The 116,915-nt window shown below is 36.1% G+C and overlaps 8 protein-coding genes and 1 pseudogene across 14 annotated transcripts; 4 read left to right on the top strand and 5 right to left on the bottom strand.

The window, feature by feature from the left end:
- The first annotated feature begins 3,603 nt into the window (after positions 1–3,603).
- Positions 3,604–11,508, top strand: LOC149012790 (pleiotropic drug resistance protein 1-like). Its single transcript, XM_089157879.1, has 23 exons — positions 3,604–4,015; positions 4,121–4,241; positions 4,339–4,427; positions 4,517–4,601; positions 4,684–4,843; positions 4,935–5,011; positions 6,117–6,170; positions 6,278–6,670; positions 6,752–7,033; positions 7,136–7,452; positions 7,560–7,720; positions 7,979–8,082; positions 8,187–8,343; positions 8,424–8,522; positions 8,628–8,731; positions 8,810–9,142; positions 9,360–9,650; positions 9,739–9,822; positions 9,917–10,050; positions 10,271–10,498; positions 10,576–10,747; positions 10,837–11,091; positions 11,178–11,508. The coding sequence occupies exons 1-23, from the start codon at positions 3,654–3,656 to the stop codon at positions 11,433–11,435; spliced, it is 4,320 nt and encodes a 1,439-aa protein (XP_089014005.1). The 5' UTR covers positions 3,604–3,653; the 3' UTR covers positions 11,436–11,508.
- Positions 11,509–12,819: 1,311 nt separating this feature from the next.
- LOC149012789 (B3 domain-containing protein Os06g0194400-like) lies at positions 12,820–21,835 on the bottom strand. Of its 3 annotated transcripts, none has more exons than XM_089160171.1 (8): positions 21,555–21,835; positions 18,240–18,305; positions 17,093–17,191; positions 16,712–16,767; positions 16,457–16,616; positions 16,153–16,359; positions 15,431–16,045; positions 12,820–13,044 (listed from the first exon to the last, which is right to left on the bottom strand). In XM_089160171.1, the coding sequence occupies exons 1-7, from the start codon at positions 21,642–21,644 to the stop codon at positions 15,431–15,433; spliced, it is 1,293 nt and encodes a 430-aa protein (XP_089016297.1). In that variant the 5' UTR covers positions 21,645–21,835; the 3' UTR covers positions 12,820–13,044. The 3 variants fall into 3 exon arrangements, with proteins under 3 accessions (XP_089016297.1, XP_089016298.1, XP_089016299.1); XM_089160172.1 differs by having other exon boundaries at positions 12,820–13,035; XM_089160173.1 differs by having other exon boundaries at positions 12,820–13,030.
- Positions 21,836–27,377: 5,542 nt separating this feature from the next.
- Positions 27,378–29,248, top strand: LOC149012788 (2-methylpropanoate--CoA ligase CCL4 pseudogene; annotated as a pseudogene).
- A 16,630-nt stretch (positions 29,249–45,878) lies between these two features.
- On the bottom strand, positions 45,879–48,909 carry TBL9 (TRICHOME BIREFRINGENCE-LIKE 9). Its single transcript, XM_089160198.1, has 4 exons — positions 48,060–48,909; positions 47,475–47,864; positions 47,221–47,379; positions 45,879–47,134 (listed from the first exon to the last, which is right to left on the bottom strand). The coding sequence occupies exons 1-4, from the start codon at positions 48,446–48,448 to the stop codon at positions 46,786–46,788; spliced, it is 1,287 nt and encodes a 428-aa protein (XP_089016324.1). The 5' UTR covers positions 48,449–48,909; the 3' UTR covers positions 45,879–46,785.
- A 9,508-nt stretch (positions 48,910–58,417) lies between these two features.
- On the bottom strand, positions 58,418–60,426 carry LOC149012786 (2-methylpropanoate--CoA ligase CCL4-like). Its single transcript, XM_089159874.1, has one exon. The coding sequence runs from the start codon at positions 60,325–60,327 to the stop codon at positions 58,654–58,656; it is 1,674 nt and encodes a 557-aa protein (XP_089016000.1). The 5' UTR covers positions 60,328–60,426; the 3' UTR covers positions 58,418–58,653.
- Positions 60,427–73,925: 13,499 nt separating this feature from the next.
- LOC149012785 (glutamine synthetase nodule isozyme-like) lies at positions 73,926–77,005 on the bottom strand. The gene is made up of 12 exons (XM_089158328.1): positions 76,880–77,005; positions 76,756–76,795; positions 76,531–76,634; positions 76,383–76,431; positions 76,195–76,301; positions 75,493–75,580; positions 75,202–75,405; positions 75,058–75,111; positions 74,920–74,957; positions 74,653–74,812; positions 74,427–74,487; positions 73,926–74,204 (listed from the first exon to the last, which is right to left on the bottom strand). The coding sequence occupies exons 1-12, from the start codon at positions 76,951–76,953 to the stop codon at positions 74,122–74,124; spliced, it is 1,062 nt and encodes a 353-aa protein (XP_089014454.1). The 5' UTR covers positions 76,954–77,005; the 3' UTR covers positions 73,926–74,121.
- Positions 77,006–80,458: 3,453 nt separating this feature from the next.
- On the top strand, positions 80,459–90,613 carry LOC149012784 (uncharacterized). 4 transcript variants are annotated; one of them, XM_089157885.1, is made up of 21 exons: positions 80,459–80,640; positions 80,741–80,789; positions 80,892–81,058; positions 81,267–81,386; positions 81,917–82,048; positions 82,123–82,263; positions 83,504–83,635; positions 83,753–83,866; positions 84,088–84,162; positions 84,781–84,864; positions 84,958–85,074; positions 85,187–85,282; positions 85,382–85,474; positions 85,889–85,948; positions 86,041–86,132; positions 86,230–86,344; positions 87,352–87,446; positions 87,533–87,626; positions 87,706–87,797; positions 89,188–89,495; positions 90,366–90,613. In XM_089157885.1, exons 1-21 carry the CDS (start codon positions 80,617–80,619, stop codon positions 90,389–90,391), a joined length of 2,226 nt encoding a protein of 741 aa, XP_089014011.1. In that variant the 5' UTR covers positions 80,459–80,616; the 3' UTR covers positions 90,392–90,613. The 4 variants fall into 4 exon arrangements, with proteins under 4 accessions (XP_089014011.1, XP_089014012.1, XP_089014010.1 ...); XM_089157886.1 differs by having other exon boundaries at positions 81,914–82,048; positions 85,190–85,282; XM_089157884.1 differs by having other exon boundaries at positions 81,914–82,048; positions 87,536–87,626; positions 90,366–90,612.
- Positions 90,614–91,867: 1,254 nt separating this feature from the next.
- GH9C1 (glycosyl hydrolase 9C1) lies at positions 91,868–96,069 on the bottom strand. Of its 2 annotated transcripts, none has more exons than XM_089157887.1 (10): positions 95,573–96,069; positions 95,269–95,481; positions 94,965–95,165; positions 94,543–94,632; positions 93,997–94,161; positions 93,720–93,843; positions 93,419–93,582; positions 92,865–93,198; positions 92,610–92,705; positions 91,868–92,457 (listed from the first exon to the last, which is right to left on the bottom strand). In XM_089157887.1, exons 1-10 carry the CDS (start codon positions 95,783–95,785, stop codon positions 92,168–92,170), a joined length of 1,890 nt encoding a protein of 629 aa, XP_089014013.1. In that variant the 5' UTR covers positions 95,786–96,069; the 3' UTR covers positions 91,868–92,167. The 2 variants fall into 2 exon arrangements, with proteins under 2 accessions (XP_089014013.1, XP_089014015.1); XM_089157889.1 differs by having other exon boundaries at positions 91,868–92,454; positions 95,573–96,068.
- A 16,985-nt stretch (positions 96,070–113,054) lies between these two features.
- LOC149012782 (uncharacterized) lies at positions 113,055–115,166 on the top strand. Its single transcript, XM_089159363.1, has 2 exons — positions 113,055–113,574; positions 114,356–115,166. Exons 1-2 carry the CDS (start codon positions 113,092–113,094, stop codon positions 114,923–114,925), a joined length of 1,053 nt encoding a protein of 350 aa, XP_089015489.1. The 5' UTR covers positions 113,055–113,091; the 3' UTR covers positions 114,926–115,166.
- The last annotated feature ends 1,749 nt before the right edge of the window (positions 115,167–116,915 follow it).

Raw genomic sequence — 116,915 nt, 5'->3', positions numbered from 1 at the left:
TAAACAAAAGCAAGATTATCAATTATTTGACACCTTAAATGTAGGATATTAATCCAAAACCCTCTTCATTAAGCTTGATTACTAGGACATGATTAATCGTTGGCAAATATAGGTATCAATAGCATTAAGCAACATGCAATACACCTATTTTAACGATGAACTTGTAAATTTAAGAAAATTATAGCTTTTGACTACAAAAATTGGACAAGAGATCACTGTCTGGTATATAACACTATAACAATGGGAATATTCGTAAGACTTTCTACATTGCACCTCTCTTAGTAGCATACCTTTTTTTTTGTTGTTATAAGACATTGTCATTCCTCACATTGCGGAGGAGAGAGCTAAGAATGTTCGCATATGCTATGCTCCAGAGAAAACTCTCATTAACTCTACACGATAGATGGCTGAAGCTGACTCTACACGATAGCAAATTTCTTTTTTCTATGTTAATAGAGAGTGTAATGCAGTAGTTGACTGTTTTGCTAGTAAGACTGTGTCCTTGGCGTGCATGACTCTTTGGCCTAATGATGTTCCATGGTTTTAGGATTGCTATAATATTGATACAATGCATGAGTCACGCATTAGTATATAGACCCTTTCTACCAAAAGAAAATAGAGGGCTGAAGCATGCGTTTGCAACTAAACATGGCTAAAGTGTAATCAACACGGTAGAAAATTCACGTCTAACTAGGTTTAGATTCAGACACATTACAACGTATTTCTCTCTCTCCACCATTTAATATCACTTGAGAAAAACGATTTATTTACCTTTTCTCTCCCTTTTTTCACAAGTTTCCTGTTCATTAATCCCATAAGTTGATAACATGAAAATCAAGCAGCAAAGACAAAAGAGGCCAGGAGAGAATTCCAAGTTTCACACGCATTTGCCGTATCTAAGGGTTTCCATGATGAGTTGACTTGACCATAAGGATCTCTATCTCACATCTAGCTTTAGGACCTACTTGCCCAAACTGATGAGGTTTTGTTGACCAGGAAAATGGGAAAGTAATGAAAGATGGTTCTAGGAACAAAGTATGTGAATTAGAGAACACTATTCAAGTCTAATACAAGTCAAACAAGTAACTCTCACCCCAAATGGCAAGTGATTAACTAACAGAAACCTAAGAAAAAGACTTCAGTTACAGGACCACCATCTTCTTGTTTATAAACCTTTTCGTTCGATATTTTCAATGCTGACAATGACTAAATCTGAAGAACCCAGAATATTGCTACAGTAACTTGAGAGAAAACCTTCTGGATCTTCAAAGAGTTATTTTTTTGAAGACTGTTTTCTTCTTTTTCCGGGTAGACAAATTCTATTTTTAGAGGCGGATATAACTATATTAATCCATTCAAATGCTCTCAACGAATGAAACCCAGATTCTCAAAGTGAATTCGTGATACAATGAAGACCTAAGACTTCAAAGTCTTATGCCATGAAAAGCAATCTCAAAAACTTGTGGGTCAGATTCAGAGATGGGTTACGTGGTTGTCAGGATATGTAGAAAAAACCATGAGTTGAGTACTCAATCTGTATTGCCCAGGCCTTCTTTTCAATATTTGAAAAGATAATAACGATGAACCCAGAAAATTTTCAATTAGTGAGCTGAAACGACAGAAGTTTGGTTCATCTACACTGAATATAGAACGATAATCCATTGATTTATACGTGAAGTGAGATTGAAACTTTCAATTCAAACCACATCATTAAGCTATGGAATTTAAGTAGGAACCCTTCAATATTTCTCGTTAGAAATGAAAAAGAAGTACTCTTTCTCTCTCTCTCTCTCTCTTCAAGTCTCAAACAAATAAAACAAAATCACTGGAAGTATCTGACTACTATACCTCGTGCAGATCACTACAATGGGCAACTATCGTTAACATCGCCTTGAAATCTCCATGTTTACGTTTGACTAGGATTATTAGAGTAATAAATAAACTTCTTTAATTATATAATGTATACGTGTATGAGTTTTATTGTATTTTGTTATATCACTCTATAAATTATTTGATACAACTTGGATCTTCTTGAGTGTGTAGTGGTTAGATGATTTCTTTTTGGGTATTAAGTAGTCAGATGATTCCGCTTATATGTCCACTTTAATGGAATCTCCCCTAATGGAGTCTCCTATTTTATATCTTCACATGTTTCGGGCCACATTTTAATGCCGAATTTATATATAAACAATTTTTTCTCGTTCTCATGATCATATTGTTTTTTAAACATAACTTAAATAACAAAAAGAGAGAATCCTCCCTTATCCGTCGACAATACCGTATTGGCCGTGATTCACATGCTGAGGGTTAAAAATAAATATATACAATATACAATACACACCTACAGTTGTGGGGGCAAAATTTTGTATTTTATTTTGAGCAAATTACACTGACACCTCAAAATGGAAGCCTTAAAGTATTGACACTCCACTTTATGTTTAAAAATTATAGAGACCTCAAAATTAATTTTTTATTGGATAAATTGGTCAAATTTATCATTGAAAACGGTTAAATTACTGTTTATTTACAAAAATATCTTTATAATACACAGTGTCTGAAAGATTTTCAGTAACAAATTGGACAAATATATCTATTGATGCGTGAGACTCCCACCAATGTCCGGGTTCAGAGAAAACATAATGTATACAATTTTACTCCTGCTCAGTAAAAACCATTCTGAGACTAAACCCATGATGATCACTAGTTTATCATGGAGTCATTGCATAAAGTTTGCACCAGAATAGATATATTACGCACGTGTTCCATAGTCGAATTACTATCTTTCAGGTTTGTGGTCAGCTAATCACCTATTTCATGATATCTGGGAACTACCCAGAACGGTTTTGTTTTGTTTTGTTTCGATCTGGGAAACCACCCAGAAGAAAAGGATGAGAAGTTACAGTTTTGTTTCTATGTGAACGTGTTTTTTGAAAAACTTTGATAAAACCATCAACCTTGACTCTCTTTTTGTCCCATCTGTTCTTTACAGTCGATCAGAACCTTCAAAATGGAACTTTTGTTTGTAGAACCCCACTAGGGAATTTTCCTGGCAACAGAAATTTTTTTTGTAGTGTTTGACACGGTGTGGGCAATAGACAGCTTCTCATAATTGTGGAAATGAAACATAAAGCTATACCTTTCCCCTCAATTATTCATGGAAATCAATTCCGCTGGCTTGGATGAAGCTCTTGTTCAGAAGGACCAATTCCTATAATCCAAACAAACTTTGTTTGGATTCTTTTTTATGTTGAAAACTCAAAGTTCATAGCCAAGTTCTCTAGTGACAACTAGACAAGCACAGCTTCCATAATCTAATAAACTCAGAAGAGTTAAGCAGTTATTAAATCTAGAATCATTCTTAAAATTGGAATAGAATAGTTGGCAAATTGTATTTTCAACTTTAGACAGCTAAGAAATAAAGGCTAAATGGGTCTTCTCAGTTTTTAAAATCTTGTCATTGTCATGTACGCATGAAGAACGAGTTTCAAAACTATAAAAATTGGAAGCTGAAGGCTTTTTCACATGTATAACTTCTTCCATCTTTAAAAGCCCAGCTCTGCAACTTATTCCCTCCATATAGCCTCATAACCAGAGCTTTCAACTCTGAAAACTAGACCTTTGTTCTTGAATCTTGGTGGGTTCAAGACCCTCCAATGGAGAGAAGTGTTTCTCGAAGTATTTCTAGAAGTATTTCTAGAACAAGTTCTCGTGGAGGAAACACTACTCGTGTAGACAGTTACAATTCTTATTTTAGAAGAGAAAGTGCAGGTGATGTGTTTCGTCGATCTTCTCGTGCTGCTAGAGAAGAAGATGATGAAGAAGCTTTAACATGGGCTGCTATACAGAAACTTCCAACATGGGATCGTATGAGAAAAGGTATACTAGCTGGAGTTGAAGGTGAGGTTAAAGAGATTGATATTGAATGCCTTGGACCTCAAGAGAAGAAGATTTTGATTGAAAGATTAGAAGTTGAGAATGAGAAGTTCTTCTTAAGACTCAGAAATCGTATCAATAGGTAACAGCTCTGTCATTTCACTCTACCCTTCAAAGAATCAATTTCTCTGTTTCTGGGTTTTCTTATTTTGAGCTCTGCTTTGCTCTGGTTTTCAATTTTTTTCAGAGTTGGAATAGAACTCCCAACAATTGAAGTTCGATTCGAGCATTTAAATGTCAATACAGAAGCTTATGGAGCCAGTAGATCTCTACCTACAATTCCCAACTTCACCATTAATATGATAGAGGTGATTCACTTGTAAATGATCAGGATGTTCATTTTTCTTAACCAAAATCTGGTTATTTTCCACATCTAACAATTGTTTTCTCATCTGGTATTTAAAGGGATTCTTGAGCTCTCTCCATCTTCTCCCTACTAAAAAGAGGCCATTATCAATCCTTCATGATGTTAGTGGAATAATCAAGCCCGGCAGGTACCAAATTCTTATGATTCTGAGAATTAGTAAATGTTAAAGTTTTTTGGCTCAACAAGAAAAGACTTCAATTGACCCCTGTTGTGCAGGATGACATTGCTTCTGGGTCCCCCAACCTCAGGAAAGACAACTCTCCTGCTAGCTCTTGCTGGAAAGCTTGACAAAAATCTTAAGGTAGGTGGAAAATCAAAGAGTTCTTGATTATTCCTTGTGTGTTTCATCAGAAACTCATCTGTGTTCTTGAAATCTGTTTCAGTATTCAGGGAGAGTAACCTACAATGGCCATGGAATGGATGAGTTTGTGCCACAGAGAGCATCTGCATATATTAGTCAAAGGGATCTCCATATAGGTGAAATGACAGTGAGAGAAACCTTGGCTTTTTCTGCAAGATGTCAAGGAGTTGGAAGTACTTATGGTATGTCATTAAAACTACCCCTTTCTATCAAATTTTTTTGTCTTATCTTTTGTTTGGCTTCAACTGTTTCATAATATTTTATCATCTGCAGATCTGTTTTCTGAGTTAACAAGAAGAGAAAAGGAAGCAAATATCAAGCCAGATCCTGATATCGATCTTTTCATGAAGGTTTGGATTGAACAAGCTCTTTGTGTTGTAGTTCCACACATGAATTCAGATCTATTCCCAATGCTTATATAAATTACTATACTTTGTTGGTATCAAAGCACTAGAGATGATAAAGATTCCTGATTTTTTTAAATTAGAAAAACTAGTTCTCTGATGATAATTTAAATACTGAATTTAGATTGGTTCCAGAATATGTCCTATGGTTTTGGGCCCATGTTTTTTTTTAAAAGCCCACTGGAAAGCCAATGGATGTATTGCTGACAGCACAGCGAATATTTCAGAGAATAAAAATACTATAGAAAATATTTAAAGAGGGTGGACTTAAGTCGCTTCTCAAAAGAGTAAGACCTTTCTTGATTAGAAAAACATTATATAAAATTTTGAATCAATATATAGCCAACCGTCTCCCCCAAATTTAGCTTACAAGGTCCAAACTAGGGGTATAAGTTTGGCTCTAATGATCCGAACTTATTTATGGGACACCCTAAGCCTGATCAGGGTCTAGAGTCGTTTTGATCAACACCAAGAGTAGGTTAGAATTAATAAATACAACACCTGACTGAGGGCATGGTTGACTTAAGATTGAGACCTTGACCCAGCCCAACATGACCCTGATTCTTTTTTGGGTGAGCTTTAGCTCTTTTTGGTTGGAGGGGCTCCCTTCATTCACCGTTGATGGGATGCATTTACTTTTATTTTTTATTTTTTTAAATGCATGAAAAATCGGAGCCAAATAGGATTAATTAGGATCCATCAAGACCAAAAATGGTCAACCCAGACCAAGTGTCAAACCAGACCAATTTGGCCCTGCCCAGCTTGATCAAGGTTAATCACAAAGGGCCTGGGCTCGGCTGAACATGACAGGGTTGGGTCTAGGTCAAGAGTTTTAAACCCTAAGTCAGGATTAGGGTTGGGCAGGGCTACACCAAAGAGAGCCAGGTAGGTTTTGGGAAAACTGGACCAACCAACCTGTTTCACCTCTATGCTATGAAGAAATCACGAAATTCATTCAGTTTTATTCTTACCATTCACATTTTCTAAATAAAATAATGAGCTTAAATTTTATTTTTATTTATTTTTTATTTGTTTTGGGGTACATTTGTAGGCAGCAGCTTTAGAAGGGAATGATGACAGTGTGATCACAGATGTAATCTTAAAGGTATGTTCAACTCAGTAAGGAGCTCTTCTATTATGGATTAATGGTGATAATCAATGAAAAATAACCAAAGTAGTTATCAATTAAACTCAGCTATTCAATCTTTGTAGATTTTGGGTCTTGAGGTTTGTGCTGATACCTTAGTGGGAGATGAAATGCTTAGAGGTATCTCTGGAGGACAAAGAAAGCGTCTCACCACTGGTGAGATGTTGGTTGGACAAGCAAGAGCTCTTTTCATGGATGAGATATCAAATGGTTTGGACAGTTCAACAACATTTCAAATTGTGAAGTCACTGAGGAATTACATTCAGATTCTAAGTGGGACAGCCTTCGTCTCCCTGCTCCAGCCAGCACCAGAAACTTTCGAGCTGTTTGATGACATTGTTCTTTTATCCGATGGACAGATTGTGTATCAAGGTCCCAGAGAATTTGTTCTTGAGTTCTTTGAGTCCATGGGATTCAAATGCCCTGAGAGGAAAGGAATTGCTGACTTCTTACAAGAAGTAAGTATCTTGATGGTAATTATAATCTTTATAGCTTGTGTGAAACCTTGGAGATGATTTATATTGTAACCCATTTTGTAGGTAACATCAAGAAAAGATCAACAACAGTACTGGAATGACAAAGACAAGCCTTACAGATATGTTTCTGTCAAGGCATTTGTGGAAGCATTCCAGTCATTCCATGTCGGCCGGAAGCTAGCAGATGAGCTTGCTACCCCCTTCGATAAAACCAAGAGCCACCCTGCTGCTTTAACAACTGAAAAGTATGGAGTGACCAAAACAGAACTGTTGAGAGCTTCTATGGATAGAGAACTGTTGTTGATGAAAAGAAACTCATTTGTATATATTTTCAAGACAGTGCAAGTAAGTAACATGTTCTATTGATCCAATGTTGTTTGGTCTAGTTTCTAGCTACCAAGTTCTGAGAACATATCAGTAAATGAATTCTTATCTTGTTGATTTCAGCTTGTTGTTATGGCATTCATAACAATGACAGTTTTTCTGCGGACTAAGATGCACCGTGATACAATACTTAATGGTGGCGCATACGCGAGTGCTCTCTTCTTTGCTCTCATGTCAATTATGTTGAATGGGTTCTCAGAGGTGGCTATGACTATCTTGAAACTTCCTGTATTTTTCAAGCAAAGAGACCTTCGGTTCTTCCCTTCATGGGCATACGCATTACCAACATGGATCCTAAAGATCCCAATAAGTTTCATTGAAGTTGCAGTTTGGGTGTTCATGACATACTATGTAATTGGCTTTGACCCAAATGTTGGAAGGTAAGTATCAAATGAGAAGGATTATTTAGAGTTTCACCATTGGAAATTACACTTAAATACTGCTTTCATTCTGTCATCAAATAATCCAGATAATGTTCCAACTGCAGGCTGTTCAAACAGTACCTCCTCCTTCTATGTGTCACCCAAATGTCATCTGGATTGTTTCGATTCATTGCAGCATCGGGTAGGAATGAGATCATCGCAAACACATTTGGGGCTTTCAGTTTGCTGATCATACTGGTTATGGGAGGATATATCTTGTCACGTGGTATGCTCCAACCTGAACTAAGCATTATGCATCAGTTTAGATTGAATGAATTTCAATTCCCATGACTTTTAAGGTAGTTCTTAGTAAAGTTGAATCCCATTACACATGACTACAAAGTATTCAACCAAAACACTAATCCAATTCTTTGTATTTTGGATTTGAAAATCTTAATAGATCAGCCTAAAAACTAAGTTCTATTTTTCTCACTGCCAGCAAATCTGGTAATCAAATTCATACGTTGTCTTTTCTATGACTCAGAGAACATAAAGAAGTGGTGGATATGGGGTTACTGGATCTCTCCTATTATGTATGGTCAAAATGCAATTGCAGTGAACGAGTTTCTTGGGCATAGTTGGAGTCAAGTAAGAATATTTTCTTTCGTCCAAGAGCTGAAAATGAACAGAACAACATAATGAAAGATCTTGAATAAAGAAAAACACTTTTGAATAACATTTCTGTGGTGCAGATTTTACCCAACACCAATGAGACTCTAGGGATGGCAGTCATGCAGTCTAAGGGGTTCTATACTGAAGCATACTGGTATTGGATTGGAGTAGGAGCATTGATCGGTTATGTTTTCCTGTTCAATCTTTTCTACACCTGTGCACTTGCGTATCTTAAACGTACGTATAACCTATTGTGGTCTGGAACTCTTAAATCTGATTCAATATGTTTTAACAAATAAATCACATTATTCCTGCAGCATTTAAGGGCACTCAGGCAGTTTTCACTGATGAAGATGATTCTACCAACGAAAGTACAGAACTAACCAACATGTCCTCCATGAATAGCAGCATTGAGGGTCAGATATATATATTCAGATGTGTTACTTTATGATGCATTTCCTTTATGGGGTTCTAACTTATAACTTCTTTGTACTAACTAAATACCTTAATGTATAATACAGAAAGCAGTAGTGGAGCTCAAAACAAAAGGCGGGGAATGGTTCTTCCATTTGAACCTCTTTCCATCACTTTTGATAATATAAAATACTCTGTAGACATGCCACAGGTGGGGTAAAGTTTTGCAAAATGTGAAAATGTGTAGCAGAGAAGCATAGTTTCTTATTCTGTGTCTTTTTGAATACAGGAATTGAAAGCACAAGGTGTCACAGAAGACCGCTTGGAGCTTCTCAAGGGAATTAGTGGAGCTTTTAGGCCTGGAGTTCTTACAGCTTTGATGGGTGTTAGTGGTGCTGGAAAGACCACTCTGATGGATGTCTTAGCAGGAAGAAAAACTGGTGGATACATTGATGGAAACATCACCATATCAGGGTACCCTAAGAAGCAGGAGACATTTGCTCGTATTTCAGGATACTGTGAGCAAAATGACATCCACTCCCCCAATGTGACAGTATATGAATCTCTTCTCTTTTCTTCCTGGCTTCGGTTACCTTCAGAAGTTGATGAAAATGCAAGAAAGGTTAGTGGATTTGAGACTTCTATTATTGATTTATTTTATGTGTTAGGAACCCAGGTAGAACTCATCCTCAAATGCTAGCCCCTGTGTACATATAATTCTCCACATTGGGCTACTCACACCCAATGTGGGATTATTAGTTCTGCCTTCTGCTTGGAACCCTTAAAGTATGCTGACATATTGAGCAGTTACTAATTTTTAAAACAAATGGTGGTTGTAGGTGTTCATTGAGGAGGTCATGGATCTTGTGGAACTGGCTCCACTGAGAGATGCATTGGTTGGACTACCGGGTGTAAGTGGTTTATCAACAGAGCAGCGAAAGAGACTCACTATTGCGGTTGAACTTGTTGCAAATCCTTCTATAATATTCATGGATGAGCCAACCACTGGACTTGATGCAAGATCAGCAGCAATAGTGATGAGAACAGTGAGGAACACTGTTGACACTGGAAGAACTGTAGTGTGCACCATCCACCAGCCAGGCATTGATATATTTGAAGCTTTTGATGAGGTTAGTTATGGATTAAATTAAAGAACTACTACATTATGGCTTTCATAACAAATGCAAGATATTTATGCTTTTATGTTGGGCAACACAGCTATTCTTGTTGAAGCAAGGAGGAGAGGAAATATATGTTGGTCCACTGGGGAGGTATTCTTGTCATTTGATAGAATATTTTGAGGTGAGCAATACAATAGAAAGTACCATATTGGAGAATTATTCTTTTAAGTTGTTATGATTGTCTCCATGATTAACATCAATTGTATCTTATGAAGAGCATTGAAGGAATACACAAAATCAAAGACGGTCAAAATCCAGCTGCATGGATGCTTGAAGTTTCGTCTATATCCCAAGAAGCAACTCTCAGAGTGAACTTTGCAGAGATTTACAAAAACTCTGAATTGTACCAGTGAGTATATTTATCCTTTTTGGCAAAATTTACTTCATTCAATAAGATCTGATGCTAGGACTGGACTTTTGGAGCCATGAATACCATCACTATATCCTGTCCCCATTATAAAATGATCTAAACATCCTTCATTAGGGCAGTCAGATTCCATGAATTAAGAATACTATGAGTAAGTTAATCTCAATTCTAATCTAGTTCATTTTTTTACTGGATCATTCAGGAGGAACAGAACAATGATTGAGCAGATGAGCAAACCAAGCTCTGGTTCAAAGGAACTCCATTTCACTACTCGATATGCACAATCTTTTGTCAAACAATGCTATGTTTGCCTTCTGAAACAACATTGGTCTTACTGGCGTAACCCATCATACACTGCCGTGCGGCTTCTCTTCACAACCTTTGTAGCCCTCATGTTTGGAACAATATTTTGGAATCTCGGAACCAAAAGGTAATATATGTTAGAAATTAAGAGCAAGAATCCAAAGTTCTACACTTACTAACTTGATTAAATGACGAAAACTGCAGCCAAATTCCACAAGATATCTTGAATGCAATGGGTTCTATGTATGCTGCTGTTATCTTTCTTGGGATACAGAATGCCTCTGCAGTGCAACCTGTTGTAGATATTGAAAGAACAGTTTTTTACAGAGAAAGGGCAGCTGGAATGTATTCAGCAATGCCATATGCCGTTGCACAGGTATACATTTACATTTAGAGTATAGTAAAGTAAACTACTGATTTATATTTTACAAACAATTTAACCATTAAATCTTGTTTCAATTTTAGGTCAGCGTTGAGCTTCCATATGTCTTCCTACAAAGTATAATATATTCTGCTATAGTGTATGCCATGATTGGGTTTCATTGGGAGGTCCAGAAGTTCTTCTGGTATCTCTTCTTCATGTACTTCACACTGTTATATTTTACCTTCTACGGTATGATGACAGTGGCCATGACACCCAACCGGAACATGGCCGCTGTAATTTCTACAGCATTCTATGCAATTTCAAACCTCTTTGCCGGATTCGTTGTTCCAAAACCAGTAAGTTCAACATTGATCCTTGGCTAGTATAGAGAGAAGTTAAATTTTATGATGGAATAATAATATATCTTTATGGTTCTTAACAGAAAATTCCAGTGTGGTGGAGTTGGTTCTATTGGATAAGCCCTGTGTCTTGGACATTGTATGGGTTGGTTGCCTCACAATATGGAGATATAAAAGATAAGTTTGCAACAGGGGAACTTGTGGAAGACTTTGTGAGAACCTACTTTGGTTTTAAACACAGTTTTGTAGGAGTAGTGGCTATTGTGATTGTTGGGTTTGCAGTCTTGTTTGCTCTCCTCTTTGGTTTCTCAATAAGGGTGTTGAACTTCCAGAAAAGATGATCAAGATCTCATAAACCATTCGGAGAGAGCTAATCAAGCAAGTATACTCCAATTCAGCCATGCAGACAAACTTACCAGAAGCAAGACAAAGTTCCAAAATATAGAAAATAAGATTCTTTCGTTCTTTTCCTTTGAATGTCTGGAAGTATTTGTCTTCTTTTTTATTTTTATTTCTTTAAATTTTTTCTGTGTTCTAATGGCTGCTTCCTTCCCTTTGTTCTTGGGTGGTCATAAAGATGAACTTTTTTTTTGTTACTTTGGGTTCAGCGGTTAAGGCTGAAAATCCAACCCTTGTATGTACATCACTATATTTGTTCTCTCTTCAGATAAAAGAAAATTCCTTCTCTGTTAGTGGCTCAGCAGGTTGTCAACTGTTACTTCTACTTTGTAAAATATATTTGTTGAAAAAAAATACTAGACTCGTGATGTTTTCCAGTAGTCTTTTCATATTTTCATATTTCCAAAATTGAGAGAGAAGGAACTTCTATAGGAATGAAAACTGTGCGCGAGACATATGGGATGAAATGATCATCTCATCCCAATCAAACATGCAAAAAAAAATGCTCACATGGAAAGCCATACACTATGATAAGAACCCTAGACTGGCAAGGGCTCAACTTAACTTCAAAGTGATGATGTAGGGTTTGTTTTGAACAAGGACTGCTTGGTTCTGATGTTTTCACAATGAACAGAAAACAGAGGTTAAGGCCTCCTTTTAATTGTTTCATCTTTCATTCTTTTCTAAGTCTCTTTGTATTGGGTAGGTGTTCGGAAAGTAAAATCTACATAGCCTTATCCAAGATTGTTTCGAAGACTTGAACTCATGACCAAGCATTCAGCAACTGATGGATAGCTAACTCAAACAATCAAGCTTATTTAATTACTCACTTTGGCATGGATGGTAGAAAGTGAATTCAAACTTCAAAGCTCTTTCTCCCTCTTGAGTCCAAAAAAATAGAATTTGGTAAAATTACCTACATTTGAAGTTATATGATCATCAACGGAAAAAGACTTACAAGTCAACAATGATATCTTTTTTTTGTTAAAAGAAAACCCCTGTGGAGACATTGGATTAGTATGGCCAACTTAGTTAACCTTTTGGGATTAGTGTGCAATTTGTGTGATTATCCAAAAATAGTATAATGATATCCTCAACCAACCTTGTTGAAAAGATCAGCATTTCCTATCCATGTTTATACATGATTTAGAAGAAAAAAGAGTTCAGCAGAAAAATATAAAATAAAAATAAAAATCCATTTCATATAGCCTTATGCCTAAAGACGAGTGCCTCACATCACTCACAATTAGATAATATTCTTTTTTCTATCGACTTTCAAATTTGAGTTCAGCAGAAAAATAGAAAATAAAAATAAAAAACCATCTACGTATAAGCTCAAACATTCACCCAAAATCATATAAAGATTATGGATCCTTAAACCAGTACGAGTACCAAAATATCGTTCACATCATTGACTTTAATTACATTTACATCAATCACAGTAATAGGAAAAAAGCATACAAAAGTAATTTGACTCCAAATCTTTCTCGACCAAATCCTTGCAAGATTCTTGTGGCCTTCATTGCTAGCATGTTCTCTGCACTTCCAAAGCTCAACACAACAAAACAAAATTTACATTTTAAAACTCCACGTATAACATAGTATGGGTTTTCCATGTACAAGTTAGAGAAGGATAAGGAAGAGAGAGAGAGAGAAGAGAAGTGACTGAAAAATGAAGCATGGTATGTATGATTCAATTTTTTTTCCTGGTTGAATAGTGTTGTGAGGACCAAACAGTCACTCCCTTATTCCATACTGAATGTTATTTTATATTTGGTTTTGTGTAAGGTCTTGTTTCCTAATCAGTCTCGAGTTTTTTTATTCCTACTTGCTTTTGTACTTCTTTTTCCACTCAAAGTAGAATTTACTCAAATTGTAACCTATAAATACCCTATTAGGGCCTATGAATAAGTCAACTTTCTTTAAGCAATAATATCTCAAGCTCACATCTTATGAGAGCTTTAGGCACAATTTTTTATTTCCTCCCAACTTCAGATGATTTTTTATGAACTAATAGTAGTAAAGATCTTCCTCAAACTTGAACCATAAGCAAGGTTGGTTTTCTCGTTCATTTCCCAACTGCAGTCTAATTACTTTCTACTTTCTTTTGCAGCTGACTGGTTTTTCTCAAACTCACTTGAAGATTGGAGCTTCTCTAGAACCCTTATCCTACTACCAAGTGCAATTGTTTTCAGCAAAAACCCTTGCCCTCTCTCCCTCCCCCTTTTCTAGTTACTTGGAAAAATAAAAAAATAAAAAAGGCCACACCAATTCAACCATGAGCTTATTCTCCATTCTACCTAAAGATTTTATAGTGAAAACTACCTTTTTGGAGGCCTAAACTTGTAGCAGTTCTATTTTTGTTCCTTTTTTTGTTGTTATTGACTTAGTAGTTTTATCCCCTCTTAAGGTTTAATTTTTAGGACTTTAGTTAAATATCATTTCAATATATTTTGGATAGTAATTTTCCTCATTTTACCAATATGTTTTAGAGTTATTTTTTCTCAATTTACTAGAACAGTAGAACCTATAACTTCTACAACTTACAATCCTAACAATAATGACAATTAGCCCCTCGGTTCCCACTTTTACAGTCCTAGATGGGACAAAATACCTGATGGTCACAATCTAAGATTTAAGTAGTTGCACTAATGGATAGTAATATTTTTAATTGTTTTACAATGTTCACTTAAGTGCGGCAACATATAGAAGTGATACATATCCAAACCCTAATTAGGGCCCTTAGACTTAATCCTACCCTTAGAAGCCCAAATGAAGCCCCTAGCTTGTTGGCCAGTAGCACCTCAAATCATTATTGTTTCTCCATGCTTCGCTTTTTTCTTTTATTTTTTTTAATGTTAGTAATTTTAGTGACAATTTTATATATCTAGTCACTATTAAGGGTTTCCTAATTATTCTTTTAATTAGTATTTAAAACATTAAAAAGTCTACAACTTAAGGATATTGAAAGCAAAACTAAAAATTTCCAAAACCTATAATAATAACAGCTCATATTTATTGATTTACATCTAAAAAAGTCATAGGCAAAAATATAACTAGTGGTTGTCCTTAATTAGAACTTTCAATAATTAATAGGCAACAAATAATACTGCAACTAATAACTAAAAGATCACTTAAAAGATAATTAAACCACAAGAAAGACAATAGTGATAATTGACTAATAGTGTTCTGATACCAATTATCAACATCAGATTTATAAATCAACAATCACAAGAAATAAGATGGGAGAGAGGAGCTGAAACACTAAACTAACAATTATTAACAACATCGACCCTCTAATTTATTTTTGCTAGATAGTTTATTATAAAGAATAATTATTTTTATTTAAACTCGAAAAATAAAATATAATCGAACTAGGAAAAGTGGATCACAAATGGAATAAGAAAAAAAATATCAATATAACGTACTCTACAACTCTCAGGGTTTTAACACTTTTATATGCATATAACTTATAAAATATAATAAACTTTAAATTCATTCATAAATTTATAATTAATGAATATCTATCCAGGGTTATTATCACAAAATTGCAAAGATAGTGTTAATTTTTTTAAAGAGTTCAAGCATATCTAAAAATAACCAAGAGGGGTATAAATTAGTAACCAAGACAACCAATTTCTTAAATGAAAACGCAATTTTGTCCTTATATAAAATAAGACTATCCATAAATTTTGACTTTTCAAAGGAGCATATTAATGTATGAAAGAAAATGTCTCAAAAGAAAAAAGAAAAAAAATTAACTAACCACACAAGAAAACAAGTTGCTTAAATCGATCTTACCAATTATATTTTAAAAGATATGTTGTTCCTTTCTTAATTAAGAATTGCACTTAAAAGTTAAAACTATAATTATATTAAAGATACCATCTTGACAAGAACAAAAAATGTTACAATATTGAAATACATAAAAACTCACCTAGTAAACTTTCCTTCTAAACAATTTTCTTGACATACCCTTCTTTGCAGACAACTTGTTACCATCATACCGTTGTTGGGGCTTTATAGAAACAGACTTGTGAGTATTTTCAACAGTTATTTCTTCTTTAACTTCACTTTCACTAGTAACATCAACTTTTTTCTGTTTCTTTGAAGAAGCTGATCCATTTCCTTTCCCAACTATTTTTTCCTCTTTTACCTCAGCCTCAATTACCGCATCTGTTACTTCACTTTCACCACTAAAACGAATTTTTTGCTTTTGGTTTTTCGAAGCAGCTCTTTTGCCATTATCACCTTTTTTCCCTTTTCTTACTTTACTTTGACTACTGACATTCTCTAGTTGCCTTTCAGGATGAAGTCCTTCATCAACCTTAGTTTCTATTGTCTTCTCTGCTTCACCATTTTGTTTCTCTTGCTCATTAACATTTTTGTTGAGGATAAAGCTTGAGTCACTTTCAAATCCTTCATCTGCCACAGTGACTGTCACTTTCGCTGCTCTAGTATTTCGTTTCCCTTTCTCAGCACCATTTTTTTCCTTCCCACCAACATTTTTGGTATTTTCTTGTTTAACACTGGAGGCTCTCACAATATAAATCTGCATAACAAACAACATAGCATATGTTAGAAATATATAAGAGTACAATAATGGATGCCTAAGGCCACAAAGCATACTTGGTAGCATACATACATATAGGTTCCTACCTTAAATCTGTTTGGCTCAAATAGTTCAAAAACTAATGCATCTCCATCATCCAATTTGTGGTCTAAAGCAAACCCTCTCCAACCTCCACTAAGACCTTGTCTGCTCCCAATGTAGAGTGCATCAGATTTTGAGCCAGCCTCATCCTCCAAAATCATATTAACATCTTTTGAAGGAAGATGGTCTTTGCTAAACTTCGAAGGGAGACCCTACAAAACAGAAAATCGAGAATGTCATTTGGCATTTTAATAATGGATAACATTCCACTAGCTAGAACTTAAACAAACTTCCTATAACATAGCTCACCAGCCAAAAACAACTGTAGACATGGGACCGAACCATTGACTTAATGAAACATGGATTTTTAGATCCCAAGTTACTCTGAAGCATCTCTGCATTGCGAAAAGCACGGGCTCGTTGTTCATTAGAAGCAAATTTTACTTCATCGGCAGGTCTTCCAAGATAACTGAAATTAAAAGAAGAAAAGAAAAAAAGAATTCATGGAAATTCAAAACCATAATATATATATAAAATAAGAAATCAGCGTTACATAAATTCAACCTCTTCCATGAACTTGACTTTGACCTTTTGCGTTGAGGTGAAGGACGTATGTCAGGCTATAAAGAAATGATTAAGAAGGACAAAGTTTAGAATTAATTTGAAATAACTCATAAACTGACAAGGCAAACCAAAAGAACTTGTGACAGTAGTGCTGAAAATCAGTCACCATATTCAACAAAACTAATACTCATCCCAACAACTATGGCAAAAATATAGTTTATTTCCACATAAAAAACCAACGAGTAATGGAATCAGGAAATGGCAAGAGACAACTAGAAGTGTCCTCGGGCTTTTGTTAGTATGCATTAAAAAGATTTTAACAGAGTGATTTAGCATTTAAAGATGCTTTTCTTCTGAACATAGTGAGAGAATGGCACTTACTGCAACAGAATAAGAAGCAACCAGGTTCCTTGGTCGTGATGAACGCCTCAGCTCTAACACGTCGATGCTTCTCTTTAATCTGGGCTTTGCAGGATGTTGCTGTACCAAAAAGAAATATATAAAGAATGTTACGATGTACAAACTTCTAGCAAGTTCATGATTAAAGATTTCAATTTTTTGGGGTGAATGGAGGCTATGGTAAACCAAGATTAAGCCATATCCATAAAATGGTCAAACAATATTTCAGAAGGGCCTTACAAATATGTCCATCTCCTAAAGAGGGTTAAGAACGCCCTTTTATTTCCCAATTTTATAATAAAATTGAATTTAGCTTCAATTGGCAATAAAGAAAATTTATTCATCAAAAACTGAACAGCACTAACAATAATATTGCAATCAAACTAAATGTGCTTTCTATCCAATTCCATAACTTCATCAGCAAATTCTGTAACATGTTACTTGGTTTTATGAGATTCAATGATAACATTAGTTAATTCTAATCGTACATTATAAAAACGCAGGAATAGAAGGGATATTGTAAGGATCATCATCAAATAGAACCTAACAATAAATGCCTCTTGCCCAGAATAATGCTTGTAATTCCAACCATAAGATAGACAGGTTAGGATTTGGATTAATCTAGTATCAAATTTTAGCCACAAATTCAATCAGTGATTCTTCAATGCAATGGCATAACCCACACATGCACATAGCTGTCATGGAATCTAGACAACCCAAGGCATTCGAGGGGGCTCAATGCAAGGAGCCTTGACAATATGCCCATCATGCTCTTGGACCCCTTGTAATCCCATTTGCATGCTTTACACTCCTGGTTGTTTCTTCTTTTCTTTCTTTCTTTTTTTTTTTTTCCAAGCCAATATGGATTGGGGTATTCATATATATATATATATATATAGTTTGGAGTAAAATTTTGACATTTGGGGGACCTAGGATCAAAGTATCAAACTGTCATCAAAAAATGGAAATGTTGGAGCTTTTATGAGGCAGATATTTGTTGACCTGTCTTCACCTCCGAGTGTCCATAAAAAGACAAGAGAGAAAGAACAGTAAATATGTAGTGCTAAAAAAATGGAGGGCAGTGATTAACCCAAAATAAAAATAGAAGTGAAGTGGAATTTGAACTTACTGGGGACTTCTTTTGAGAGTCTGTGACCTCCGATAAGCTTTTTGAGATCTTCAAAATTCCCAAATCCTACAACTCAAAACAAATAAAAAAAATAAAAAAGCACATTAAGTAATGTTATCACAAGCACAAGGAACACACTACTTGAATGCAAGGCTCAACCATTATGCCTTGACGAATACCGTGAGCAAGGTTTCAGTAACACATGTATTTCATGTACTTCAACCAGTGGAAAGGATGGCACACCAAACAAAAGCTTTGATTATTTTCTTGATTGTTGAGGATAAGAATGGTGGTCTAATTGTGCTTTAATTGCTTCTAGTACTCATCATTTTCTGTTTTATTATGTGTTTGCTATTAATTATTTAGCGGAAAAAAAATATGTTTGCAATTAATTGAAATTTGTGAATCCAGAAAAATAGTGTTAGGTGGAGACTTTTGTCAGTCATATAATTTATAACCTGTCAGATTATATGGTTGGCTCAATGTATTCACAATTGAGATCTGAATGACTCCACCCCCCCCCCAACCCCACTCACACACACCCACCCCCCAAAAAAAAAGAATAATGGGTCTGCTTAACAGCTTAGTGCACTTGACAAATTTGAATGGAGCTGCACCAATAGATTAAAGGGTGACAGTTGAAGATTGATTGACCACTGCAAGGTAGTGAACCACCAGGCAAAGTCCCAGGTAGAATCTTCCTCTTCCTAATCCTTTTTGTTCTTCTTGTTGATTGTGTCATTCTTCTGCTCTTTCAAGCTTCTCCTTTTTTTCTCTTCTGAGCAAACAACCAGTCCCCTCTATCATCTGACCACCTCTCCCTATAGGAAAACTACAGCAGTGTCTGTTTTTTTTTACCAGACTATAAGAAGACTCTTCTCTTCTTCTCATAATTGTGTTCCCTCAATTTCTCTTCCTTTTCTGATCCTTCTCTTTCTTCCTCTTTTCTCCTGTTATCTCCTCACCCCATCACCCGTATCTAGCTTCATTCATTTAGCAAGTTCCATGGCACTGGAGTCTTACAAAAGGCTTTACTCAAACTAGGAGTTCATCTTGCTTATTCGGCCAGACCACATAGGCTGGTTCTGCTCAAAGAACCAGAATGTTATGTTCATTTGGTAATGTTGTGTGCATTTTGCACCAAGCACCTCCACCTAGGGGGATTTGGTTCAACCACACGTTGGACGCCTCTGGTCGACGCCAGTATTGAGCTTTCCCTAGCCAAAAAGGCCAGTTGAACCAAGCTACCAAGTATGACTCCTCAAGAAAATCCATTAAGAGATGGAACCCTTGTCTTATCCAGCAATATGCGTGCTCCAACATTAAATTCAGCATTTAATGCTCCATACGTATACATTTAATGCACCGTATGTATTAGGAAATATGGAGGCCAAAGGATATCCGCCCAGGGGCTGCTTCCCACCGACTTGTTAAGAGTCCATACGAAGAATGGAGTATTTTAAACTATTTTCACATTTGATCAAGTACCGTGTAACCCTCAAATAACTTGTATGGCTATCGAGAGTACTTCACTAATCAATCTCTTTCTTTCTGCCGGTGACCCAAGGACCACCACAAGGCCAATTGAAACAGCCCTAGTAGTCCCTTTACCACTGAAAGTCCTTTACAACTGCATGACTGGACTTTCACCCCTTGTCATGTCAAGAGTAAGCCTTCCTAGTGTCAGGTACAAACATCATCAAAGCAAGGTGGGGCACCACTAGCATGTTAGCCTCACTGAAACATCAAGATTAGCCCTCACGCATCCAACAGTCCACAACAGTCCACAACAGTCAAGCAACACTATAAATACCCCCCAACCACTAGGGAGTCGGGTAATGCTCATTAACTCCCAAAACTTACCCAGCAACTCTAACCTCGAGTCTTGACTCCACTCAATGAGGATTTCTGTTTTCCTAATCAGACTTGATATTTGAAGGTGGCTAACCGACCCTTGAGTCGGCCCGCACTCACTTGTTTTCTTTGTACAGAGAACCGACTAAACTCTCTCTATTCCAGGTCCTACCGAAGACAACGATTTTTGAACAGGTAAAATATAGTGCACCCCATTCTATATGTTCTGCTTTTTAAATCAAGAAAGGGAACTATGATGAATGCTGCTGACATGAAGAATTCTACTGATGGAAAACTTACACTATGAAAGACTGAGGAGTAAAAGAGCAAGACTTCAATGGCAAAGCATAAGACATAATAAATAAGGGTGTAACAATTCACGAGGCTCCCAACAATCCAGGGTCTGGGAGGATAATAATATCGGCATACTTACCCCTGCTTCCACAAAGGGGCTGTTTCAAGAAAGTATAAGACATAATACCAGGAATAAATAATTGAATTCAATAACCTTATATAGAAAGACATATCTTGTTACACAGATGTGCAGTATGAACCCACTGTCTCCTATATAAACCTTTTATTCATATGGTGTTACAAGCATCACCAATGGAGATCCTTTAGTCATATTATGTCACTAGCATCACCAATATTATGTTCTGGATGGATGATAAGCAGATGATTTCATGTTACATGGCCTAAGATGAAATAGAAAAGATCTATTACCATATACCAAAGCAAATCTCTTCCCTCTGTACTTCTTACTTTGAGAAGAAAAGATTGTTTCATCGGAATCAATTAATGTTTGGGAATGCATTACTCAGCAATGTTCTTCAAATGGTTAGTTATCTTGTGACTACCTGGCTTAACTTTGTATATGGGAGGTAATAGTTTTAACAGTAAATTATAATAGACAATTACTGAGTCATAATCATAGTGAGAAGTTGATTGCCAAAAAAGGAAAAAGAAATCATAGTGAGCAGTTGATTGAAGTCGGGAATCGAGTATGAAGTTCTAATTTATCACTTGAGGTTAACTTGGTAAGAGGCCGACTAAATCCCAACTACGCCAGAAGCCATTGCTTTGTTCAGAAAGCAAATCTTGCTATGTGAAATCGTGGATTTAATAGGAAGTTCTAACCACTTGTAATTTCGTATTTATAGACTACAGTGGAAGAAAGACGGATAGCAACAAATATCATAATTTATCTCTTAATCTTCACATCTTCTATCTTTAACTAACGTACTGCATTAGAACCCAGAAAATAAAAATGAATCGTCATTTATAAAGGGAGGGGGGGAAAAAAACCCTTCAAAACCCTAAATCCCAAAACTTGGATTCCGTCGAGTTCAGATCTTGCTTAGAAAACCATGGGAGGCATTTTGGCTCAAGAAGAAGTATGAAATACACAATACACAAGTTCGAGACGCAATCAGGAAGAAAAATGAAGTTAAATACAATCACCTCAAACCGCTTCAGGTTCTCTTGGAGGCGTTGTTTGCGGGATTCTTCATACGTGTTGATTTCCTGGCTTCTGTTTGAGGTTTTGGCCATTGCGGTCGGAGAAGATTGTGCGAAAGGATCGGAAACTGCAACTGAAGAAATGAAAGTGGCAAAACGCGCCTTTTTCTTTTCAAAATTTGAATTTGTACCTCTAGAGTCTAGAGTTCGAACCTTTCGGCTAGGTTTGCCTGAATTTCTGAGTGGCTCTGAGTATCTGACAATGAATTTGTAAATGACAGAAATGCCACGCTGAATTTCAATCATAAGTTCATAACAGTCTCAACAAAAATTTTGAAGAGTCTAATTTACATTACTTAAGTTGATTATTTATTTTATTACCAAAAAAAAAAAAAAGTTGATCATTTATGCTTAACCCTCAAAAAACCATTAACCCCTGATCATTTATGCTTATCCCTCAATTAACCATTAACCCCTTCTTTTTTTTTGATTTACCTTTGTTAAAGTTTTTTTTTTAGTCCAAAAGAAGTATTTAATTAGGATATCCAAATTAATAGGAGGCAGAGAAAAACCCATCCAACATAAACATCTAGCAATTCCATCAACACCTCAAAAGATCAAAACACTTAGCCCCACAAGCAATAAAGTCTGCAGAGCTGTTTTCAAACCTATTGATTGCCATCGGATTAAGATGTCGAATCCACATATTGTAAATAAGACCCAAAATGATTTCATTGATTCTTCTAGAGAAACCTTCTTACTGTAAAAAAGAAAAGAATTTTAGGCTTTCCAAATTATTCAACATAAAGTACTTCAAATTGTATCAATAATTTTAAGGTCAATTGTTTGCTTGTATTTAGAGTGTATAAATTTAACCTAGTCATGCATTGTTAGCCTTGAAATTCCCTACAATCAAGCCTTGAAGGGGAAGTTTTCCAAACATCTCAAGCATGGGGGAAAATAATAATGTGTGTAAAACAATATCAATTGATGAAGCACATAACAAACATAAAGGAGATATGCTACTTTGTCTATGAAAAAGGTTCTCACAAGTTGCTAAGACCTCATTAGTTGCCCCCATGCCATACAAAATGTTTAATTTAAAGAATATTTGAGATATTCCAAATATCTTTTCAACGAGATGGAGAAAGAGAAAATGATGCACTACTAGTTAGGGGTGTAAATGGATAATCGAAACCGCTTCCGAATTCGCATCCGCATCTGTTTAGAGGTATCCGAATCGGTTATAATAGGACAGATGGTAACCCTTTTTCGATATTACCGTCCGATTAAATTACTTATTTAGATTTATTATTCTTATTTTTATAAATTTTACCTATGATGTGACTATTTTTCTAGATTTCCTACTAAAATTAGCTACCAAAGTTGTTACATTCTTAAATTTCAAACATAGCTCTCACCAATAAAAAGGTAAAAATGCCTTAGCTCTCACCATTAAAAAGGTAAAAATGTAATGGCGTTTGTATTCAATCTATATTATGCCCATTTAGAAGAATCTACTTAGATCTTCCGTTATCTCCGTCCGCTTCGTCCCCGTAGTTTTCCGTCCGTCCGATATATGGTGCGGATTTCCGTCGCCGGTCCGTTTCGCCCTCTACTAGTCCCTGGGAATAGTAAAGGACAACGGTAATAAGTTGACTTGACAGTGAATTTTTCTTGACTCTGTTTTGTCCATAACGATGAGTCATAGGTTGTTTGGGAAAGAATGGGAGAAGCGATATCTCTTCAGCCTTAAACCGAAAGAACAAGAGTTTAAAAAAAGTTAATTCCATGATCAGTCAATTCACTCACAAAAGTAGGACCATTTATACTGAGGGGCTAACTATTATTTTGGTTGGGAGGGAGGTAATTCAAGGGTCACTATAAATTAAGTGTATTCTATCCATTGCCAATCTTCTCACTCTCAATCCTTTTCCACTCCCAAGAACTATCTCTTTAGGTCACTACATTGAAAATGTTATAATGTCTAAGATATTTTGTCTAAAATATTTGTTTTGAAGGTAACAAGGCATGGAAAATGGAGTCCAAATGGAGTCTCAGTCTATATGGTGTATTATTTTTTTGAATCTCTTCCTAAGTTTATATGAGTTCCACACCTATAACTATCTCACCTATTTTTTTCCTATAAATAAACCGTCTCTAAGCTAGTGGAGGTGTTTTTCAACAAATGTATGTTGGTTTATGGCTGAAAAACTTAAACGATAAAGTCTAAATAGTTTACGAAAAAAATCAATATCTAGGCTAATTGCAGTGGGATCATTCCTAGTACTCTAGATGCAGATAAGATGACATGGCATTTACTGAAAAATAGATTACAAACATTTGGATACGTTACATGTCAAATTTATTATAGCATCTCAACACTTTCCAAATACAAATAATGATGAGATTACTGAATTTGGATCGTGTCTTGATAGTTCAGCCATTTAAAAGCACTAGGGAGACATCTAATGGTTGTCTCACAATTCTCAATGTCTACCAAATCTATCATTGAGATGTATATGAACCATGAAATTCACTTCCAATATAGTCTAATTTAGAAAATAAGCCAATCATTTTAAATATTAATTCATAGTGATAATGGCTAATTTTCCCTCTATCTGTGGAAATGACATAATCAAATTATTTTGAAACTTAGGAAGGTGATTGGAAAACATGACGCAATGTGTTAAAATTGACCCATACCAACCATGACTCATCTATATGATCAACTCCTTTAATATATAATTTTATAAAATATATATATTTTTTTTTCTTTAGAACAATTTATTATCTTAGAAACTCTCCTTTCAGCTCCACATGCATTAATTGAACACGAAGAATCTTGCCAAGGAGACATGCATGCATATCATCGTAGCACTAGACGTGATTACTGATTGATATAGATGGTAGAATGAATCCGGATAATCACCCCGACGCGGAGCACTGAGTGCTCCCCGTCGGGTTTTCCACCACAAAAAAGGTGGGGCCCACCACTGAAAAAAAAAAAAACCTCCCATCCCACCCGGCCCCCCCTGTTTGGGCGCGGGTCAGATCCGGACTCTGAACTGGGTAGTTTTCATTTGCTTGGATTGATATAATTAATACTAGAATAACGACCTACCATTTAGTAGTACAAATTGTAATGAAATTAAAGAGATATTCATGTATTAATGTAAAATATAACTGTTAACTCAAACCCATGATGATCACTAGTTTACTATGGAGTCACTGCATCAAGTTTGCACTGTAATAGTCTATTACGCACGTGTTCCATAATTAAACTACTGCCTTTTAGGTCTATGGTCAGCTATTCACCAGTTTCAGAAATCTCTCTTTAGTACAAGACCTCATCTAAAATACTAACTCCTACCCACTCCAACAAATTTCCCTGCATGCCCATTCAAAGCCTCGATCAATAGCACATTTATAGTCCAAAAACTCTCTCTCTTGTGGTCTCTACATTGAGAATGTTATGAATTATGATGCCTGAGATATTCTGTCAAAATTATTTGTTTTAAAGGTAAGGAGGCATGGAAAATGTAGTCCTGTCTATATAGTGTATTGTTTTTCTGGTCCCCTACCTGACTTTATACGAGTTCCACACCTATAACTATCTCACCTATTTTTCTCCTATAAATAACCGGCTCTAAGCTTATGGATGTGATTTTCGACAAATGTACATTAGTTTCTGGCCGAAGAACTTAAACAATAAAGTCTAACTAGTTTACGAAGAAAATCAATATTCAAACTAATTGAGGTGGGATCATTCCTAGTACTCTAAATGCGGATAAGATGATATGGCATTTACTGAAAGATTAATAACAAACCTTTGGATACGTTACATGACAAATTTATTCGAACATCTCAACAATCTCTGGATACAATGAGATGACATCTTTTAGGCGCATGAATATAGACTAATTAAAACCCCGAGGGGTGGCTTAATTGGCAAAAGCCAACACTTCCACATAGGAGGTCAGAGTTCAAATTTCCTCGGGGCCAGGGGCTAGAGGCGAAGTCCCTTTCTATATTAATTATATAAAAGCTTCTTTGAAGATGTAATCATAGTGCGCAAGCTGGCCCGAATGAACCTCGTATCCAAAAAAAGTATATAAACTAACTAAGAGTTTAAAAAAATAAAATAACAAGTTAGAAATTTTGATTGTGATTTAAAAATTCAGTCATTTAAAAACACTAGGGAGACATCTCATGATTGATTGTCTCACAATTCTCAATGTCTAACAAATTTATCATCAAGATGCCTATGACGCAATTCAAGCATGAAATACACTTCCAATACACTCTAATCTATAGAACGAGTCAATCATTTTAAATATTAATCCATAGTGATAATGGCTAATTTTCCCTCTATATCTGTGGAAATGACATAATCAAATTATTTTGAAACTTTCTAGGTAATTGGAAAACATGATGTAATGTGTTAACATTGACCCATACCAACCATGACTCATCTATATGATCAGCTGCACAAATTTTCTTTTTTATTAATTTCTTAGAATCATTTTTTTTTTCTTGGCAACAATTTATTATCTTAGAAACTCTCGTTTCAGTTCCTCGTGCATTGAACACAAATCTTGCTAAGGAGGCATTGCTTACCCTAACACTAGGTTGAGTCACTATTCAGTCATCTCTTTTTTTTTTTTTTTTTTGCAAATTCCTAACTTTGTTTATGTAAACATAAAATTAAATGTCTTGGGACGCTTAGAGCGTGTTTAGTAACAAGTCAAATAATAGTTTTGACATTCCTTCGTTCTCAGAACGCTAAAAAACATTTGATAAAATGAATCATTAGTTTTCAGGAAAAGAACCAGTCCAATTTTCATGCTTAAAAACGCTTTTGTAATGACAAATATCTTCTCTAAATCAATGTGGATAAAAAATAGTACTAATCTTTAATGGTTGATGTTGTTTAATATTAAACATTCAATAACTGAGTTAATTATTTAGTATTGGAATTTGCCAATCCAATTTGAGATTTGAATGCATTATAAATTAATCTTGTTTTGTTAATGGATAGGGAAAGAGAATGACCCTCGAGTAGAAATCAAGCAAAGATCAAAACACATGTAACATTTATGGAATCTAAAGGGAAGTAATGATTTTTTTTTTAAAGAAACTTATAATGCTATCAAATGTCATGTTGGAATACATCGAGAATGGAGGAAACAACAAGTAAAGCTAGGATTGGAAACCTTGACAAAGTTGCCAAAGTTTCATTTTTTTTTCTCACATGAATCCAATCAGACACCAACAGAAGGTTTATAACCCGATACCGGCCCGGTTAAGGCTGATTTTTTAATGGTCTGATTATGACCACAACCACATTTTCAAACGTTCATATATTAATCACAATTTTTATAACAGATAATTTGAAGTACAATAATCATTCTTGTCTCTTACGATCACGATTTCATGCCTTTTTGATTGATTTTTCCTTCTCGTTTTTTGTCTTTCAATGTGTAATCGGGAACATTCTTATTTAATTAATGGAGAGCAAATAATAATGCAAACAATGTAGTCATTGTTTTTGTGGTCATCCTTTTGGTTGGTATGAGTCTTATCCGTCCATATATGTAGTGCATGATTTAGGGACTAATTTAGCACTTAACACGTACTTCATTTAGTCATTCTCATTTCCTAATTAATATTCTAGAGAGAGTTTTTTTTTTTTATTTTTTAGAGTGATTTTAAAGAAAAATGGATGGTTGAGTTGTTATTGACTATTTATATATAATGCTAGACAGCTTTCCTTTCAAAATAAGCATTATAAAAGGAGGTCTTTTCTCCTTTCCAACCCCACAACTGAAAGAGAGATTGAGAGAGAGAGAGAGAGAGAGAGAGAGCGGTGTTTTTGGCTATGGATCAACTCAAACCAACCACCGCAAACTCTCCCCCTCTCACACCATTAGGTTTCATTGAACGAGCTGCCACCGTCTACGGCGACTGCACCTCCATCATTTACAACACCACCACCTACACATGGTCTCAAACCTATCGCCGCTGCTTGCAACTTGCCTCTGCTCTCTCGTCTCTCGGCATCGGAAGAAAACAAGTCGTCTCTGTCTTTGCACCAAATCTCCCCGCCGTTTATGAGCTCCACTTCGCCGTTCCCATGTCTGGTGCTATTCTCAACACCATCAACACTCGTCTTGACGCCAACACCATCTCCGTTCTTCTCCGTCATGCTGAGTCCAAGCTTCTCTTTGTGGATTCATCTTCTCGGTCTCTTATCATGGAAGCAATCTCCAAGTTTCCACCTGATCTCCCACCACCCAAGCTTTACTTCATTACAGACGATCATGAATCATCATCATCATCATCACAGCTTCGTGATGATCCTAACTTCACGTACGAAGGTTTGATCGCGAAAGGCGACCCGAATTTCAAGTGGATTCGACCGGAGTCAGAGTGGGACCCGATAGTTTTGAATTACACCTCGGGTACCACTTCTGCTCCGAAGGGAGTGGTTCATACCCACCGAGGGCTGTACCTTATGGGTATGGACAGCCTTGTTGATTGGTCCGTGCCGAAACGGGTCGTCTTCTTGTGGACCTTACCCATGTTCCATGGTAATGGTTGGAGTTATACTTGGGCTCTGGCTGCGGTTGGAGCAACTAATGTTTGTCTTCGCAAATTCGATGGCGCAACGGTTTACGCTGCAATCCGTCGTTATCGGGTTACCCATATGTGTTGTGCACCCGTTGTTCTCAACATGCTGGCAAATGAACCAAACCAAGAACCGCTCCCAAACCCGGTCCAAATTAACACCGGCGGGTCACCGCCACCCGCGAGTATCCTTTCCAAGATGGAAGCTTTGGGGTTTGTTGTGACCCATGGGTTTGGAATGACAGAGACAGGTGGATCCGTGATTACGTGTGCATGGAAATCCGAGTGGGATCGGTTGCCTTTGGCAGACCGAGCAAGGTTGAAGGCAAGACAAGGAGTGAGAACTGCCGGGCTGGCCGAATTGGATGTGGTGGATCCTGAGTCGGGATTGAGTGTGAAACGAGACGGGTTGTCAATCGGTGAAATCGTGTTGCGAGGTGGGAGCATTACATTGGGTTACTTGAAAAACCCAGGTGCAACAGCTGAGGCTATGAAAGGGGGTTATTTCCATACGGGTGACATGGCCGTGATACACCCGGATGGGTATGTCCAAATTAAGGATAGAATGAAGGATGTAATTATAAGTGGTGGAGAAAATGTAAGTAGTGTTGAGGTTGAATCGGTGTTATATTCGCATCCACAAGTTAGTGAAGCGGCCGTGGTGGCTCGGCCACACGAGTTTTGGGGTGAAACACCTTGTGCTTTTGTAAGCTTAAAGCCATTACAATCAAAGAAGCCATCAGAGAAGGACATTATCGAGTTCTGCAGAGCAAAGTTGCCACATTACATGGTGCCCAAAACTGTGGTTTTCATTACTGAGCTACCCAAGACATCTACTGGGAAGGTACAAAAGTTTGTGCTCAGGGACATGGCCAAGGCTTTAGGTTCTTCTCCTGTGAGTAAGTTGTAATTGTTATTCCATTGTGGCTTTGTGTTTCATTGATTCTTACCAAAAAATAAAAAGATTTTGTGTTCAATGATCTTCTCAATGGTATGAGTGCGGAGTGCGTACCGTTCTTAGAGACATACTTGAGTTTTAATTCTGGAGATCATCAATTTAATTAAACACCCCCTCCCAAAACAAAAAACCTACTATATATATATTTGTTCATTTGATTGAACCCAAATTGTGCCATTCTACTATATTGCCTCATAAGAAGAATTCATCGATTTTGTGACCATTGTGAATTCATTATCATGAAAGTAGTGAAAAAACGTGGCGAAATAGTCAAATCATCTCATATATAAAGATGCATGACTAAGTAATCCTACATGTCCGATATATGGCCTTCCAACCACTATGCTAGAGAAGATCTAGATCCAATAAAAAGTATCTAATATATATTTTAGAAAATAAAATAAAAAATTATTTCCAGAGAGAACTAGGCTGAGCTGAAATATTTATCTTCTTGTATTTTTATCAATAAAAATAAAATTGTGAGATCACATTAAAATTCTTATAAAATTGCTTGAAATTTTTATTTGGTTAGAAATTTTCAGTATCGATCTCAAGCCAAACTCGCCCTACACTCTTTATTCTCAAATTTCCTACAAGCCGGATAAATCCATATCTTTTGTTTCGTTTTCTGGGTAAACAAATTTCATCTAATCTCCTCTTAAAAAAATAAGATTTATGCAAATGGTGAGACTATTATAGTATTCATGAAACTAAATTATACAGGCTTAGGGTTGGGCCGACCCATTTGTAATTTAACTCAGTTGGGCCTAACTGAAACTCAGGCCCAAAATAAGTCCCCATTTGCCATGGCACGGCTCTTTTTGTATCACTTGTTGGGAAATTAATCCTCAGAAGACAGAAAAAGCGAATTTGTATAATGCCTTCCTTCATACAAGTTTAAAATGTTGAGTATCACAGATTCAGCTTGTCTCATGCTAGATTCAAGGCGACCTTACTGAAGGCATAACCTTATTTTGATAGTTTTCCACCACATATTCAAGAGGGAGACCCCCTACACGAAGAATGGCCGAAGATCGTTTATCTTTCACCATCGAACCGGATTCAACTCTCGAAAGGTCTTAAATGTTGCACACAAGGAAATGATTCACTCTCAAAGAGATGTGATCAATAGAGAGAATAATATAAAGAAGAGACTTAACATATATATAAGATCATTAATAACCACAAATGCATGAAGCAAGAGTTAACCATTGCAGCTTAGAAATAAAGTTGTAATCAAAGACTATTTTTATTGATATAACATGCAGGAATGCCAGATGATTTGGCCTTTTATTTTCTCTTGTGTATATTCTCTCAACTCCTTCTCTTTAGATCTATATATCTAACCTGAAATGGAAACATAAAAAGATTAGGGCAAACACAGTTCATCACATCTAATGGAAAGCATATATATATATATATATATATAAGATGTTTAAGGGTTCTTACTTCCACATTCAACTCCGGGAGGAAGTGGGTTGCCACAGTACTGTAATACATGGGTCACCTTCTGGCTGCTGATCATCTGTTGCACTGGTGGAGGGATTAGGCTACAGACACAGGTAACATTGGTCTTCTTTACTACATCACAACAGCTCGCTGAAGGGTCCATTGGTGGCGTGTTCTTCAGAACATATTGCATGCATTGGCTCATTAGTCCCTGTAGATCACCTGTACATCCTGGCTGTGCCCTCACCATGGTTTGATCATCGGAAAATAAGATTCCGGTCATCACTAAGGTTGCTAAGAACAGTTGAAGTGAAAAAGGAAAGAAAGAAGAAGAAGAAGAACCTGCCATCTCTCACTTTCTCTATACTGTCTTACGCTTGCATAAAGGCAAAATGAGATGAAATATTTATAGAGCAACAAAAGGAAAGTATGGTTTCACGTAACTTTCATGATCTAATTTTATCAAAGAGGAAAAAAAAAGAAACTTTGATGATCTAAGAGCGTGTAATCAAGCCAATGCCTCTGAGAAATGATGTAATAAGATATTCCAATCAGAAGGTTCTCGTATGATGCCATTCTTATTCAGGCTTGCAAAAGAAAGAAGCCATGAGATTCCATTCACTAATTATAGTGAAGTATGAAACAAATAATATTTGAAAAATTAGAAATAAATTTCTGTTCATTTGTGTTATAATCGATAAGAAATAAGCATCCTGTATATTTATATTATATCTAATAGCAACAAAAGATGCCATAAATTTTCAAAAAATAGAAATGACTATAAGGAAGTCGGAAACAAACTAAATTTGCTGACTTTTCACTTTATTAATTAAAGATGACATTTTTAATTAGCAATGTTTATCTCTGCCAGTCTTTTCCTTAGAATGCATATTAGTGCTTACACGTATTTATGTTTTTATATTTTTATCTCTATTTATAATGCATACTCTAGCATTAATGCATTATATGGGATGGCTGACCTGGGTCGTAGTTGCATTTAGGTTAAAGTATTCAAAGATAAGGGTAATTAATTTTAAAGAGGCAAAACCGACCTCTCCTAACACAACCCTAGTAAAAATGAGTTTAGATCTTTTGTTTTGGCAAAAAAAAAAAAAAAAAAGTGAGTTTAGATCGTCTCATTGGAAGGGTTTTTCTAATGAATGCTCAATAAGTTGTAAGATTCGACCACGTGTAATATTATTATTTTTTACTTGTAAGCCCACATAATTTTAGACCTGTAAACAGATCGAATTCGGCTCGGATACACTAGCATCCGAATTTGATTAGCAAAACCGATATCCAAGATCGAATCCAAATCATGCAGAAATTTAGAGAAATCATCCAAATCAGAATCCGAAACTTTATCGGATATCCGATAATAATATGGTTTGATAAACTATCCGATTATTGATTGGTGACTGTCACTTTTTTAATTTTCAATTTTTGATTACCGAATTACTGGTTTCCAAATCCGATTATTAATTTTCAATTTTTGATTACCAATTATTAATTTTCAATTTCCAAATCTTTTATCACTTGTTCACTATTATTTACTAACAAAATTTTATTTTGACACCAAACTTATTTTCCATAATTTATTTTTGACAAAATTCACCAAACCATTTTTCATTCTTGACCAATAATAAACTCTTGTATTTATTTCTTTTAAATAGGCATGATAGAGAATGAGAATTGATACCAAAAAGAGCCTACAGTATTCATGAAACTAATTTTTACTTGGACTCATATTAATTTTCCTTTTGTTTCCCTGGGTAAACAAATTTTAACCAAATCTTTTTCTAAGAAAAAGAAAATACCAAATCGTGAGACAATTAAAGTATTCATGAACCTAACTTATAGAAGTTTAGGGTTGTGAATGATAAATTAATTTCATGCATATTATTTTAGGGAATTAATTTGCTATATTTCCTTTAATTTCTATATTTTTGGTGATTTTATATATTTTCTAGTAAGTCCTAATTAATTAATTTTGTTTCTAGGAAATTATCAATCAAATCTGCTGAAGTATTATTGAAAAATTATATGAATAGAGTCTTATTGAAACAAAGTTGGATTTTATTCAACTCTATAAAGGAAAGTCTTGTTCATCAAGTTACAGTGCACTCTAAAAGCTTCCTCAAGTAAAAAACATGGAGAAAATGATTTCTTGCACACTTTAACATTTTATTTCTTATTAGAGACTAGATCAAAGAAGAAAAAGTGGAAAAAAGAATTATATTCAAAGAAGAAAGAAAGAAAAATCCCGTTTTTGAGTGTCTCTGTCAAGTTTTGATCAAGCCCTTCATTAGATGGTCATATGTTGTCTGATTGAGCTGATTTTTAAAGAGAGCTTCATGACTTCTTGATGTTCAAATCCAACGGTGGAATTATGCATTTGAACTCTCTGAGTCAGTTTGATTTACATGCCAAAACCCTCCTTAGTTGAATCAGATTAGGAAACTAGAATTGTATCAAATAGAGACTAGCCTATATATAAATAAGTGAGACTCCAGGAAAAATGTTTTTGGAGCTTTGGAGGAGCGTAAAGGACGAATTTTGGAGACGTTGGTTGGCTTTGAAGACTTGGAACTTGGGAATAAATTTTTCTTCATCTTCTTTTAATGTTCTCAAACTTTTCTGTGACCTTTTTAGTTTCTAAAATAAACTAATTTAATTTTTCTAGGGATTTGTTGAAGCCTATCTTTGAATTTCCACTATTGAATTCATTAATTAATATACTTCTGAATATTGTTTTCTTTGATTGAGTTTTTACGTCTGTTATTAATGCTTTTGATTAATTGGCCACTAATCAACTGATTCGTTCATCATAATGAACTAATAGGAGATTTATGTGTTTAGTTTATTTGAGTAAATGTCATAAATTATATGTAGGATAGAAATATACCTACATGGTTTGTCTAGTTGTTACATGGAAATCCATAAAATTTAATCATTTCTTAGTTGTTTTAACCCATGTAGAAATATAGTGAGTTAGCAATTGAGTGAATTTTTTTAAGTACTCAAAGAGAGACAATTAGATAGGAAAGAAAATCTCGACTATCAACCAGAAAAAAATATTTCAGATTATAAAGATGAATAAAAAGAGGGGAGGAATGATTAGTTATGGTGAAATCTGACCCCTTAGGTTTTTAGCTATTAACATATTCTTAATTTAAATTTAAATTTGCATTATAATCTAGAATAATTCTCTAACAAGCAAGGTTCTTTTAGTAATTAAGATCTAATACAAGGGACAATTCGAATTATCCTAGAATGTAAATGACATATGGAACTCCAAAACCAAGAAAGTTTGTGCAGACTTAATAGAAATGACATATGGAACTCTTTAGCACTCTTAATTTTTTTCTTTTTCTAATCTCTGGTGTCTTTCTTTTAGAATGCAAATTAATGTTTACACGTTTTTATATATACAAAAAAAAAAGAGGGATAATTACTATTGCCCCCTTATACTTTGGTTTTATTACTAATCAAACCCCCTTCTTTGTGAAATTACTATTGTCTCCCTCACTTCTAAAGGTGTTAAGTGGCTGTTAACATCAAATATGAAATGTCTATTTTACCCTTAAAATTAAAAAATAAAAAATCTGGCATTACCTTCATTTATAGAAACTATTTGCATGTCAATTATATCTTTAAAATATTATATTTTAGAATTAGTTTTGGATTTGGTGGGACTACATACTTATGATTGTTGAAACTTTCACATTCCACTTAAATTTTTCATAATCACTATGATGGAAGTTTTACAAACAAATTAGCATATAAAATCTAATTGATAGAAATTTTGGTAACATACATAATTGTCAGCATATATTAGGTGATTTTCAATTTTCAACTTTGAATTAAATTTGATATTTCTTAATATTTTAGTTTCTATTTAATAACATATTTCCTTTATTTGGTGATTTATTTTTAGAGAAGAAAAAAAATCGCATCTTTCCTTTATTTGATGGTTTCTTTTTAAAAAAGAAAAGTGAAATTAAAGTTAATTTTTTCCTATTAAGGGTAGTATTATAACTTGAAAAAAGAGCAAATAAGTAAAAAGATAATTGCAAGGTTATTTTTGGGATTTTGGAAAAATATATAGATGCAACATCATCAGTAAACTAATGGAGCTTAACGGTAGGGGGCATTAGTAATTGTTGACAAAGTTAAAGGTTGGAATAGTAATTTTAAAAAGTACAGGGGATAAAGTAGTAATAAAATCAAAGTACAAGGGGGCAACAGTAATTATCCCAAAAAAAAATTAGAAATGATACATAACACACCTCTTTTTGGTTGTCTTAAACCCTTGTTTGTAGGTCTTTTCCTTTCTTAGAGACCGAATACATTTTTATATATACCAAAAAAAAATTAATCTATTTTGCATGAATTGCTATGTATATGCATCAATCTAATAATCATGGAAAATCATTTTATTGTTACTTTTAGAAAACCAATTTACTATTACTTTTTATTTGATTTCAAACATTGAAGAGCTTCATCAATTTTATCAAGAATAATTATTACAAGAGAGAGAAAAATTATTACCAAAAAGGATTTTGTTTTTAGAAATCATTACAAAAAAAATATTCGGGTTTTCGCGTGTGCGAGATGCATCGTGCATCGTACTCTCATTCTGTTTATTTAACAGCACTCAGTCTCATTCTCTCTCTCTCTCTCTCTCTCTCTCTCTCTCTCTCTCTCTCTCTCTCTCTCTCTCTCTCTCTCTCTCTCTCTCTCTCTCTCGGAATCTTCTCACATTTAGGGTTTATGGAGTCCGCAATGAACATCCGCCGTTGCCGTTGAATTTCCGATCGGTTCCGATCGATTCTAAGTCTGTCTTCATATCTTTGGCAAGTGACCGAACTTGAAGAAAGCAGTGAAATTCAATCGAACTCTCAATTATTTTGCATTTTAAGAAAAAATGATGCCGTATCTCGCTTAAAGAGATTCGGATATTTGTTTCCTAAATTACTGATCGGATGCAATAGCTTCTATGAACTGAAAGCATAGCTACATGTTAGTTAGTACATCGGCAGAACTACGATTTCATTTCGCTTGTAACTCTTTTGCGCGAGCACGAAATGGAAAAGAGTTTCCCCGCATTTTTAAGTCACAAGAGATGAAATGTACGAGTTCTTTCAACACGGTTCATAGCGCGCGACACTCATATTGCTAATAAACATAAGAATGACAGATTCATCCCGATACCCAATTATCCCCAAAGATGAAGAAAAACCCGAAAAGCCGTAAGTCAAGAAGAATCTGAGAAGCCGGAACAACAAGAACTTGAGTAGCCACAAGCGGAACAACAACAAGAGTGATTTGCCGATGACGACTTCATATAGAATTGAGTGTCAATGTTCTTTTGACACACGTCGAGTCCGCGACGCGCATATTGCGAACAAAAACAAAAAACATCAACTCATCCGGATACTTAAGTATCCAGAGTAGCCGGAACATTGGTAAATTTAACATTGTCATCATCATTTTTGCGTTTTATTTAGTAGCTCTTAGTCTATTGAGGATTGTGTTTTTTTCTTCATATTTCTCCATTATACATTAACGAAGAGAATTTATTTTTAAGTATTAAAAAAATAGACTTCACAATAAATGCTGAACCATGTTAATTTTTGGTTCTTTGTATGATATGTTTACGGTAAATTTAACATGGTATCAGAGCAATGTTCGGTGTCTTTTTCCTTGTGTAATCTTCTTTATAGTTAGGGTTTACCGATTCCGATTTATATGATTCGACTATGGCCCTTACTAAGGAAAAAAGAGACGCGCGAGCACGACATGAAAAACAGATTCCCTGCATCTTTAAGTCGCAAGAGAGGAAATGTATGAGTTCTTTCAACACAGTTCGCGCGCGCGACACTCATATTGCTAATAGACATAAGAATGACAGATTAATCCCGATACCCAATTATCCCCAGCATGAAGAAAAACCCGAAAAAACAGAAGCTGAAAAAGAATCTGAGATGCCGGAACAACAAGAACCTGAGCAGCCACAAACGAAACAATAAAAAGAGTGATTTGCCGATGACGACTTCATATAGGATTGATTGTCAGTCTTCTTTTGACACACATGAGTCCACGACGTGCATATTGCGGACAAAAACAAAACACATCAGTTCATCCGAATACTTAAGTATCCAGAGTAGCCGGAACATTGGTAAATTTAACATTGTCATCATCATTTTTGCGTTTTATTTAGTAGCTCTCAGTCTATTGAGAATTGTGTGTGTGTGTTTTTTTTTTTTTTTTTTTTTTTCATATTTTTCCATTATACAACGAAGAGGATTTATTTTTAAGTATTAAAAAAATAGAGCCGATTCACGTTAATTTTGGGTTCTTTGTATGAATGTTTACGGTAAATTTAACATAGCATCAGAGCAAGGTTCGGTGTCCCTTTCCCTGTTAATCTTCTTTACAGTTAGGGTTTACCGATTACTATTTATATGATTCCACTATGGCCCTTACTAAAGAAGAAAGAGAAGCGCGAGCAAAAAATGGAAAAGAGTTTCCCTACATCTTCAAGTCGCAGGAGTGGAAATGAACGAGTTTTTTCAACACAATTCGCGCGTGCGACACTCATATTGCTAATAAACATAAGAATGACAGATTCATCCCGATACCCAATTATCCCCAGCATGAAGAAAAACCTGAAAAGCCAAAAGCTAAAGAAGAATCTGAGAAGCCGGAACAACAAGAACTTGAGCAGCCACAAGCGGAACAACAACAATAGTGATTTGCCGATGACAACTTCATATAGGATTGAGTGTCAGTCTTTTTTTGACACACGTCGAGTCCGCGACGCACATATTGCGAATAAAAACAAAAAACATCAGTTCATCTGGATACTTAAGTATCCAGAGTAGCCGGAACATTGGTAAATTTAACATTGTCATTATCAGTTTTGCGTTTTATTTAGTAGCTCTCAGTCTATTGAGGATTGTGTTTTTTTCTTCATATTTCTCCATTATACATTAGCGAAGAGGATTTATTTTTAAGTATTAAAAAAAATAGACTTCACAATAAATGCGAACCACGTTAATTTTGGGTTCTTTGTATGAATGTTTACACTAAATTTAATATGGTATCAGAGCAAAGTTTAGTGTCCCTTTCCCTGTGTAATTTTCTTTACAATTAGGGTTTACCGATTACGATTTATCGACTTATGAATCCGCCATGCCTAAGTTTACCGTTTACTCTTTCTGCTGCCTTTGTTATTTCTGCAGACAAGGTTAACAAAGTATGAAGCATTACTTGCTGCCTGCAGTTTGGTTTTCATCACTAATCTCTTGTTAGGTTAAAACACTTCTTGTCCTCTCTTTCTTGTAGAACCTAATTTTTGCCTTTACATAACTTTTGTTAATTTACCGCCATAATTTTTATTGTGCTTCCTATGTCTCGGAGCGAAGTTATTTTTCCCGCTTGCGTGGACTTTGAATATTAGTCATATGGTATTTTAATGAAAAATCCTTCATTCAAAAGAATTGACTAACCCCCCGTTCCCTACTTGGTTTTTTTTCTTGTTGTCTCCATTCATCAGAAATCCCAATCTACAAGTTTAATTCTTCTCCTGCTGTTGTTTTTGCCCCCAGTGTTTTCCCAAATTTGGGTCTAATGGATCGCATGACTCATTTAAAAACCTCTCACAATTGGGCTCTATAGAAGTTCCTCGAGCCCAACCCAGAATGTGGGCTAGGATATATACAATCGGTCAAGGAAATCCATGGGTTAATAGTGGGAAATCCATGGATTAATAGTGGTGGTCTCGTTTTGCTGAATGAAAATTAGATTATCATGTTGAGCTTTAAATTTTCATTTCAAATGGTTTAAATTGCAAGCAGATATAATAATAATTATTTTCTAATTAAATGATTTTATTATTCTAATTTATCTCCATGTTTTATTGGAGATGGGTAAAGGGAAAGTAGCTAATAGAAATACGAAAGAGGCCCTTGGGCCTTTCTTCTGCCCGTTCAAGTGTACTAGGATTACACTTAAAACACAGGATGCCCTGAATTTCCATCTTCTATCAAAGCATCAAAATGACACATTGCCTATTGAGGCAAATTACCATGAGTTGTTAGCAAATCACCATTAGTCAGACGATGATGATGAGTCAAATCAGGAGGGAGGGTTAGTTTTTTATTATGTTAATTTCATAAGGATAATTAGTGTACAAGCTAACTTTAATTATATTTTCCTAATCTTATTATTTGCTGCAAGTTGGCAGTCTAAATATCCGATGCCTCTTGCGAAGGTAATATTTGAGTGTCCTCAGTCCTTTATTGTTGGACAAAAGAAGAAACAGAGAGTCTTATATCATTAGAATTTGCTGTAATTAGACATATACATACGTATACAATAATCTGTTGTTAATAGTTTTCGATAAACTTTGGTGGTTTCTGCGACTGAACTGATAATCTTCTGAGACGCTAATAGAGGAGTGTTACTTACTAAATGGTTAATTGATTGAAACAATATGAATGATATGATGTGACGGATTGAGTTGATTGAAATTGAGCTGCAAGTTTGAGTTGTTCCAGACTTCCAGTTTTGTACCGAATCTATTTTAGGCGGCTTTAATTTCAATGCTCACTCAAAACAATAATATTTTATAGAGCAAATTACATAATAACCTTTGGGTTTATAAATTATTAGGGGCACACTTAAAACTTCGTTACATGCTTAATTTTTGTTAATTTAAATTGAGAAGATCTATTTATCCTTCCTGGATATTTTTATAAACGAAAATAAAACTGAATCAAAAAAATAATTTAAAATTAGTATCTTGTTTTGTACCTTTTTTTTTTTCTCCCTAAAAGTTGAAGCCACTTTGAGGGTAAAATGGTAGTTAAAATTTTTAGAATACAATTAATATTGAGTATGAATTTGAAACGTAGAGAATATGAACATAATAGTATAAAAATCTCACTGCGTATATATGTAATTTATACTTTATTCTGTTATTTCATTCTTGCAAAGCAGGGCAAAGGTCTTTATAATTGAAGTTTCTGTAGTAGCTCTCTTAAATCTAGAACTACGACTAGAAAATTGGTCCAATACGAATGTTGCACACTGGGGTGTTTAGATGATGTGAAATCACTGCTTAATTATCTTACTGAATTTGGTTACTGGCATATGATTAGGGTGCTTATCTTCCAAACATAATTAAAAGTGAGTTAAGCGTTTACTCACAAAGAAGAAGAAAAAAAGAAAAAAAGATACACAAGGTATGCATGTATGCATTGGGTCATTAGTCTCCTTGGTATTAAATAAAATAGACTTCACAATAAATGTCGAACCACGTTAATTTTGGGTTCTTTATATGAATGTTTACGGTAAATTTAACATGGTATCAGAGCAAGGTTCGGTGTCCCTTTCCCTGTGTAATCTTCTTTACAATTAGCACGACATGTTAATCGTTCCCGTGAATCTTTAAGTCGCAGGAGAGTAAATGTAAGAGTTCTTTCAACACAGCTCGCGCGCTCGACACTTATATTGCTAATAGACATAAGAATGACAGATTCATCCCGATACCCAATTATCCCAAAGATGAAGAAAAACCTGAAAAACCAAAAAGCTAAAGAAGAATCCGAGAAGCCGGAACAACAAGAACTCGAGCAGCCACAAGCGGAACAACAACAAGAGTGATTTGCCAATGACAACTTCATATAGGATTGAGTGTCAGTATTCTTTTGACACACGTCGAGTCCGCGACGTGCATATGCGGACAAAAACAAAAAACATCACTTCATCCGGATATTTAAGTATTCAAAATAGCCGGAACATTGGTAAATTTAACATTGTCATCATCATTTTTGCGTTTTATTTAGTAGCTCTCAGTCTATTGAGGATTGTGTTTTTTTTTTCTTCATATTTCTCCATTATACATTAGCGAAGATGATTTATTTTTAAGTACTAAAAAAAATGGACTTCACAATAAATGCCGAAACACGTTAATTTTGAATTCTTTGTATGAATGTTTACGGTAAATTTAACATGGTATCGTGAGCAAGGTTCGATGTCCATTTCCCTGTGTAATCTTCTTTACAGTTAGGGTTTACCGATTACGATTTATATGATTCCACAATGCTGCTTACGAAACAATAACGAAAATCTCTCGCAGAACGTGGGGGACCGTTCCCCTGCACCTATAGGATTGAGTATCAGTCTTCTTTTGACACACGTCGAGTCCGCGACGCGCATATTGCGAACAAAAACAAAAAACATCAGTTCATCCGGATACTTAAGTATCCAGAATAGCCGAAACATTGGTAAATTTAACATTGTCATCATCATTTTTGCGTTTTATTTAGTACCTCTCAGTCTATTAAGGATTGTGTTTTTTTTTCTTTCATATTTCTCCATTATACATTAGCGAAGAATATTTATTATTAAGTATTAAAAAAAATAGACTTCACAATAAATGCTGAACCACGTTAATTTTGGGTTCTTTGTATGAATGTTTACAGTAAATTTAACATGGTATAAGAGCAAGGTTCGATGTCCCTTTCCTTGTGTAATCTTCTTTACAGTTAGGGTTTACCGATTACGATTTATCGCCTTATAATTCTGCCATGCCTAAGCTTACGAAACAAGAATGAAAGGCTCTCGCAGAACGTGGGGGATCATTCTCCTGCACCTATAGGATTGAGTGTCAGTCTTATTTTGACACACGTCGAGTCCGTGATGCGCATATTGCGGACAAACACAAAATACACCAGTTCATCCGCATACTGCGCGTAGATCGCCGATCGTCAGCATTACTAATATGTAAGGTTTGAATTACAATTTCGTGGTTTCATCAACGAAGAGATGGTTAACAATTGCATGGTTCACTTACCATCAGACCCAGTTTTTGCTTTCGTTCTTGTGTCTGGTTGATTTGTCATCTGACTATGCTTTCATTTTGACATCTCAATGTGCAGAAATCGAAACCCTTAACAACGAACCGATTAGATACCCTATTGATGATCTTTTGGTTCAACCTAGAGCTGATGATCCAATTTTTACTGATCACCCTTCTCCATCTAGGAACTTTGGTGTTCTAGTGGCTTGTGTTGGGGATCTTCTAATGGTTTGGGACTTCGGCTCTTCATTTGCAAGGTTGTTGAATTTGTGGCCTTTCTCCCTCGAAGATTTAGAAAATGCAATTTGTCACAAGGATAACAATCTTACTCTCATGGTGGAATCACATATGGCACTTCTTCCTTTTCTAATAAAAGATGTGGGGTGGCTATTTCATGGCTATACCAAAAAAAAAAAAGGCAGAAATCAAAGGTAGAAAAATTCTGTTATGGAATTTCGGGTAATTCAAATATACATGCATAATCTTGTTATATAGTTCTTTGATTTATAGTAGAGATTATTTGATATTGATTATTTTTGTGCTTGTCTTATGCTTCTGAAAAGCTTGCTGAAAATCTGTTGCACTCCTTAAAGCATTGTGTACAACCTGCAATGAAGAGAGTTCCACACCTTCAAATAAGAGTTTGTTACGGACCAACCAAATTTCCCAACATATGAAAGTTGATGTACTTGACATCCACAGCTTGCAGCTTGCTCTGTTTGTCTTCACCCATTTGTTTTCATGTTTCTATAAAAGAAGGAAGAGATATGTTAGAATGTAGGGCAGAAAAACCAAAGGGGGAATAAAAACCATACAACTCTAGTGAAGGAGCAAATTATTTAGTACATTGTATGATTATATATATTTTTTTCTTTTTTTTGGATATATATTTTTTAACCAAATATTTAATGCTTAATGACCAATTGTTTATTTTTAAGACCATGTATTAATTTCTATCCAAAAAAAAAAACCATGTATTAATACAATTTATTAAATAACCTGCTTGGGCACTTTGGTCCCACAAGAGCCGCCTTTGTCTTCCTCTATTGCCTGCAACTACTCTTCTTCTTCAATTCCTACGTCTTTCTATATTAATTATGTTTTCCCATGAATATTTTTTTGTTTCTCTCCATTTTCTTCTTTTAGGATGTGGGGTTAAGGTTGAAAATAAATAAATAAATAAATAAATAACCGAGGCCAATAGTATTTATATGAACGTATAATCAAAGAGTCTAGATCCTTCCCACCCAGGCGGGCTATTCACCCATCCTCTCGACACTTAGAGTTAGACTGACACAAGCTTAGCCGTGGTACACAGGCAGACCCAACAATGAGGGTTGGGGGATGAGAAGACGGGCGGGCGGTTGGGTGGTGAGGATTTACATGTGGAGCTGGGCCAATGAATCCCAAAGTTAACAGCCCCATTGGACATAGCCCACCATTATGACATTCAAGTGGCCTCCTATCCCCAATTTAACTAGGTCCAACATTTATTAATAAATTCATTGGAAGGCCCAATATCAAGATGATCCGACTTCACTAGTAATATCATTGGATTTTATTGTGTCCATTTTTTACACGGTCCATTTTCATCCATTTCCTTATAGATAGAGGGCATGTGTCCCAAGTTAAATTAAATTAAATAAAAAAATTATTGTATCTGTAAATTCATATAATTAGAGTTTTTTTTTTACTGGTGACCAACTTTATTGGGAGTAAAACGATTACCAAAAAAAAAGTGGGAGAAAAACTCTAAGTACCCCCTTGAGAGCCAAATATCACTGGTGGTCCAATGCAAAAAGTACTGGTTACCCACTCTACCAAAATAGCATTGATTATGTTAAGTTGGACAAGCTTTTGAAAGTGAAATAACCATAATACCCTTAAGTGTAGTGTTATGATCATATTACCCCCATCATTGTGTCATTCTATGCCCAACCCTTCACCCACCTATCTTCTTGTTAGACCTCGCCGAAAATTGGCCCTCACCTTCCTCTATCAACTAGGGGAGCAAAGGCGTAGCCACATAGGGGCCAAGAGGGGCCATGCCCCCCTTCCCTCTCTATTTTTAAAAAAGAATTTATTACTTCCTTTATTTTATTTCATATTTTTCTCACTCCACATGTAAAATACCACCATTCGACCTCCACTCCCCATATTAAAAATAGATTTTTAAGATAAAAATGGCGTGTATAGATGTGATCCTTAATCATCATCCAATAGTTACCATTAAACCCCTATTTTTAAGGAACAAAAAGTTAAATTCTAATTAAAAACTAACTCATGAGCCATAAATTTCTCTCTATTTATTCTCTCATATTTCTATTATTATTTATTATCTCTTGAGTTTCTTCTTTTATCCCCCCCCTTTTTTTTTTCTCTTTCTTTCTCATCCCTCTCACAAATGGCTTGTAGTTAGAGAAATTTTAGAAATCTAACAAACGTTAGAGTTTACCTGAATCATCTCCACAATTATTAGGTATTCACTCTCTCTCTCTCAAAAATTGTTTAAATGATAGTTTTGGTTGATTTCTTTTAGTATTATGTCAAGAGGGGGAACTTTGAAGAAGCTTTCCCCATTTAGTTCTTGAGCTATCTACTTTTTTAACTATCTGTTTCTATATTGAAACTATCTAGTGATGTCATGTAAGGCCAACTTTGATGAGACTATCTCCACACTTAAATTTTTACCCCAAAAAAAAAAAAAACTCACTTAAAAGAAAATCCATTTGTAATTCCTTTGCAACTGAATGTTTCTCTTATTGGATTGTTTGAGAAAATGAATCTTTATTTTCTTTTGAATTTGGTGATATTGATATTGGGTTTGGTCTCCTAAAGCTAATATCATTCTTAGGAATTTCAAGAAATATTTTAGGCCACAACAAAACTTAGAAGAAAAAAAAATACTTCAGCAATTTAAGTAAAGGTAAATCAAATGACTTGTTATCCCCCCACACCTTCCCTCTAATTTCATCTAAATCATTGTTATGTAGTTAGACTTAACTTTAATGACACCTTCCTTAATAAGCATTCTCGTAAAGCTTCCACTTTACTGTCTTGTAAACCAAGTAATTTGTCCGACAGCAAGACTTCTACACATATATAGTCTATAATCTTGATTTGCATATGTATAAGTTTTTCACACAGTACCCCTAATTAAATACAGACAACTTCAAAAGAACATACACATCAGATTTTTTTTTATTGTTGTTGTTGTTAGGGATAGATGCACAACCACGAAGAAAAACACAAGCAACACACACTTACAATCACAAGAAATTTTACTTGGTTTGAAAGTATTGCTTACTCCCAATAGAGAAAACCGTACCATTCTCACACCTTATAAAGTAATACCCTTTACTTGCATCATTTTTTCTAGTTTATTCCATATATATATATATATATATATATATATATATATATATATATATATATATATATATAGGGAAACCCAACCTAATTCCCATATAATCACAAGTCTACCCCTATACAAGTAATCATTGACCGCATTCAAATTACAAATACAACCAAACTACAATTGTATGGACCCACAAATACATGACACATTATTTATTTTATTTTATTGACACACTTAAACCTAACCTAGGACACGTGTTCTCCATCCATAAAGAAATTTATGAAAATGAACCATGTTAGAAATGGACACAATAAAAATCCAATGACATTACTAGCGAGTCCAGATCACCTCCCCACTCTTCTTTACCACAAATTTGGATGGACCCCACATCTAAATAATAAAAAAAATTAAAAGTAGGATTCCCATGGGTCCTACATCCCCCACAACCCCGAGGTGATTAGGACTCTTGCTAGTGCTGCTGGGACGCCCATTGATGAACATGTTGATATTGGGCCTCCCAATGAATTTATTAATGAATGTTGGAATTGGTGATGGGCCTTAGCTAGTGGACTTCATGTTAATGGCGGGTCCTGTTATAGTAAATCTGGGCCACTTGAATCTCATAATGGTGGGCTATATCAAAACGTCTAATTACTGCTTCTACTGGGCCTGTTAACGCTAGGCCTTCATTGGGCCCTGCATCACCTACTCGCATGAAACTGCAATTCCTCTCTGCCCAATTGTCTGTCCTCTCATTCTTCAGTACAGCTAGGTCTGCCCATCTACCTTGGTCAGGCTTATATGTCAGCCCAATTATGAGTATGAGACGATGGGTGGAGAGGATCTAGACTCTTCATGATCATGCGATCAAGCCTATTCTGTCGGTCTTGGTTTATTTATTTATTTTTAATATAACCCCACATCTTGAGAGAATGAGATGGTTGAGAAAAAAACAAAAAAATATTTGTGACAGAACAAAATTAATGCAGAAAAAAAAATTGTGAGAAGAAGATTGGCTGCAGAAGAACAAAAATTGCACGAAGAAGAGTGGTTACAGACGATAGAGGAAGATGAAACCAAGGCATGTAGGTTTTTATATTCAAGGGTATTTATGTCTTATTGAAAGATTAACTTGCTTACATCAACATTTAGCTGTTGATTTGATGATAGGGGTGTTATTGAATAAAAAAAAATCATAAGAAGTCTGACTAATAAATCAGATACCTCAAGGGGTTGATTGAGTTTAGTGGGTAATTTTTATTTTTTTTTGGTAGGAAGTTTAGTGGGTAACTTACACCTTGAGCAAAGGGCTTGATTTGCCACTATAACATCCTCTAGACATTGTAGAAATAAAGAGATTCTTTGCTCTTGGTACAGGAGCTGATCCATTCCCAAAATTAAGAAAAACTATCTATTCCAAGTGTCCAGCACAGGTTGCAGTGGAAATTTTGTCTCTGTCCCTTCCTCATCCATATGTTTGCTAAAACCCTTGTACGAACCTCTCCACACACTAAAATGACACATATTGATAAGACTCATTAAAATCACTGTTGATGGATCCCCTGAAATGCCACTTGATGGTCACCTGTGAAAGCTACCCAGCCAACTTCAAACTCCATCAAAATAGCTCCGAGTAAATGAATACAGAGAAGGAAAGAAAAAGGGGGAAATATTAACCAGCACGCAAGATCAGAGAATCTTCAGAAGCAAAGGAAAACAGGGGTGAGCAACGCCCAAAGAGCATCAAAAGTTACATATTGGCTTTTAAAAGAAGTATTTTACGTAGCTTCATAATTTACATGCTACAAACTGTTGGGTATAACGAGTTTTGGTATTTCTGGCTTCTGAACAAGCATAGTTAGAAGCAGATATTCCAGGCACCATCAGAACTATACAGTGGTTCACAGGCTTTGAACCCATATGAGTGTATGCAGAGGGAAATAATCTAATTGAACATTAATTTTCCCAGTTAACCCTTTGTTGTTATTGTAGTGGTTCTGAAATCCTTTGATAACAGATGACCATAAATAAGCTCATTCCATGTATCTGGTACACCAGGGAGGCACCAATGGCTGCAATCCTGCAAAAGAGGAAGTGGTGTCCCTGGCTCTCGGTAGATTGAAGGATGCCCATCACTTCTGAGTCCTGTTAGATAAGTAATGTTGAGGAACTGGATCTTTCTTTTGGCGTCTTTAATCTCCTCAGTTGTTTGAGAAATGTATAGATTTCTCCATGGTTCAGAATCCAACTCTGTGAAGTTAGCTTCTGATGTGTTTGACACAGTTTCACAGTGACCTCCTTCATTCCATTTTCCATCCCTGTAATTTTATGAATTGGGGTTCATAAAACTGTTGTAGAAAGGTCTAGCTAGTAATCACTAAATACTATCTTCTAGATTACTTGCCTGTAATGTGAAGGAGAGTAACCTCGGAAGAAAATGAAGCTTGTTTCGGGATCTAAATTCTGAACAACCCATGACTTCCATGTTGATAAAGATTTCTGAAATGCTTCCATTACATCCATTGTCATGTTCACTGTTGCTCCTTCCTGGAAATAGCTGCCTCTGTAATGTAAACCAATAGTGATAAGCAATAAGAATCCACCTCAGGATCTTACAAAATGGCTACAGATTAGTATGAAAAGAGTAATTCTCCATACGTTTTGACAGTTTTATCTGCATTCCACCAATGACCAGCATTGAAAATTAGCACATTTGCTCCTACCCAACTTTTGCTAAACCAGTGTAGTTGATCCACCCTGATAGCATGTTTAATTTGATCTGAAGAATTTGGTGGGGGACGATCTATGATCACAAGGAAAGGAACCCTATAGTATTCAACGGTAAGATTGTATTCATGGAATCTGAATCTTAGGTAACCCTTGTGTTTGGTAATGGGGTTACCATTTTCTTCATAGATGGAAGACTGGTTTGCTACTCCCAGTGAGAGCATGCATAGAAGAGACTCCCACTGGTTTCGTCCGATTGAATCGCCGGCGAAGACGATTCGCCCGTTACGGATCCTCTCCAGAAGATCTGTAGCATTAAATCTGCAGTCACAAAGGAGAGCAAAATCCCCAGAAAAGATTATATCTTTTAATAATGTTTACCTGCAAAATATAATAGAGACATATGGAAGATGACGACAATGGATGGAACTCAGGAGACAATTGGAATTGAAGAAATCAGGAGCAGCAAGAAGTGGGAAAGGGGGGTGGGGGGTGGGGAAAGCAAGAGAAACATACCTAGGAAGATCACAACCTTCTGGTTGCCATCGCCATTTGAGATAATCATCGTCTTGTCGTCCATTTTCATGGCAGCGGAAGCCGGGATCAAGAAATGGGCATCTTTCATTGTAAGATTCATGGCGAATCCGGTCATCCAATACCCACCTTCCAGTAGAATAATCGCAAAACCCAGTTTGATTGTGTGATGGAAGAACTCGAGATAAGAAACCAATGTAAGGAAGAGATTGGGGATGAAACAAGCTTAATAAATCAAGGAAGAGAAGGAAAGAGAGTATGACAAGGAAGAAGTAGAATGTATAAGTAATTTCTCTTTTGATGAGGATGATGGGAAAAGAAAACCATTCATGAATCTTTTTAAAAATGGGTTGAACAGGTTGAGGATTCATTTTACAAGCAAATTGAAAAAAACCCCATGAATGCTCTATTTTGAAGGTTTCTTGCGGCTGTGCAGTTTTAATGGAGAGTTGATTAAAGCGCGAATTTGGTGGCGTAAATCCTGACTGGGTAGGTTTTTCTTTTCGCCATTTATAGATGGATAGGTGGGTTTGAGTGTTTCCGACTCCTCTTTCCAGCGAAGACCACTGCAACTGTACCTAATCACAGTTTCGTCATCAATTTCCTTGGAAATCCTTAAAACCCAGAAAAAGAAACAGAGGCAACTCTGTGTTTGCAGATCCACATCTCTCCCTACCCTCTCCCGTTTGGTATTTCGATCCCCTCATGTGCTTCGTTGTCTCTCTGTCCGTGCAATTTAATGTCTGACCCGAAAATTTCGTATCGGACATTTTGAAAAGCAAAAATAAGTCAAACTCCGCCGGTTTCGCTTTCCGACATGGTGCCGAGGATGTATTTGTTGTTGGTTCCCAAAGAAAATATATTTATTCTTGGCGCTATAAATGGATCTGAGTACATGATTCACGGTATTTAGTAGTGGATCTGAGTCAACTGTGTGGTTTGGCTGCTTCAAGTTTCAAACATAATTAAATGTAATAATGAATTCCCCCAATTCCCAACTAAGCATTTTTTTTCCATTAGACAGGTCATTTTATCTAATGAAAAGGATAGAATACATTAGAAACATACCATATAATATTCTGAAACTATTAAAACAGCAAGAGAGATTTCATTTGATTTGATATATATATATATATATATATATATATATATATATATATATAAAAAGATATACTTGACATGTATCAAGCTCATGATTCCCTAACATCTCCCCTCAAACATGGCCGAGGTATAAGGCCAAGTTTGGTTCATAAAGATGAAAACTCACATCGTGAAAGAGGTTTAGTATACATGTCAACTAACTGTTGGTGCAAAGAGACAAACCGTGTCATAATATAATTAGTGCCACCTTCTCCAGAACAAAGTGGCAATCCAACTGAATGTGTTTAGAAAAATGTTTAATACTTTACTCTAATCGGATAATTTTTTTATTTTCTATTATCCGATTATCATCCATTTTCAGAGAAAAAATGTTGAATATTTTATCCAGATATTATCCAATTCGATAAGCAATTATCCGAATCCGAATCCAATTGCTTAACGGACGGATACGGATATTTTCTGATCTAGACAGACGTCCGTCTGGACTAAAATTTCACAGAATTTTCTATCCGCTGAAAGGTTGGGCCAAGCAATTGAATGTTATCTTTATAAGCTCAACAACCTCCATTTGAGAGGCTCTACCTTGCCCATTGAGCATTTACTATCACATAACTCTCAAAACTCAAAAATTTGTGAACAAACATAAATCACTTGCCTTTCAACTTCACTTAACTTTGAAGGGCATTCCAAAGTTGTCAAGTAAGCTCATTGGAGTACAGCTTGGAGTGATTGAAAGCTAGGCCATTGGGACTTCATTAGTGGTGCATTCATTTTTCATTGCACCACACTCACACAAGGAGTAAAGTGTCACACTCCTTGTTAGGTAATATCTTCCAAATTTTTCAAATTGTATTGTTGTTTAATCCTAATCTAGGTTGATTAGAATTGGTAGAGGGTGCTCTTGCCTTACTTAAAACAGAGATTGTAAAGGGTGCTCTTGCCCTATTGAACATAATTATAAAGGGTTTGATATTTACCCATTGTATTGAAAAATAATCACTAATGGAATACTCTCTTGAGGCCAAGAGAGAAGTGGACTTAGACTTGCCAAGTCGAACCACTATAAAATATTTGTCTTGTGAATTGATTGCATTACTTAGTTATTATTGAAATCTACAATTTACTTTGTATTTGCAATTAAACAAAAAAAATTAGACAAGTTCACTTGTTGCAACCTATTCAAACCCCCCCCCCCCTCTAGGTTGCTTATAATAGAGAATTAGAGATGCAGAAGTACAGTCGACCACCAAGCTTGTGACAATTGGAACTCAATAAACAAAGTAAAGCTCTAACAACAACCCAATTGAAATTTAAACTGATTGCCAGGTCGAATATTGAAAATAACAAACGTCCTTCCTCTTACGGTTGCTCCTTCCTGTTAGTTCAGGTAGAGAAATATAAAATGTTAGGATTTTGTACCACCATTAAATCCTTTTTCCAAGCCTTCAAATAGCATCAATCACACTGTACCTATATGTTTTTGGGCCAGCAATGAATCTAGCCTTGCTACCCGAAATGGATCCTTGATGAAAATGGAAAGTACAAGAGGTGACTCAAACACACACAGAGAATGGATTCTAATATAGGTCAACATTTTGCCATTTTAATCACCCTCCACCATCACAAAGAAACAAAGAATAGAAAATAGGAAAGCAAAAAGGGGCAGATCCAAAGAAGAATTCAGATGAAGGATGTTCAGAAGAGCTGTAACCGATTTTTAGTCATGAAAAACACTTAAACCAGTGAAATCTGCTTCTTACCTTTGTTTTAAGAGGCGGATAGCATAGAGGTGATCCAAATGATCCTAAAAGCCCTATGACATAACACAACAAAAATTGTATTCCATAAAGAAATGAGTTAAGCCATGATTGCCTTAGAAATTGCAAAAGTCTAAAGATTCGAGTCAAGATTTTACAAAGCTGTAAAGATGAAAAGCAAAATAGGGAAAAGAGAGTAGAGAAAAGGTGGGATCCTTCACACTAGAATCCAAACCATTTACTTAAAAAACCTCAAATGAGGTGGGGATTGCAATAAAGAAAGGAAACAAAAGGTGGTTAAAAATATAAATGGTAAGAATACAAGGGTGGGGTCATAACCCCTCACGAGAGTGAACACCTTACTTGCACCGGGTAAATCAAAGGGTGCATGAAGGTAAGCAACATGCTCCTAAGAGCCAGAATCGTAATTTGCAGTGAGTAAAAGAGAAGCATGCCATCGCCGATGGTAGGGAAATGAAGGTCCTGAAGCACCGCTCAAGGAGGAAGAAACCTAATATAAAGGGAAAACCCCAAAAAATTGCATGGAACTAAAGGCTAAAGCTAAACGTTAGGGTTATCAGTTGAAAGAGAAAATTACACAAATAAACCAAATACGGTATGAAATTCGGTTCAAATTTTGGTTTCGGTATTTGGTTTTACAGTACAGTATGCGGTACATAGATGGTATGATTCCTCATTCCTAAATTGTACCACAATGTTGTTTTAAACAAAGCAGTTCGGTACGGTTAAACGATTTCGGTGCCGAATTGACACCCTTACATGTACTCTACTTCTGATGCTAGACCTCGATATATTGTTTCTTAGCATTCCGAGAGATACAGTTAGCACCAAGAAAAATGCAAAAATCAGTAGTTAAGCTACGTGTCACAAGACAACCAGCCCAATCAGCATCAAAAAAACAATAAAGCTAGAAATAATTGTCACTACGAATATAAATACCATAATCCAAGGTACCCTTGAGATAATGAAGTATATGTTTGACGAGGCAAAATCTATCATGGTGGGGGTATGCATAGAGTGACAAACAACATTCACAACAAACTATAAATATGGTCTAGTCATAGTCAAATACTGAAGACCACCAACTATACTATTAAACAAAGTCACGTCAGGGAATGGAGGGGAATCAAACACTAAAGACGCCAGAGAAACCATAGGAGTAGGAACCAGTTTCCACTAATCCATGTGAGCCCATTGCAAGAGATCAGAAGCATACTTAGCATGAGAGAGGAATAACCCATAACTAGTAGGAGCAGCCTCAAGTCCAAGAAAAGAGTGAAGGGGACCAAGATCCTTCATAGCAAAAGTCTGCCCTAATGTAGAAATAAATGAATGCAAAAAAGCCTCACAATTTCCAATGAGCACAATGTCATCCACATACAACAAAAGTATCAAAACACCCCCTCCCCATGACGATATAGAAAAAGAGAGCCATCAAAGTAACTGCCAACAAATCCAAACTCAAGTAGAAAACCACTAAACCAAGCTCGACGAGCGTGCTTCAAACCATATAAGGAGCGGTGAAGACAACACACATCATTTGGTCTGAATGAGTCAACAAACCCCGATGGTTGAGTCATATAAACAAGGGTATGTAAAAAATCATGAAGAAAAGTGTTCTTAGCATCCAACTAGCAAATTGGCCATCTTAATACAGTAGCAACACTCAATTCCAAACGAATGGACCCAGGCTTTACGACGAGACTAAATGTCTAAAAAAAAAATCAATGCCTTCTCGTTGGGTATAAGCACGTGCCAGTAGGCTAGCTTTAAGATGCTCCAAAGACCCATCAACTTTAATTTACTCTTAAAATACACTTACAGCTGACAATGTTCATTTTAGCAGTCCAAGGCACTAATGACCATGAATTATTGACAGCAAGAGCGTCCATCTCTTCTTGTGAAACATTAGCAAGGCTCATACTTGAACATTTATTAAAGTCCACGCATAACCATTAGTTGACACATTATTTGATGTAATTAAAGAGCATTTCTGAGAAGATACTAAAGACCCATCACCACAATTTCCAACAGGAGGAACTGAAGAGTCAACAGTAACACCATTTACGTCCTTGGATGTATCAACAAAACAATTAACAGAACAGATAAAGCCAACATTATTTCCAATTGCTAAAGAAGAACCGAGTAGCAATACAAACCCCCGCAGTGCCACTATTGGATAAATCCTCTAAAGTAGAATTAATACCACCTGTAACATTCATTGTTGAAGTAGAATTACCAATAGTATCATGCATTTTAGGAACTGGGAAGCCTTAACCGATTAAGTCACACTAGAAGCTTAACTATCAGACCCAAAGAACCAGGATTGTATTGAAGTAGCCAAAACTAGAGATGTCTCAGGAACAACAGTGGAAGGAGTATAATATGGAGTCCATCCATCAAAGGAACAGTGATCAAGAACAAAAGAGGGAGAAGGAACGGAGCCCTTAAAAGGAAAAGTAGTTTCATAAAAAATAACATCCCTAGAAATATAATACCCTCTTACTGAAGATATGAAGACATCTATATCCCTTGTGGTGATCACTGTACCCCAGAAAAACACAAGGGAGAGAATGAGGTTGAAACTTATGAGAATTATAATCCCGAAGACTAGGGAACCAAGTAAAGCCAAAAATTCTAAAAAAATCATACTTAGGTTGCTACCCAAAAAACACACGTGAAGAAATATCCATATTCAACACTTTAGAAAGCAATCTGTTGATGAGAAAAACAGTGGTAAGAAAAGCCTCTACCAAGCAACAAAGTGGGACAGATGCATTAAACTTGAGAGCCAAGCCAAGTTCAACAATGTGCCTATGTTTCCTTTTAACAATGCTATTCTGAGCATGAGTTTTAGGGCAAGACAAATGATGAATAATACCAGAATTAGCTAAGTGCAACTGAAATTCAACAAAACAAAATTCACCCCCACCATCACTTTGAAAGACCTTAATTCTATTGTCAAACTATCTCTCAACCAGTGACTAAAACCTCAAAAAAAAAACAATTATAGAACTCATATTTCTTCCAAAGAGGATAAAGCCAAGTAAACTGACAATAGTCATCTACAAACAAAGCATAGTGTCTATATTTTTGAAAACTTGCAACCAAAGCCTTACCCCCACAAATCACAGTGAATCCTCTCTGAAGGTGCGGGTGCTCACGTGAAAGAAGTGACAAAAGGTAGATGAGTACTTTTGTTAAAGTTGACAAGCAACACAAACGGTCCAAGTTTTTAATTTACATGTAACATGAATAAAACCTTGAGAATTTAAAAATTAAGTAACCCCTAAATAGGGATGTCCAAGTCTTTGGTGCCATATGTCTTCAAAAACAGCAACTAGTCTTAAAGAAAAAAGTGCAGCAACAAAACTATCAAAAACAATGCTTGCAACAATAAAGTCAAACACATACAGTCCACCCTTCCTACTCCCCACTGCCAGAACCTTCTGAGTGAAAGGGTCCTTAACAAAAAATTCGGTATTAGAACTCAACAATGCAACCAAGATCATCAATGATTTTTTAAACCAGTGGTAGATTCTTTTGAATAGCAGGAACTACCAGAACATCTTTTAAAGGCAAAGAACAACGACCGTCAGAAAGCTCACCATTTCCAACATGAGAGATTTGTAGAGAAGAACCATTTCCAATCATCAATGAAGAAGAACCTTTAAAGCGAACTATAGTGGAAAGATTACCTAAAGAATTTGTTACATGGTCAGTAGCTCCAGAATCAAGGAACAATTGTGCATCTTGATAAGAATCCAAACGAACAACAACAAGAGCCTTTGCTACATCTTCAGATTGATACGAATGATCCCATCTACCCCAACACTTTAAAGCATCATGACCAATCTTGTTGCAGATTTGGCATCGAAGAGGAGAATGACAACCAAAACCTAAGGGAGAGCGATTCTCCTATGCAAACTGAGTACCATAACCAGAAGAAGCCGAACTAGAACCAAAAGCAGTAGTTGAAGGCACAAAACCTCAAATCTACAAAGAAAAATAGCTCTATCCCACCACCATATAGCTAAATAGTCCGCCATTCCGACCAAATTGGCCACCGCTACCACCGCAAGAACTAGTCCGAGCCCCATAAAATGCAAGATTGGAATTAGTAGTGTCAAGAAGAATATCGCGACTCCGCAAGTCATGGCTCTGCAACAGTGGTATAATTTCGGCATACGAGGGCATAGGAGGTTTCAACATTTTAGTTGCAAATTTCTCACAAGCAGCTCCCAAATTGGTTGGAATAATGAATACTTTACGCTAAGATAGTACCGTTTACCAATCACACCAAGTTGATCACATATTGTTTTAAAACTAATCAAGAAATCATTGAGTGATTGAGTTTCTTTCTTGTGCAGAAACTTCAATCAAGACAGAAGCTCGAACTCTCTGGCCTCCAAAGATTGAGAGAAAGCAATTGTCAAGGTCTTCCAAAGATTTGCAGAGGAAGAGACATCATAAGCCATTCCAAGAACTGCATCAAACAAAGTGCTAGTAATCCAAGCTTTCACCAACCGATCAGTACACAACTAGGATTGATAAGTAGGATTAGGTGTTTCAGCACCATCGATCTACTTAAGAACATGATCTAGAGCCACACATTCTCCAGTCAAGAACTCAACCTGATCTTGACCTTCAACCAAGGCCAGAAATTGAGTCTGCCAAAGGAGAAAGTTCTCCGAATTCAGACGAATGGTCAAGAAATTTGCAACATTAAAGGTGTTCAGGTAAGAATACACCAGTGAAACAAAGGTTTGAGACATGGTTTTAATAGAGGAAAGCGACACCATGAAACCTAGATTCAAGGACTCGAATGAGAAAAGTCCAAGAATCGAGAAGAAAATACCAAAAAGTGGAAAACCACTTTGAAAAACCAAGAAAACCACTTTGTTAAGAGAGAAGTCAAAATTTGGAGGCCCGATACCATGTGAAACTATGAAAACAGTAATAGATATTTCATTAGATTTGATATAGACATATAGTGTAGTACACCTCCATATATATAATGATATACTTGACACATATCAAGCTCATGACTCCCTAACAACTATGACTCCCCAGCAGCATGTGGCCACGCCAATACATTGACCCACAATCAATTTCAGCAATACCTTGGCCGACTTGCAACATCCATTTCCAACTCACTAGTAGTATGGCGTGGCCATCCATTTTATTGCTCAGAGGACTACTCTTTGGTTGTTGAGTTTGAAATCGACCACTACATTTACTTCCCACCCATAATGGGTAATTTTCAATCAATAGCCTCCAAATAGGATTGTAAACCCCGCCACCATTGAAGAAGGTACCAAGGAATAGCTTTTTCAATAACCATTCCCACAACCACTTCTAAGTCACACTTCACCTAATTTCGTCACACTCATTCACTTTGCATGCCACAATCTTGCTACTATCGCCTCAAAGTCCACTACTATATCCTAGAAACAGCAAAAAGAGGAGTACATTGGGGTTGCAATCACAAAATAATCCCCCAATCCCTACATTTCCTGGGTTTCCAATCGCATTCCCATCCACATGTAGCTTTACCCACCCCTCCACCAGCAAGAACCAATGCACCTCCTTTGGATTGTGTGGCACAAACAGATGCACTACACTCCCAACCGTCTTACTATCAGCAGCTCCCAATTTGTAAATACCATTTTCTGAATGTTATACTCCACCTGTTGGGCCTTGAGTTATGAACTAATTAAGATCTTTCTTCTTCTTGGTGACAAAGTTTGAACAGTGATCCAGTTTTGTTTTTCATTGAAGAATCAAAAAATGGAATCTTCTGTACTTTTACCAAAAAATAAAAAATCTTCTGTACTTTTACATCATATATGAATATGATAGGTTTGACTAAGGAAATGTGTCTTTGTTAACCAAAAGAAGAAGGATATGTAGCTTTACTTGTGGTTCTGAGTTGTTTGTTTTTCTTGAATTCGATGTCACTCCTTAAAAATTATATCCTCAAGAGTAGAGTGTAACGGTGTCTTTATATCCTTTCACATTTATTCAAGAAGATACCAGAAGAAAACCCATGTCTAAAGAATGACGCCCAATGAATTCTTAAGTTTTATTTTTATTTTTATTTATTTTCTTAGACTCCGGGGTTAAATAGACTCACCAAACTATTTGACCTACAAAAAGAGTACTTCATAGTTCATAGATTGGATTTTAGAATTTTACAGTTTCATGTTTAAAACCCATAAACTTCAAAGTTGAAATCTACCAAAAGAATGTCTAAGTTGGTAATAATTATTTCCAAATTTTAAGATCTATTTGATGAGTCTTCAATTCAAATGTGCTAAGGTCAAAAATGAATGAAGTTCCACGGTGACAGTTGTTATTTTTTTGGTACAAGGTCATCTATCATTTTTCATTCTTTTATCATCTGTGATAGAAATACATTCACAAGTCTTTTTATAAAACACAAGGTCAGTCAACGAAGCTCATTTCCATACGTTTGTTACTTTAATTTCAAAAGCATGACTTTAAAGGTGTGAAATGAAGAAACCAGTCACCACTAGCCAAAAAAGGTCTGTCTTTTCTTCTTTTTGTCCTTTCGAAAATAAAAAAGTGTATGTGGAACACGAACTAATATCCTGTATATTTCTCCATTTTCTTGTAGATGTGTGACATGTGTCTTAACATCACATCAAAAGATAGAGATCCATTTACAAGTCACATCATATTTTTTTTTAATTTAAACAATTCTTTGATATGATTTATAAATGGATTTCAACCATTTGATGTGATGCTGAAACACATGTCATACATCTACAATAAAATGAATAGTCTATTTCTGACAAGAAAATGAATTAGATAGACATTTTTTGTTAGATCTCTATTAGATGATGTCATCGTGTAGATCAACTTCCAACGAGTGATTAGGAATAGCAACGGAATCAAACAACATTATCTTTGCTTGGACTGATTAAATGGTCACACACTCTTAGTTTCAAAGGATTTCATTATCATTTGATAACTTCAGGCTTCATTTCTCACCAGAAAATTAAGGATATCATTGTTAAACTAAGTCATATATTTTATACTCTTCAAAAGAACAAGAGTCACATATTTTATGTTATCGGATAGACACTTACATGGTTTTTCTTTTTCTTTTTTTTAGAAAAAAAAAATTCATTAAGAAACAGAGTTAGAAAATATCACTTGTGGCACTTCCTTTAAAAATCACACCTTATGTACAAGTGTCTTCTCAAATAGATGTCTATAAAGATATGTTAACGACATTTACCCAAAAAAGAAAGTTAATGATCAAAATTAAATAAAAAATTTGAGATTAAAATAAATATATATAGATATATTTTTTAAATCTAACCTCGAACACATATCACTCAACCATGAAGAAATAGGTGGTGTATTTTCAAGAAATTATTTTTAAAGGACAATGATACATTTTTAAGAATTTTTTTTTTTCCTTTTTCCGCCAAACACTTTTTAAAAATTCAATATTTTACCTGCATGGAGAGAAAATATTCTCTTCTGCCACCTCTACCATTTGATTCTCAACTGTTGGATCTTAGTTTTAAATAAGATAACTTTACAGTTATATTGATCCATCCTATTATAGCATGACACGTGGCAATAAAATAAATAAGCATTTTTTAATTATTTTGGATGATATAATAAGTTTTCAAATTAGATGAAAATTATGTGTAACCTGGCTACATGCGGCTTAGCTTGGAAGAACCCAAAGCCTTAGCCATATCCCTTAAGACAAACTTCTGAATCTTCCCCGTGGATGTCTTCGGCAGCTCCGCCGTGAAAACCACCGTCTTCGGCACCATAAAGTGTGGCATCTTAGCTCTGCAGTACTCAATAATATCCTTCTCCGACGGCGACGGCGACGGCGACGGATTCTCTTTCTCAGACGACGCCGGTGGTGGTTTCAGACTCACGAAAGCACAAGGGGTTTCACCCCAGAACTCGTCTGGTCTAGCAACCACTGCAGCTTCGTTAATCGCCGGGTGAGTATACAACACCGATTCGACCTCCACGCTACTCAGATTCTCTCCTCCGCTTATGATCACATCCTTTGACCTGTCCTTGATTTCGATATACCCATCCGGGTGAATCACGCCCACATCGCCCGTGTAAAACCAACCGTTTTTAATGGATCTGGCAGTACCGGCGGGATCGTTCAAGTAACCCAGCATGATACACCCACCTCGGAGAACGATCTCACCGAGTGACGATCCATCTCGCTTTACGCTCACCCCTGACTCAACATCCAATACATCCACCTCAGCCATTCCTGCAGTCCTCACCCCTTGTCTAGCTTTCAGCCTTGCCTGCTCCGTCGCCGGGAACCGATTCCACTCGCGTTTCCATGTACACGAGACAACGAGTCCAGCTGTTTCAGTCAACCCGTACCCATGACTCACCACGAACCCGACTGATTCCGCCCTGAATAGAACCGCCGCAGGCGGCGGAGCTCCCGCCGTTAGAACTTGAACCGGGTTCTGAAGAGCCTGACGATTCGGGGCATTTGCTAGCATGTTGAGCACTACGGGGGCCCCACACATGTGCGTGACATCGTGGCGCGTTATCGCATCGTAGATCGTTGCGGCATCAAATTTGCGGAGACAGACGTTGGTTCCACCAACGGCCGCGATTCCCCAAGGGAAACTCCAGCCGTTGGCATGGAACATAGGTAGGGTCCACAGGTATATCGGTTGTTTGGGAACGAACCAATCTATCAACGAATCAACGGTGATGATGAAAATACCACGGTGACAGTGAACGACACCTTTAGGAGCAGAAGTCGTACCTGAAGTGTAATTGAGAATCATGGGATCCCATTCATTTTCCGGCCGGATCCAATTGAACCGGGGATCGCCGGTCTTGAGAAACCCCTCGTAAGTCCGGTTCACATCGACGGTGAGAGATGGGTCTTCATCGACGGCCAGGAAGATGAGAGCTGGGCGTTTTGCGTTAGGAGGAAATAACGAGAGGGCTTCGAGGAGGACTGAGCGAGAGAGGGAATCGACGAAGATGAGTTCTGATTTGCCGTGGCGGAGGAGGATTGAAATGGTGCGAGCGTCGAGACGGACGTTGATGGTGTTGAGAATTGCTCCGGCCATCGGAACGGCGAAGTGGAGCTCATACATGGCCGGAATATTTGGGGCAAAGACAGAGACGACCTGGCCTCTTCGAATTCCGAGAGAAGAAATTGCAGAAGCGATTTGGAGGCAGCGCCGGTAGGTTTGAGACCAAGTGAAGGTGGTTTCATTGTAGACAATGGAGGCACAGTCACCGTAAACAGTAGAAGCTCGTTCGAGAAACCCTAAGGGTGTGAGAGGAGAAGAATTTGCAGAGTTTGGCTTGAGAACATCCATGGTTGTTGACGACAACGACAACGACGATTGTCGCTATTGACCGTAATCCCCTGATCTCTTTCCTTCTGGGTTCGGTTATTTATAATAGGAGGAGCCACTCGCCAGCTGTGTGAAGCCTCAAGTGATAAAAGATGGTGCGTCAGAAACTTCTATTTATTTTATTTTCTTCACTGAAACCCGAAACCAATGCCCACAAGAGTAGATTCTGGTAAAGTAAATTAAGAGTTTTGCTGTTTTGGTCATTACCCAAAAAAATAAAATATTAATTAAAGTTTTGGTATTGCCGTATTGACTCGTTTATCATGGGTCCACGATTTCATATTTTAAAATGAAATAATTACTTATTGGGGCACAGAGTCTAAAATCTTCTCAATCATTGGTAGGCTGGATCCTTCCTTCATCGATCAAGATAAAGGTATCAAGCATGGAGTCGGGATCATCTCCCCGTCGGGAAGCACAGAGTGCTCTCCGACAACTTTGCAACCACACAATACAGTGGGGAAATGATCTCGACTCTCAAGCATGTGTTTACTTCACATCTCTCCATTAGAAGAGATTTATTAAACTCGCCTTTATTCATTTTTATTAAAATTCAAACGTAGACCCCACGCTTAGCATGCGGTAAAAAAGTATAAAAAGAACACAAACTTCTACCTAATCTAGACTTTAATCATAAGTATTTTAGGTTTAATTTCCCTTTTGGTGGTAACAGGTATGTTTTTTTCATTTTGGTAGAGTAGCTATATTGGGCATGACTTTGACTATGATTTTTCATCTTTATCTTCAAGCCATTCTCACGGAAAAAAAAATCCACTGGGCATCACAACAATGCACTTTTATCCCAAATAGAAAATTGTAATTAAATGTTTAATTTTGAATTAAAATAAATCAATATTTTTTAATTTTCAAATTTTCTCAACCATTTATTTGGTATATAAGTGCACTGCTGTAAATAGCAGAGAGATGTGCACAAGCACAGCAAATAATGTTTATCTCATTCCCACTTTATCTCTCTCTGTCTATCTTTTTTCTTTTTTTAAAGATTTTCTAAATCTTCTTATATTTGGAGCACATTGATTTTGAGAATCATCATGTATAAAATCATTCAACTATTTTTTTTCAATTGAGGTTTCTTCTCATTGGTTGCTATAACTTCTTCAATTAACAACAAGATTTGCTCAATTCACAACGATCAACGCTTTTTAGTAAAGTAATGAACGTTCGACTCTCCCCCAAGGCCAAACATTTTTGCACAAATAGAGTGATTGATGGTTAATAAAATTAGTTAATGAAATAGAATCTAAAATGAGTATGGTAATTATTTGTCTTTCATGAGATAAGAGGTGGCTACCCGTCCTAGAAGGCGGCCCTTATTTGACAAAGTCATGAATGTTATTTTAACATTTCGATTTTGGTAAATTTTTTTATATCAAATTGACATCTTTACTTGGATACAATTAGGATTAAATGCTAAAAAGTAAAAAATTCATGTTGTTTACTTCTTTTGATATATGTTATGTGCATGGTGTGTCATTCGTAGCTCATAACCTTGTCACCTGTCACTAAGTAAATGACATGTCACAAATGTAGTGTTTTATGATAATGAATGGTTTTGTTCTTTTGTACAACTTAATGGAATGCCTAAGATGATATCAATTCGATTAGAATTTTTAAGTTTAACGAGAGACCAATGATGGGGTCTAGTCATAACGAATTAGATCAATTAGGTATTTGTAATTGTTTAAATTGCACGAGTATTAACATGATTATTGTCAATCAAATTTGCCTTTTTCCCGTGGTATTCAAAATAAACGATATATATTGTCATTTCTATGATTTCAAATGTCCTTATGATTTATGTTCTTTATTTAGTAACATATATGATTAAAAACTTAATTTAATATCAAATTATTCGTATCTCATGCCTTTGTTCCTGATCTAAGTAATTTGAAGAAAGAAAAAAATCAAGAGAAAATATAAAGACATTTTTATCATAAATATAACAATTTATCCTTAATTGGATTTTTCCTTTTTAATTTATAGGAGTGGCAAATGTAAAATGTTATTTATTTATTTATTTTTAAATAACATTTATTTTTTTGAATAACAACTTAGATAGAACTTCAGGTGGTCCAAAAAAATATATATATTTTTTTTAATATTATTAGCTACGTGCGTGCTTAGCATACTTGAATCCACGTTAATCCATCTCAAATATCGTGTTGCACTTGCTGAGGCTGGATCTCCTTTCCTTTTTGCTCTTTTAGGGTTTCTAATATTTTTTATTTATTTATTATTTAATAGAGTATTAAAGACTTCATCACTAGAATTTTTTTTGAGCATTTTTTTCAATGTGATCTTGAGTTACCCACTAATGTTTTTGTCACTTTTTGAGTTGTTCAGTTTATCAATCAAATACCTTATTACTAACACCTGTAGTCTCCGTTAGTTTTTATTCATTTCTAATATTATTCCTATACTCTGAAGGAAGAAGATACGAATGAGAAGAAAAAAAATACATTCATACAATAATAGAGATCATAAATATGCAATAATAGAATAAATGAAGTGGTTGTTGACGATGGAAAAGTGATTTGAAATAGCATGCTTGGTAATGAGTTATGAAGTTTGAGTTCCCATGATTTCTCAATTGTATTAAAGTACTAGTTGAAGTTCCCAAAAATGAATGAAACGCTATGCGTGGTAGGGATTTTTTTTTTCTTCATTTTTTTGGCAAAACAAGTAGGGATACTTAATGATAAAGTCAGATAGCTTCACGAGTGTTGTCGTTACTTTTTCCATTTTTCCTCCCCCCTTTGGTGGGGGGATAATTTTATTTATTGAAAATATATTTTTTGAAATATACAATTTTTTTTTTATATTAAGATTACTAAACCAAATTTTGAAATACCTTATTACAAGTAAATTAAGGAGCATTTCAAACTTTGAGGAATAGTTTTTGGCTCTACTAAACCAAATTTTGGCAACAAACGAGTATAGACAATTGCAATATTATTTTCAAGGTTATTTATTAGATTTACTAACTTTTGGATTAGAATATTTTACATATTTGATTATACAGTTCATTGGGCGCTTATTGGGAGATCCCCTCAAAAAAAAAAAAAAAAAAACTTATCGTTCCATTATAAAATGAAGCTCATTATTAGCATAAATAAGTTTGCACAAAGAAACTTCAACTGGTTAAAGATAATTATAGTCTCATATAAAAATAAAAATTATTTAGGGGGTGGAAGAATGATATTTCATCTTTTATAATTATAATTGAATATCTAAAGAAAGGAAGAGCATAGTTCGTTAGGAGTTTAGGACCTTGTACGCCTTCTCTTCTTCCAAGTCATTGTGAAGTCTAGGGAGGTCACATATTACAACAAGAATATATTTCAAGCCATTATCAGGCCATAATGGTAAACCTTACCGCACTGCATCAAGCTTTTGGTTGGAGAAGATGGTTGTAGAGGGAAGAGTAGGTTAGAGAAGAGAGAGAGAGACATGGTAGGTTAGTTGCTGGAGAGGGAGATGTTGAGTAAGGTTGGGGCAATACTGTAACTTCATTATCCAAAGGGCATTTTGATAGGTTTTTTTTTTCTTTTCTTTTTAATGAATTAAATGGAGGTAAGAACATTTAAGTCATTTAACAATCACTTAGTCAAAATAAAAATTAATTGTGGATAACTTGTAGTTTTGACACGTACCATATAATTTAGAGTATAATAATGCGCGGTCCTTGGTGAATAATAGATGCCATGTCCATTTTTTCATTCATACCCAAGAAGAGATTTTTGTAAATGAGAGCTTTGGTTTTGTCTCTTTTATAAGTGGTCCACAATGTCATATTTCAAAACGAAATTATCATGGATCACAAGGAGAGAAGAGATTTGTGTTTTCTTCGCACGTCTTGGTTGTACATTAGGAGGGATCTTCTGGAGGGTCTCATCTTTGATTCATTTTATAATAACTCAGAAGTAGTACGTCTCATTTATAACATGTGTTAAAAAAAGTGTAAAGAGAGTACAAACCATAAGCATCTTGGTTTTATTTATTTATTTATTTTAAATAGAAACTCTATTCGGTCTGGTTGATATTGATTTGTTTTTTCCTCTCTTGAATAATTATATCATACATGAATGCGTGGATGATTTTTCATCTTAAAGATGACTTGATATCTTTTTTTCTCAATACTTTATTTCTTTTCAAAAACATTAACCTATCATATTTTTACACGTTCCTATATATTAGGATTTAGTACAATCGAATTATATTTTAGTGTCAAATTGACAACCTAGTTTGATTTAGTTAGGTTCACAATTCAGATGCCTCTACCCCAAAAAAAATTTGGGATCACAAATTCACAATGCATATATGATATACTCGCTCTCAATAGTTAATATATATAATTTATTTACATATAATATACGTCATATGCATGACATGTCATCCATAACTCATCACCCTGTCATGTGTCATTAAGTAAATGACATGTAACCAATGCAATGTTTTATGATAGTGATTGGTTTTGTTTTATGTCTAGAAATTACCTAATAAATGATATGATCGATGTCAATCAAAACTTCACCCCATGCCACACTCGTGTCCCGGATTCACATCCTCTGTAATTTATTTCCCTACAATTTCCTGTAATTTCCTCATAAGATTGTGCCATGTGGCATTCAAGTAATCCAACGGTTATCCAATTTAAATTAAATTTGAATTTTATTTAAACCTACCCATAAATTTGAATTTTATTTAAACTTTAGTTTGTTGGGTAACCTTTGGATTACTTAAATACCACATGGCACAATCCTATGAGGGAATTGTAGGGAAGGAAATTACAGAGGATGTGGATCCCTCATGCCCCCCCCCCCTTTGTGATTATTTTCATTCGATTTAAGTTGTTTTTATTAAAAAGAATGACAAATGCATTTGCCCTTGTTTTTATGGTGTTCAAAAAAATCAATAACATATTGGTTTTTTTTTTTTTTTACATGAATTAAATGTCTTACTATTTTTTTTTTTTCATCTAATTGCATATTTGATTAGAAGATTAATCTAATACCAAAATGTTGGTATCTTAAACTTGTATTTAACATGCAGGTAAGTAAATAAAATAAAAAATAAAAATAAAGAAAGAAAAGAAGAAAGAGTAATTAAAAATGCATAAAAAGTTTTTTTTTTCTTTTCTTTTCTTCTCTCAATCTAGTGGTATATTTGGTTAGAAGATTGATCTAATACTGCAGTGTTGGTATCTCAAACTTTTATTTAAGATTTAGAAGTTAAAAAACACAAAAGACAAAAGAAAAAGTGTAATTCAAAAATATATAATATAGGAAAAATTACATAGCTGCTTTTAGGTTTCCCTTTACAAAAATAGTCACTCAATGTTTAACTTTACAAAACTAGCTAAAACTGAATTTGCATTTACAAAACTAGTCAAAATAATGTTTTTTTCACCTCTTTAGACAATTTTACCCTTAAAATTGACTATACCGGTTTAGAGGTGAAAATATCCAAAGGGTATGAAAAAATAATGAATTTTTTCTTTTAGACAAAATTGTGATTTCCCCGCTTGATGTGATCAGTTTTAGTGGTAAAAAATGCCCTATTTTTTTTTATTATTTATTTTATTTACCACAATCCACATTAACCATCTCTAATAGAAAGCTCATTTGCAAAAGGAACTCATCGAAGATTGTATCACTAGCTTTTTTTCTTTTGGAACCGGAAGCTTGTCCAAGTTTGGCTCGTCTCAAGGAAAGTATCTCTTTGAGAGTCAGGGGTGGACCCAGGATGAAATATTGGGGGGCCGAAGAACGAAAGCCAGATAACCTTCCCGTTAGGGAAGCACTAATGCTTTTTTGTCATACATATTATGTGGGCCCTTATAAGATTCATTTGAAGTCTCACCTCTAAATTATTTTATTATATTAAAGAATATACCCACATATATTTTATGGGGCCCACACATATTTGGAAAAAAAAGGTAACTAATTGATAATGATATTTTTTTTTCTGACAAAATATAGGTAAAATTAAAGCAACAATATAGAAAAAAAATATATATACACATGACTTCAACCCTAAAAAGTTAGATGCAAGCCAATATTTTCTTTGGTAGGAGATGTAAACCAAATTTTTTTTAGGTAAGAGATGCAAACCAATGGCAATTAGTTACCTACTAATTATAGATATTTTATTCACAATTCAAAATCAAATAACAAAAATTGCAGAAGAAATAAAGAAACATAGAATATAAAATCAAATAAAAAAATGAAAAAAAAAGAGAATCAGATAAACGATAAATAAATTGAGAAAAAGAAAGAGTACCTAATTGTGGAGTAGATTTTTCTTTTTTTTTGCTTATAGAAAGCGAAGAGAATAAATAGAAATAAAGAAAATGAAGAGAATAAATAAGAAGAAAAGAGGAGAGAGGAGAGAGGAGAGAGGATATAGAAGATAATAAATAGGGATTGAAAAGTTACTTTCTAATTATGAATGACATTTTGATTTTTGAATACCTAATAAGGTGTTTTTTCAAAAATTTCCTTTAACCAGGTTTATAGAAACAGAAGAGAATAAATAGGAAGAAAACATAAGAGAGAATAGTGGGGAGAATAAATAGGGATTGAGGAATTAGTTTTTAATTAGGAATGACATATGTGCCCATTATTTTACATTTCAAAATTGTTCTCAATGTTTGGGGGGGCCAAATAGCGACATTTCACATATAGGAAGAGAAAAAAGTGAAAAAAAAACAAGGAATCAAGGGAATTTGTATAAAAAATTTTAAAATCCCATGGCCCCCCTCGGCCCCTTCATAGGTCCGCCCCTGAGAGAGTGCCCAGTGAACCTTGAGGATATGACACATGTAAGATGCTCGTTTGAAGGCTATGATAAAACATCAATATTTTACCAAACTTGGAACCCACAACATAGTGAAACCCGATTTTGTTTCTAAGTTTACCTCCCTGCTTGCCAAATCGTTTGCAGATTTGTTGACACTTTGTCTTCTTCATGTGATTCCCTCTTTCTTTTGGATTCAAAATAACTCGTAGGCTTCTTTCCTTCGTTTTCTTCATGTATTCCCTTCATGTTCTTCATTGCAGGCTTCTTCTTCCCTCTCTATTTTCAAATCTAAGTCGCTAATGGAGGACTTCTTAGCTTCATCTTCTCCATTCCGATTCTCACATCGTGTGAGAGGTTCTTAAGTAGATGCTTCATGGAATTGAAGAACAGTTAAAATGTTAATGCTTCGGTAATGAGGTTATCAAGTTCAAGTTCAAGTTCCCATAATTTTATTTTATTTTTCTGTTGCTTGATAATGGTTAAAGTTCCCATAAATGAATGAAACGTTACAAGCAGTAAGGATGGCTACACGTACGTAATTGGGGTTGTTTTCTTGGGCTTGAACATTAAAGCCAGACATGTACAGGGGTCTTCTTGTTTTTGGTATTTCAGGTGAGAGGAGAATTCTTTTGATTGAAAATGTGGAAAGAAGCAGTGGCATCAGTGCCATATATATATATATGCACCAAGGAGTAGCATAAAATCATAATATTTGGAGTTTGATCAATAAAGCTAATCTAGACCAGGAATCAACAACAATATTGACATTCTTTGAAGTAAATTCAAAAAATTAAAGCATTTTAAATGGAAAATATCATGAACAACATGTAGGATTTCTATTTTCCTATAAGTTTGCACAAAAAGGACTTTAGCTGGAAACTTTAAGAAGATTCCTATACGTTCTCATATTAAAAATAAAAAATAGCAGATGGAAAAATGATATTTCTTTTCTTATATAATTGGATAAAACGAAGAGCATGGTTGGTTTGGAGTTCTGGGACCTTGTACACTTCCTTTTCATCTTAGTCATTGTGAAGTTTAGGGAAATGTAATTCGTGCATTCCGAATATCTGGTCCAATGAGATAATAAGTCGGTTTACTTTACCCAACGAACTAGGAGTCGATGAACCAAAACCGGCTGAAAGAGCATTGGATACCCTAAATAAAAAAGTTAATTGTAAAAAAGTATAATAGTGGATCTAGTGACTATGGGTTTACCCACTGATAATGGGTACCTTGGTCTCAGGTGTAAAGACATTGACATGATTTGTCGAAGAACCTAGGTCATTAAATGATAATGATATAAAATGAAAATGAGTTTTACGTTCAAAATGGACATAAGTACAGTTTCACACGTGAGACCTATATACGATGAAATTAGATTGAATTAAAAACGAAAAAATGATCACTGCAATTTTCTAGACCCAAAGGTATCTAATACAATTTTGTTGTTAAAAGGGTCTTATACAAGATATCGAAGTAGGCTCATAAGTCATTAATTAAAGCCCTAAGTAATGATTAAATAAAACATACGTATGATTAAGAACCCTGACTTAGTTTGAAGGATTACCCGATATTAAGCAGTTCATACCAAGAACCTAAAATTTCCAGACTAGAATAAAGAATTAAGAGCATTATTAGGTCTAGTGACTCTCTGTAAACGAACTAAATTCGATGAACCAAAACCCAAATTATGGGTTGAGTATAGGATCTTAATGTACAATTCAGTATAATCATACACTCATGCATAACCTACAATCAATGATGGCAAGATGCGTTCAACTCAACTAACTAAATGGATTCACTGGAATTATGAAATAGAACCTATTCTAGCCTTGATTAGGCAGTACAAACGATGACCCTACACTTCTACTTTATAGACTGATAAAACATTGTTAGATGGCCGAACCGCTTTTAAATAAAGCATGGTCAAAAAAAGGGGGACAATAGAAAATCCAAAAACTCTATCATAAGACATGATTGTACAATAGAATGAGTGTAGAACTATCCTGAGTGTAAGGTTATATTGATGTTGTTCAATCATCGAATTAAGTAATTAAGTATCGATCAGATCATGAACAACCTCCAAGCAAAAATAATATGCTTATAAATAACAGATAAGTGAATTATTACCCTTAATAAATTCATAGACATGTTATAATGATCTTGGATTGTTTATGATTTTATGCTATAATGATTACTTCAATATAAACTTATGTATAAGTGTATAAAAGTAAATGATATGTTTATGCTTATGGGCAGAAAATGTATATAGTTATGTTTAAGGAACGAAAATGATATGACATGATGAAATTATGACATAGAAATTATATGATATGGTTATGCTTATGAGACATGAATGACATGATGATATCATGGCATGAAAATTATATGGTATAGTTATGACTTGATGATATCATAATATGAAAATGATATGACATAGTTATGTCCATATAGTGGGTATAATGGCTATGTGTATGAAATGGTAATGTAACAACCATGCTAGAAAGCTTAGCATGATTATATGCTTATGGAATGAAAATGATATATTCATCAGTAAGGAATAAAAATGGCATATTTATGAACATGTCTATATACTCGATGTTGATAGAGTGAGGAAAATTATGACATGGTTATGCTTATGAGACATGAATGAACATGATGATATCATGGCATAGTCATGTCTTATGTCATATCCATATAAAGGAAATGTAATGGCTATGTATATAAAATGATAATGTAACAACCATACTAGAGAGCACAGTATGATTATATGCTTATGTATGGTCCACTTCGGTGGAAGTGTATGATAATTGTTACAATCATGGATGATACATTCAGCATTCCTACACTCATCATTACCCTACTGATGTTAGATATGAAATGAATGTGTGATAAATTAATAATTGATAAGCTTATAAGACAATATAAATAAACTATAATGAGGGCCTCGTGCAATATGCCGCAAGGCTAAATAATGGAAAATGAGGTTAGATGATTGTATCACCACCTTAGACTAAGATTAATTATGTAATGAACGAGGAAAACCAACCCTGGCAAGGGGAATGAAATTCCAACCCTCCTTTGTATGACTGTATGACGGTGACAATTTTCGATACATCGAGAGGGCATAACCTTGCGACGAGATAAGTTTCAGTTTGAGTTTTGATGAGAAAACTTTTAAGGGCGGTTACTAATGAGAACACGTGAATGTATGATGTAGAATGTCTCAACCCTCATTAGTACAACGGTGATTCGTTCCAGTACAAGAAAGAAATGGTTATATGATGGGATCCATTTCGGTATAAAATGGTTATTCATTAATGGACAACAAAATTTCTTTTATCAAATTTGATCGCAATTTGTGCTTTTTTTTCTTTTCAGTTCACCTTTTTTTCCTTTTTTTCTTTGTATGACTTCACGATCTCAGGTTACATTGGAGCAATGGCTTTTCTATAACTTCAACTTTTGGTATTGAGGTAATCTAATATCCCTTTCCCTCACCTTTCCCCAATGGCAAAGTTACATAGGGCCGCCCCCTCCCCCCTTTTTAAATTTGATTACTTCCCTTTTTTTTTTCTTCTTCTTATTTTTCTTACTCTACATGTGAAATACAATTACCACTATTTTCCACCTACCTCCAATATTAAAAATAAAATTTTAAGATAAAATGGCGGGTATAGATGTCATTCTTAATCATTATCCAATGGTTACCATTAAACCCCTATTTTTAAGGAACAAAAAGTTAAAACTTAATTAGAAATATATTCACACTAACTCAATATCTATAGATTTCTCCCTATTTGTTCTCTCATATTTTTATTCTTATTTATTCTCTCTTGAGTCTCCTTTTTTTTATTTTCTATTTTTTCTCTTTGTTTTCCCATAAAAAACAACCTAGGTAGTTAGGAAAATTTTGGAAAAACTAGTACATGTTGGAGTTTTCCTAAATCATCTCCACAATTATAAAGTATTCTCTCTCTCATTTTTTATAGTATTATTTTAGAAAACTTTTTTTTTTTTTTTGTGGAGAAAATGGAGCTTTTTATTGAAGAAAGAAAAAAAAAAAGTTACAGTCTGTAGAACTTATTACCGTTAATATCGTCCTTAGCGAGGGAGGACAACATCGACGGGATAGCATCTACAGAAAAGAGTATTTCCTGGGAGGAATTTACATCTCTAGCTAGGAAATCATCACATGTATTAATCTCTTGAACATGATGGACACAATTACAAAGATTAAAATTCCTCTTAAGCTCCCTCATTTCCATGACCAAGTCGACGACCCTCCAAGATGTAGAGAAATGTCCTTGTATTGATTAGATTGCCACCATTGAATCTGACGGAATTTCAATTCGGTCTAAGCTCATGTTTATTGCGGTCTCCAACCCACGCGTGATAGCAAATAGTTCCAAACGGGTAATATTATCCTCAAGAATCCCACCTGCCAGTACAAACAGAATCATGCCATGTTGATTCCGAGCTATGGATCCATATCCACCAATATTTTATCTACAAGACCCATCAAAATTGATAGCAATCCAGTTCAGTGCCAGCCTTGGCCATCTAAGACACACGGCCTTAGGTATCTGGAAGGTGCCATCGAGCAAAGAAGTTTCTATCTCCCTCTATGTCTATGACCCTAAGGGGCGGGTGCACAAAGCGAGACCATGTGTCGGTTTGAATCTTCTCATAAATGCTTGTGCTCCAAAAGTGGTTCCCTTGAAGATACGATTGTTGCGCTCTTCCCATATTCTATAAATTGTTACTGTTACAGCAAAGCAACGAACGTCTGCTCTTGGTGAAGACCCTGTCATATGAGAGCATGCCCATTTAAACTCATTATTCCAGGAGTTGAGAGGCCCACGTGAGAAACCATTAAGCCTCAAAACTCGGTGCCATATTCCTGCTAAAAAAGTGCAAGGAAAAATAAATGATCCATATCTTCATCCCCAGTATTGCTAAGTACACAGGAGGAACCAATTTCAACACCTCAGCTTCTCAATTGAGCCTTGGTTGAGAGACATCCACGGCAAGCCATCCAGGTCAGAAAAGGAGAATCGTGGATGATTTTTCTTGGACCAAACTAATGATGCCCCTACCACTTTCACGGCCCTCTTTCTAATATTGTCCCAGGCTGTTCTTAGAGAAAAAATACCATTTGGACTAGGTGTCCACACCACTGAGTCGCAAGGAAGGTCAGGATAGAGACGAATGCTCGTAATTTTATCCCAATGCTTCATAATGATAGGGTCTACAATATCCATCTGCCAATTCCCCTCATCATTTATGAGATGGCTCACCGTTGCAAAGATGCTTCATCCATCTGCCAATTCCCCCCCCCCCCATCATCTATTCTTTTAGAAAACATAGAAAACCATGAAGGCATGAACCAATTGATTTTTTTTTCTTTTTCAATTTAAATACTGAACTAATTGTTTTTCTAACATTATATTGAAATAATTATTTAAGTAATAGGTATTCTCTCTCTCTCTCTTTCTATTATTCTTTTTGAAAAACAACGACCTAATAGAATTTTTGATCATTAATTATTGAATTAATTGCTTTTTCTAACATTGTATATTTGTATAGTTGTATTGAACTAATTGTTGGAGTAATTGTTCTATTAGAAAAAAGAAAAGAAAAATAATTATTGAAGTAATTGAACTAAAATATGATAAAATAATCCAACAGTATTTCCCACATGAGCCCACACAATATATGCGGTGGATTAATGCCCATCCGATAGGAAAGTGATCCAAACTTATTATTTGCCCCCCTCCAATATTTAATTCTGACTCAGCCCTCCCCCCCCCCCCCCACACCCCAACCCAACCCAAAATGAAAAAATAAAATAAAATAAAACCAATAGATATTATTTGGTAATGAAGGGTTCCATAAAACCTTAGCATTTTTTGGGTTCGGAAAAAAATCGTTGTTTAGTGCTACAACCATCGTAGAACATCCACATAGAGAACCTTCCTGGAGAATTAAAACTCTTATTCAAGACAACAGAGTCGATTTAATCTATCTCTTTCATCCATATTTTGCGAGAAGGCAATTGGGTGGCTAATCGATTGGCCAATGAAGCAGCAGCTAAAACTCAATCCACTTTCTAGAGTGATTCTCAGCCTCCTAAGTTTTTATGTTAGTGCCTTTTGTTTGATAATATAGGGTGTACACAACGCAAACTCGTCAGTTTCAATTCAGATATATTCGTAATCTACCAGAAAAAACATGTATATATAATCATATTGAATTTTTTTAGGGGTAGGTTAGTAGATTACAAGCTAATGTTGGGTCCCCTTAGTGCAATATATTACGTATGGGTCATAACCAAACTAACATTGTTAATCGCCGTTATGAATATACAAATTTCAAACATGGAGAGACCAAAATGCCCTTAGTTTATTTAATACATTGTGGTATATATATAATTGACATTTAATTACCAATTATCTCTTTTTAAAATTATATATTAATATAATACATTAAATAACTTGAGGGACACTTTGGTCCTTTCACATTTGAAATTTGAATATACTTAACAGCGACATTAAAGGGACCTAACATTAGTTTATGGTCCAATAAAGAAACCCACACGTAAAAAACTCATTTGTATTTCAATCATTTACTTTATTTGAAGCAAAAAAAAAAAAAAAAAAAAAAAAAGACAGCTAAGACAGTTTTGCCTAGTCGGATGTCTAAACATAGGAGCCATCCTAAGTAATGTTGTTTTTCCGGTGTAATATCCAAAACTTCAGGGGTAAAAGATGAAATCTAACGTGACACACAAAACGAATTTATCAAAAGGAAAAAAATAAAAAATAAAAAAATTTGTAGAATCCAAATGCAGCCTGTGGATGAAGTATGAACTCTATAAGACCTTCACCATACTTCCATCTTCATAATCCTGATTTCCTTTCAAAGCCTTCAAAGAATGGTGGTTTCAGCAATCATGGAGGTAACCACATAGGGATCCATGTTTGATGCAGGCCTTCTATCCTCAAAATATCCTAAAAACAATACATCATACAAGTCATGAACAAGAGATCACAAAAACTCCACTTCCCAACTATATCATTACAAAGAAAAACCAAAATTATGAACTAAGTTACTAGACATTCTTGTGAAGGAATTTTTCAAATCCAAAGAGTTTCTCTACACTCTCATCATTGTTACTTAATATTGAGCAAATGATCAGTGGTATTTAACAGGAAATGCATAAAAAAATGTACCTTTCCCTTCTTTTTCTGTCTCACGGCCAACACGGACAGAAGCACCTCTATTTGCGACCCCCTGCGTTTACACAAATAAAGATAGTGGTTAGTAGAGCATGGTTGTAGCCTAAGATCAAGATATCAAAACAGCCTCTTAGCAAATACCTCTGCTAGTGCAGAAGCCATTAATGGCGGGTTCGCCCTTTTTAGAGATTTCATCATAGAGAACAAAGATCTAACTTACCCAAGAGAATTTATTGATATCAGCAGTTTCATGGCGACCAGTCAATCTTCTTTCGTTACCCTCTCCATATGCAGAGATGTGCTCCTTGTGTTTCATACTCAGCTTCTCAATAGCCTTCTTTATCACATCAAGTCCACCATCATTTCTCATGGACTTGGTGCTGATCGAAGTAAAATTCACAGAAGATATTTAAAGAAATTAAGCAGAGTTCAAATTTAATCTAACATTTCAGAACAAGCAAATTTCCTTATAGAAAATACTATTAACCTGTAGTTTGTATGAGCACCAGCACCATTCCAGTCTCCCTGATTAGTTTGTTGAAAATAAGTTCAGAATTAATTCACAGATGAAATGCAGTGATTGTCTATGGTGATGTTAACATTTTAAAGAAGATAAAAGCCAGACCTTGATTGGTTTTGGGTCAAATGTGAGAACAGCTCCTGCAATTTCTGTGATCCTCTGTTTTTAGAAAGCAAATAAGAGAATTAGAGAAGAAAACATAATCATTACTTAATTAAAAGAAAACATTAATGAACTTCTTTAACAAACCTCAAGAATATATCGAGCCATCCATACTTGATCACCAGCAGCAATCCCTTCAACTGGACCAACTTGGAACTCCCATTGCCCTGGCATGACTTCACCATTGATACCACTGATGCCAATTCCAGCATAGAGGCATGCCTTGTAATGGGCATCTACAATGTCTCTCCCGAATGCTTTATCAGCTCCAGTTCCACAGTAATAAGGTCCCTAAACACACAGGACAGAGCACATAACAGTTTATTAATACCCTAAAGAACTGAAAACCCATAAACCTATCTGCAACAGTTTGATTACCTGAGGTCCAGGGAAGCCACCGACTGGCCATCCAAGGGGCCATAGGGTATCCTTTTGGAGGAGAGTGTACTCCTGTTCAATGCCATACCTACAAAAACACAGCAAGGGGCATATTAGGAATAAAAGTTATTAGGATCAAACAGGTTTAAGGGAGCATGTTGGGTGCTAATGTCCTGAAATTGCTTGAACATCAATAAGTTTGGGCTCAAAATTTTGACCTTCAGGGTAGGTTAGGGCTATTTGAACATGATTGTGCTAGGGTAGTCTTTCATCTTGTAAGTAATTTTTGGTAGAGTTAGGGGCAATGCTAGTGTTAAGGTTAAGTGTCTAACTAGGCCCAATCCGATTTGACCTTATTGGTTCAAGATTAGAGTTAGTCGAAAATTTATGAAAATTTATCCAGTCCATTTCTAATTTATAGATGTATGACATATGTCCCAATACCACATCAAATGGTTGAAATATATTTGTATGTCACATCAAATAATTGTGATTAAATTGAAAAAAAAAATTTTGTTCCACTCAATTACCCAAAAAAAAAACATGAGTTCCACTCTAGAATTTTATTATACTTGTAAACTCTCTCTTGGGTTTATCTATACAATCACAAAATGACCACAACATCCCGCACAGCACCAGATGACAGTGCTAAAAGATGAAGGGTGTTTTGGGAAAAAGACATAAATAAAAGTCTTTAATTACCAGGGCTCTTCGGCGCTGACAGTTGGATTACTGAAGATATTCGCGGCACTGAAACGTTTGTTTGTGGGAATCGGTTCACCCGCCGGAGTATACGCATCACACATGACCTGTTCCCAAACAGGTTAAAATGACAATAGTGACCCTACAGTTTTTAAAAAGACAATTATACCCCCTTATTATCTGCTTACCAAGATGTTGTTTCCTCCCCTGAATGGATCCTTGAAGATTGCTTGAGGACTGATCCAATACAACGTCAACGAATCAAAATCATTAATATCAGATCATGTAAATATCTCAGAAAACATCAATCGTCCGATTCAGAAAATGCTGACTTACTAAATAATGACTTCACTATCGTCTCCTGGAGCTTGGTTGGTGCTTGATCCATCGTAATTCCACTTTGGAAGCTTTGATGGATCACTCACAGGGCCAGGCAGAGTCTGTAATCACAGAAATAAACAGAATTTGATAGATTATTGGAAGCCCACAAAGATCAAAACCAGAAAGGAAGAAGAAAAAAAAAAAAGGATTAGAATTTGAAGAAGAATGCAGACAACCCACCCTTGCTTTGCTTCTCAGATCCATACCAGAACCTCCAATCCTGCAAGAACAAGGAGAAAACGTCAGAAACATCAAGCATGGAAAGAAGAACGAACAAGAAGAAGAAGAAAGAGAAATCATATACCATATATACTCAGCAATGATCTTCTCAGTGGTGTCAGAGAGATTGAGGTTGATGAGATCGTTGAGGAGAGCCATAGTGAGAAAAGAAACAGGGGAAGGAAGAATGAACTTGGAGATGGGTGGCGATAATCGGTTTCCTCGGGAGAGTGCCGTCTACAAATGTGATCTTGAAAGAATAAATAGAGGAAACCTAGCAAGAATTTTGACGTTGAATAGGAAATAGTCTGGAATTATTGTAGCTACCAGAATTTGTTAGTTTGTTAATTTGTTTTATTAACAAGGCAAATTTGTTAATTTTTTTTATTTAGGAGACGAATTTGTTAATTTGTTAATTTTGAAACAAACTTTTTTCATTAATTAGTGATGAGGATAAAATAACACTAAGTAGGGTTCAACCGGATTCACATGGTCTGTAATTCCTTTCCCTGCAATTCCCTGTAATTCTCTCATAGGATTGTGCCATGTGGCATTTAAGTAATCCAAAGGTTACCCAACAAACTAAAGTTTAAATAAAATTCAAATTTATTGGTGAGTTTAAATAAAATACAAATTTAATTTAAATTGGATAACCATTGGATTACTCAAATGCCACATGGCACAATCCCATGAGAGAATTACAGGGAAATTGCAGGAAAGGAATTACAGACGATGTGAATCCGGTCCAACCACCATCCGGGCCACAAACTTTGGTCGAGAGCGGTCCAATCATGGTTGAGACTAGTCCAGAGTTCTGACCAATCGGTTATGTAAGGATGAAGAAACTCAACAATTAAGGTAATGAATGTGATTCCATAAAATTCAGGATACGTGATTGAGTTACAAAGGGTAATTACCGCTAATACAAGGTGGACGATCGTGTTAAGAATTGAAATTGTCAGTAACTCGAAAGAGGAGTTAAAATCCTACCATCTCACAACCACCAAGAGGGAGCACAAATGAATCCAACGATAAAAGAAGGGAAGGTAAATCCTATATAAACAAAATTCTTATACTCAACAGAGGTATCTGAATCATTTCCCTCCCTTATTGTTTTTAATTTAAGCTTTGCAACTACCTAGAGCTCTGGTGATCCATTACCAACTTAGCCTTCGGAGTTGACCACCCAACCATGCGATCGGACCACATTTAACCCAATATTGTAGATCATTGATTAAGGATCTGAACGCTGATATAGATTTGGATGCATCAATTAGATATTCATATGTTTCATTCTTTATGGATAATGTGTCAAATCCAAAATAATAGTATCTATCCATCTCATATGGATGTCCAAACAAATGCCATATCAATACATAATTTTTTTTTTGATTAAAAAAAAAAAACAAAAAAAACTAAGAAAGATAATTACATAGCTTAGTTAGGTCCACTATATTCTAATAATTTTTAAGTTCTATCGGCGATCTATGGGCTAAATCGGTGAACCATAACTGAAGTGTGGGGTCTTAAATTTACTGATATCCATATTTTTAATACAAGAAGTTAAGTTTAGAAAAGGATGAACCATGAGAAGAGGTGAATATGTAATAGTTATCTTAGTTTTCTGATGTATATTGTATTAAAAAAAAAAAAAAAGAATGCTTACTTGTCAAAAGGGGACATGAGCAAGCAGCCACTATTTAATCTTTCGGATCACAAACTTTTCACATTGAGATTGCTTCTTGTATGTTTTATTTGTTGTCATTCTTTTCAATACTGATATTATTTAAGATACTAATTCCTTATGGGACTGAATTTCCCTCGAATCACTTCAATCTCACACATGGCAAGGATAAAATGAATGCTTGCCATGTTTGGACACCTGACTGAGGTGATTGCTACCTCTAATTGCATGAGATTGAAGAGAGTTTTTTTGTTTTTTTTTTTGGTAGAAAGATTGAAGAGAGTTGAGACTAGCAAGAAGTCATAGATGAGCTTGATCCAATGACATGGGCCTCTCACAACAATATGATACCAAATTTATTCAGTATAATATGATATGATACGGTACGCAATGTGATTGGAGGCTTTCACGCGAACATGTATTGCATGGTAGTTATTGATTATTGTATATTTGTTTGCAAAAATGGAGGAAAATGAAGGGAGGTGGGGGTTATGTCGAGTTATATCAAGCTTACACCGATGCCAAACTAAAACAACTTATTGTGCCTTTGAACAAAAGGGGAGTTCTCAACACTTCCTTAGTGAGATGAAAAGAAAATTTGGTTATGATAGTGCCAATGATGGCGAAATCGATTGAGAAAGGCCAGTTGAGGTTCCATTCTCGCTTGAAGAATACAGGCCATGGACTATATCTCGGCATCTTTATTATGATATTTCAAAATCGCCCTTTCTTCTTTCGTGCTACTCTCTCATCATGAAATATTACTCGAGTGTATATATAGAGGCAGCAATACAAACAACTTTCTTAATAGCTAGGCTCCTTTAAGACAACAAGTTGTGAGGAGTTTGATGAATGAATACAATTAGGAAAGAGGAGATATAGACATCACTATTTTCGTTAAAGAATAAGAGAAGATGAACGAATACAAACTTCACTTAAGGGGTGTATATGTAATTTTTTATTTTTCTTTTGGTAATCAGGGTTGTATATGCAATTTGCTCTATAATGTTTATTATGACAATTCACATATTTTTTGTTGTTGTTGGGTTTTTTAAACATTATTGGATCGATCACAAAAACATCAACTAATGTTTAGAGTCAAGGACAATGTTTTGAAACCCCGGCTCAACCTGACCCTATTGTAGTTATTGTAATGATAAATTTTGTTATCATGCCTAGGCAACACAATTTCTCCTAGCATGGGTACTTATTGAATCCTCCAAAGGTACAAAAAATTGAAACCTCATAAACTCAATAGATTTTCGTGGAGAAAGAAAATCCATCGAGTAGTTGTAAATGTAAATCTGTCGCATATACTAAAAAGTAAGGGCATAATTGTAAGTGAAAAGACCTGGTATTTTTGTTTCAATAAGTTTATAAATTGCCAAAAAAATGGCAAAAAAAAACTAATTGATTGGCTCACAAGTGCATATATTTGATATTACACCAATGCACCCAAACTTCGACCAATGGCCCAAAGCTATGGCTAGATCAATCATACTCTTGCCCATCTTCACTGGCCTTGCCCTTGGCCAATTGGTGTGCCTTAAGGGAAATAGAATGGTCGAGGTCGTCTAGTTTCAAAAAGTGTGTTTTCACATTTTTGAGAAAGATCTCGACCTTTCGTAGCACAATGCTGTGCAGCATTGAAGTCGAACCCGTGCCTAAGACCCTCGACCATGTTTTCCTATTCAAGCACTTGGTTTAGTGTTTAACGGCCGATTGTCTATCAATTCTGGGACCAAACCATTGAAAGTGAACCAAACCGGACCAGTCTCAGGCTAATTGGGATGGGAAATGGCTCGAGGGTTGAAAAACTATCGATTTGGACTGAACTTTGGTCCAACCCATCAGTGGTCTGTTAGCCCAATCTGAATGGACCAAATCACAAACAGAACCGAACCATTAGAGAACCCAACCCAACCCGTTATAACGTGTTTTAAATAGGATATTTTGTGAAGACCTGAAACCCATTCCTTGTCGAACCCTAAAACATACCATCTCGCGGTATATAAAAACAAGAGGGACACAGTTTTTATCTCTCGTCTCTCTTATTATTCCCTAAAACCCTAAAGCCTGAGACAACTGCTTCAGTCTCTCTCGAACCGACTGAAGTTTCACTGCTAGTATAGCTCAGAATGGGGAAGAAATCCGCTAAACAGGTTTTGCTTTCTTCTGTCTCTTCTTCTTGATTGTTTGTAAGTATGGTTTGTCGATTGCTCATTGCTGATTGCTGATTGCGGTCGCAATGGTTACTCGCAGGTTGCTACAGTTGTCCCCGTTTCTTCACCTGCGAAATCAACTAAGAAGGGTATGGAATTTTTATATCATAGCGACTTTTGTTTTTCGAACCTTCTAATGTTGTTGTATTGATGCTTTGGTTTTTTTCTTCTTCTTTCGTTTGCGCTATCAGGTAAGAGGGATGCTGAGGAAGACTTGGAAAAGCAAGTGAGTGCCAAGAGGCAGAAGATAGCTCAGGAAGAGCTTCTTAAGAAACATAAGAGTGAAGCTAAAACAAAGAAGAAGAAGCAAGAGACAAGCAGCTCTGATGATGATTCTTCATCTGAATCCGAAGACGAGGTTCGTACAATTTCCCCCCCCCCCTTGTCTGAGATTTGTTATATTCGCCTCTGTTTCTACGTTCTCTTTGTTATAGCCATTGTAGTTAATTTGCTGGCTCTCTTTTATTTTTTTTGGGGTTAATTTACTATTGTGCTGTGGCATAAAGGGGTAGGTTTTTGGTTATTTTCTTGCATTATAATTACTTATTTCAACTATGTAATCTCAGAAACCCAATGTGAAGGCGAAAAAGTTGCCAGCTCCTGCCCCCAAGAAGGCCCCTGCGGCAGCTCCTAAAAAGAAACCGGAATCTAGTTCCGATTCCGATAGCAGCTCTGACGAGGATAACGTGAGTATTTCGCTGGTTGTTTTTATTTTCCCGCTGAAGATTGGATCTTGTAATATTTGAAGTAGCTATCATCTGCATAAACACTGTTAAATATTTTCTTTCGTGCTTTTGAATTTTTTTTGGAATTTATTATTATGTCATAGTTTCACACCTGGTTATGGTTCTTAATATTTTGAACGGTTACCATTAGTCCCGATGTCCTAAAACACTGTTAAATGATTTATTTCGTGCATTTGATTTTCTGTGTAGGTCTCATTATTATATTATAACTCTTAAGAAAGCTTGTATTATGTAATGATTACATTAAAGCTTAATGATCGTAGGTTACTGTATCAAAGGCAAAAAAAGTGCCAGCTGCTAAGGTTAAGAATGGCCATGTAATAGTCCCCTAGAAAAATAGGGTTTAAACTTGCTGCTCTATTTCATATAGCCAGCTCAAGTGAGGATGATGATGTGTGTTTCTGATTGAATATACTTTGTTTTAATGATTTGAATCTCATAAGTTCACTTATGGTTTGCACATGTAGAAGAAGGCTAAGGTTGCTCCCCCAATGAAAAAACCGACTATTGCAGTGGCCAAAAATGGTCCTGCAGCTGGATTGAAAAAGAAAGATGAATCAAGTGACAGTTCTGATTCAGATAGCAGCTCAGATGAGGATGATGTGAGTGTCTCTAATTGAGTATGTTTTATGAGAATGATGTAATCTCTTATGCTTCTTCTGGTTTGCAATTGCAGAAGAAACTGGCTAAGCTTTCAACTCAAACCAAGAAACCGCCTGCTGCTGTGGCTAAGAATGGTCCTGCAGCCGGGTTGAAGAAGAAAAAGGAATCAAGTGACAGTTCTGATACAGAGAGCAGCAGCTCAGATGATGATGATGTGAGTTTCTGTTTTCCCCCCTCTGAATCACTGTTATACTTTATTGAACTTAGTGATGGTCGGGAATTGGTGTAATGGTATGGGGTGCTACATTGTGACCAAGAGGTCATGGATTCTAGTACCTGCAAACAGTCTCTCTGCAAAATCAAGTAAGGCTGCAGATTTTATGATCTTCCCCAGACCTAATGGCCAAAGGCTTTTGCACGGTCCTTTTCTCAAGGGTGCCATCTTTGGCATTGGTTGGATATGCACAGAAGTACGCTAAAATTGTTCTGAAATGAATATATTGCTTGCAGCTTCTTCTAGTAGTGGCTTCACTGTTGGTCCAGGAAAGAATGAGGAACTAAGTTATAGATCAGATTTTCAAAAGGATGGTTTAAACAATGTGTTGCAGTTAAAATAACCACATTCTATAGAGCTGATAAAATTTCATTGTAACAACTCTCCTCTTTTATTCTTTGATTAGTGGATAGTGGTAACAGAAAATGACAACTCTTTGATTTTCCATGAAATTGCCAGCATCTGCCATTAATAATGCTTCGAGCCTGCTTTATGTATTGGTACCATTATCATAGTATGTAGAAGCTGGTGTTACAGTTCAAGCTTCATAATGCATTGGAATGTTAGACATTGCTTATATCCTGCTCTGGATACACCTTTAGTCAACATTAGCTTATATCCTGCTCTTGATACACCGTTGGTCAACATTAGCTTATATCCTACTCTTGATACACCTTTGGTCAACATTAGTTTATATCCTACTCTTGAAACACCTTTAGTCAACATTAGTGCAAGTGTACTAGCCTAGGCATGGATAGGCAATAAGCCTGTTGGATTGTTTAGGCAGTCTTTTGAATTGGTTTATAGATGTTGAAAGCCTTGACATTTGACATGTACTTTGTCATTGAGAGATTAAGTTTAGGTCTAGCATCAGTTTTACAAACTTGATTTTTCTTATATATGTTTACATATTTGTTACACCAAAGTAACTTCTCTCTCTCTCTCTCTCTATATATATATATATATGTGAGGTTTGTTGCAACTATGGATACATGCTCTGACCATTACCTATATGCCTATTTACTGCCACACAAAACCTGATGACTGACTAATATACAGCCGTGTAAGTCCTGGCCCTGGGGTTTTGCTTTTGGTGGTTCTATTCTACACTTATTGCTGTGGTGCTGAAGCATGTATTGTATCTTTGCTGATTTGGACTCTTATATTTTACCGAGTACAGGAAGCTCCCAAGGTTGCAAAGCAAGCCGGTAAATTGCCAACTGCTGCCCCAAAGAGTACCCCTGCAGTTACTCCCAAGAAGAAAGCTGAATCAAGTGATAGTTCTTCAGAGAGTGATTCTGAGGACGATAAGGTCTGTCTTCATTTTAAAGATCCTTTTTGGGATGAGTCATTGTTTAATTCTGTACTCTTTCTTTAACACTGCATTAGTTTTTTTAAATTTTATTTTAATTTTCTTCTTCACAAACAGAAAACTAAAGCCAAGATCACACAGCAAACAAAGAAAAAGGGAGTGCCTGTCTCAGCCTCTAAGAAGAAGGCTGATGCTAGTAGCAGTTCCTCGGAGAGCGATTCTGATGATGAGGTATTTTCTCTCTGGAATTACTTCACAGTTATGTTAATTTCTTCTACTCCATGGGGTGACAGTGGTTGTATCTGCCAATCCTGGTGCAAATGGCAGCATATACCTGTTTGTGTTAAGATCTGAAATAGTGTCTATGTTGGATGTTTTGCTTCCCTTTCCTCTTTGTGGTCTATATGTTGCTGTCTATAAGGTCTGAATCGGTTTGGTAAATTTTGGTGTAGGAGGCACCTCCTGCCAAGGTAGCTGTTCCTGCAAAGAGACAAGTGGTGACTGCTGATAGCAAGGCATCCAAAAAGGTAAACTTCATGCCTAGCTTCTTGAACTTGACAAATTCAGCTTGGTTTTTGAATAAATTTAAATAAGCTTCCTTCCATTTGTGTTACTGTGTGGGTAATCTTGTCGTCTTCTGGTATCTAGCTTGCCGTTACCTAGTGCTCATTTCTAGGGAAGAAATAGCATGTTAATTTGTGGTTGAATGTCATGAAAGCAATGTCTAATATATGCAATGCTACTATGATCGTTGTTATCATTGTAAAATGGTACTGCTGTCCTGCACTTGATAAGGAAAATATAAATATGCTGTCCTGCACTTGATAAGGAAAATATAAATATGCTGTCCTGCACTCGATAAGGAAAATAAAAACATGTTCCCGTCAATCAACATACAAAGTGAGATTGAGAGTAGGTTTTCCTAATCTTAAACATGTTTCCCTCAATCAACCTACATATGGAAACATGTTCCATATAAGAATTGTCAGCTTTTCTGTTTTATATAACTTTGTTGGTCAAGTTTCAATCATCTAGGTGCAACTTTGATGTTATGATGAAATTGTTTAAATCATTTTTCATGCTACTTTGATGCTATAATGGAATCTCCAATGTTGCATGTGCCAAACCACAAATTGGGAAAAAAGGCTGCCTCCAAGGAAGATGAAAGTGAGGATGAGAGTTCAGAAGAGAGTGATGAAGAACCTCAAAAGAAAAAAGTTAAAGTTCCCGTATGTTTCCGGATATTCCAATCTCGATTTATTTTTTCTACATTTAGTTGCTCTAATCCCTGCGTGATTATGTATCTATGCTCTGTTATGCAGCCAACAGGGAATGCGATGAAGCCCAGTGCAAAAACTTCAAAGAAAGCAAGCAGCAGCGATGAGAGCTCTGAGGAAAGTTCCGATGATGAGCCTTCAAAGGCACAAGTGGTAAAAAAGGTTAGAGAACATGATAGTCTAGCCATATGAGATACTATATTAAATTAAAGATACATCATTCCTAGTGTGCTTTTCAAAACTTATTCTATTATTGCCTTTCTGGTCATTCCAGCAGCCCACCAGGCAACTAAAGGAAAGCAGCAGTTCTGAGGATGATTCATCTGAGGAAGAAAGTGAGGAGGAAGAACCTGCCAAAACCCCAAAGAAGGTGAGGGAGCTTGTTAAATAATGTTCTACCAAAATGATATTTTAAATCTGTGAATGCATTAGTGTGATTTATATTGATGATGCAACCCCATTGAACCAGCCATCCAAAGCATCTAAGGAAAGCAGTAGTTCGGAAGAATCATCTGAGGAGGAAAGTGAGAAGGAACAACCTGTCAAGACGCCGAAGAATAATGTAAGCAGTGCTTGTACAATAATTGTGCACTTGATGTAGAAATTTCATATCAGATTTTTTTTCTTCCTAACAGGAAGTGATAGAAATGGTGAACCTATACACTGGGTTCTCACCAAAAACTGAGCAGCATAGCTTTTAATTTTAAAACTCAAACCAGAACTCCTATGCCATGCATTTTGAACTGGGTTAGAAAAATAATGAAAAGAGGCTAAAGAGCTAGTGCTATGCTGCAGAACCCAAGACCTTCCCTAGAATCTCCAACAACCTTAAATGTGAAAGTTTTACTAGCTCATATTGGTAAAAAAAATTAGGTTTTGTTGATTTGGGTCTTTGTTGAGCCTCTTTGATTGACTTGTACAGTTGTACTGCCTCATGCATTATTGTTTAGCCTTTTGACCAATGGATGTTATTTAGGTCAAGCAAAACACCGATGAAATAATGATAGATGCTGTAACGCCCCAGGAGAAGAAAATGGTATACATATAATTTTCTTGATTACTTTTTGTAAGCCTTTTTGATGATATTGAATGTAATCTGAAGTAACGCTCTACCTGAAATTTTTGCAGCCCAAAACTCCAATTGCCCCAAAAGTTGAAACAACTGGGTCAAAAACACTCTTTGCAGGGAACTTGTCATATAGTATTGATAAACCTGACGTGTAAGTGTGTGTTTTTTTTTTTTTTGAATAGGATGTTGTGGTGTCTGTATCTCTCTGTTTTTGTGTATTGACATTTTTTATAAAAATTTTATTTAAGGGAGGAGTTCTTCAAAGATGCTGGGGAAGTTGTTGATATCCGTTTTGCAATGAGAGATGGGCAATTTAGGGGATATGGACATGTTGAATTTGCCACTGAAGAAGCAGCAAAGAAGGTCAGTGTTCCTCTTACTCCCTTTACCCAGGAAAGCAGAAGTTGATCATGTTATTGCTGATAAAATTCAGGAATTATTCTTAGTTTCAGGTTCCCAATTCCTTTCCAAGCATTTAAATGCATAGACATAAATATAATAAACATGTTCTTATAGGTTGAGGTAGGTCCCAAATCTTGCTCTATTAGTTTGGTGCTGTTCTCAATTTTCTGTGTTGTGGGAGTGCTAGGCATGTTACTGTATCTCACCCATTTCTATTAGTAAATTAATGATATCTTAAGTTCGTGCCTTCTGCTGCAACGGTAAGTTTGTTTAACAATTGTTTAGTGCAGTGGCTGAGCTGTGGTGCTCCTGAAGCCCATGCTCTCCTGGAATTCTCAGGTTCAACCTATTAAGAAAAGTTTTTGCCTTTTGGCATTGTTATGCATTTTTCTGTTTGTGCTTTAAACAATTTTGTGGAGTCCAAACTGCTAGGCTGCTGTAGCCTGTGGTCCCTTGCCCTAAAAGAGCATATCTGTGGTCAGACATCTAAGGCTTCGTTGTCTATTTTGAGCACGATTGATTAGTTGACTATTATGAGAACATTTCATTTAGATGGCTCTAATTTTGTTAATTATTGAAGTTGCAGCCCCCCATGAACTGAACATTCACTAAATATTTTTGTTTAAGCTAGAGAAGACATTTGTTCACAATAGGTAATGAATTTTGGTTTTTTGTCGGTATTGTGCTCCTTTGCCCTGAATTGTTTGAGTAGTATTTGGGCCTGTTGAGAGAGTGATTGTGATAAACATGCTGGCATTTTGGAAATTCTAAAATGTATTATTCTTGACAACTATCAATCACTTTGTCAATTGCTTACAGCTTACGACATCTGAACCCTGATAAATGTCTGGTATCTTCTAGTATTTGCGAGTGTTTTTATGTGTAACAGTCTGTTTAATGCAGTTATCTGAAAATAATTAATTAACTAGTCTGTGTTATTTTGTTTTTCATATTATTTGGCTTGATAGGCTCTTGAACTGAATGGTCAAGATTTGTTGGGTCGACCTGTAAAACTTGACCCAGCGAATGAGAGGGGCTCCTACACCCCAACTCCATTTGCCAGGTAGTACTTTTTCCTCATGTGCCCACTGTCTCTTTACTAGTTAAAACTGTTAGATCCCAATTTTACCTGACCTCGTCGTATGTTAGCAGCAGGGAAAACAACTCATACCAGAAAGAAGGTAAGGGTCAGGGCCGGACTGTATTTATAAGGGGTTTTGATTCATCCAGTGGAGTTGATCAGGTAAATTTATGCAGCACATTATCTCCATCTAAGTTTATTGTTTTAGTTGCTCTCCTTTATTATTTTGCTAAATTCGCAGATCCGGAGCACACTGGAAGAGCATTTTGGGCCTTGTGGAGAAATCACAAGGATGTCTGTTCCTAAAGATTATGATTCTGGCGCTCCTAAGGGGTATGTATGTTTTCCTTTCTATTTGCCCTCCCCAGACAGTTGCTCAATTTCAGTTACTATTTCCCTTTCTGCTTGTGTTTTTGGACTTGTGAATTTTCTAGGTGACTCAGAGCGGGAGTTGTTCTTTAATGGATAGGCACATTTTTTCACCTAATGTGGGAGAAAATATTAGGAAATAGATTGGTTACATTACTTACTGTTCACATCAACAGTATATTATCTCCACTATTTTGTGTGTGTGTGTGTGAGAGAGAGAGGGGGGTAGCCCAAGACCCCATATGAAGATGCTTTTAGAAGGAATTAGTTTATGTATGCATTGCAAAATTTGTGATATTTGTGTTGGGAATAGATCGCTTTGCTGGATCAGGTCAGGCAGATTGGATCGATATCATCCCCAAACTTACAACACGACACTTATGCCAAATTCTTTTCTGGGGGCAAAGAAATCACTATTTTAGATAACCTCGTGACTGTCCAAAAACGGCCGTTACCTTGCTGATGGGCCAAAAATGGATTATGTGACCCACTTTTCATTGTCGAGGGAATCTGCTTTATTTATCAGCCTGGTTAGGCTTTATTCTTAAAATTAGTTGTTTCAATCTTCATGTTACTTGGGGTGAAAGCAACAAAGCTCTGATGCATAGATACATGATTGCAACATGCTTGTTCTCCTTAGGTGGAGGCTAGATTGGGTCTTTTAGGCGTTGAGCCTTTATTCTGTGGGTTTAACTGATAATGGGCCGAAACTATTTCTTACTATGTTCGCGTACTAGTAGTTTATAGTCTTGGGATTGATTGAGCTGTTGGTTCAATTTGGTTTGGTTTAAGTTAGCTTCGCTCCTTTGATTACCTCATGCTTTGTTGAAATTTCAATTTGATTACAGGGTTTTGAAATCCCGCATCATCTTCGTTTGTTTTCTTTATGGATACTCTCTACTATTTTATTTTGTAATTAGTTTGCTCCTGAATTTCAGTTCCATCACATCTCTTGATGTCTGAAATTTATCATCTTTAGGCTTTTAGGAAATCATCCTAGTGAAGAGTGCCCAATAATGAAGAAATTATGATTAGTAGAAGAGTTGATTGAAGCAGGAAACCACCAAGTGTAGCCTGATATACCTATTCTGATATCTGTAACCAACAACTTAATGAATGCCTGTTTTGATTGCATTTTTTTACGTCAAAAAGTTTTGACGTCACTTGGTTACGGGCTTTTGGGATTGGTTGCAATAGTATGGCCAAATTATAGTCCTCTGGGCTTAATACAAAATCAATTATTTAAGTTGGTAGCTAGCATTTATGGTGTTGCTTTTCTATTTGGTGTCATTTCTTGCATACAAAATGCTATCTTCGGTTTTTTCTATAGCTCACATTAAACTTGAATTTGCAGGTATGCGTATATTGACTTCCCAAGTGAGGATGGTTTCTCCAAAGCTTTGGAATTAAATGGTGCTGAGGTTGAAGGTTATTCCTTGATGGTGGAAGAAGCCAGGCCAAGGACTGACAGTCGCGATGGTGGTGGCAGTGGAAGAGGTGGTTTCGGTAGGAGTGGTGGTGGAAGAAGTGGTGGTAGAGATAGCGGGGGTCGATTTGGAGGTCGTGGTGGTGGTCGAGGTGGTGGTAGAGATAGCGGGGGTCGATTTGGAGGTCGTGGCAGGGGATTTGGCAACAAACCAAATTTGGCGGCAGCTGGAACAGGTTAGGCATTTTTAATTTCATCTTAAGATTTTAAAATGTCTTGGATCCTCTTGGGTCTTAACCATTGGTAGGGAATATCTTTTTATGCTATTGTGATTAAGTTCACCCTTGAATGCCACCCCTAATCACCTTGTGTCATTGTATGGGATGTGTTTCTAAGAATGGATTTCGGCTTTCACTGGTTGTTTATTTTGTTATTTAGAAAAACAGCTGCATTATTATTATTATTTCCCCATCATCTCTTGGGGTTTTAGTTGTCCATGTCCTAATACACTTTGAATGACTCATTCTAACTGGCATCTGCATCCTCTTTATTAGCTTGCTCTAAGGTTATGATAAATGAGGTTGAGAGAGGGAAATAGAATAGGAAAAACTAGTGTAGAGAATTGCATCTGGTTAACAGATGTGATGGGTAGTAAATAAATTCAGATCTGAATGGCCAAAGGTGTGAGACCAGAAATGGATGGGGAAGAACTTGGTTCAGGAACAGCTCGAAAGTGTACAGAGTACAAAGGTTTTTGATTAGACAGAAGGCTAATCTGGGGTTTGGTAGACAGAATTAGAGTAGTATATAACAGGAGGAGAAAAGGTGGGTGGGACAGGCAGACTGAGACCAAGATTTGGGGAGTGGTGGAAGGGTTCAAAATTCTTGCTGAAACGACTGATTATCTTCTTGGGATGAATTTGGATTGTATTTTGTTGTTAATGGTCTAAATGGTGACAAATGGTAGGATATATAGTAATCTATAGAAAATGAAAAAGGGTTGATTGTGTTCTGATTTCTCTCTCGACTCACTTTATTAGCTTATGCCGCCCTGAGGTGTTACTTATATGCCTAATCCGTTTGCATTTTGTGATTTCTATGTGCAGGGAAGAAAACAACATTTGATGATTAGGAGTATACGGAGGGTTTTGAAGTGTGTTACCTCTTTTTTACTCTGGCCTTTTCCCGTATGTAGTTAGATTTAAATATGTTGCTGTTTTTTTTTTTTTTTTTTTTTAACTTATTGGAGCCGTGATTTGTAAACGTTTATCTGAACTGGATATTTTTAACCAGTAAAATTTTTGAGTGAGGTAGCATTCTAATGCAGGAAGTAGTATTACAATATTTAATGTGCACTCGGTGCAGAACCGGCCTCCTCCCTCTCTTTTCTTCCCCAGATAGCGGACACCAACCCCTCACCTTTTTTGTTGGGGTTGTTTTTTACAAAATGATTGTTTTAGAAAACACTAGGAAAGGTGTGGAAGGTTGTTAAGAGGTGCGTCTATAGTTATTTTCTTATTATTATAATTGAAAAGAGAATCTGTAGAATTGTCATGTGTGTGACAGGGTCGACTATACATAGATGAGCTGAAATGCCGACAAGGTAAGAACACTCAGATACAGGACACACTGTGATTTATCAATTTCTTAATGGATGATTAGTTAAGAGAATGCTGTTTGAGTAGGTATGCATGCCGATATGTAATGGAGGCCTTGGGATTGTTTAATATACATGAACATTTTGATTCAAACTGAATCGATAAAAGCATGTACCGGCTGCTTGAAACATTCTCTCTTATTTCTTGAGTGGAGTTAATGTCCCTGAAATATGGGCAAGGTTTTAAAAGAAAAAGGTACGGTTCAAGTCCACCATAAGGATTTAAAGTGGTGGTTGACGTCTTTGTGTGTTTGACTGTTTTCTTTTTGGATTTCAGTCGGTGTGGTGCAAGAAGAGAAAAAAAATAATAAATACACAAAATAGATGGTCGGCTGAATATCTACAACCAGAGTTGATCTTCACCGCTGAAGCCAAACGCCGTCTAGTACCCATCTTTGGATTTGGTGTAGTTTTCTGTCTCATTTCTTATTGTTTTTTCAGCTCTTTCTGGCTTGGTTTGATTTGTAATCTAACCCTAAATTCGTAATGTTACATGCGACCACAGAAACACTAAAGTCAGAGGGAGTAACTGGGTAAGGGTGAGAAGAATAGGAATCCCCATCCTTTGGCCTTTTGCTATCTGGAACAACATGCAGGAGCTCCAACTAGCTGCACTAGCAGATTCCAATCCTGGCCATACATGGAAAGATTTGTTCAACTTGATTAATACAAGTATAAAAGGAACCAGTTACCAATGGGGGTTAGTCCAAGTGATAAGCAGCTTGGTTCGCTTAAGCAAGGTTCCGGTATCGAAACCTTGTGGATGCAAAAAATTCCTGCTGGTAGACTCACCCACCACAGCCAGGTGTGCGACCCAGGTTGAACACCGGATTAGTCAGGGCAAAGCCTTGGAAACCGGGGTTGGCAAACCAAAAAAAAAGAAAAAAAAGAGAGATCAGTTAAAATGCCTAAATACCTAATATATAGTGACAAGGATTACCAGTGCTAAGAAATTAAGCAAAGATTAGCCTGATGCTTACCTTCGACATTGAAGTAATCCGCAATGATCACTCAAAAAGTACATACAGAAGAAAACATTCCATATTGTTTTGAAAGAAAATTTTCATCACAAACTATTAAGTCTAGAGAAAATTTATAGTTCATTGATATTCTGATGTGGAGACCTAATAACCACCATTGGGCATAGCGGTTAGCAAATGACTATGTATGTGACAGTATAAGAACCTCATTGAACTGTAAGTTTTCTCGTTCCTTTCACTGTATTTGAGAGTGAGTCATCTTCTGGTGTGATCAGTGGTAGCTTAATATTGAAATCTTGGCTTGAGGTCCTCCTTGAATATAAACAAACATACATTCTGAACCAGGTTTCAATACTTTGAGCCAATGAGGAAGTTCATACATCTTCTCTCCAATTGAAGAAAGCCCCCATATTGTCCCTGATAGGTTTTTGAAACCCAGTTTCAGGTATGTGATTGGCTTCATAGATGTGTTTTTGATGACAACCTTATGGCGATAGAAGGTCATCTCTCCGATCTTCCAGGTAGCCGTAATTGAGTGAAGGAATTCGACTGGTATCTCTGCTAGAAGTCACAACATTTGCAAACCCATTAAGGTCAATCCAGGACAGAATTTGAGAATTATCCGAACATATTGAAATAGCTTAGAACTGTTCAGATTGTGATGGTTTAACAAATTTCTTAAGGTCTTTGAGTGAAATAAGTCTACTACTTACTTGATGGTGTATAGTGGGGTGTTGGTGATACTTTATGGTGGTATGGTACTGGTGATGTTGTACGGTGAGGCACGGGTGATGGCTTGTGATATGAACCTGCAAATTTATGGAGAAGAGAGCTTAGACAATATGCCATTATCTCAACAAAGAATTAAGAATCTTACTGACATTGAGAGTTGGATATGTAAATGCATGCTTGCAATGGACATTTTGGACACATGAAGTGAAGCATGTCTCAAAACCAATTGTACAAACCTGAAGTTCCCATGAGACTCTGCAACTTGGAGAAAAGCCCTACAAGAGGAGCAGTACCAGAAATAGTAGGCTCAGTTTGTTCATAGTTGGACCTTTCATCAGAGAAGCCATCGTTCATGTCAGGGCCTCCAACAAGTCCTCCATACAGAACATTAGGGTTTCCTTCGGGGCGATTATACCATTCCTCAAACCCTTGCACACAGCCAACAGTAGCTCGAAGAGAGAATATAGAAGGAATTGAAGCACCTCTATGGTGAACATGAAATGGATAATTCTCTCCAAACCCAATCAAGTAACTTACATACTTGGGATTCTTGCCAAGAATGTAATCAGCCTGGTTAAGAGTAGATACGACATGGTCATTAGTAACAATTTTAGAGAAGCATCTGATCAGAAGAGCAAGAATTACTAGAGAAGGAATTTGCAAGAGTTAGATTTTGAGGTATATCCATGGTTCATCAATCATTGGCAATGGATTGAGAGAGTGTTCGTTTTCAGCTCTTGATACATGCTCTTATCTTTCTAAGACCAACTTAATCTGAGAGAACTACTACCTGTGATTGAGAAAACTTCAAGAGAGCATCAGGTTGGACTTGACCAGCTGGACAACTTAGCACAACATTTGCTGCAGAAAGGTAATCAGAGTAGACTGCGAGAAGGAATGCAGCAGATGAAGCATACTGCATGTTATTCCACTGCTGTATATACACCAAGCCCCCTAACAATAAAGCCAAGAGAAGAAAAAAAAAAATCACATATCCTAATCAAGATCAAGAGACTGGCACCCTTTTCACTAACCATTCAAATGTGCTGACAAATCAAAAAGGGATCACTGCTACTAGAAACTAGAAGTACCTGGAGTCAAATGGACATTATAGCCATTGTTCTTCTGCAGATTGGCACAAGCAAAATAATCGGCTTTCACCTTATACTCCTTTAGAGTAGAAGTGTAATAGCCACCACCCCCTTCCAATAATATCTGCATTAGAACATTTGATCTTTAAGAGCAGTTGTTTGCAGAAGTAATGCAGAATTTGAAAGCATTTTTCAATACCAGGGGTAATTAAGTTGGGCAGAGTAGTCCTTGAAATGATCAAAGTGGAAAATCTTGGAAAAGAAGTTACTTATATACCTTAGAAAGAAGGATCTGTACACCAGCATATTTGTTGTCCCATGAGAATTGTGTCATAGCCCAACCAGTGCCACCCAACGAAACAGCATTGTCAGATACATACTTGAGATAGTATTGGTCCCCTGTTGCTCTGTAGAGCCAGGTTGCAGCCCATAACAACTCATCCTTCACCAGATAATCAAATAATCAGAAACAGTAAGCTGAATTAAAGAGACTAAGAGAATCTCTATACAGACTAGGTAAGGGTAGAGGAAGCATGTCTTTGAAAGTTGTAATAGGTACCCAACTACCCAAGAAACTTTAAGCATCCTTCCAAAATAAAACCCTAGATAGATCTATGTTTGAACCATTTTTGCTCCAAAACAACGAAAATTTTGGAGAACCCTCAAATCCAAAGGAGCAGTTCTCTGAAAAAGAAGGATATTTGTGGAAAGGAACCTTTATCTAAGGTTCAATTTCATTCTCTCCAACTGAGAAGTATATGAGAAAGAACAATCACAAGAAGAAACAATACAAACACTAGATTAAGAGAGAGATGTTTCTTACAGAGTAGCCAGACGCAGATGGGTAGAACTGTTGCGCACATGTGATCGAATCATCATATCGACCTCGAAAAGTATCAGCAAATCTGAAAAGCTGCAATGAGTTTCATGGAAGACGATATGTTAACAAAAATAAACCAAACCAGAAATTTGTCAAACCAAATAAACCAAACCGGTCCAAAAAAGACCCAGAACCGGAAAGTCGTGGTCAAAAGAAAGAGAAAGAGAGAGGTGCAGGCCAACGTGCTGGTCACGTAGTTGATAGGTTAGTGAGTGCTGTACATGATCTTTATCTCGAAGGTTTATAGTATTTGTATCGGTGTTGTGTGGTATCGTATCGTCTCATATCAAATATTATATATACTGATGTATACCATATCGGCTATATCTAACATGAATATGTATCGCCAAGCTTGTTGCTCTCACCTGCTTTGCATGAGATAGCAAGAGATTCGAATACGTAGAGTTGTAAAGCTTAAAAGCTAATGATGCTGCAGCCATGGCTGCCGCTGTCTCTCCTGCAACATCAGAACCTGGATGTTGTTCATCAACCTTAAAAGCTGTTCTTGATGTTGTCATGTCTTCTGGTCTCTCCCAACAAAGGTGATCAGAATAGCCATCTCCAACCTAACATTGTACATTGATGAACACATGTTTATTACGATATTCAAATGAGTTGACTCGGTGAGGACTGTTTATTCATTCAAATGTTGAATGTATTGGATCTTACTTGTGCCCATAAAACATTTGGTTGAGCGTGAGCTTTGATGAAGTAATCAGTTCCCCATTTGATGACATCCAAGGTGTTTCCCATTTGATTGGCAGCAGAGATTTCATGCCTGAAATCAATAGCTCCCCATGAAAGCATGGTTATAGTGAAAGCCATTGGAAGTCCAAATTTGACATGATCACCTGCATCATAATACCCTCCAACCAAATCCACCTGCAAATCCTCTCATTCCAATCCAATTACACATTAGAGAGTGAGTGAGAGAGTGAGTGAGTCAAAAGAGAAGAAGAGAACAGAGACTCACTCCTTGTTGAAACCCATCACTGAGTCCAGAATCGCCTCGCCAGTTGATTGGCTGATGAGCTGGTAGTTTACCAGACTTCTGTGCCTCAAAGAACTTCAAACTCTTAACAAGCGCATCTCCATAGTCGAACCCAACTGCAATTCTAATCGCCGGCGACGCTAGTAAGCCGACGAAGATGGCTAAGTAGCAGAGAAAGGATGTATGAGTCCTCATGACTCGTTTTTCCAAACTCAGCTACCGTTTGGAAAGAATGTGTGGCAGAGGAAATTGTTCAGGTGTCTTTGGTTTATAAGAAAGAACAAACAAGGCATGAGACCTGCAATTTCAGATAATCAAGAATCTAATTATGGAATAATCAACGGGGAGAGGAGAAACAAAGAGTAGTAGCTTCCACGTTGAGTTCTAGAGGTGAGAGAGTAGAGCTACCCACGTCTTCATGAATTGCTGCTTCTCTCTCTCTCTCTCTTCTCATGGAATTTCAACACAGGAGAAAAGATGAAGTGAGAGAACTGATGGGTTGTTGCAAGCTTGCAACGTATTAAGGAACACAAGATAGAACTAGTCAACAGATTAATAAATCATGGCCGTTAGATTGATTGACCAACTCTAGAGAGGAAGCATGATTTATAGAAATTGTTATAATTTAATTGTTTGATCAGCTACCACCCTACATTGCCACCGCTCTTGCTTCCGAAACTACCCCTCTGTGATCTAAATGATGTGGGTACGTGCAGCACAGACATGAAATATATAAATGAAATTCTTATATATATATAAAATTAGTTAAACGCATGTTTGGTTACATGAATTTAAAGATTTGAAGTCTCTGGATTCATGAATGCGAAATTTATACTCGTTTGGTTGTGAAAATTCATAGATTCATGAAATTTACAGATTCATATTTTTACACTAAAAACATGAATATGTAGATTCATGTTTAAGGGGTGAAATGAATTTCACCTTTATTATAAATATTTGCGCATTCACAAAAATCACTTCAACCAAATAATTTTCAGGATAAATCCACATATTTCATTCCATAGATTCAGGATAACCAAATAGTTAATTTTATGAATTATGATTCCATAGATTTGGAATTTCTAGATATTTGAAATCTCTAGAACACTATCCTCACACTTCCACATCACCCCTACAACGAAACTGGACATCTATCTCGGAATTCCTCTTATTTTTGGTAATTAAGCTAAAGAATAAGCACTGTGTTACATTGCTTTCTAGGGTCAATAACAGGCTTCAACACTGGAGGGCAAACTCTCTCTCTTACGCGGGGAAAAAGGTCCTAATTCAATTCACTTTAACTGTCATGCTCACTCATTTTATGTCATGCTTCCAGCTCCCGACCTCGATTACCAATTCATTTGACAAGCGTTCTCGAGATTTCTTTTGTTCAAATGGTATTAAAGGGCATGTCCACACCATATCTTGGGATTTCATCTATCGCTCGACTAGAGAAGGTGGCCTCAACCTAAAAAAAAGTGATGCTTTTAACCTCGTTCTTCTGACTCGGAAGGCATGAGAATTGCTTAACCCTTCTACCTCAATATGGGGGTAAATTGATGAAACACAAGTATTTTAAGAATGACACCTTCCTAGACGCTCCCTCCTCCTCTTTTGCTTCATGGGGCTGGAAATCGTTGATCAAAGCTTGGGAACTTTTACGCCAAGGTTTCTTCCTCATATTGGGGATGGATCACTAGCAAGTCCTTTGAACCTTAATTGAGTCCCAAATCATCCTCCAGAGAGTAGTTTCTCTTCCCATTGAAGTTTCAGACTTCATCAACACCGAGACCGCTTCCTGGCATACGGATAAGGTTCTTGACTGGTGGCCTGTTGACATCACAACTGACATTCTCAGCATCCCACTACCCCTTTTTCCCCCAGGCTGATCGCCTCATCTGGAAACCCATTTCCCTCAAGCATGTTCGTTGTCAATTCGGCTTACTAATTGGCAACATCATCGCCCTCCCTTCCCTCCCTATTATCCAACCTCAACTGGCTCCAGCTTCGGCACCTCCCCCTCCCGCCTAGAATTCTCTTTTTCCTATGGAAGGCTATTTTGGGCAAACTATCGGCAGACCTGCTCCTTGCGAGGGGCTACAATGTCCCATCCCATTGTAGACTCTGTGGACACCCCACTTTTTCAGCACACCACCTCTTTACCCTATGTCCTTTTTTCAACCACCTTTGGCATTCTCTTAACTTTCATCGATGGGATCCCACACATCCTTTCGACCACCAACTACAAGCCCTTATCACTTGATCAGCTTGCTCTTCCCCTCACATACAACAAAACTTTCGCACCCTTATTGCCCTTTGGGCTCTTTTTGGATATTATAATTCGATTATCCACTCTTCTTAGCCCCCAACGCATCAAGTTGTCATGCTACGTTTACAACATGCAATCCACGAGTTCGCCCCCCCCCCCATCAGATTGGAACCGACTCCTCCGGGCAGGATCAAACTTAACGTGGACGGCTCCTCCTTTACTAATCCAACAAGTTCAAAAATTGGTGGACTCGCACATGACTCTTCTCATCAAGTGGTGTTTGCTTTTGGCCAAGGCACGGCTGTCAAGCCTCTCTTCTAGTTGAGGCACAGGTGATTTGATGAGGCCTAAGCCTCGCCCTCGACTTTCAGATTTCTCATATCCAAGTGGAAAGCGACAACCAATCACTTGTTCTCTCTCTCTCTCTCTCTCTCTCTCTCTCTCTCTCTCTCTCTCTCTCTCTCTCTCTCTCTCTCTCTCTCTCTCTCTCTCTCTCTCTCTCTCTCTCTCTCTCTCTCTCTCTCTCTCACTCTCTCATGCATCCAAATTCCTGTAGCAGTTGGAAAGTCTTTCACCTAATATCCGATATCCGCCGGCTCAGCGCGTCCTTTACAGAATGATCCTTCTCCTACATCCCTCACAATAAAATTTTGCAGTCGATGAACTTGCAAAAGCAGCGGCCCTTTCACAAAATTAGTTCATGTACCGCTTCTCCCCACCCCCTGCCCCTTTTTATCTTGGATTTTGCTCTTTGACTCTTTAATGTGTAAGATCCCTCGGGGATTTCAATTAAATAAATAAAGTCTTTTTCCCACAAAAAAAATAATCTCTAAACTCATATAACCAAACATGCCTAAAAGAATATATATTTCCTACAAGAAGAACACTTAAATGTTACTTGGTGTATTTCATAAGGACGGGACAGTCATTTCACTTTATATCATACTACTATCATAAAAGCATGAACTCAAGAGACATGACTATATATATATATATATATATATATATTTTTTTTTTTTAATACCTTATTCATTAAGTTAATAAACATGATTAAATGATGTCGACAGTTATAATTTTATATTTAACAAATATGAAATTAATTAATATTAATGACATCCTAACTCATCATTTATTGGTTACAAAAAAGACTCATCGTTTATTAAATATTGGTAAAGGAGAAGTCATAATTAAAAAATATTAATAATAAGCATCTTTATATTAAACAGTCTCAGTTTTCATAAGAATGAATAATTACCAAAACTTTCAAAAAAAAAAATTTATTCGCAAAACAACACCGTGTAGAGAATCCAATCGTTAATTTTCCATTAAAAAAAACCAATAGTTTCCTTCTCAGCTCCATCCATCATCATATTCTATAAAATCTCACTCATCGAATCTCATTTTATTCATCTTCTTGAAAATTTTAAATTCTATCGGTTAGCCAAAGTAAGGGTGTCAATTCGGTATGGTACCATACCGAATTCAAAAGGCTCATATCGAAAGCGTACCATACCGGATTTATATGGTATGGTATAAAAATCAGTATTTCACAAAATGGAATGATACGTTTCGGTATAAAAGCGGTGTAAATATAGTAGATAATACGGTACAATTTCGATACGAAAGAAACCATTCTTCTTAGTATAATTTTTTCTGTGAATAATATGAAAATGAAAAAGAGAAGAATTGTATTTTCTCTTATCCATTTTCTTAAACCATTCATTCCTTTTCCTCATGTGAATGAAATTAATGGTAGATTATGACCAATAAAAAGTTCAAGGGTGGACGAGCAATTAGACAAATTGATTTTTCAATAATATTTATGAAACAATTTAATTACTCCATGCAAATTCCACTTGCCTTGGAACATTCCAACTAAGTATTAGTTTTATTTATCAGGTGAGAAACTGACATGGGCAGAAGCCACAATATAATTCATTTTGTCCTGAAGATTGAATTGTAGTACCATTTACCAAAAAAAAAAACGTAACTTTAGCTTCTTAATATATATATATACCTCTCAGGCATGGTTTGGGAATGTGATCAGCATGAAACCCAACACTGCACAACCATATCCATTACAAAACCTACCACGTCTGAGCCCATCTACATTACTAAACCCACTTTTACAAAGCCCATATCCATTACAAAACTCAACACTGCCCAGCCCATATCCATTACAATGCCCACCATCTTTGAATTTCACTTTTTTGCCTAAATACGTGAATTAAGCCATTCTTGGGTGAAATTCATGAATTCCATTATAAGTATAACATTGATGAAATTTACAGATTTACACAACGTAACTCAACAGAACTCTATGAAGTACTTTGATAGATTTGAGGCTAACCAAATAATTAATTTTTTGAATCATGAATTTGTAGATTTAAAATCTATAGATTTGAAATCCCATTTCATTTCAAATCTGTAGATTCATGTAACCAAACAAGCTTTAACGGAATTTTTAAGGTCAATAGACAACCTTACCAATTCTATCCCAACGATTCAAGCCTCAAATAGCAATGTGCCAAATGTGGTTAGGGAGGAGAATCTACATAGAATAATTCCTAAAAATAATTCAAATTATGAAGACATTTTGTAACAAAATTTTCAAGATCAATGAGCATCTTATCAATTATATCCTAGTGATTTGGGCTTCAAAAGGCAACGTGCCAAATGTAGTTAGGGAATAATATATACATGAAAGAATTTATAAAAACAATTTAAATTATAAAGAGATTTTATAATGGAATCTTCAAGGTCAATGGATAAGCTTTCCAATGATTTAGATTTCAGAAGGTAACATGTTAAATGTGATTTGGAAGGGGAATTTGCATAGAATAATTTATAAGAAATAATTCAAATTGACCAAGTATTGGCATTAAATTAAAGTAAACACCAAATTTGAGCCCAAAATGACCTAAAATACCATCGGAATCAAAATCTGATCATATTTTGCCAAAATTTTGGACTTTGGGTTCAAGCCATTGTAACTAAGACATGTGAGTGGCGAAGAACAAGTGTGAAAGCTTGATTTGTTTCATCATCTTGATTGAGTTCCTTTTTTTATTTTTTTTCCCCTTCAGTTATCATTAAAGAAAAGGATTTTTAGCTCATAGGCTAGGGGGAAGTTGTAGGGCGATAGAGATTTGAACCTACTTAAGTTTACATTACTACCATATAATAGGTTTGCATCAAAACATATCCACAATTGCAACGGGTTCAATGGATGGGAGAGTCCATTTAAAAAAAGAAAAAGAAAAAGTAGCTTAAAATTTTCTATTTAAAAGAAGAAGCTCTTTTGGTTTTTAAAAAATGGATTTTTGGTGGCAAATCTCAATCATTAATACAAAAATTCTTCATTAAGATAGGTCTAAATGCTCAATCCAAGGTTTGGTGGATTCTTTTTCCTCTTTTTTTCTTTATTTTTTATTATTGTTATAATTATTTTAAAGAAAAGAAATGTATTCAAAGAGAAAAACATACAACCACGGGTTCAAATCCTCGGCGGCCAAATCCCGGCGGCCATCCAGCTGCTGTATAAAACAAAGAAAAAAATAAAATAATACAAAACCTATGGGTAAAACCAAAAAAATGGAGGGTGTTGTTTTGCGAATAATTTTTTTTTTATATGTTGATTTTTTACTTAATTGGTGATTTCCCAAACAAATGGGTAAAACCATCATAGGCTTAATAATGGACCGGTTTAGTTTAATCAAACTGGTCCATTGTTTCTTTATAAAATATAAAATTTAATAATATTAATAAACTAATTCTATTCATTAGACAGAAGAAAACAAATCAGCGTCTTCTCCGGCGAAGGTGGTTCTCACCCCCTAGAGGTGCTTACCGTCAAGTTTTGTTAGATATAGTAATTTCTCCTTGTTGTGATATCTGGGGTTCAAGAAACCAAAACTGCAAGAAGATCAAGATCTGAATTGTTGAATAGTGAATTGATGCTCAGTGTCTTTCTATATATAAGGGTTTGCCTGCTTGCTCCTGTGGAGTGAGAGATAAGAGAGAATCGTATACTTTATAGCTGGATTCATGCAGGCTCACTTTAGATCTCCACCAACTTTGGGCTTTGCTTACATGAGAAGAACCGTGTGGAGGTCATGCAAAGAATAAAAGCTTGAAGAAACTGCTTGGAAATGGCAATAACTCCCCAACTCAACAGGCTATTTTTCTTAATTTATGATAGAAGGTTGACCCATAAACCAAGATTAACTATTCAATCAAATTGACGAGATGGGTAGTGCATGATAATAAATAAAAGAAATGGGATTCATGGATCGGTTCAAAATACTTATTTTATTAGAGGAGAGGGATTGTTCCATATGGGTGTCAATATCTCCATATTATAGAATTTTTTTTTTGATAGAATTGGATATATAAGAACCTTTCTGTGGGTCAAGGTTGATGAAGATTGTGGAAAGTAATGGGAAAGCAAGCAATCTACTTTGCTAGCTATTGAGGTTTTAAAACTTGAAGTTTTTTTTTTTTTTTTGATCAAAGAAAAACCAAACTATCATTACTGATTAAAAACAAGATGCATGTGCCTCATTATGTTTGAGGGTTAGGTTCCAGCTGTTGCTACCAATATTCCTTGTGCCGTATCAAAGTTGTGTGTCGGGTTTTATTCAAAATCCTGGGTTTTTGGTTTAATATCTACCAAGTCGTTATTTGATGTCCTTGTTTTTGGGAGGCTGCTGGGGTGTTGCTCCTCTTGTCCCTTCTTTTTGGTTGGGTTTTCCCCTTCCTTCATCGCCTTTACTTTGCCTCCATTGTTCTTTTGCCATGCTTCCCCATTTGTCCACTGTTTTTCCTGTTCCATAATCCCCGCTCCCCCTTGTCTGTTTTGTTATAACCCCCGCCAAAGCTTTTCATTAGTAATACTACTACAATCTGTTGTTTCTTCCGGATATTGTTATTTGTATCATCATTTAGGCATGGTGAGCACTTCATGTCTAGAACCATTTTGTTATGTTCTGCATTTTGTGGGGTTGGGTTTGGTTTTTCCAAAGATTGCATTATTTCTTTCTTTCCGATGGTACCGTGGTCACAAGCTGAGACCACTCTATTTTTGCATGTCCGGTTGGAGACCAATTGCGATGATTGCACAGTGTAGTATTGATTCTCGTGCGTTGTTCCGTTCCGCCTGGGGTCCTGCTGCCCGTTCTCTTCGTCCATTCGCATGAGATGGTGTGCCGTTGTTTCGTCTTGTTATTGCATAGATCGCATCTTTCATTTATCATCTTCCATTGGGAACCACTGTTTTTGTTGGAGCCCTTCATTCGCGCCGTTTGGTTTGGGGTGTTGCATCTTCCGGTTCTCCACCATGTTTCACTCGTTTGTCATTGTTTCATATCTTTGTTTCGTCGTTCCTCTTTGCGAGTCTCCATTTGTTGGTCTTGCCTGGTCTGTGATGTTAGATTGTGTGAGGTGGGGTGGGGTTGGTTTGGTACTCCCTTCGCTTGTTTGTGACATTTGAGCACTGTTGTATCATGCATCCGGATTTGTGTGTTGGAACGTTCTTTGACACTTTTTGCTCCCGGTAGCCAGGGTCGTCCGTGGTTTCCCGTCCCCTACATTTCGCTCAACATTTTTTGGGGTCGGTTGTGTCTGTGCGCCCCCGCCGCTTTTAAATCTTACCTTGGGATTGCGGTGGTTGGGATATTTGCTTTCAGATGTTGGCCCACTGGATGTGGTTCGTCGCTTCCATCCTTGCTTGAGGTAGCTTTGTTGATGTCCTCCATTTTTTGAACCTAGGCCTCCCAAAGGTTTTGGTTTGCACTTTGTCCCAAGAGTTAGGTTGTTTTTGTTTTGTTGGGTTGCCTAGCCGATCTTTGCGGGGAGTCATCTTTTCTGTTTTTGGGAATCGGCATTGCTATGTGGGGATTGGTTGGGTCGTTTTTGGTACCTCTCTTCCCCAGGGGGGTGGAGCTTTCCATGATGCAACCTTTCTAATCTTGTCCGGATATTGGATTTCTTGTTTTGGTTTTCCTGGGAGGGTTGGTTCCAGATAGGGCATCTTTTTTCATCTCCGAGATTCCCGATCGCGGTTTGGGTTTTGTGGTTGTGTTACTTTCCTCGCCCGCTTTTTTCGGCTAATCTGTTGGCCGTGATGTCCGTGAAGGCTCCAGGCTGCCTTGATTGTGGGATGTCCTCCTTTTCCGCTCTACAAAGAGGCGTATCATCCGCAAAGAGGGTGAGATACTTCCGCGTCTTTGCTTTTGATTCCTTTGAACATGTTGAGCCTCCTATCTCTTGAGGATCCTGGACAAGACTTCCATGATGGTGGTCGGGCTTGGGGCACCCTTGCCGGTTCCCCTAGATCCCGTACCCCGAGGGCTGCCATTTATTTGCCGGTGTGGCCGCCGTTGCGAGAGCCGGTTGCACCAGTTTGACTAAAACCCGGCGAGCAAATCTGTTGCCTTCCACTCGCTCGATCATAAGCTTTGGACATTCGGTTTTAGGCTCATATCCTCCTTTGCTTTTGTTTTGTTCAAGGTGGAAGATTTCATGTGCCGAAAATATTCTCGGTGATTTGCCGCTTGGACGGCTCCTTGGGGGGGGTTATTTTTTGGGACGTTTAGTCGTGGGCGGTTTTGGCATGTTTTGTAGGTGCGTTGCAGGCTTTGGGTCTGAGTCCGTCCTTGCCCGGCATTTTCTTTTTTGGTTGAAACATAGAGTGTGTGGTTTGTTCCCCGGGGTGGGTCCCTGGGTGAAAAGGATTCCACAAAGTTCATGATATCAATGCTAACTATATCCCAATGTTTTTGAAAGAAGCATTGAATCCGTCACTTCCCGTGCTTTGTAAGGCCCCGCGGAGACACCGATTTAATTTCCTCAATGGTTGGGATGCGTTAACAACTCCGGGTTCTCAAGTTCATTCGAGGGGAGAAGGTTTTGATGAATGCGTGTCCAGGGTTGCGTGGAAAACAAGTCTTTCTGTGTTGGGAGAAGCGGGCATATGGTGGGGTTCCGTATAGTCGTTCCCCGATGCACGCTCTTTTCCTTCTATGGTTGTTGATTTTGGGTTGGGTGATAAAATCTAGTTTTCTATCACCCGCGGGTGTTTGGGTTCGTTTTTGAACCAAGATTCTTCCCATCGGGGCCCAGAAAGGAGTCTTTTTTCTTTTATCACGGGTGTCGGGGCATCGTGGATTCCGTCGATTTCACATGTAAGCGGTGAAAGTTCATTTACATTTCCAAAGAGGAGTATTCCAGCGAGGGAATCTGAGGGTTAGCAAGTTTGCCTATCAAAGGTTCACTTCTATTAGCATCCCGGTTCGGCGCTTTTGGCGGGGTGGAGGTGCCCGCTATTTGGTAGTGGAGTTTTTCCCCATTCGCTTTGGTTCCTCACCGGTGGGTTGGGTTATGGTCGGCGGCGGAGTCTTCGGATTGGTGTCGGAGGCCGCCGTTCGGGCTTATGAAGCGTGGTCCGTTTCTCCTTGTGGTTGGGAGGTTTTGCGTTGGTCCGGTATAGGATCCTGGGGCATTCACCTCCACGGGTGAGGTCCACCAATTTAAGGAATGATTGCAGGCGGGTGTTGCTTGGTTGCCCCCTTTGTTATCGCGGGATTACCTCATTGAAATCTCCGCAATGGCGAGTGTTGATCGGTCAAGATAGTTGTCCAAATTCTCCCAAAGATAACCCTTTCCGTGTATTTGGTGGTGCGTGCGTTGCGTCCGGGGGAGGGTAGGGTCCCCGGATACCGTGTGGTTGTCGCTGAACAAGCGCCGGGAAAGATCTTTGTGAGAGAGTCATCAATCCACCTTTTAAGCCTTTGATCCCTGTCTGTTAGTGATCCAATCGGAGGAAGTCTTTGGTGTGCGTTGGGATTGAGAGGATGTGGTGATCGCTCATTTGTGTCGCAGGAACACCACTTGAGGCTTCAGTTTGTGAAGAGATTTTTTGAGGCATTGAATCGAGAACTTCCCGTTCACTCCCCTGACATTCCGAAGAAATTCTGGCTTCGGGCGGCCACACCGCATGTGAGGATGGGGGTGGGCGTGGGGGTGGGGGGGGATATATGTAACAGTAACAAATAGGTGTGAAAAAACCGGACTTAAATATCAGCTTACTTAATAGTAAAAGAGATACTAGAAATATTATGCCTTCCAAGAAGAAAACACAGAGATCAAATTGAGATCAAATTACAACAGAGTTCAACAATTTGGCTAACAAAGACATAAAGAAACACCTAGATCTAGTGGCCTGTAGATCAGAGCAAGAAAACGGATTATTTAGCAAAAAAACGATTTCTTGGTTTGGATGCGGTTTATTGTCCACGAAGCCCCCAACAAACAAAGAAAACTATGCATGAATCAAAGAAATCACTATAGTGATGGTAGGGGAAAACCTGGGGGGCGTTTGGATATCTGTTCATTTCATACTTAAAACTTGAAGTTGAACACCATCTTCACATGGATATCTGTTCATTTCATACTTAAAATCATTCTAAGTTTGAATAGAAGTGGGTCAGACACATGGGTTGGTTTTGATCTGTTTAAAAAATCATGTTAAGGATTGATAAGGCAAAAACGTTTTCCCTTGAGTCTCATTGTGAGTTTTAGGTTGCAACTCAACTGGTTTTACAAGTGGCTGATCAATAGTGCGTTGCTGAAATAGTATTTACAAATCAAACAACCGGAACGACTCTTCTGTCTAGAGAAGACGCTGATTTGTTTTCTTCCGTCGAATGAATAGAATTAGTTTATAACATATTATTAAATTTTATACTTTATTTTATTTTGAAAAATTAAAGAAACAATGGACCGGTTTGGTTATTATTTAGCCTGTGATGGTTTTACGCATTTATTTGAGAAATCACCAATTAAGTGTTAGCGGCTGAGATTTCACCTCAGCCGCTGACACTTGGCGGCCATCCAAACTGGCTGCTGGGATTTGGCCGCCAAGGATTTAAATCCCAAATTTGGCAACCTACATTACATCTGAGGGGAGTGATGTAGAACTCAGTAGAACGATCTCCCTATCTAAGAAACTTAGCAATGAAAACAATGGGAACGACCCAAATATAATAGATTGATGATCAAAATTGCTTAAATGTTGCAGCAGCACCATGCAGCCTACAGTCCATATCGAAACTTGTGGCCAAGACAAAATCTTGACCATTCTTTTTGCATTGGTGATTATTTTTTTGGGTGTAAAGTTTAATTGCAAAATGAGTGGTTAAGATTTCTTCTAAATCACAAATTTTGATCTGAATTGTTGCACAACACCCAAGTAGAGCTCAAGTTCCACGACAAAACCAGCAATAGAAGGACAAAAAAGGTATGGCCACACTGCTCTCTGGGAGTGGGCAAATAGTTAGGTAAGTCCTAAATTTTATTTTTCTTTCTTTTTTCCAAGGAAAGGGGTGGGGGGGGGGGTAAGAGGCAATTCTATATATTAGGGACGAAAGTACAGGCCACAATACAAAGGATACTAGAAGGACTCAAGGCTGCGGATCAACACAAAGTCGAACTAAAGGAGATTTGGTGCAATGAAGAAAACTTAGCCAACTTCTACCCTGAGATGAAAACTTTAAATTGGCCCCTAAATCTTATATCTTTGTTGCTTGTTCTAAAAGATTGTATTAAGACCCATATTACCATGTTTAAGTCCCCTACCATCTAGAAAACATTTGCGTGCATAGCTAATTTAGCTCATACAAACTATAGTATGCATGTATGTAGTAACTGTGTTGCTTAAGTTTTTATAAAAAAATTTCTTTTACTATAAAAAAAAAATTAAAAAATTTTCATATATTAGGGAGGGTGTATTACATAATAGGCAGGGCTACGCCCTTGGTCCAGAGGGTATTTGAACTTTGATCTCCTACTAGAAGTTGTTGGTGCACGTCTTGGACCAAACTTGTTGTAGTTGCACTTCTTTTGTCACCGCGAGGAGACAACACTACCACAGTCCATCCAAAATCGCCTCCATTTGCATGTCAAATCTCATTGAGCTAATCCATGAAGAGACATGTCTCAGCCAAAGCAACGGAAGAATCAAAACATTAATCTCATTGGAGACTCTCTTAACAGCTTGGAAGAAAGGACTGGATTTTGTATTGCAAAAGAATCTGCAATCATCTCTAACTTAGACCATCAATCACTTATTATTTTCCTTTTACTTATTCCCTAAAGTCTCGTTGCCTCCTGGCTCCTGCCAAAAAGAAAAGTTTCATTACCAATCTGCATTTAAGGGAGAAAAAAATAAAATGATTTCAACAATAAAAGGGATGCAAACTAAACGAATCATTGTAGTTGGTTGCTTTACAAATTATAAATATTCAATTCACAATATGATGCATCCAAAAACTACTAGGCATCGGATTCTTCAACGTTGGCCGACCACATGGTTGGGTAACCACATCCGAAGGCTAAGCTAGAAAGTAGAACACCACAATGCTTTGGTTGATTGCAGAGCTTAATTAATAATGTTAATAGAGGGAAACGATTTAGATACCTTCATTGTGCATTAATCCTTAGTTTATATAGGATTCACCTTCCATCTTAGACCATTGGATTAGTCCACCATATTCCTTCGTGGCCACGCCGATCATAGGGTTTTACCTTTCTTTCGGAATTAGTGGTTGTTACCTTTTGGGACATGATCATCAATCCCGAATTTTAAGGGATCACACCCCCTTCTATAACTATTTCAGTTCTTTCTTTCTCACGTTACTTGTTGGTTCGTTCTTTTAAGCGAGCTTCGACCAAGATTGCAAACCTGACCGCGGTTACAAACCCAATCGAGGTCAAACCCGGTTTGGTGTTGTTTAATCCTCATCGCAACATAAAAATCAAATAAGAAGAATGACCAAAAATAATCAAGTAAAAGAGACCATATAATTACAAATTAAAAAAAAATCAAGAAAGAGAAATGGAGAAAGAGTGAGAGAATAGTGATTGTGGAGAAGATTTATGAATAAATAAACTCCTTACCTTTAGCTTTTCAAGTTTTCTTTTTTTCTAAACCACATGTAAAGAAAGAACAGAGAGGAGGAGAATAAATAGGGAGATATTTCGTATGTAAGAATGGAAAAATTAATAAAAATAAAGAAAATAACTAAAGTTTTTAAAAAAGTGAGGGGCCATGGCCCCAACGTGGCTCCACCACTAGCCGTACACATAGACTCTATGCGGTGCATTGTAGTGCACCATATACCAAATAAAAACGTTGATAAACAAATACAAATTCTCAATAGCCTTTTAGTTCCTTACTTCCTTTGCTTTTTCAGCATTTTTTGTTTTTTAAGATCTCTTAATTTTCTATTTAGTATATAAGTACACTGTTGTACCACTACCTTCAAAAAATCAAAGGGGTATCAAATATGTGTCTCACTCGAGATACAATTATACAAATATTGATTCTAGGGCACGATGGGAGATGGAAATAGACTCATTAGTAGAATGAGTGCCTCTTGGGGACAGATCTTGAGTTCATTTAATCAAAATATAGAATAGTTAGACAGAATTTCATCTGGGTTCACGCGTTTACTCTTGGGGGAAAAAAATGCAAACATTTTGTAGCATTCTATATTTAATAACAGGAAATACTCATAACCGGAAAAAAAACCAATTGAGCCACAGCTTATCCCACCTAAGTCTGAAACAAATATCAATAACCAGATCAACAATGGTGGGAGCAGGAGAAAAAAAAATTCAATAAATCTTTGATCTATGATCAAATATATTTGAGAAAATTTCAATGATTGTTATCTCTATAAACACCACCACTATTTCTATTGTTGTCATTTCTACTTCAATGCGTCTTTTATCATTTTCACCCCTTATGACTGTAATCAGTTCTTTTCAATAAATTCATTCTCTACCAAAAACTTTCTCCTTTTTCATGATCATCTCCATCATTTTCATGTTTAGTTGAGATTTCCCTGCACAATGTTGTGCATCATTGAAGTCGAGCTCGTGAAATGAAGTGGATTTGTCAACTAAGGTGACTATGGGATTGGTTTCAAGAAACCTTTACTGTCTAGACCATTTCATCAAGTATCTACTCCCTCAACAACAGTGGCGGAGCCACCGCCACGTTGGGGCCCGAGGTGGCATGGCCCCTCGGATTTTTAAAATTTTTAAAATCCTATATTTTTCCTTATTTTTCTCGCTTTACGTGTGAAATACCACCATTTGGCCCCCCTCCAAAAATTAAAAATAAAAATTTAAGATAAAGATGATGGATACAAATATCATTCTTAATCATTATCTCACGATTACTATTAAACTCCTAGTTTTAAGGAATAAAATATTATATTCTAATTAAAAACTAACTTATGATCCATGAATTTCTCCTTATATTCTCTCTCATATTTTCTCATAATCTCATCTTTTATTTCTATTTTTTCTCTTTTATATATATTTTTTTCACACATCTCACAAAATATTGGAGTAGTTAACACATATTGGAATACGTAATCATTTAATTTATTTTTGAATCCCTAAATTTTCTCATAAAGTTTCGATTCCTACTAATAGCAATTTAAAATTTTAAGTTTTATTATGTGGATGTTTCCATTAACATACATCATTATTTCTAATCATAATCATTGATTTTTTAAAATTAATTTATGATAAATTGAATGTTTATCCCATATTTAGTTAATAGACTTCAAATCTATCTTTCTTCTTATAATTTCTCCCACAATTTTAGCGCCTATTTTATTATAATATTATTTTTTATAATTTACTTATAATTGTGTTATCTATATTTTAGTCATTTTATTAATTTACCTAAATTTTTAATATAGATCCCACATCTCAAAATATAATAACATATTCTGAAATAAGACCCACAATAGGTCCTACATTGATCCACACATATTCAACCCCCAATGTTGAATTCTGGCTTTGCCCCTAGTCAACAAAACCTATTCTTCAAACTTTGAATCACTTCCTCACTTCTTAAACTTCAAAGACTCAAATGGTTTTTCTTCCCTAGAGTTGAGTCAGCCCTCGTGATCACTGAATCCAAGCCACTAGTCAAACTCCACATCCGCGTAAGAACAGTTGTTACATCATATACATGCACCCATGACTTCAAAATTTTTTCCTCTAAAAAACGTGGAGAAAAATCTATTGATTTAAAAATCCACAATAAATAGGATTTTTCATTTTGGGATGGGGCCTCTTGTATACTCTATTCACAGCCTCCACCAAAAAATAAATTTCACAGCTAAATTTGACTTCGAAATATTTCTAGCATCATCATGTCCATGCGCAACACTACAAAACTTAAGATTTATCTTCCAATTTCAACTTCTAGATGCCCCCAAGAAAAGGTATCAATTGGTAATTTAATTTTTCGCGTGTGATGTGGACTTGGTGTTAGTATTATCCGTTTAACTGTATCATAGAAATTTTGACAATTAATATGAAGATAGATTCGACAAGAATAATTCAAACTCTTCTTTACGAAGCAATTTCTTATGGGTCTTGGTCTAGTTTTCGTGTACATAACTCGACCATATCCTTGGAGGACTTTTTTTTTTTTTTTATGGGATTTGTTATATGGATGAATTTGCTGCATGTACGTCTAGACGTGTTTTTTTCTTCGTTAGAGACAATTACTTGATATTGTTTTTTGTCATTTATATGAAAAATGATGATTAGTAGTAGAAAAATAATGCCCAAGTGATAGGCTCTTGAATATGTGTTTGCTATAATTCAACTACACATACTTAAGAGTTAAGATTTACCTTCCAATTTCAACTTCTAGATGCCCCAAGAAAAGGTATCAATTGGTAATTTAATTTTCATGTGTGATGTGGACTTGGTAGTAGTTTTATTCGTTTAATTTTATCATTGAAATTTTGACAATTACTATGGAGATAGATTTGAAAAGAATAATATTGACTCTTGTTTAAGAAGCAATCTCTTATGAGTCGTGGTGTAGTTTACGTGTACTTTGATCATATCCTTGGAGGACTTTTTTATAGGATTTTGTTATATGGATGAAATTTTTTGAAAAAAATGTTGGATTTGTTGCACGTACATTTAGACGTGTTTTTTTTCATTAGACTTGGTATTGTTTTTTGTCATTTATATAAAAAAAAAATGATGATTAGTTGTAGAAAAATAATGCCTAAAGTGATTGCCTCTCGAATATGTTTTTGTTGTAATTCAACTACACATACTTTTAGTTTATTGGAATTTATTGAGTAAAACATTCTGAAAAAACTGATATGACTTGGGTGGTGAGGGAGGCTTTTTAATAAGATGATAATTGAACTTTGTAATCTACGACAATACAATTATTCAATAAAAAAAAATTGAAAAAAAAATTTGAAAACTAAAAATAGTATTAAAGGAGTCTCCCTCCTTGATCATCTTTCACCTCCTCCCCACCCCCACCAAAAAAAAGTTTTCCTTTGATTTTAACTCGTAATCTTAATTTTTCTACCATCCAAACACTGTATTGGTAGATTAAGGTTTATTTCAATCTCCAACAAATAAAAATAGAAATACAAAATTGAAGTTCTAGATGTTTGGAAACTGTTGGAGCCAATTTCCTCAATAATTAGGTGTTTTCTCTTGTCTTTTAACTTTCTATGATTAGGTAATTTTGCAACCAAACACTAATCAATGCTCAAGTCATATCATCCCCTACAATTCTGTTAAATTTATAAGCCAATCAATTTCACTTCACTAATCATTCCACTTAATAGAAAATGACCAATCTCAAAAAAGTATTTCATTACATCACAATACTTTTCTAAAAATTGCTTAGGTGCTGCCCAATACCTATAGCAATCTAAACAAATCAAGATCTCGACCGTTCATTTTTAAAAAATGTATTTCCATACTTTTGAGAAACTGACTATCGAGTTCAAAATCTCAATGATATCGACGATTTGTAATACAATGCATTTAATTGCACAATACTAAAGTCGAACTCTACTTTTCATTGAGTTTGGATCATGTCCTCATGCAAAACCAACCATATGAAATCATGAAAGCCACGACCACGACGGATCGTAAATTTGGTTTTGTCTGATTTTGATCCAATTCCAATTTCACTCCATCCAAACGCGGCAACAATTACCAAACATTCAAACTGAGAAGTCGTCATGGCTTGCCATGACTTGGCCTTGGCCAAGCCAGTCAGTAGTCGTCTCAGACCTAATCCGTGGACCTTCATTAATTTAAGCCTCTAATCCCTTTTTTTTTTAAAACTTTTCACGTTTTTCTCTTCCTCGAAGAAGTAATGAACAAGAAATGCAGCTTTCAAAATTCCAATTCCCCAAACCATATGTTTCAAAGTCTTCCCATTTCTCAATTCTATCCTCATGCTAAGCTTCTCGATCTCTCCTCCTCTTTTACTTCTTCTTCTCTCCTTTCATGGATGAAATGTTATCAGCTTCTACTAAAACCAAACCCAGAAGAAGAAAAGGAAGCAAAAGCAGTAGTAGCAGCAGCAGCTCTTGTTTCTCCTTCACTGCTTGTTTCGGGATGTCCAAATCCAATGAGAAGAAAACAGCTAGAAACTTCCAAATCCGGTGGCCGGAAAAAGAAAGTGATCAGCTGGTTTTTTTGGCCTCAGTTTCGGATCAAGAGTTCATCTACCAAGACTGTTCCTGTTGATTCCGGGATCGTCGTCGTTGACTGGAAACCAACCATTGTAGAGCAGAAGAAGCCGAAGATAACTGTCGTAAAAGATCAGATTGAGAATCACAAAGCAACAACAAAGGTATGTCAAATTACTTCCTTTTCTAACACTCTCGATCGATCGATTGATTGATCATGCCCAGTTGTGAGTTGTGAGTTGTGACCAGTGAATCAGTGATTAGGGTTTTAGAACTCATCCTTCAGATCTCCTGTGAAATTATCATTCTCGCTTTCTACATGGAATTCTTCGTGTCCAGCAAATCTTGGTTGATATGAGATCTGGCCATGCCTGCATGTTTTCTTTAAGATTCTGACAAATTCTTGAACTGAAATTTTCTACTCACATATACCTATTGAATATAAAGCCTGAATCATTCTTTCACAATATTTACCTATAAGAGAACTATACTTTCGAAATCCTCCAATTAGGTAGAGGTTTGGGTCCTTTAATCATTACTACAAAAAATTAATTGAAAGATGTGAAGAGAGTCTTACATGTCTACTTCATCCGTCGTTAATTTCGAGGGTGGAAGTTTGCCAATTTGTTTTATTCTTTTCTTCTTTTTCATTGAAAATGAAGCTTAAAATTGATTGGTCATTTTAGCCCTAGTAAGTTTAGATAAGGCCCCACACAAGTTAAGAACAATCTTTTCATCCCTTATGATTGTGAAAGAACATGTAAAATTGAAAATTGTCAAAACATGCGACACTTAACTCAAGGTATCAATGAATGTAGAAATGGACCACGGCACGCTAAATAACTCTAGTAAATCTCATTCTCTGAAACGTACGTTGGGAGAGCACATACTTCTTTTGTTCGAATTGTCTATTTCTCTTATTGGTTACTGTTTGTTGATGTGTAGGAAAAGAATAAAAGCTTACAAAATACCATGCTCGAGTGTCGTGCCAAGGAGAATATTCTCCCTGACACGTGTCTAAAACCCATCATCGCCTGCCGGAAAACTGATCCCAAAAGAAGTTCCAGCAGCCAATCCACTTCACCGACTCACAATCCGAATCGCAGTCGTGCACTGATTTTCAGCAAATCACTTCCATCCACACCGTTCAATCCTCGGAAGCTATCACATCTGGCCAGAAATTCTCAAAATCAGGGAAACAAACGTGCATCACGAGAGGATAAACGCAGCCGGAATTTTGATCCGGTGGTAGTTGGGTTATCGATCTTAATGGTGACTCTGGTCTTTTTATCGATATCTGGTCGGATTATTGCAATCCTTTGCACGTCAATGTCGCTTTATGCCGGACCTCGCCTCAGAGCCATGAAATCCGACGACGATGTTGCTGCTGAAAATGAATCAATTTCTGAATTGCCGGATTTTGATTCAGAAGGGTACAAGAAAAGAGTGGTCTTAGAAGGATTACTAGAGAGAAGTCATCGCCATGCCGGCACCAGAATTTCGCCGTCTCGATAATTCTCGCAGACATCTTCTTCATTTACTTGGTTTTTTTATTTTCTTTTTTTTTTTTTTTTTAAATCTTGTAAATTGGGTGTAATAAAGAGGCTAATTGTGTAAAGTCAGCAGATTCTAGAAGCTCTGAAGCTGCTGGGGATGCCAGTCAATTTTGGTTGTTTGATTGTTTACTTGTTCACACAACTTATATATAAAAAACAAAGGATAATCATTGTTGTCCGTTGTAGGTTAGTTTTGTTACTAATATTCTTTACACAATTATTATTGTTCGATAAGTAGATGTTAAGTTTGAATATGTAATGTCTATTTTGTCCTTCATTAAAATTAAAAAATTAAAAGATAATACTACCACATTTATAAAAACCAGATTACATGTTAATTTTATCATAAACTTCATTTATTTTGAATTAAAGAAATGGGCAAAATCCAAATCCGATTTGGTTTCCCACATTCACTCAACTTCATTTGTTTTGAAAGTATTGTAGGTGATACTCAGTTCTCAATTTGACTTAAATTTGATTTTCCTTCTTGTTCGGTTTCTATTTGAATTTTATTCAATCATTTTTTATTTGTTTGGCGGTTTTTTTTTTTGAGAATAAAACAAATTATGGTTATTTTTTTCTCCACGGTTATTTAAGGGTACTATTGTAACTTGACAAAAGGGTAAAAAAATTAAGAGATAAGTATAAGGTCTTTTGGGGGGTGTTTAAGAAAATATAATGATGCCACATCATCAGTAAACTAACGAACCTTAACGGTAGAGAGGCATTAGTAATTGTAAACAAAATTAAATGTTGGATTAGTAATTTTGAAGAGTACGGGGATACATTAGTAATAAAATGAAAGTACAGGGGGCAATAGTAATTATACAAAAAAACAAACACAAAAATACTTTGTATTATTTTTAAATTCAATTTAATATTAATGGAATTTTTTACTTTATTTTAAAATAGTGGTTGGCCTCCATCTTGGAGATGGATCCTCTCTATGGAAGATATCGCCCATAGTATTAAGCTTGATAATGATGATTTTTCATCATTTCCTTAATTATCTTTAATTTAAATTCTTTCTTATTATTTTTCATTTTATTTGAATTATTTCCCTTGGAAATTGAGTTAAATTAACATCTATGAAACCAACATCAGTTAAGATGTTCCAATGTATATTTTCATTGGTTGATGAAAAATACATTTCTTGGAATATATCACCTCAATACCAAGGAAATATTTAAGCAAATCAATATTTCGTTTTATAAGTTAGTGGTTTTCTAATCTGAGCAGAACCAACGGAGGAAAGGTGTATTGGGGGCAACAGTTGTTGCGGGTAAGGGAGGTTGGTTCTTTATACGGTATTAATTTATGTATTTTTAATATTTCTTCTTCGCTTAATATAATGATCCTTTTAGCGAAAAAAAATGTTATTGAAAAAATGATTTTAAGTTGAAAATCACAGTTGTGTCAGAACCAGCAATTAAAATGTCAGTAATATAAACAAGCATAAAAGTATATGAAGACCCTATAAGAAGATAAAATAGAGAGTAATCTATTTTAGATTGTGTATATCCAAGATAAAAAAGGGCACTAAAAAGGTTTCCAACTAAATCATCCTTATCACACTTAATACATAGAGTGCCAATGTGCCCTAAGAGAATGTCATGTGTCCTATTTTAATATAAAGGCTATGATAAAACAATTCATTTTTTACCCAACTTGAAACTCACATTACTGTAAAATCCGACTAATTAGTTTCCAAGTTTCACTCCACTTGTCAATGGAGGAGTAGTAGGATGGTTAGAAACCTGCTTCTCAGTGGAGAGGTCATGGGTTTAACTCCAGCCGGTGGCATATGTAATATCTCTATCCCTATATATAAAAAGCGCCTTTATACAAAAAAAAAAAAAAAAAAAGTTTCACTCCACTTTAAAAATAAAAATCAACTGAAAAAAATGAAGAAGAAGAAGAAGAAGACCACGTTGAAATCACTCCCTTCT

Source organism: Hakea prostrata, chromosome 6 (assembly GCF_041222555.1).
Source record: "Hakea prostrata isolate BN-2017 chromosome 6, UWA_Hpros_2, whole genome shotgun sequence".
Taxonomy (NCBI): Eukaryota; Viridiplantae; Streptophyta; class Magnoliopsida; order Proteales; family Proteaceae; genus Hakea; species Hakea prostrata.
This window is presented reverse-complemented; position numbering and strand designations above follow the sequence as displayed.

Bases quoted from the DNA above. Each gene is read 5' to 3' on its own strand.
- TBL9 (XM_089160198.1), bottom strand. From the start codon at position 48,448: ATGAATCCTCAACCTGTTCAACCCATTTTTAAAAAGATTCATGAATGG. The intron at 47,865-48,059 runs GTATGTTTCTCT...TTGTGACTGCAG, and splicing joins GAAGGTTGTGATCTTCCTAG to ATTTAATGCTACAGATCTTC. The intron at 47,380-47,474 runs GTATGGAGAATT...TTTACATTACAG, and splicing joins GCAGATAAAACTGTCAAAAC to AGGCAGCTATTTCCAGGAAG.
- LOC149012785 (XM_089158328.1), bottom strand. From the start codon at position 76,953: ATGGCTCTCCTCAACGATCTCATCAACCTCAATCTCTCTGACACCACT. The intron at 75,581-76,194 runs GTAATTAAAGAC...GTGTTTTTGTAG, and splicing joins GTCAGCGCCGAAGAGCCCTG to GTATGGCATTGAACAGGAGT. The intron at 75,406-75,492 runs GTAATCAAACTG...CTGTGTGTTTAG, and splicing joins GTGGCTTCCCTGGACCTCAG to GGACCTTATTACTGTGGAAC.
- LOC149012786 (XM_089159874.1), bottom strand. From the start codon at position 60,327: ATGGATGTTCTCAAGCCAAACTCTGCAAATTCTTCTCCTCTCACACCC.
- GH9C1 (XM_089157887.1), bottom strand. From the start codon at position 95,785: ATGAGGACTCATACATCCTTTCTCTGCTACTTAGCCATCTTCGTCGGC. The intron at 95,166-95,268 runs GTAAGATCCAAT...GTACAATGTTAG, and splicing joins CAAATGTTTTATGGGCACAA to GTTGGAGATGGCTATTCTGA. The intron at 94,633-94,964 runs GTGAGAGCAACA...AACTCATTGCAG, and splicing joins TGCTATCTCATGCAAAGCAG to CTTTTCAGATTTGCTGATAC.
- LOC149012784 (XM_089157883.1), top strand. From the start codon at position 80,617: ATGGGGAAGAAATCCGCTAAACAG. The intron at 82,049-82,122 runs GTGAGTGTCTCT...TTGCAATTGCAG, and splicing joins GCAGCTCAGATGAGGATGAT to AAGAAACTGGCTAAGCTTTC. The intron at 82,264-83,503 runs GTGAGTTTCTGT...TACCGAGTACAG, and splicing joins GCAGCTCAGATGATGATGAT to GAAGCTCCCAAGGTTGCAAA.
- LOC149012790 (XM_089157879.1), top strand. From the start codon at position 3,654: ATGGAGAGAAGTGTTTCTCGAAGTATTTCTAGAAGTATTTCTAGAACA. The intron at 5,012-6,116 runs GTTTGGATTGAA...GTACATTTGTAG, and splicing joins ATATCGATCTTTTCATGAAG to GCAGCAGCTTTAGAAGGGAA. The intron at 9,143-9,359 runs GTTAGTGGATTT...TGGTGGTTGTAG, and splicing joins TTGATGAAAATGCAAGAAAG to GTGTTCATTGAGGAGGTCAT.
- LOC149012789 (XM_089160171.1), bottom strand. From the start codon at position 21,644: ATGGCCAAAACCTCAAACAGAAGCCAGGAAATCAACACGTATGAAGAA. The intron at 18,306-21,554 runs GTGATTGTATTT...TTTGAGTTGTAG, and splicing joins AGAACCTGAAGCGGTTTGAG to GATTTGGGAATTTTGAAGAT. The intron at 16,617-16,711 runs GTTGAATTTATG...TTTTAATTTCAG, and splicing joins AAGTCAAGTTCATGGAAGAG to TTATCTTGGAAGACCTGCCG.
- LOC149012782 (XM_089159363.1), top strand. From the start codon at position 113,092: ATGAACAAGAAATGCAGCTTTCAAAATTCCAATTCCCCAAACCATATG. The intron at 113,575-114,355 runs GTATGTCAAATT...GTTGATGTGTAG, and splicing joins ATCACAAAGCAACAACAAAG to GAAAAGAATAAAAGCTTACA.